This window comes from Numida meleagris, chromosome Z, assembly GCF_002078875.1.
Source record: "Numida meleagris isolate 19003 breed g44 Domestic line chromosome Z, NumMel1.0, whole genome shotgun sequence".
Lineage (NCBI taxonomy): Eukaryota > Metazoa > Chordata > Aves > Galliformes > Numididae > Numida > Numida meleagris.
Genome location: NC_034438.1, coordinates 19233740 through 19345498, shown reverse-complemented (window position 1 = coordinate 19345498; position 111759 = coordinate 19233740). Strand labels below are relative to the sequence as shown.

The 111759-nt window shown below is 40.4% G+C and overlaps 3 protein-coding genes across 6 annotated transcripts; 2 read left to right on the top strand and 1 right to left on the bottom strand.

Moving 5' to 3' along the window:
* SMIM15 (small integral membrane protein 15) lies at positions 1301–2999 on the top strand. 2 transcript variants are annotated; one of them, XM_021379807.1, is made up of 3 exons: positions 1301–1405; positions 1631–1693; positions 2478–2999. In XM_021379807.1, the coding sequence occupies exon 3, from the start codon at positions 2505–2507 to the stop codon at positions 2727–2729; it is 225 nt and encodes a 74-aa protein (XP_021235482.1). In that variant the 5' UTR covers positions 1301–1405; positions 1631–1693; positions 2478–2504; the 3' UTR covers positions 2730–2999. The 2 variants fall into 2 exon arrangements, with proteins under 2 accessions (XP_021235482.1, XP_021235481.1); XM_021379806.1 differs by having other exon boundaries at positions 1320–1431.
* NDUFAF2 (NADH:ubiquinone oxidoreductase complex assembly factor 2) lies at positions 4593–53755 on the bottom strand. Its single transcript, XM_021379804.1, has 4 exons — positions 53539–53755; positions 31335–31424; positions 23846–23886; positions 4593–5232 (listed from the first exon to the last, which is right to left on the bottom strand). The coding sequence occupies exons 1-4, from the start codon at positions 53663–53665 to the stop codon at positions 4975–4977; spliced, it is 516 nt and encodes a 171-aa protein (XP_021235479.1). The 5' UTR covers positions 53666–53755; the 3' UTR covers positions 4593–4974.
* ERCC8 (ERCC excision repair 8, CSA ubiquitin ligase complex subunit) lies at positions 53808–90091 on the top strand. 3 transcript variants are annotated; one of them, XM_021379801.1, is made up of 12 exons: positions 53810–53963; positions 55919–56014; positions 56158–56259; positions 60298–60421; positions 62100–62181; positions 63335–63403; positions 66080–66146; positions 68625–68728; positions 69528–69652; positions 81996–82193; positions 86480–86566; positions 88147–90091. In XM_021379801.1, exons 1-12 carry the CDS (start codon positions 53887–53889, stop codon positions 88213–88215), a joined length of 1200 nt encoding a protein of 399 aa, XP_021235476.1. In that variant the 5' UTR covers positions 53810–53886; the 3' UTR covers positions 88216–90091. The 3 variants fall into 3 exon arrangements, with proteins under 3 accessions (XP_021235477.1, XP_021235476.1, XP_021235478.1); XM_021379803.1 differs by lacking the exon at positions 53810–53963 and adding an exon at positions 54051–54201; XM_021379802.1 differs by lacking the exon at positions 63335–63403 and having other exon boundaries at positions 53808–53963.

The following is a 111759-nucleotide window of genomic DNA, read 5'->3' as shown; positions in this document are numbered from 1 at the left end:
AGCACATTAAAAAATCCCTCCTTTTTGTTTCTTCCCTGACACAACGAATTGGGCACTTTCATCTTTCAATCAATAAAGCTTAGAAAAGACGGAGATAGAAGCAGATAGATGGGAATGTCACCGATACCATAATGGGGAAGACTGGACCTAGATGCTAATTTTGCAGTAGCTTAAAGGACGATGATATTAAGAGGCTGTAGATAGCTGCTGACTGAGTCAGGGCTTATTTTGATATATGCAACTGAATTGGGCACCAAGGAATCAAAAATACAACTGTGTCACCTCTAGTAAGATGTGAATTTACCAGAAATGGGCCGTACTGAAGCCCTTCTAGTTTTAACTCGGTTACCCAGTATGCAAAAACATCCAGTAATCATAGAACCATGGAATCACAGAATGGTTTGTGTTGGAAGGGACCTCGCTGCTGCGGTCAGGGCCGCCCGCCCCCCCCAGACCAGGTTGCCCAGGGCCGCACCCAGCCAGGCCCTGAGCAGCACGGGGATGGGCACCACAACTGCTCTGGGCAGCCTGTGCCAGCGCCTCACCGCACTCTGGGTGAAGAGCTTCTTCCTAACAGCTAACCTAAACCTCCTCTCTTTTCATTTACAGCCATTCCCTCTTGTCCTATCACTATCAGACCGTGCAAAAAGCTGATTCCACTCCTGCTCACATGCTCCCTTAGAACTGGAAGGATAACAAATACAACACCTCAGAGCTAATACCTCTGCTCCAATAAATTTAGTCAGTTCTATTGTGCCAACGCTGTCCAATCCCAGACCAAGCAGGGGCCAACTCTGGAGAGATCTAATGCCGATGTACGTGGCCGAGTCACTCACGCACAGAGGTGAACTTCTCCAGAGCTGTCAGGAGAGCCCAGACAGCACAGGCAGGCTCTGGGTAGCAGATAATAAAAAGTAATGCATCGCATGTTGTGGTGTTTAACATGCTCGGTCTAAACTATGTCAGATTGGTCAAATCGCTGTCAGCAGCTCTCTCCTTCAGCAAAGTGTGCTTTTTTTGCCCGTCTTCTCTACTTTGAGCAATAGAAGTGTTCACGGAAGGAAAGCACGCTTACGAAACCAAAGCGCCGCTGCGGTGTTTGCTTTTGAGCCGCAGAGAGAGAACGTCCTGAGCCGATCGACACGACCAAGTGATGGCAGGCTCCCCCGGCCCCGAGCTGCGCGCTACCGCCCCGCGCCACGCCCCGCTGCCGGGGGGAACGGCTCCCAGGCACGTGGGTGGGTGCGCACGTGGCACTGCGCGCACCGGCGGGGCGGGGCGGGGCGGGGCGGGGCGGGGACTCGGGGAGGCGGAGACCGGGGCCGCCGGCAGCGCTGCTCTGGGCAGCCGCAGCGCGGGCGGGGCGGTGGCCTCTTTCCTCCTTCCTGCTTCCTACTTCCGCTCGGTAGCGCGGCGCGCCGCGGGGCAGCGGTACCGCGGGGCGGGGGGCGGCCGGGGCAGGAGGCGCCGGCGGGAGGAAAGCGAGGGGCGCTGCGTGCCCCCCGCCCGCGATGCCGTCCTGCTGCCGCCGCCCGCTCCCCGCGCAGTGCTCCCCGTGCCGGGCGGCGTGCTGCCGGGGCCGGGCGGCGCCGGGCGCCTGTCCCTCACGGGCTGTGTCTTCTCTCCGCAGGGACCTCGGTGCTGCCCGTCCGTCGCTTGCCGCGAACGCGGCTCTGCTCTCCCGCTGGTGCAGGTGAGATGTGGCCTTGGGACGGGCGGGTGGAGGCCGCGGGGCTGCGGCGTGGCCGGGCCGTGTGCCCTGCGCCTGGCCGGCTGTGACGGCAGCCTCGGGCTGAGAGCCCTCCGCAGTGGGGCCCGGAGAAGGGGGAACCTTCGTTCCCGAGCCTCGTTCTGAAGGCACCAGAGCTTGCGCTTTTTCCTCTGTATCTGAAGGTCTACTGCGAAAAATAACGTGTTTTTTATAGGCAACGAAGTTAAGGTAGGGCCAGCTCTTCGTTCCGCTGAGGGGACTGCGGTTGTCTAGTCTAGAGAACAGGAGGCTGAGGGCAGTCCTTATTGCTCTTTATCACTGCCTGAAGGAGAATTGTGTCGAGGTTGGGGTCAGCCGCTTCTTCCATGTAACAGTGATAGGACAAAAGCTGATGGCCTCCAGGCGCACCAAGGGAGGTTCAGGTTGGATGTCAGGAAGAGTTCTCAGAGTGGTGAGGTATTGAAACGGGCTGCCCTGGGAGGTGTGGAGTCACTTCACTCCCTGGAGGTGATCAAAAAGCCATCTAGATGTGGCAGTGAGGGGCGTGGTCAGTAGGCATGGTGGTGATGGTTGGACTAGATGATCTTACTGTTTTTTCCAACCTTTATGATTCTGTTATTTGTATTATACTTTTATACTATGCAGTGCTTAACTTGTAGCAAAAACAAACTCACCCGTAATGAAAAATGATGGGTTAAAATAGTAATTGGTTTGTGCGTGTGCACTTCAGTTTTCTGAATACTCAAACTTCCTTCTTTTTCTACAGTGTTTCCCCCATAAAAAAGCGGCTGAGATGTTTGACGTGAAGGCCTGGGCTGTGTACATTGTGGAATGGGCTGCCAAGGACCCCTATGGCTTCCTCACTACAGTGATCCTGGTCCTCACGCCCCTGTTCATCATCAGCGCAGCCTTGTCATGGAAGCTTGCAAAAATGATTGAGACCCGAGAGCGAGAGCAGAAGAAGAAACGGAAACGCCAAGAGAACATTGTAAAAGCCAAACGAGCAAAGAAGGATTAAGTGGGCAAGAAAGGCCTTCCTTGGGCAGAGAATTCACTTTATTAATGAAGCACTGCTGTACATTTTGTGTTGTAACCATCCTTTGATACTTGATGGTGTTATTTCTTGAATGATGAAATCTAACTCCTTGAGAATATTTTTTTCTGCTGAAATCATCTGTGTTAGAAGTTGCCCCAATGACACAGTCACTTCATCTCCTGCTTATGTTTCTGTGCAGACTGCTTCTCTAAATTTGCATGTTATATTTAAAAATGAAATAGTTGGAGAGTATTAGGAGCATATCTTCTTCCTTAGCTGAGCTATGACTCAACAAGAGTCAAATTATGGGGATAATGTAAATGACTCCTTAATGCTATGACCTTTGGTTTCTTAGTGTAGCACGCCATTCTCCGGTGCAGCAATAGTTCATGTTGTGCTTACATGTATTTGCAGTTCCTGGTTTAACTGGACTACAGGAAGGGAGGTTCTGGTACACCTGCAGCAGAGCTGTGGAGCATCTGATTTCTGAGCTTCTTGTTTGCTGTTGTGTTTTACTGACACACTTCAAAGGCATGCAGTGCGTATGGCTGTGCAGTTCATTCACTGCATGCCCTTCAGGTCTGCAGTAGCTCAGCTGGTGGGCCTTGTCTGCGCCAAGAACCAAACTGACTTCTGTTTCCCATACAACCTACTGATTAGCAGTCTTCAAATTCAGCCCAAACTCTGGGAAACTGGTTGTCTTTAGTACCCTTATTTGTCTGAGGCTACTTGTGTTCTACAGAATATACAATAGTGTTGTTTGGTTTTCGCTAATTATCACCTGAACAAGTCCATCTCTAACTTGTTTGTCTGCAGAAGCTTTTTTGCCTCAAAGAATAGCCATAAGTGGGATCAGATTAAAGGCCCAGGTGGCCTCAAGTTCTGTCTTTGAGACCTGTAGCAGTTGGCTGTGGGAGACTACCCAAGCAGGATATGCACGCTGGTGACACAAGGTTATTCCTACTTGCTAGCCCTCCAGCAACCTGCGCTTTAGGACCTGAGTTTAGGTGGTATCATTTTGTTCTTGCAGCCCCTGAAGATCTGCTGTACTCCAGGTAATAAAATGCTGGCATAGCAGGAAAAAGTCGAAGTGAAGTTTCTGTTGTAAATATGCCAAATTTTTTTAACCTTAATTCCAATTCATGTTTTTCTAACAAATTATTAATTTTTCAAAGCCTGACTTTTATCAGCCTAATTCTAAAGAGTTTGTGGAAGTCACTAGGTTTTTAGACTTAGCATATTTCTAAATGGCGGCACAGTATTGTGCTTTCTAGTAACTAGTCCATTGCATGGTTAAAAATAAAACCTTAAGATAATGTCCCATTCAGCAGAGTCCTATTGAGCTGTCTGATAGCAGCAGGATACGGGGGAAGTTTTTACTGAAATGACTTGAAGTAAATATGAAGTACTTACCTGCAACCTGTATCTGATGACCATCTTTCAGTTTTATTGGTCAGAACAGCAGGTATTACGAGAATGATGTTTTGACACTTCATGGTACATGCGATTAGATCACCACTCTTGCAAATGTTGTCAAATGTGTATGTATTCCACCTTTGATACCTAGATGGTTTAAAATGCATACCTACATGGTTTAAAATAAATTTGATACTTTTTCAAAAAATGGTGTGACTTTTATTTTGACTTAAAGTTCTCAAACATTTCTAAGCAAGTAAAAATTAATTTTTGGGGTGGATATCAGAAATAATCTCTTCTCCCCAAACCTCTTTGCTATTTTTTATTTGCCTTACTGGATGCTTCCAATTTCTATTAAAACAGTGATAAACCATTTAACTCGGACTGAATCTATCCCATGCTTACTGCTGGCAGCAAGTCAAACATGAATCAAATACGTTAATTCCTTTATTAAAGTAAATCACAAGAATGTCTTTAAAATTACTGCAGTATCGCAGTGATTCCTGTTAGTGAAATGAACTTTTCTGTCCAATTATAAGAAGCTTGCAAGTTCAGCAAGGGAATTAACAGGAATTAAGAACTACTTTAAACCTATGTATGAGAAGCATGTGTGTACTAATTAACCGAAATTTACCACATTTACTACATCAAACATTTTAGACTAGTTTGGCACAATTAAGCCAGCAATTTTGCAGAAATAAATGAAACTCGGTTTTAATAGTACTTTATTGCACACTCACTATATTCAACAGCTGTTTATGCTGCCTATTAAAGCATTTATCCATTGGCAGTATCTGTACGTTAAAGCTGGTTATTTTTTTTTACTACTGTCACTGCCTGGTGGCATCCAGGAACCCGGCTGAAATGTGCTCGCAGTGCTTGTTGGGTCTTGGGATGGCTCTTTCTTTCCATAGTAGGGAGCTGACGCATGGCCTTTAACCTGAGTATGAACTGGTTCAGCAACAAGTCCCTCCTTGTATTCCTTGGTCTGAAGGAGCTTATCCTGTTCATACACATCTTTGACTTTCTGTTTCATTTCTTGCCTATAATTCTCATTCTTAAGAATCTCCTAAAGACAGAGTAGAAAGATAGTTATGTAAAACAGAAGAAACACAATGCATGACGTTGGAAAGAAACAGTTACGCAGTCACTGTTTTTCTTAATTATATTATCCAAATTTTCAAGTATGTAGGTAAAATGTAACAAAACATTGTTTTTCTACGACCAATTTCAGCCCTAGTTTACAAGGCTAGTGTGTTGATCAAGTTGTTGAAGCGAAACTGTATAGTGATGTCCTGATTTCACTTTTCTATTAGATCAAAAAGGAAAAGTAATAAAATAGTCACCAACAAATGCACTGAAAATAAGTTATCCTTAACATTGTTTTCTATATAGGACTTAGTACTAAATAGCCATTTCTCATTTGTGTTTCTTCCTGTAACTCGCTATGCCTATGACTTCAGGCATCTGTCCTAGGGTGCAGTTTTGGGAAATACAGATGGACAACTTTGTCTCTGTTAGTATATAAGCCCAAACCAAAGCCAATAAATAATATGTAAGATAACTTCAAGGAGCTAGGAGAGACCTGAAATTACTGAGATGGGACTAGTAATTCAGGAGAAAAAAAAACCAAATAAACAAACCCTACACTAGCATAAAGAAAATAAAGGCACAAAACTGAGGTAACCGCTGCTGTAGAGATCCAGAAGACAGCTTTGCATGGCCAACACATCTCCAGCTGATGACTTCTTGGCCAACAAAGGCCAGTTGGGCACTGCAGTGTGGACATCATGTACACCAGAATTTAGGCTGGCCGCATATTAACTCTACCTATCTACCTGGCATGTTAGCTAAAATAAATATCGTGCCTTCAAAACACTGTAAAGTCATACCTATTGCCCTTGCACAGGTAAAAGAAATCCAGATTACAGTGATCTAGTGAGGAAGAGGCTTACCTCCTCACTTCGATCATTTGAAGCCACTACCCTATCTGACATACAATCCTATTGCAAAGCCAAAAAACTTCCATGACATGTTCAGAGAAGGCTTGTACAACTTGCTGATTCAACATCATGGAACTGTACTGAGGCATGGTTGGGTACAGGTTAAAGCTGGAAATTCACTAATAAAGCTGACCCTGTGAACTGCAATTTGTCTGCTTTCACTGAGAAATGCTGAGGCTATTAGTTGAAGCAAGTGTAATTACCAGCCTGTCCACAAGAACAGCAGAAAAAACAGCTGCTTCAGAGGAACATACAAAGAACTCCATACAAAGTAAGCAGTAAGAAAACAGCCATGGAAAATACAGAAGTTTGTCTTTTATCCGTTAGCGTATGCTTCCAAGCAGAAGGATGATTTGTAAATTCTGCTAACAAAACTTGCCTATGCTCTTGTTATGGCAGACAGCTGAGGCTAATAGAAGAAAATGCAGAAATGTGATACGAATTTTCATAGTATTTTGAATTCAGTGACAACTTAATTGTAACCAATGCCATTTAACAAGCTTAGAACTGTGACATAGGAGGAAAAAGTCTGTGCAGCTTTCTCCATGTTGCGAGTATATGGCAAAACTAGGGAGAAACTAGACTAGTGCACTTCCTTCTCATCTTTTAGGAATGGCATTAAAATGTATGATATTGCAAAGAGCTGAGATAGCAAGTATGTGCAACATTTAAAACCACAGAATCATTAAGGCTGGGAAACAGCTCCAAGATCCATGCTCTGCAGTACCACACCTACACGCCTCTTGAACACCTTCAGGGACGGTGATTCCACCACCTCCCTGGGCCGCTCATTCCAGCGCCTGACCACTCTTTTGGAGAAGAAATTTTTCCTAATACCCACCTGAACCTCCCCTGGTACAACTTAAGGCTACCCCTCTCATCCTATCTCTAGTTATGCAGGAGAAGAGGCTGATCCCCACCTTGCCACAACTTCCTTTCAGGGAGTTGCTGAGAACTGTAAGGTCTTTCCTGATCCTCCTCCAAACTAAACAATCCCAGCTCCCTCAGCCGCTCCCCATCAGACTTGGGCTCCAGACCCCTCACCAGCTTTGTCACCCTCCTCTGGACACACTACAGGGCCTCAATGTCTTTCTTGTAGTGAGGGGCCCAAAACTAAACACAGTAGTGGCCTCACCATTGCTGAGTACAGGGGGACGATCACCTCCCTGCTCCTGTTGGCAACACTATTTCTGATACAAGCCAGGATGCCACTGGCCTCCTGGCTGCCTGGGCACACTGCTGGCTCATTCAGCCGAGCGTCGACCAATACCCCCAGCTCCATTTCTTCCTCTACACAAGCCTGTAGCGTTGCCTATGGTTGTCATGACCAAAGTGCAGGACCTAGCACTTGGTCTTGTTGAAGTTCACACAACCAGCCTCAGCCCAGCAATCCAGCCTGTCCAGAATACTCCAAAGGGCCTTCCTACACCCAGGCAGATCAACACTTCCTCCCAGCTTGGTGTCATCTGCAAAATTACTGAGGGTGCACTCAATCCTCTCATCCAGATCATCAATAAAGATATTTAACAGCATGGGCCCCACTACCAACGCCTGGGGATCACAAGTGGTCTTGTGATTGCTCACCAGCTGGATTTAACTCCATTCACCACAACTCTCCAGGCCTGGCCATCCAGCCAGTTCCTTACCCAGCAACTAAGTCACAGTTTGCCTGCCACACGATGGCTTCTAGCTCATTCTGTTTGTTGCCCATGCTGCCTGCCTTGGTGTAGATGCACTTCAGCTGAGCCATCTGTCTCGACCCCAACCCCAGCACTGTTCCCACTGGCTGATATTTAGTGAGCCTCATTTTATCCCCTTCATTCTTCATAAGAGGGGAGAGGAATATAAGAACATATATAGAGATATGAATATGGCAGTATTTAGAGAAACCATAGACATATGAAAAATTAACATCTTTTTCTTAGTCTTTATTTGCCTCTGTGCTTTAATTCACAAACTCGCAGAAACAGAGACAAAGCACTTTGTATGCCTGTGTCAAATGCAAATACACAAGCAGCATATAAATGGCTTCACAGTCTGGAAGGGATGAGAGGAAACTTCTCCCATACTCAAAGAAAAATGTCATCAAGTATAACGAGGTCAAATTTTCAACTGTCAGCATAGCAAAATCTCTTTATTACATCTCTGAATTCTGTCCTCGTTTACCACATGCCTGTATAAATTGACCACGATCTTACTGATTTCAAGGGGATTGCTCCTATGGTGTTGTATTACCCCCTTCTAAGAAACAATGGAACATTGCCTCTGCGATATCCGAAGGCTGCACTGTAATCTCTGCCAGAACAGCATGAAATGATGTACTAAAATAGGAATGTAATTCATTTAATCTGAACAGCTACTTACTAACTTCAAAACTTTCTGAGGGATTACTTTTACACATTTACCTTATATAGCTGTAACTAAATTCCAATGCTTTAAGTCCATTTTACATGATGATGATGTAATTGTCATTTGGTTTTCAAACCCAGCTGCAGGTCTTTTATCAGCTTTCAGTGGTCAAAGTATAGTTGCTATCTAAATAAATTTGAATAAGATAATCAACTTGCTTCAATGTACACATTTTAATGAAGTTATTGCATGGAATTTTATAGAAGGAATCATCCTTAATACACACTAGAAATGTATAGGATCTTTATAACCTTCCAAATATGACTTCAGACTATCTGCATGGCTCAGTGCTCTTGAATACGGTGAAAGGTAGAAAAGGTTCCTCACCAGACACCTTTTGGTGCCAAAGGGCTTCCTATGCCCTGCTGAACAGCAGTGCAGCAGACATCTGGTGGGCTCTGCTGTCTGTGACAAGCAGTCTGTAAATCTGCATGCCACCAAAGCCCTGGTCTCCTCTCTTTCAGCTCACCTGTATGCAATGACATTTTCACTTTGAGGCTCTATTGCCACCCAGCTCTTTTCTGTTTCGTATGCTCTATTGGGTGACTTGGGGTAGAAGTCATTTTTTTTCAAATTTTAGTTTACATTGACAAGTTTAGAGCAATATACATCTGTAAGATGAACTGAAATATTTTAGAAAAATGGGTAACTTCACTATCAACTGCCCCACTGCGGAGACCAGCTTCAGGGCAGGTAAGACTGCACAGGGCAAGGGATCTGAAGCGAAAAGGGCCACAAAAAAGCTCTTTTTAGGGCTTTCTGAAGCCAGGAAAAGCGCAGTGCTTGTGCCGGCAGGCTGGCAGCTTGTGGGCAGGCTGCCGAGCTAGCAGGGGTGGAGCTGGCACTGCCCACTCTTAATCTTATCCATGACCTTGACCTCTGGCTGTTAGGCTATTAGCAGCCTTGGGGAGCTAGCTCCCACCCACAGGTCATGCACAGCTAGTAAAGAGCTTTGCTGCCCACTGAGAACAGGGAGGGGTAATCAGTGTGTGAACACAGCCTACACTGCCCATACTGTACTGCAGTGGGTGTGAGAGGTGGGTTGAGGAGCAGGGTGTCTAAGTGCTGTCCCTCTTTGTTCAGGAGACCTGCTCTTGCATTTGCAGTCTCTGAGACCTTAAGTTTAAACATGGCCTCCACCAGGCAGTGGGCTCACCCCAAGAAGACTATGGCGACCCAGACGCAGGGTCTGCTCAGAGATGTAGCTGTTCAGGTTTCAGGCTGCAGGGAGTGCCTGAGCCTGCTGCTGCTGGGGGAGGGTGGCAGGGATCCCACCTGTGTGAGGTGTGAGCAGGTGGATGAGCTGCTCAGTATGGTAGTGGAGCTCAAGGAGGAGGTGGAGAGATTAAAAACCATCAGGGAATGTGAGCAGGAGATAGACTGGTGGTGTAACTTTCTGCAGGGAAGACACTGGAGTGATAACCCCCAAGCGGTGGCAGATCCTCTCACCTGCCATAATCGAGCTGAGGGAAACAAACTGGGAGAAGAGGAGGAATGGAAACAAGTCCCAGCTCGGCAATGCAGGCAACTCCCATCCCGGCCTACCTTGGTTCCCCAGGTAACTCTGTGTAACAGGTTTGAGGCCCTGGAACCTGAGAGAGAGGTGAGTGAGGATGCAGGAGGAGGTCTGCCTGCAAAGTTGCCTAGGGTGAGGCGATCAACTCCACGCCTTGAGACTGCCTCTGCCAGGAAGGACAGAAGGGTGATCGTCATAGGTAACTCCTTTCTGAGAGGAACAGAGGGCCCTATATGTCGCCCTGACCCTACCCGTAGGGAGGTGTGCTGCCTCCCTGGGGCCCATGTCAGGGATATCTCTAAAAAACTCCCCAGTCTGATCTGCCCCTGATTATTATCCTTTATTAATAGTTCAGGCTGGCAGCGATGAGACTGCTGACAGAAGCCTGAAACTTATCAAAAATGACTTCAGGGGACTAGGATGGTTAGTTCAGGGAAAAGAAGTACAGTATTTTTTTCTATCCCTTCAGTGACAGAGAAGGACACTGAAAGGGGCAGGAGAACCCATCTCGTAAACACATGGCTGAGAGGCTGGTGCAAACGTAAGAATTTTGGGTTCTTTCATCACGGGGCCGTTTACTCGGCACCAGGCCTGAGGTCTGCTGATGGTTCTGTCCTGTCTCAAAGGGGGAAATGCATCCTTGCCCAGGAGCTGACAGGGCTTATAGAGAGGGCTTTAAACTAGAGAGGAAGGGGGAAGGGGATAAAACCAGGCCTGCAAGAGGTGTGCCTAGGGAAGCATCAGGATTAGGGGTGAGGCAAGGGGCTCAGCTGAAGTGCATCTACGCCAATGCCCGCAGCATGGGCAAGAAACAGGAGGAGCTGGAAGCCATCGTGTGGCAGGCAAACTATGACTTAGTTGCCATTATGGAAACGTGGTGGGATCATTCCCATGACTGGAGTGCTGCAATGGATGGCTACAAGCTCTTCAGAAAAGACAGGCAAGGAAGGAGGGGTGGTGGTGTGGCTCACTATGTTAGAGAGTGTTTTGATGCTATCGAGCTTGCAACTGGGGAAGACAATGTTGAATCCCTATGGGTTAGGATCAAAGGAAAGGCTGACAAGGCAGACATCCTGGTGGGGTCTGTTACAGACCGCCTAACCAGGATGAAGAGACTGATGAGGCGTTCTGTGAACAGCTGGCAGAAGTTGCGTGATCGCCAGCCCTTGCCCTCATGGGGGACTTCAACTTCCCCGATATATGCTGGGAATACAACATGATGCAGAAGAAGCAGTCTAGGAGGTTTCTAGATTGTATGGAAGATAACTTCCTTCTGCAGCTGGTGAGAGAACCTACCAGGGGAGGTGCCTTGCTAGACCTGCTGTTCACAAACAGGGAAGGTCTGGTAGGAGATGTGGAAGTCGGGGGCTGCCTTGGACATAGCGATCATGAAATGGTAGAGTTCTCAATTCTTGGTGGAACCAGGAGAGTGGACAGCAAAACTGGCACCTTGGACTTTTGGAGGGCAGACTTTGAACTGTTCAGGAGACTGGTAGGGAGGGTCCCTTGGGATTCAGTCTTGGAGGGTAAAGGGGCCCAGGAAGGCTGGTCGCTCCTCAAGAAGGAAGTCCTGAAGGCGCAGGAACAGGCTGTCCCCCTGAGCCGCAAGATGAGCCGGCAGGGAAAGAGACTGGCGTGGATGAACAGGGAGCTTTTCCTGAGGCTCCAGGAGAAAAAGAGAATCTACCTCCTGTGGAAGAAGGGACAGGCAACTTGGGGAGAGTACAAAGAGGTTGTTAGGATGTGCACGGAGAAAATCAGAAAGGCAAAGGCCCAGCTTGAACTCAGCTTGGCTGCTGGGATAAAAGGGAACAAGAAACTCTTCTACAAATATATTAACAGTAAGAGGAGGACCAAGGAGAATATCCATTCTTTACTGGACATGGCTGGCAATGTGGCCACTGAGGACAACAAAAAGGCTGAGGTTCTCAATGCATTCTTTACGTCTAAAAGTTAAGTTAAAAGTCAGGCCAGTTATCCTCAGAGTACTCTACTCTCTGACCTGGAAGTCTCGGATGGAGAGCGGAATAAAGCCCCCACGATTCAGGAGGAAATGGTCAGAGACCTACTACTCCACCTGGACTGCCACAAGATCCACCCAAGAGTACTGAGGGAGCTGGCAGAGGAGATAGTCAAACTGCTTTCCATCATCTATCAGCGTTCCTGGTCAACTGGAGAGGTCCCAGAAGACTGGAGACTTGTCAGTGTGACTCCCATCAATAAGAAGGGTCGTAAGGAGGATCCAGGGAACTACAGGCCTGTCAGCCTGACCTCGGTGCCAGGGAAGGTTATGGAGCAGATTGTCCTGAGGGAGATCACGCGGCATTTGCAGGACAACTGGGGAATCAGGCCCAGCCAGCATGGGTTTGTGATGGGCAGGTCCTGCTTGACCAACCTGATTTCCTTCGATGATCTAGTGACCCACCTGGTGGATGAGGGAAAGGCTGTTGATGTGGTCTACCTAGACTTCAGCAAAGCCTTTGACACTGTCTCCCACAGTATTCTCCTGGAGAAGCTGGCAGCCCGTGGCTTGGACAGGTACACTCTTTGCTGGGTAAGGAGCTGGCTGGAGGGCCAGGCCCAGAGAGTGGTGGTGAATGGAGTTAAATCCAACTGGTCACAAGTGGTGTTCCCCAGGCATCGGTGCTGGGGTCTGTCCTTTTCAATATCTCTACTGATGACCTGGATGAGGGCATTGACAGCACCCTCAGTAAGTTTGCAGACGACACCAAGCTAGCAGGAAGTGTCGATCTGCCTGGGGGTAGCACGTCCCCACAAAGAGATCTGGACAGGCTGGATCTCTGGGCTGAAGCCAACGGGATGAGGTTCAACAAGACCAAGTGCCGGGTGCTGCACTTTGGCCACAACAACCCTAGGCAACACTACAGGCTTGGGACAGAGTGGCTGGAAGACTGTGTAGAGAAAACAGACCTGGGGGTGTTGGTTGACGCTTGGCTGAGCATGAGCCAGCAGTGTGCCCAGGTGGCCAAGAAGGCCAATGGCATCCTGGCTTGTATCAGAAATAGTGTTGCCAGTAGGAACAGGGAAGCAATTGTCCCTCTGTACTCAGCACTGGTGAGGCTGCGCCTTGAGTACTGTGTCCAGTTTTGGGCCCCCCACTGCAAGAAAGACATTGAGGCCTTGGAGCGTGTTCAGAGGAGGGTGACGAAGCTGGCGAGGGGTCTGGAGCACAGGCCTTATGAGGAGCGGCTGAGGGAGCTGGGATTGTTCAGTCTGGAGAAGAGAAGGGGAGAACTTATAGAGAACAATAACTACGTGAAGGGAGGTTGTAGTGAGCTGGGTGTTGGCTTCTTCTCTCTTGTAACTAGTGACAGGACGAGGGGGGATGGCCTCAAGTTGTGCCAGGGGAGATTTAGGCTGGACATTAGGAAATACTACTTTTCTGAAAGAGTGGTCAGGCGCTGGAATGGGCTGCCCAGGGAGGTGGTGGAGTCACCGTGTTCAAGAAACATTTAGATGTAGTGTTGAGAGACATGGTTTAGTGAGGTTATTGGTGGTAGGTGGATGGTTGGACTGAATGATCTTGTAGGTCTTTTCCAACCTAGCTAATTCTATGATTCTATGAAAAACATACCATTGAAGCTGTCTGCTGAAACATAAAAACACGAGTGCATAATTTGTTCTGACCTACAGGGTAAGTAAAACTTTACGCACCCCAACACAAATAACTTTTTATCTTCCAGATAGCAGTAGTTTTCTAAGCTTATTCATCCAGCACTCTCTCTTTAAACCAATAAATGATACAAACCCACTGGACCTGCAGCTCTCAGGAGGCACAGTGCATCCACGGAGTATCAGAATAGCCCTTTATAATTAAGAGAAATCTGAGGACTGGGATTTTGCTGGAGTATAAATAAATGCCTGAAAACCTACAGCCATGTTTTATACCAGCTGAAATCTCTACATCTAAATGTTCATTTTTGAAATGCATCAATTCTCAGAATTAGAAGCAAAACATAAATGATGTGGCCAGAACTACATCTGACTACAAGGTCTACAGCTTATTTTGAAGTGGAATGTAAAAGAAGACATTTTACCTATGGCAGATTAAAAAAAATTCACCAAAGCTAGATGAGCTGTTATCTAAGAGGTTTTAAACATTCTAATGATTGGAGTTACATACCTTAAAAACATGGGTTAAGATATCTCTAAGGTTTTCTTGAAGAACCTTATATTATTATTAAGGCAATACCAAAGCAGACCTACATGGAGTTCTAAACAGCTGTTCTTCACGCTGAAACAGATTACTTCCACATATTCTAACATTTTAACAGCACAAAAAACTACATGAACAAAGAACAGAAGATGACTGCTCATGGACAGAGTGCAGTCCAGGACATGTGGCTAGCTCCCAGATGCACTGCTCTAAAAGAGATCATACTGTATTTCATGCAGCTGGCATGTGACCTTGCTGTGTCTGTTTCAGCTGTTACGTCTCAGTGAGCTAATGAGGGATCTTCAGCAATTTCCACTTTTCTTGCAAACTCTTGCAAACTGTATTTTTGCTTAAAGCTTCCACTTACCTCTAGCAGATGAGATGTATTGCTAAGCATTCTCTGTTATTTGGAAATTACAAGCCACAGAGAGGAGAAAAATTCAGATATCTGACTCCACCGAGAGTACCTGCAGTGGATATTGGGCTGTACACACGAAAACCTGCTTTGCAGACTGAATGTTTGAAGTGGACCATTCTTTCACTCTTACTGGATCTCATACTGCTGCTGCTTTATCCTTTCTGAACAAAGAGCCTTACAGAGCAAATTAAATTAGTTTCTCTTGATAAGAAAACAGTACAAATACAAGCAGGGTTTCTCTTTACTTGCTTATTCTCACAGCTGGGGTCTCGCTCAGTAGTGATCATCCTTTGCACAGTAGGTCTTGCAGGCAAATGCCTGTACTTCACCCTTTCTACGCTGCAGCACCCCTGAAATCCACAGTCTAAGGAACTCCTCCTCCCCTTCCTCTTCCTGACTCTGTTGCTCTAGGTCAAGCCATCCATAAGTCACAGTGCTATTTGCCTCTCATGGACCATTTTCAATCTCATGAAGGCAAAGGACAACCCAGACTTGGGAGCAGCTGTCTCTAAGGATGCAGCTGGCCAGACACACAGTACCAATGCGATAATGTACAAAGGAAATTTTTTTTTTTAGGTTATTTTAACAGACTGTTAAGCAGCTTGGTTTTGCTCTATTCCGATGATTTTCTAAAGACGCTACACCCAGGCCCACAAATACAAGGGCTTAATGTGTTATTAGTTTTAAGCAGAGATGTCACAGTTCATTTCAGATGGGTTTGTATACTGAGTAAATGAAAAGCTTCTTTATCTTGCTTTAGAATTTGTTCCAACTTTGTAAGTTATCTTAATGATATACTCTGATTTCATTTGATTTGAATAGGGTTAGCTTTCTACTATTTGGTGCTAGAACTGAGAAGCATCTGGACAGATTAATGTTGTTCAAACTACTGAGACACTTCACAGAACATTTGCATTTTAGTGCCTAGTTTGAATACTTTGTCTAATCATGAGTGAACTTGAATTTTGAACACTTAAGAATGCATATCTACAGGCTAGCAGAAATACTTTTAAAAAGAAAAACTTGAAAATGACAAACAGAAAGGAAGAAATCTCTTTTGAAACAGTCAGTATTCAAAAGGTTGATAGTGAGACATTTCAAAGTATCAGAAATTTTCTTTACTGACAAAATAATCAGAAGTCCAACTAAGCACTAGTTGTTATGTCAAATCATCCATTTTGCAGTACTGCCAAACAGGTTCACAAAACTCCCTTTTCCAGTTCCACAAGATAAATAGGCAAGATGAGATAACAGGCTGTTACATCATATTTCAAGACTAGAAGGCTTGACTTCTCTCCCCACTGAGAAGCACTGCATGTTCTTACCCAGGGCATGTCCTGCTAACTCAGCGACTGAGCATGAGCACAGCAGCACCAGGCCGGGAATAACAAATGACATGGTAAATGAAGGGCTATGTCAGTGTATGGGAGAAACAGAGGAGCAGTTTAAACTAGAAAAGCTTATCTGTCTTTGTTAACGTACCGATTTAAATCGAACACTGAACCAGCTGACAGCTAATTTTACACGAAGTGTACTTGCTAAATATCTCCATTCAATCAACAATCAACATTTGTCAAATCAATCTAGGATTTGCTTTATTTAGTTGTTTTGTTTCCTCAAATCTCTGACCAGTCGCAATATTAAACTACAGGCTACGGTCTACACACTTGATGTTATTTTTTTAGAAGGAGATACCCTATGTAATTCAAAAGTAAACTGATCCAAATTTTCTTTGTTGGATATATCACAATTTATGACATCTTTCATTGTCTAGGCTTTGTAGAACAGCTTTTTTGACCTTTGAATGTATATTACATAAACTACCCAAACAAATTACTGAACTCGCACAGCTGCTGCTTCAGAACAACTACTTTTGCTTACAGCCTTCAGCAACCCCTTAAACACATGCATATTCAGAAGCAAACCTCCAGTGGCATAGCATATTTCTGGCAATGGAAACTATTGTAAGAGAAAGGAAATTCCTTAGGTTTGTTTGGCACAGATCACTCAAGTTGAATGCTGTTTTGTGCACCATGAAAACTATTCTTATTTTGGATTCTTGGCACTGCAAAGGAGCTGTGCACAAACTCTGGTTTTAATCAGTTAACAGCAAAGAAGTTGCACTCCACAGCCAGCATGTGTTAGATCAGTATATTATTTACCAATATATATACAATCATGCTTTACAAAGAGTCCTATATTTACTTTTAAATGTAGTTCAGTAGGGGCTTGCTCCTGATTTACTTTTATAATATAGCCCAGATTTCTATACATAATCAAACACTTGTCCAAGACAGCCAAAACTGTATAGAAGCAGCAAAAATCACAGACTAGCCCAGAATAAAGGGCAGTGTACAGCCTTGGTGCCTACAAAGCAAGGAAGGAACTGTTGCTGTGACTCAGTCCCAGTTTGGTCCCTACTTTCCCCTTGCTTTATATATGATGTAATCTGTACCAGCCCTTTTCCTGGTACACTTTACTTCTCCCTCCACCCCCATTCAGCTGCGCTGACAGTGAATAAGGAGACAGAGCCAACACTCCATGCAGTCCCACCCACACAGATAGGAGCAAAGTGGCAGCAGCTCCCTCCCTCCCCTACAGCCTTTAGATCTGTAGCACAGGGAAATGGAAAGTAAGCAGACACCTTGATCCCTTAATCTTCTGTGAAGGCTGGCAATCACCTGCATTTCAAACTTGAGGACAAAGTTAATGAAAGAAAAAAACTCTAAAAGATAATGGCTTCTTCAATCTCTTTTTCTTTGTCAAAGTAACTTCTCTGAAATCTCCTTTTTATTTAGACTCCTGTAGCTCAGCTCTGTATTTTAATGTCCTTTCAAACCGAGTAACAATCCTTTCTGAAATCATGCACAATTTACCATGCAAAATGCTATTTAGTGCAAGTCAAATGATTAGAACATGTCACAAATTTTCAGTCCTTGTTGTGATCCTGGACAACAATGGTAGAAAATATTTTGCTCAGAAGAGCTGTTTATCTCTGTGCTTTCTTAACAGCAGTTCCCAAAACTGTGAATTGTATTCTTCAGCTTTTTTTGTTGCTTCAGGAAGCTAAATTGCTTTTTGCAATTTTTTTGCAATTTGCTAAACCGTACTCTCTGTACAACCTCCATGTCAGAGTTTCAAACTTCTCAACTGAAGTATATGAAAGAAGACAGGGGCAAAACTAAAATGTGCAATCCAAACAGTGTCAAGCAATGAATTTTTCTAACCTGCATCCCATTCTGGTTAAGGGCATGTGAATTCGGTGTTGAGTCATCTCCATGACTGAAGCTAGTTTGTTTCATATAATCTCTCAAGTAATAGTTATCATCAAACAAATGGTAAAAGTAGTTATGCATTGTGGGAACTGTTACAATGTAATTACTTGAGAGGAAGCTATCACTGAAACTTTAGGCTTACTAAAAATTACTGAAGTACATTTTTTCCTCCCTTGACAAGGATGTCAAAACAGATAATTATAGAAATGCTAGACATAGTTTGAAAGAAGACAGCAGCTGCCACAAAAAGTTTCTTTTTATAACATTTCATCTTCTACCCAACCGCACAATTCAGAAAGCACTGAGTTTTGTTACTGCATAATAAGTACATAATGTATGAGAGGCAGTCATTCATGGCAGTATTTCCTATTTCAAACTATTTTCAGGCTCCTGACACCAGTTAGAGGAACACACAGCTCCACTTGCTTCCCACAAAATATTCATTAGACAAATGCATATATGTACACATATGCACACAAAGAAAGAATCAGTGAGGATTTAATTTGAACTACGAATACCTCTAGCTATGCTACCCTGTATGGACAACAGAAAAAAAAAAAAGAGGCATCTAGCGTATAGTGAAGTTACTTCTAGGTCCATATTCATAGAATAGTTTTTCTATAGGTGCCCATGTGCCAATTGTGGACTATCAGATCGGCAGGTTCAAAGGAGAACCGCTTTCTTCTCCCTATCAGTTTCCCTAGGCATTTCCACAAGAATTTTCTTTGGTTTTAATGCACACATGCTCTGGTACTTCAAGACTGCCTGTGACTTTGCTTCTGTCTCCATTCTATCAGAAAGTTAGAAGCACAGCTGAGTTATTCAGGTACCCCAGGACACTATCAGAAGCAGTGCACAGCTGCAAGGTTTGTTACAGGGGAAAAAAAGGGTTTACATTTCTAAATACATTGAACTACTTTGTGTTTCAGTTTAATAGCCTCTACCAATCTGATAATTCTGAAATGAGAAATATTAAATTTGTAAGTTACACGGAAAAGAAAAGCTTAAAAAATGCACTAAATACTGGATATTTTCAAGGTTTGCTACATTCTTAAAAATGTGCCTCTTAGTTCCTTAACTCCAGGTTTTGAAGCTGAAGACTCAGTGTTTCTCAGATACAAGATATCTAGGCCAATTTTAATGATATTGCTCTCACTACCTAAATGAGGAAAAATGTGGCTATGTCTTAAATACAATTATATAAAGATGAGTGATAAATAATGAGAGATACTCTGTCGAGATAGGCACAAGAAAAGAAGTTTATACTAAGTATCTTATGCATCTAGCATCTCAGTTAGGATCTGCACCAACAGAAACTACTATTTATTTTGTTTTTAATACATAGCAATATCTCAAATTTTAAATAAATGGCCCATAATGAATGCAAGAGATGTAGAATGCTTATGAAGGTCATGAAAATTGCTAGATCAACAAAGTCATGGGAAGTTCTTGTCAGCAGAACTTTGCTTGGAATTCATAAAGGTACGTAGAAAGAGCCAGATCACTCTTACAGGTATTAGACTGTTTAACATCTTTTAAATTAGGAGACTTCCAGTTTGGTGAATAGAACAGCAACATGAGACCAAAAAGAGAGTCCTCAGGAGAAGGACTTCCCCCTTGCCCTTCAGGAGCAATTTTTATTTCGTTTGTAACTGAAACATGAAAAATACAAAATACTAAGATGCCATGTTTTAAGACAGAAGTGAAATCTGCAGTCAGAATTAAAAATGACAAATCGGTGTATGCGAGACAGCACATTTATGTTTATCTTCCAACCTAGTGGTTTTGATGAACAATACTGAAAGAGAAGTTGACTCCAACAAATAATGGACGGGAGTAACCTCTTAAAGAAAAAAATTCCATGGATAAAACATCACTACAATAAAAAAATACTCTATCCTAAGGCAACTTCTGTTAATAATTTCTGACACAAATACTAAGCAGGTAAACAAATTTCAATGCAAAGTGATAAATCACTACAGCTGCTTCAACAAAATAAAGATGGACTACAAATATTTTAGTATTTGTGGTCTTCAAATATTTTCATTTATTTAAACCTCTTCTAGACAGGGTACTGATTTCCTATTGTACTCAAAAAGGCTACATACATCCAGTTTCCTATTTACATAGTAAGGAAACTTAATATTCTAATTATATATCACTTGTTAAATTGGTTAAAATGCAATTTAGAACTGAACAGGAATGAATGTAACAATTTTTTGTCAGCACGTCATATATGATGACACATAACATATGTAAAGGAACAGATGACAAATCAGTATGTATATATGTGTATGCACATGCATGCTTACACAGGGTACAGATGCGATCCATAATTCTCTATCAAAAGGGACACTGTAGGAACAGAATATGTTTAAACACAAGAAACAACTCGATAGGTATTCATTTCCAATGTTACCACCCTCATCATAAAAGAGAACCAGACTTGGCATATTTCAAGCTGCAATAAAATCAAAAGGCAACCAACTGTTTTCAGTGTCCCAGAGGCTGGCTTTCAAAACCATTAACATGTCCTATGTTACTGGTCAGATCAGAAACAACCAAGGTGATCAACAGCATTCCTGGGTTATGACTAGCCCAGAGAACAGAAGTCCTGCTCTGACTGTCCTCCAAAAATGGGGTGAAAATGGTTGTTGGGGGTGGAGAAGAAAGAAACTACTTGGATGTGGAACACTGAACAATGTGTCTTGTGAAGTCACTGCAGTACTCCTTCATAAGAAATACAATCTAAAGATGCCAAGCCACTTTCTCCATGGGAAAATGAAAACTTTAAAATGAAAGCAAAAGAGATCAGGTCTTTCTGGAGGAAGGAAGAGCCTGATTACAAAACATTACCAAGTCTTAAGAGCAGTGTCTAACAGACTTAGCTGGTGTCATGAGCTGACCATGTTGGCCAGTGTAAATAAGGACAACTCACATTCACCCTCACTTCAGTGACTGATGTGATGATTCTGAACCACATTTTCTTGGCCTACAGAATTCACTGGTTCCCAGAAGGTGGCCACTGGTGCTATCACAGCAAGAAGCGTTCAGCTGACTTGTGAAGCTTTACAATATTTCTCAAGTTTTATCATAGAGCTCATCAAGAGATCTGACAGTTCAAGCATTTTGGCAACCTCTATCACCACAGCTGAGAGCTGAATAAAAGAGAAATATATAAGAAAGAAAAAAACACCACAAAATACTACATGGGGATGGTAGGCAAATAGATCAAAGAAGTGAGACAAATTTTAATAAAGCTTAACATAAAGCTCAAGATACAATATATATAAAAAAACAAGAGGCAGGGTAAAAAAAAAAATCAAAATAATAAAAAAAGTGATATTACAGACCACAAAGGTAGAAGAATAGGCACTGCTGCAGGAACTTACACTTCAGGAATTGTAATGTTGTTCTGTGGTGTTACAATATGATGGTGACAGTAAAATGTCATTAAGGCACAAAACAGAAACAGCCTAGTCCCACGAGAAATATGTAAAAGAACAAGATTTGTTATACATACTTTCAACAAGAAACACGGTCAAAAATATTCCCTGGTTCCATAGCTGTCAAACAGCAGTTTAGCATATCAGCATTACTGTCAAAACAGGAATATAATACAGAACAGCTACCCATAAATTTTGTGTACCTAAAACACTAAAGCAAATCAGTTCTACATGAGACCAAATAGTATTCTGTATGTACTTCACCAGTATCTTTATAATCACATTGTAACACAAGAGTTTCAAATCAAGGAGGAAAGTAGAACATGCATGTCACCCCATACTAATAGAGAAAAAAAATTAAGCTGTATATCACATTTAAAATACAACCGTAAATTTTTAGCGGAATTTTTAACATACTTATACTTGAACTAGCTTCCCTTACACAGGACAAAAAAACCCAATCTACAAGGGAAATTTTTTGAAAGAAAAGGTAACTGCTTTTCGAATTGCTGGTATATCAGTTCTGCTCTGACAAGGTCAACGCACTGCCCTGAAGGTAGAATACCTAACTGCTGCATAGTTTTTCAGATCTATTAACTCATGAAACTGAAGGTATAAGCAATCCTCTTAACTCTGAATGCAACACTACTCCCAGTAGTGTTTCATCCTCTGTAAATTGCTCTTTCTGGAAGGTAAAATGTTCTGAACACTATTGATCCACACTTCTCTGACCTGTAGAGACTCCCTTTGGAAAGAGAACCAACAGCCCCAGTGCCAGAAAGAGCTTTATTGTACAAATTCTAAAACCAGGGCTGCTCATGTTCTCTGCAGTAGTCTCCTCTCAGCATGATTACAAGAGTTTGGCTCTTGGAAACCATAGCATGAAAGGCATGATATACCTCAAGTATTTAAGTATCACATGATGTGATACTTTCAACAACAAAAGTTTATGTATACAGTATATATGGGACATGGCCATTTAAAAGAGAAGTCCAAGCTTAGATGGAATGCTTTCTGAGGTATCCCTTTTGCACACACAGCAAAGATGAGGAGGGAGAGAAAAAAAGTTTGTGGGTTTTCTTTTTATGTGCATTAATTCTTTTTTGAGTCCTATCGTTTGAGGGTAAATTTAACATTTTCTTCCATTCATGCACATAGTATAGCCCTTATCTCTGCAATGTCAGAGGTAAACGGTGAAAAGAGGCAGGAACAAATAGTTAAAAAGCTGTAAGTTGCATGGGAGCTATCATCATATGAAAAGCTTCTTGAGTTTATCCTAATGTACAGGTAGGCAGGACAACTTTTCACAATCAGTACATTTCAGAAGATCCAAGTGACCGAAGCTTTGGTCAGAGCATGCCAGCAAAGCTTCACTGAATTCAAAGCAACTATTCCTACTCATGTAAGTCAAGTTTATGCCCCTCTGGCTGTCTGTTTGAATCTTCTGTAGTAACCCATGCTTCACCTACTCTATCACTCCTAGCTGACACTTAGCAGCTTATAATGTAAGTCCAGGGAAAGAAGTGGAAACGTGTGCATATGTGTGCATACACACATCAACAATTGAATTCATTCTACTCTTTGCAAAGTCACTAGTGTTAGAGACTGTAGGATATTTTGCTTCTTTGTTCCACTAGAAACCACTGAGAGAAAAAGTCATGGCTGCAACTCTCCCATCTCATTAGCATTGTACAATGTTAATGCAATCTGTTTTCTTGTACCGATAAATATGCTGGCAATTGGATTTGAAGCCTGCATTTTAATGTCAGCTACCTTGATGTATGGGAACTGCTGAGTCATGGCCTGAACCACTGATTGAGCACCTGGAGGAAAGACCCAGTCAGCCCTGGGAGCACAGGTGAAGGCAATTCACCTGTGCAACCAGAAGGGGTGGAGCCTGGCTCCACCCCTCTTAGGCCTCATTTAAGGGCTGACTGCCCCTGAGGAAGGATCTCTGCCTGGAGATCCCTCCTTGGTGGGAGCCTTTTCCTGCGAGCCCCAAATCTTCCGATCTGGGTGAGCGCTGTATTTTCCTTCCACCTTTTGTAACGTTGTTTCCATTGCGTTAGTCCTGCTTATCGCTACACTTGAAAAAAAGATTGTATTAATATGCAGAGGACCTCTCTTAAAAATTCAACGCTGTAATTTGAGAATTCACCTAATTAAAGAAAAAAAACTCTTAAATAACCATAATTATCTTAAAGACTCTTATTTCAAATAGATAAAAGAAACAAAAACATTGGAGTTTTTATCTCCATGTATTTTTCATTTTCCTAAGTGTTAGACATCAACTCTTAACATTATTTCTTAAATTAGGCAAGCAACACACTAACTTCTTTCCCCAAAGTAACAATTTACTGGACAAATAAACCCGCTGTAAATGAATTATTGTAGTTTAACTACCACAACTGAAAATTTAAAGACAATTAATCTCTCACCTCAATGGTGGGTGGATCCTTTCTTTTTTTTCTTATCCAAGCTGCAAAAGAAATAAAAATCAAATGGATTATTTCAAAGATCACAGATAATATTACAACTCAAAATGATATTGACTTTGTAACAGAAAGCAGACATTTATATAAAAATTTGCCACAACATGGCAAACCAAAATAGTATTTCCCAAAGTATCAAGTCCCAGTATGCTATTTCCCAAGTCAATACTCTCAGGCACCATGGAGAAAGAAAAAAACACTCCTGTTATGGGAGCTTGAGCACAGCTTACATATTACCCAGAACGCCAGAACAGGGTTTAAGGCCCAGCCTTTTGTTGAGCTTGCTATACAAAAAGCAGAGTTTTGCCCTGAGAAAACAAGATGACTGCTGAAAAGCATGAAAAGCTTCAGACTACTGTGGAGAAAAGGGATCCCTGTATGTGCCCCAAGCATTGTTAAAGCTTGAAAACCTCTTATTGACATAAGTGCTAACTAGAGTTCTTTCACAGGGATGCAAGATACAGCCCTAAACTTCCATAAGCTCTGTCTACATAGTGTCAGGCTGCATGGTTTTACCTGTTGAGTCAAAGGGGAGGTAGGACAACAGACAGGAGGAAGGGATGCTCCCTCTGTTGCAGCAAATTCATGATAGAAAGGACACAGGCAGAATTACAGCAGTGGCAATGCTGGTTGTCCTGTGATTCCCCATTATGAACTACAATCAATAGATGTATGCCTATTCCCACCATGAGCTGCCTGGAAGCAGCACTCCAAGGGGATTCCATTGCAGACAGAGAAGTGGCACCATGTCCAATCTTGCTTCATTCAGCCAATGAATTATTACAGAGAGCTCCAACTCTGTTACAGAAGTTATTACATAAACAAATTCCCTGACTGCGAACGAGTCAGTATGCATCTCTCTTCAAAAGCACCACTACCGAGCTGCAATATTTTCTCAAAACTGTTGAATCCACAGAATTGCTAGGTGCCAGTTAGCATATTTTGTAGACATTTTTTTTTTCTGCTTGTATTTTTTAGGTGAATGAGTAGCAGAATGCAAACAGTAGTGAGCAGAAGAACAAACGTAAGGGGAGCAGATCAAAGGCAAAATGTTCTTTTACATTTTTGGATAATTGTTTGCTACTGTGCTTGAAAATTAGACCAAAAATGCCATTTTCATTATCACACAGTCATATCCCTGGTCATCTCTTTCAGAAGTGCCTTAAGAAGGGATTATTTCAAATTTTAATTTTCTAGTTCCACTGGATTTTGAGGGGAACTGCAAACAAGTCAAGCAGCAAGTTCAAAGCACTAACAGCTGCACAGTACCATGACTTCACCTGACTACTGAAAATGAAACCACCCATACAATGAACCACTAACACCATCCTGCTTTAGCAACATGATGAAACTGATTTTAGGAGGAATAGATTAAAATTAACTTAAGAAGGGAAGTAAAGGAGGGAAAATGTCACTACATAGCTTAGAAATCAGCCACCATGGCAAAGCCAATAACCTTAATTCAAGGTTAATGATAAAAAAATCTTCAGTGACATGAAACAAGGTCTGTTGTTTGTTTCTTGTGTATCAGATAAAAATTTCTGAAACATCTTTTATTAAAATTGTCGTGCATATGCTTAAGAATATCAATACCTGTCAACTCAGTAGTCTTTTAGTCCTAACAAAGACAAGACACAAATACGCAACTGGGGGGAAGTGTTTGAGTATTGAATAAAGAACATCAGACTTCTGCAGAAAGTTTTATGTTACTAGAAAGCAAAACAGTCCATTACAGTAACACAAATACAACAAGATGACTTTCTCTTAAATTCTGTAGACTTAGAAAACATTTTGCGTGTACCTGTAGCACTTTCAAGCACTTTAACTTTATGAGAATTTCCAAATACAAAATCTGATAAAACCAGAGCCTAAGCTGGTACACTGACAGCTTTGCAGGCACTCTTTGGAAAAGGTTCAACAAGGTTGTTAGAGAAAATCATAGCACAAAAGTCTTTCTTCCTGAAAAGAATCATCACTGTTCATACTTAGCAACAGTTCTAACCACATACAGAAAAGCAAAAAAGTGCTAAAAATATTAAGTACCAAGAAATATGTTTAAAAGACGCAGTTGTAGAAAAATGGAGAAGTAATTTAAAATGTCTGGTGAAAACCGAACTGTTAGGACTACTTTCCATAAAGTATCATCTTCTTTCCTTTCTACATCTCATTTTTCTGTCACACGGAGGCAATTTGTTACAAAACCACTGGTCTCAATTTCACTGCTCTCAGCACCTAAAAATGACTTCATTTTGTTGAAATTGCCAGTATTTTCTTAAAATGCCAATATTTTCACAGCTGCATCCTAATTTCTACTGGTTACAACTTAGTTATTCTTAGAAAAAAATCTTAAAATTTAGAATTCTATACAAAATAAGCTGCTGCTATGAACTATTGCTGAAACATAGTCATTACAATAGATTTTCTTTCACTGGCAGGACTTATAGTCAGTTATTTCAGTGATGACTTTCAGATGAACAGAATACTTCTGTTAAAAGATGTTCTCATTTAATTATCTGCCTGAGTCTAAGAAGCCACAAACAGCACAGTGAAGGATAATACATTGCATATAAGTTACGTGAACAGAACCTGCAAACTGAAGAGTATTATGCAACTTGTTTTCATTCACTAATATATCTCTGTTAATATAAACACTCAAAAATGATAAAACTACCCTCAGTTTATTTCTCATACCATTACCCAAACATACCACTATCAACAGGTATCCCTTTAAATTCACAAATAACATATACAGTTATCATGGAGCTATCAGCTTTTCTTCTTTTAATATGTGCCAGGATACAAATTTTGTTCATTTAAGTCTAAATAAAATTTGCCGACACAAATACTGGAAACCATTTTCCAGAGTAATTTCACTTTACCATTCATATTGCCATTCAATGTATCTCTAACGAACTGCATTAGAAAAACATTATGTAATGAAAAATTTATTCACTGCTGTGTAACTGAGAGAGGAGTATAAGAAAATTCACTAGAATCTCTTTGCAGCCATAAAATGAATTTAGATTTAATATATAATATTCCTTCTGTGAACATCCATTTCAGAAACATTTTACATAAAGCACAGACCAAGATACAAGATTAAAAGCACAGAAATTTTCATCTGAATTCAGTGCATTTTACTATATTTTACTTTAGTCTCAAATAGTTTCATCAATATTTCAAAAGCAACATATTTTTCTAATTCTAATTTTAATTTTTTTTTTTTAGATTGCTCACCTGACCACTCTTCAAGAAATTTAATGTACTTAATCCCCAACAGTTTTCAGGTGGAAATACTTTGAGCACCCTACCTATGATTCCAGAATACGGAATACTAACCCCTTATAACTTGTGCATAAAAAATTCATGGTAACCAAGAAAGAATAAATGCTTAAAAACATACAATCCATGATATCTTAGTGATTTAGTACCTGTCTTAAGGAAGTCCAACAGAATATCTTGAAATTAATACATTTACCATCTCTTTTAAAATGTTCAGTACATAAAATTTAGTGATGAAAAGCTCTCATACGTTTCTTTATGCTATTACACTCCTCATCAAAGAAGTTTAAGTACTAAACAGATTTATAAGACAGTTAAGTACTTGTTGATGAAAACAAGGCAGATGTTACACAGTATTTGACCACACACACACTCTTAAAAAGAGTCCAGTGACAGTTGCAGCTAGAGATTTCCACATGAACACTCATCTTCTACATTAACAAAACAAAGTGCTCTTACATGTTGTCAGCCAAAATGCTTCAAAATGGGTAAAGCAGCAAAGTTTATGTGTACATACTGACTACAATGAAAACGTGCTTGCCTGTCACCCAGACCCTCCAAAGCTTTAGTAAAATGAATTGATTGCCTCCACTTCCAACTAATTATGGCGATGCTTTTAATTTATCTGGATGGCACTTCCTGCTTTCTGTATGCATTGCAATGCCACTTTTGTCTAAAAGGAATTTTGCAAGATTGCTGGATGTTCGCTACCTTGAGACCCTTGCATTCTTTCACCAGAACTCATTTGCATTCTCATTAGTATGCATGAGATTTTCATTGAACTTTAAGACTCCTACTGGCACATAACGCACTGTAATGAATGCAAAAGCGAGCATGCAAATTAAGACTACCATTAATCACTGAACATTATCAGGAAAAAAAGGGAAGACAAGGAGAAGATAAGCTTTACTGCTGCATGAAGCATGCAATGTCAGGAATCACTGTAGGTATGTAAAATTGCTGATCTCCTCTTGGGAGCACTACTGACATGTCCTGAGGAGGTAAATTACATATTCTACAGTAGGTCAACATTCAGAATTAACATTACAGAAAGGTTATCTGTTGGCTGCATCCATGTTGCCTAGGGAAAAGCATACTTTCTTACCTTGTACTAAAATATAAAAGGCTTAATCAAAGCAAAAATACGTAATCTTCAAATTCTGTGCACAGATTAGAATCATTAGAACAGCTTAGGTTGGAAGTCACCTTAGCAGTTACCCAGTTCTAACCCTCATTCTCATGGACAGGGTTGTCGCCCACCAGATCAGGCTGACCAATGCCCCACCAAACCTGGCCTTGAACACTTCCAGGGATGGGGCATCCACAGTCTCTCTGGGCAGCCTGTGCCAGTTAGTACCTCACCACCTGCCAAGTAAAACAATTCTTTCTAGCATCTAACCCAAACCTTCCCTCCCCTCTTTCAGTTTAAAGCCATTCCCCCTTGTCCTATCTCTATAAGGCTGTGTATGAAGTTGGTCCATCTGTCCTGCTTGTAAGCTCCGTTCAAGTATTGGAAGGTTGCACTGAGGTCCCCCCTCCAAAGCCTTCTCTTCTCCAAGCTGAACACACCCAAATTCCTCAGCTCTTCCCTGTAAGAGAGGGGCTCCAGCCCTCTGATCGTCTTTGCAGCCCTCCTCTGGACCACTCCAACAAGTCCACGTCTTTCTTGCGCTGGGGGCCCCGGGCCTGGATGCCATACTGCAGATGGGGCTTCATGACGGCAGAGCAGAGGGGGACAATCCCCTCCCTCACCCTACTGGCCACCTCTCTTTTGATGCAGCCAGGATACTGTTGGCTCCTGGGCTGTAGGCGCACAATGCTGGCTCATGTCAAGCTTTTCATTCACCAAAACCCCCAAGACCTTCCCTGCAGGATTATTTTCTAAATACAAAACTGCAGTACAAAAAGTGTACAAACAGTTAATGCTAAAGAGAACACAAGGAATTATGATTCTATTTTTGCAATATTGAGCATGTTTCAGTTCAGCAAAAGCCTTAATAGACATTCAAGCCTTTTGTAATATCCATGGGTCTGGTTAACTTCGGAAATTAAATCACAGAAGCATAGAATAGTTCCTGTTGGAAGGGACCTCAAGGATCATCAAGCTCCAACCCCCTTGCTGCAGGCAGGGCCACCAACCTCCACATCTAATACTAGACCAGGCTGCCCAGGGCACCATCCAACCTGGCCTTGAACACCTCCAAGGACGGGGCACCCACACCCTCTCTGGGCAACCTGTTCCAGCACCTCACCACTCTCAGTAAAGAACTTCTCCCTGATATCCAACCTAAATCTTCCCTCCTTCAACTTAAAACCATTTCCCCTTGTCCTGCCATTTTCTACCCTTGTCAAGAGTTGACACCCCTCCTGTTCGTAGGCTCCCTTTTAGGTACTGGAGGGCTGCAATGAGGTCACCCCTGAAGCCTTCTCTTCTCCAGGCCAAACAAGCCCAGCTCCCTCAGCTTGTCTTCGGAGGGGAGGTGCTCCAGCCCTCTGATTATCTTTGTGGCCCTTCAGGAAAAAAAAAAAAAGGAGAGGAAACAAGGCAGCACAGATTTTAGCACAGTTCTTCAAGTGGAAAAACTGAGACGGCTGGAAAAGAGAATGCTAGTGCTGAAAGTGCACGCAAAATTGAAGTAGAGACATTGTAAATGTCAGAGCACTTACATGCTATTTGGAGAGAAGGCTCCTGGAGATCTAAGAATGTGCCGGGCAGAGAGGATTTAGAAAACAAAAACTATCCCCCCCAAAGATCAAAGAATAAAGAAAGAACAATAATAAGAAATATTATACAGCCTTCTAATCTTATACTAAACTTTTAGTATTCAGAGAAAACAGCAAGTGTTTCAGAGATCCTCCTGCAAAGCCTCAGACTATTTGCTGGAATGATTAGTGTACACAACAGCATGAACTATCAAGTGAACACCCACAGGAAGAATGCACTGGGAATTTTTCAGAAGTCTGTATAGAAGATAGCAGGCTGAAAGTTTAGCACAGATCTTGATAGCCTGGGGAGCATCACATTTCCCCTTTCCTCTTAAAGAGGAAAACTACAAGGATAGAATTGTAAAGAGCCTTCAGCAAAGCGTGTCTAAAAATCCTGTGTTAAACTATTCCCACTCAGCTGGCTGGCCTCTATAGCATTACTTGAACTCTCTAATCTTTTCATTCTTTCCCATTTCTTACTCAGATTTTTTTTCATTTTACAGGAGGCAGAAAAGAAGTAGAGAGCATCCCACATCACTAATTCACATCCCAATACGTAGCAAACACACAATAATTTCCTGAACAGCCTGTTCAAATACAGGAGTACCAGTTTTCGCTTTTAAAAATTACTTTAAGCTTCCAAAAAAACTCTCTATACTGTTTAAATTGACATTGAACAACAACAACAAAAATCGGTTAGCCTTTTTTTTTTGGTGGGATTCCCATATTTCAAGGTTCCCTGCTTATATAGAGTTCATAAATTATACTTAACGCCACTCCTGGCTCAAGCTCCTACAGCCTCAAGGAACAACATACAATCCCACTCTCCCTTCTCTCTTGCAAGGGCAGCTTAGTTAATCTTGAGGAATTTCTCTAGCTTCCCTGAATTTGTCTGAAATTTTGGGACGTAGAAAGAAAATTTTCATTAGAACTGATGGGAAAAAAATAACCCAAAAAACATTAAGTACTTTACAGGCTCTCCAGCTCCCTACAAGACCCTGCAATGAAGAGTACTGGAAGCCAGATACTACCATTAAAATAATAATTAAAGAAAAGCCCCATCACTGTGCCACCAATAATTGAGCTGACCTACAAAATGACGCTGCAGTAAAGGCATAATCAGCAAGTTTAACACACTTAGTTTTGGTTATTCTATCAGATCCCCTTCAGGCACAAATATTTTCACATTTAACAGGAGAAAGCCATAATCAGGCAGACTTTATTTACATTTTTATTAAGTACTGATTTCCTAAACATTATTTATCCTTATTTGCAAAGGAGTCACTTTAAGAATTCATATCTAAGTAATTATACAAAAGTAACTCAAAATGAAAGATAAGAGAAAACCTATTCACACAGTAAGGCATTCCATTAAAAAAAAAAAAAACTGAATCTAAATTCATTGACAAAGTTACTTTGAAATAAAACCAAAATATTCAAGATTTACCTTCCCATTCTGTTGGAAAGTCGCCCATCTCATACTGATATGCTTGCCGGTTCACTGCTTCTACAAACCTTCTTTCAGGTTTAATGTGCCCTACAGCAAAACAAAGAAAAAAAAAAGAAACAGTTACATATATATACACATACAATATTTAAATTGCTGATTATGTTATTGTTTTGAAGGAACTTTTATTCACACAAGTGAAATGATGTCTGGAGAATAAAAATGAAGGATTTAAATAGTGAGAAAATGATTGCCACCAAGATATCTATTTGAGATGCTATCTACTTCAGTAACTTCATCAAAAGTTTGCATGTTCTACCGTTCACTTGGATTATTAATGGCCTAAATTGTCAACCTCATTCTACCTCAAGTCTAGCACTCCCTTTGTGAATGCTTCTCTGAGGACCTGTCAATCAAACCTGCTTTTCCCTTCATTCAGATATCTTCCACACACACCTTTGCTGGTAAGAGACCAGAAATTCGAAACTGCTATAGAGGCAAAAAATTAGGACAGAGTTCACTGGTGAGCTCTGCCAAGTGTTCAGGCCACATCAGACCCATTAGTGGCAACAGCTCTGGGCCTATGAGCCTTTCCGTACGCTTAACAACTATTTACTACATTAAAAAATTAAAAACACGAAGATCATTCTGATAGGAAATATTCAATCTATTAAAATAGAAGCCACTGTGGAGAACCTGGATCTACCACCCACTCACAGATTCTACGATAGCCAAAAAGGAAAAATGAAGGTTTGACCGGTGACATGGAACATAGCAGATACACTGCCTGTGGAATATATAGTGTCCATTTAAGATATAAAAAAATATATCTAAAATATTTTTAATCACTGCAGCCTTCACTTTGGAAAGTCCTGGAATCTTTTAAAACTACTAGATACTAGAAAGTATGTACAATTTCTCCATTCCTCACAGAGAAAGGAATTAACATTCCACAGCCTTTTTCTGCCAGGCCCATGAGGCTGCTATGATTTGACATCTTGAGGAGATACTGAAAGAAATACCCACCTAAAATATTTTTTTTTCATACTGAAAGACAGTCATTACAGTTTACTCATTTCTGCATACTATTGCTCACTGTTAAGTATTAAATTCAGCAAAACAATAGATAGAACAACAAAAAAATTGGTTAGCCTTTTTTTTTGGTGGAATTCCCATATTTCAAGGTTCCCTGCTTATATAGAGTTCATAAATTAACGCCATTCCTGGCTCAAGCTCCTACAGCCTCAAGGAACAACATACAATCCATAGATATTTCTGATAGAATATCCATTCCATAGATATTGCTGACCCTGTGTAAGTCTCGGAATTAACACTCTTCTTCATTGCTGTAAAGTCACTACATTTTACTGTGAACACAATCGTTCAAAAAACTGTCCATTGTTTAAATTCTACACAGGCACAGGAACAGTGTGATTAAACTAACATAAACAAACATAAAAGGGTGTATTTTTCTATTTGCTACCACAAACTGTGATTGATACTGTATCTCTACACATCTTCAAATGAAGTACATTCTTAACTAACCTGCTTTTAGCATACATTGCTTCACATTGTTCTGCAAGCTTTCATTAGATATAAAAAATTAATTTATTTAATCCATAGTTAGATTGCATGGTAAAGCCAAACTCAGAGAATTATTTCCCAAAGATGTTATTTTGAAGAACAACCACACAGTAGCATTGATGATTTTCACATCTCTCTGCATCTGGGACACCAGATGCCCTGTTGTTGGAAAACCAGGACTGCAGTAATGATCAACTCTCAGGCAACTCCAAACCTGTGTGAGATTTTCTGGTCCACCTAGATGCCCTTAAGTCCATGGGACCGAATGGGATTCATCCCAGGATACTCAGAGAGCTGGCCAATGTCACAGCAACACCTCTCTCAATTATTTTTCCATTGTCCTGGGAATCTGGAGAGGTCCCAATTGAATGGAAACTGTCAAATCTTGTTCCAGATTTCAAGAAGGGCAAGAAAGAAGGCTGACAATCACAGGTCTGGCAGTCTCATTTCAGTGCCTAGTAAAATTATGGAGAAAATTATGCTGGGAGTTATTGAAAAACAACTGAAGGACAATGTGGTCACTGGTCGCAGCCAACAAGTTAATGAGGCGAAGGTCCTGTTTAACTAACTCATTTTCCCTTTACAACAAGGTCTTCCATCTAGTTGACCATGTGATGCCAATTGGTGCTATCTTTTTGGATTTCAGTAAAGGTTTTGATACTTGATACTTTGATAGGTTTCTCATAGTATCCATCTGGACAAAATGTCCAGCATACAGCTAGAGAAAAACGTAACACAATGCATGAGCAATTGGCTGATGGGTTGGGTCCAAAGGGTTACTGTAAATGGGGTTATATGAGTGGTGGCCAGTCACTAGCACGGTTTCCCAGGGCTCCATTTTAGCGCCAGATCTCTTTAATGCTTACATACACCACTTGGATGTAGGACTAGAATGTGTTTTGAGCAAGTCTGCTGACAATATGAAATAGGGGGAGATGTTGACATCATCAAGGGTGGAGAGGCTTTGCAGAGAGATCTAGACAAATGAGAGATCAGGGAAATCACCAGCCGCATGAATTTTAACAAGAGTAAGTGCTGGATTCTGCACCTGGGAAAGGGGCAATCCTGGCTATACATACAGCCCAGGGGATGAGACACTGGAGAGCAGCCTCACTGAAAGAGATTTGGTGGTCTTGGTTGACAGCAAGTTTAACATGAGTCAACAGTGTGCCCAATTCAGGCACACAGTTCAGTTTGGGTTTCAGGAAAAGTTTCTTAATCAGAGGGTTACAAGGCACTAGAACAGGCCTCACAGGGCAGTGGTCACGGTACCAAGCTGTCAGAGCTCAGGAACCATCTGGATGATGTTCACAGATATGCAGTCTGATTTTTGAGTAGTACTGTGTAGGGCCAGGAGCTGTACTCAATGATCTTTATGGGTCCCTTCTCACCCAGGATATTCTATGATGCTGTGATTACATGTACAATATCAATACCTTAGAAATCTAGGTCAGAGAAAAGGATGAAACCATACTACTTCTTATCTTTGATGCTCATTCTATCAAAGCAAAAAACCCCACAACATATCCAAAAGACAAAAAAAAAAAAAAACAAACACCACAGTATTATCAAACAAAGGCAGTTGATGAGCAGGAATAAAGAAACAATCTCTACCTCTGGTAAACAGAGTACTTTAGGGCTAACAGAGCATTTAGGGCTAAATGACTAGAATACCTAAGCAGAATACATCACTCCACTGGCATACTTTGAGTAGAATCCAGACCAGCACAAAAACCAACAATATCTATTGTAAACTCAACAGATAGAGAACTAGAAGGCATAACACGAAATGTGAATAACCATATTCAGCACTTGGTGTAACTACTTTACATTACTTCCCTGAAAGATAAAGAATCAGCAAATGAGTAATTGTGATGCTGACCATTCTTCATTCTTAAATAAATGGTCAAGAGCTATAGATAGTACAGTATCTTCTCTAACAGAAGTTTCTGGACATTAAAATTTGCCCAGAAATATCGCATCATTTTATTCACCTGACTGTCAAACACCTTATGGTGAAAGAGAAGACTCACAGTTTCTAAGTATGCTTGCAATCTCTGAAAAACTTGACAGTTATTGTTACTGCAACTGCAGAGAAACTACAGTTGGGATTTCAGATTGAAAGTTCTCTTGGAAAGAAATCTGCTTTAATGCTTATTTCCGATCTTATGTAAGCATACGCGAGCCATCCTCTGCTTTTTGGCCACTGTAAGACATTCAAACAGGCCAAAGAGGTTACAAGAACTGTGTTCTATTCTCTAACGTTAAATAGTTTATTTTAATAAAATTACAATGCTGCGAACAATTATGAACTACTGAGTAGCCAACTTGTGTTCACCTACTTCTATGTCAAATATGTGAAAAAAGGCATTTTGTGTTAGATTTTCTTTTCAGGAATAACAAACCTTATACTCTGAAAAGAATGTACCTGTCGATCTACTAGAGATAAGAGCCCATATATTTTATGTGTATTTATGCAAACTTTATGTTTTGAAAGCTTGCTGTACACTTCAGACAGTGGCAGTTTAAAAATACCTACAATTGCAGTTTGACTGAGAAGCAAGTTCTTTCAGTGGTCACTAAGATTTAAAAACCTTTGCTAAATGCTCAGGTGCCTAGTCCCCCAGCAAGATGTAACAAATATAGTCCTATTTCTAGCTCTTTAAAAAGTCTTGCAAATTGTATCTCATCAAAGCAGCACAAAGCCCCAAACAGATAATACACCTTTACAAAGAACCTCTGTTTTGTAAATGAATCTACAATAAGCTTGCTGGAAACATGCAATGTCACAATCCTTTTTCCAACAAAGGTGCAAATTCAGCTAGTACAAACGCCACTTCTTGAATAGCTCGTGCATTTCTGGTGCTCTGGCATGTAGACGCTTACTCCCAACTGGACTTTTAGTTTGTTTTGGTCTATCAGATTCGGGAAACTGTTTTCTACCAATTACTGCCAAAATGTGAAAAAATCCAGGAATGAAGAACCAAATATTTTCTGTAAATGAAAATCTATGTAAAATGGGGATTTAGCATGTATAAAAGGGAATTTAGCAAGTCAATAGAAAGGGTACAATAACTTGTTTTCTATAAATAAAAACAATGCATGAAGATAAACAAAAAGGCAGTCATGCAGGGAAGAGAAATGGGCAAATGACAGCAAGGGTATGAATTGTAAATGAAATGAAAAGAAAGTTACAGCTGCGGAGAACATCAATTAAGCAATATGGCCCAACACAGCAGTGTTACAGTCTGGTTTGAATGATTAATTATGTTTCAATTATACATCATTCATAAATTCTCATTTGCCATCTCTTTTTTTTTTTTTACAGTATAAATGGAATTATTACAGCTAGCTGCACTCAAGGAGCAAATGCTATTTTTTCAATAAGTTCTAATAATTTATACAAAAGGATTACAGGTTTGAGATTTGCCAAGAACATTCAGTCATATACAAGGTCTGAACACAATTATAGCTAATACTACGCATCTTACTTGAAGGATTAGAGAATACTAGCTTGCTAATTTATTTGCTTTACATTGTAGAGTGTAGAGAAGTAAAAACAAGAGCACAACTTCTGAAGTAAAGGGTTAGGGTTATATGCTATTCATTCTATCAGGAAAGTTGAGAAGTTATGTTTCACAGCTGTGCTTGCACTATTTGGTATAGTCCAAGACAGAAGATTTGAGAGCAGAAGAGAAAGGCTTCAATAAAGTCCACTGTCCACAGACAGGAAAACAAAAGAAAGATACAGATACATCAACATACCACAAAAAAAAACTCCCACTATGGTTAAGTTGCTCATTCTCACCTGCAAAGCAATTACACAACTCTTAGAAAGTCTATATCTCAGCTAGATGTGAACAGAGTTCCTAAGATTTAAGACACAGGAGACAGAGTTAGACTCCATCTAAGCACGCCAGTGTGGCTCTGAAGTTGGTGTGGTCTGTAGTCTGCTTTAACAGTCTGAGTACCATCTGAGCGGCCCTACCCGCAAATGCTAACGTCAACTTGAGACATGCTGTATGTGAATATTCTGTTCAAAAAAACCTCACTCCATTCATCCAGCAGGTGAAGTAACATTCTTTGGGTATTGCAGCATGCTTCAAAATAACAAAATAAATGCTTACAGGAGCTTAACTATCGTTGTTCAGGTTAGGATACACTTCCATAGCTTTTAATATTTAAAGTCAGAAGTTTGAAAAACATTGTATTTTTTTAATCAACAAAAATAAAAAATCTTTACTTGGTTAGACATGTAAGAAAAGCAAGTGTTTCCAAGTACCACTTTGGTACATTTTAAATTTTTTTTTCTTTTTCTTTTTAAATGAGATCAAATAATACTTACTAAAAAGTACAATCACGAAGTGGATTAAGGCTGATAGCACAGAATCCTTTGAAAGCTTAAAAAATTGCTGGAATTAATTCTTACTCTACACTGTTAACTACTTTTTAACCTCTGCTTCAGAAATTTGTGTCTTTATGCTGGCTGGCCTATGAGCACCCACTAGTGAAAGTGTTTTCCAATAACGCTCATACAGAAGGGGAAATAAAACCATAACACAACATTTTAGCTGATTTTGGTCAGCTCAAAGTGGTGTAGGCAGCGAAGAAGGAAAAAAACTTCCACAAAAACAAGGCATTGCAACAAAGACTCACTGGCTTTCAGAACTATTTAGAACAATAAAAGAATGGAGTGGAATAGGGAAGAACCAGTTGAAACCCAAAAAATATTTTCAACTTGAGTCAACCCAACAATTCATCTCCTCAAATTTGGGAGTTTCTGTGGTCAGCTGGGATGTTAGAAAAACAAATATGTGCACAAAAAAGCACCATGCAGTCCCCTCTGGTCAGTTTTTCTACTTTCCCAGTTTGACTCACTAAATAAATTTTGGGCTAACCAGCAAATATAGAGGTCCACGAGCTTCCCAAGTATGTAAATACTTAATCAAGTACCTACTCAATTGTGTACCTGGTGATGTTAGAGTATTTTGCTGTTATTAAATGCCAAAGTACTAATGGCAACAACGGAAGCCACTAAGTACACGTAAAAGCTTCTACTTGAAAGCATTTACGTTGACGCCAGTGAAAGATGAGACTGAATAGCAAACTTTATACTCACACAGCTTCTAAAAACATTTATAGAAGTGTTTGACAGTTTAGCACCTTTTCAGGTGCTTTTCAAAGACTTGTATGTTCCTAAACTGTATTTTAATTTTCACAAGTAAGACTAAAAATACAGTTGTGTTATGACACTTTCCTAACTTAATCTCTGAAATGTGAACTCGCAGAAATCATGATGTTCACAGAGATTCTTATTACTGCAACGTTATTCAATTAATCTCTTTAAAATTCCAACACACTCCTTTCTGATTCTGATTTGAGAAGCTAAGATATGTGATCCTCATGTTCTTATACTGAGATGTCATGCAACTCTTTCGTTCTTAAATATCTCAACATGCTAAAAAACTGTACTGTTATTAAGACTACACATGACCTGTGTTTCATCATACTAAAGCACAATTCTGCAATGAAACAAGAGGAATCACACAGCTCTTTAGGGAAGCAAGTGAAAAAGCACTTTTTCAACATGTTCAAGTGAGACTTGGCACGCAAGTAAGCACTGAATACAACTTGGAGATACTTTAAAACAACTAACATAAAAAAAAACCCACAAACAACCTTCCCATAATAAGTCATGTAGTAGCATAAGACTCTCCAGGCTACATCCTGACTTGCCTTTGTCCCTGGTACTAAAGAAATTGTATCAGCTACAAAAAACTCCCTTTTCAGTTTCTGGAACATTTAAGTGTCTGCTAACCTCAGAATTATTTTTGTTGACATTGCTTAGCTTGCAAGACATGATGAAATTGCAGCACAGGATGATGCAGATACAGATCATTAACTATGAGGAAAAGGCTTCTGAATACAACTTGGTGGGTATAGCTGCCTTGCTGTGCACTGGAAGTTAAATGTGTAGTACTTCATGCACTGAGATGAAAAATGAATACTTAAAACATTCACCTTTCCTGTAGTCCTAAAATGCACAGGTATTTTGAAACATGGATATTAAGGAAGTTGTAATCTCTCAAAGACAATGATAATTATGATAGCATTTCTACTGAAAAGGAGGTACTTCAACATTTAAAAATTTTCCCCACCCAATTCCTTCAATGGAAACACAAAGGGAAAGCAAGAATACAGAAGATACACATGTTCAATTATACTACGACATTTGTCTCAATGTCATTTCTTACTAATTGTTTTGATAACCTCAACTTGTTTTTGTGAATACATACTTCCTTTTTAAATGATCAACGTAATGAGACTTGTTACTCAAAAACACATTCAGGACTTGCCCAGCCTCTCATACATCTATGTGTGTACCTATGAGTGTAGTGGAGCAAACACAAGTCGAAGAGATGAGATTTTCACCCGTAATAGAGATGATCTACTTTTTCACGTTTTGTTATCATTCATTCTCTATCCTGGGAATTTATTACAAAATCTAATTATCTATACGATACCTTCTGTAATTACCAGTAAGTGTCTTATTTTTCAGCTTAAGGACACTTGATTTGTAGCAGAATTTTACATACCATACAGATGAGTAAACATACATTTAAGTATCAAATTCAGACATTTTTAGTTCAAGTCAATTAAACTGACATATCATTTCCTTCTGGCTGCCTACATTTTTCTTTAATCCTGGTCAGTGTCGGACCTTATTACAAGTAATTTGCTGCTATAAGGCTGAGGAAAAAAATGCTAGCCTCACAATTTTTGTCATTTTTCCCTAACTTCCCCTGCAGGCTGCTACTGTTGATGGCCTTTATGGAAATATAAATTCTATCAGCAGCTGCAAATTTCATGAGATGTCCATCTTCATGCTCAATTTCCAACTGAGTGTCAAAACAATCTGTGGATTTCTCCCTGATGAAACGTACTTTGAATTGTAAATTTTGGCAATTTTCTCATCTTAGAATTTGAGCTGCACTAAAATAGAGCTAGACCATATATTGAGCCTACCAGCTTGAGACAAGTCATTTTTCTCCTCATTCTCACTGTCATTGAAAGGGTTAAATAATAACCCACGGAAAGTGGCTTGTTTAAAAAACCTTTTATATAAGAAAAATTAAATCATTTTTCTATTCCTTTTAGTTGATGCATAAAATAGAAAGGCCTTCAGTATATTCCAAAGGTTTCTCAAATCAGCTATGTGAACTCTATCATTTTAGAGTATTCTGCATTGATAAAAAAATCAGAAATTGGCAGCAGTAAAACTTGAAAGAATTTCCCATAGTGTCAAAATTGTCAAATATTCAAAGAAGGAAAATTCACTTTGCAGCAACAGATTGCTTCTTCCAAATTTTCACATTAACTGTTTAAGGAAAATGGAAAATATATAAGTAAATATCTAAGATTGAAGCTGTTAATACAGCTTTGAGCAGTTTACTTTTAATACAGTAAAGCAAAATAAAATTTCTCATTTTGTTACTGTTGTTTAAAAAGCACACACAGCCTACTCATCATAAAATAGCCACCCTTTTGCTTTAGAAGAATATTTCTTTCTCTCTTCCACAGACATTACCATGAAATATGTAAAAGAATACTACTTTTCCAATTTGCAAACAAACTAAGTAATCCAGTTATTACACACCTTTCTCATCTCCTTTCCATATAAAGGAATACCATTCCCAATGAGAAATTCACTAATAAAAACAACGTATATATTTATATGCTAAGGACTAGCTGTCTTCTATTTGTTTTCACCTCTCCTGGGATGAATGCGTGCACTGAGGCCAGGGGCTGCAAAGAAATACATATATTATATTGTATATCACCAACACTGCAAATTATGATTCTGTTTTAGATGTTTCAATAAAATACTATCTCCCAGACCACAGGCCTGTTATTCAGTTCACACAAGAATTCAATAGGGCACCTGCTTTTGTATATACAAAACTTTCAGTTAATTTTCAGAATAAGGAAAACAAGCCTAAAATAGACAGCTACAGAATAATTCCCTTGCAGAAGACTATTAATGAGGTTTTAGCACTTTTTCTCCCACTGAAGTTTTAATTTGGTAAAGCCTCTCTTGCATGTGTCACGTGACCTGTACTACTCTTCATGTACAACTGAACCGACCTAATAATTGAACATATTTCCAAACTCTGGAAACTAGCCGATCCTTATAATCTCTGCAAATGGTTTCTTAACTATGATTTATTTTAAAAACAACACCACCACCACCAAGCTGATGACACCAAGCTGAGCGGTGTAGTCAATACACTGGAGGGAAGGGAATCCATCCAGAGGAACCTGGACAGGCTGGAGAAGTGGGCCCATGTGAACCTAATGCGGTTTAATAAGGCCAAATGCAAGGTGCTGCACTTGGGCCAGGGCAATCCCAGGTATTGACACAGACTGGGGGAAGAACTCCTTGAGAGCAGCCCTGCAGAGAAGGACTTGGGGGTCCTGGTGGACGAGAAGCTGGACGTGAGTGAGCAGTGTGTGCTGGCAGCCCGGAAGGCCAACTATGTTCTGGGCTGCGTTAAAACAGGAGTGGCCAGCAGGGAGAGGGAGGTGGTGGTCCCCCCCTACTCAGCTCTTGTGAGGCCCCATCTGGAGTACTGTGTCCAGGCCTGGGGCGCCCAGCACAAGAAAGACGTGGAGCTCTTGGAACAGATCCAGAGGAGGGCGACCAAGATGATAGAGGGCTGGAGAACCTCTCCAATGAAGGGGCCCAAAACTGGACACAGTACTCAAGGCGCAGCCTCACCAGTGCTGAGTACAGAGGGACAACTACTTCCCTATTTCTACTGGCAACACTATTTCTGGTAAAAGCCAGGATGCCATTGGCCTTCTTGGCCACCTGGGCACACTGCTGGCTCATGCTCAGCCAAGCATTGACCAATTCCCCCAGGTCCGTTTCCTCCACACAACTTTCCAGACACTCTGCCCCAAGCCTGTAGCGTTACCTAGGGTTGTTGTGGCCAAAGTGCTGGACCCAGCACTTGGTCTTGTTGAACCTCATCCCATTGGCTTCAGCCCAGAGATCCAGCCTGTCCAGATCTCTCTGTAGGGCCTCTCTACCCCCAGGCAGATCGACACTTCCTGCCAGCTTGGTGTTGTCTGCAAACTTACTGAGGGTGCTCTCAATGCCCTCATCCAGGTCACCAATAAAGATATTGAAAAGGACAGGCCCCAGCACCGACGCCTGGGGAACCCCACTTGTGACTGGTCGCCAGCTGCATTTAACTCCATTCACCACCACTCTCTGGGCCTGGCCCTCCAGCCAGCTCCTTACCCAGCAAAGAGTGTACCTGTCCAAGCCACGGGCTGCCAGCTTCTCCAGGAGAATACTGTGGGAGACAGTGTCAAAGGCTTTGCTGAAGTCTAGGTAGACCACATCAACAGCCTTTCCCTCATCCACCAGGTGGGTCACTAGATCATCGAAGGAAATCAGGTTGGTCAAGCAGGACCTGCCCATCACAAACCCATGCTGGCTGGGCCTGATTCCCCAGTTGTCCTGCAAATGCCGCGTGATCTCCCTCAGGACAATCTGCTCCATAACCTTCCCCGGCACCGAGGTCAGGCTGACAGGCCTGTAGTTTCCCGGATCCTCCTTACAACCCTTCTTGTAGATAAGGGAGGAGGGATATTAGGAGGAAGTTTTCACTCAGAGGGTGGTGACACACTGAAACATGTTGCCCAAGGAGGTTGTGGATGCCTCGTCCCTGGAGGCATTCAAGGCCAGGCTGGATGTGGCTCTGGGCAGCCTGGTCTAGTGGTTGGCAACTCTGCACTCAGCAGGGGGGTTGAAACTAGATGATCTTTGAGGTCCTTTTCAACCCAGGCCATTCTATGATTCTACTATGATTCTATGACTTTATCCCATACTACTACATATCTGGGTCAGACTCAAAACCAGAAGGTGACCATTTTTCAGCTCTGGCTCAGAAACTGCTTACAGGATATGTCTTTTATCTGAGATGGCAGAAATTTCACACAAACAGCTGATTTTGTAAAGTATCAGAGTCCCCGTTAACTATTTCAAGAACAACCTAGGAAACCACAGTGCATCACACTGAAGTAATGTCATGATTTGCTTATTAAAAAAAATTGCCATTGGTCCTGTGTTCACGTTTCTCAAATCAGGAATGGACTAAGTAGACTCTCTTTTCTTTTTTTTTAAATGAGGATACATCCACATTACAATACCAAATAATAAATTCTTTAATAATAAATCTTCTTTAATAACAAGAATAGATGTTTCTGTTTCATCTGAAGTAATTCTTACAGAGATAACGAACTACTACACTGAATTTTTAAAAAATTATCTCAGAGATGAGAAAATAACCACAACTTATTTCTAGAACTAGTGCTTTGACTCCTTTGTAATCATCATACCAGGCTCAATTCAGAATTTTACTTTGTGCAATAAGATAACAGTGACAGAATTCTCAATACTTTGAGAGAAGTATGAGCAAAGAAAAAAAATGAGTACCTTGCAAATATCCACTTTTATAGATTGGCTAAAATGAACAGTGTAGCCCTCATTCTTTAGAATTACTAGAATTACTCCACTGTGAATGTGGACTAGCAAGCAGTTGAGCTAGTATTTGAGCTAGAACTGCTACTCAAAGTAGCAAACCTGTCTTTGTTCTCACCACTTGGTGCTTTTTCCTCCCTTACACTGTTGCACTTGCACAGTCTGTGCCACAAACCAGAGCAGGTGATTACTCCTCCTCACAAAAGGAAGTGTACTGCTTAGACTTAAGAGGGACCCAGCATGAGCCTGCATAAGCACTTGCAGCAAGAATGGGAGAGAACAAGACAAGAAGGTAAACATGAGCAGCCTCATAAAGGACCACTCAAGTTTGTGTTTTTTGACAAATACTTTTTTCAGCTAACTCTCTGTTTGGAGATTTAGTGTACCATGGAAATAAATTTGGATTTTTTTTTTCTTTTTTATTAGTATAGCCAACTAGTTTCTCACAAAACCATTATGTATATCTTTGGAAATTTCAGAATCCAGCATTTCTATCATATTGCTCAAATGCCACATGCGTTAAATAGATATTTACATACAGAATTCCATTTTCAGTAACTATTTCACAAGAATGGCAAATAGAACGGTAAAGTTTTGTAAGACAGCAGAAGCTTTATCGTGGACTTCAAAAGAACTCCTGTACTTGAGAAAAAAGTCCTAAGTCCTTTTTCTTTTTTTTTTTTTTAAATCAGATGTAGTAAAAGAGATAACACGTGGGCTTGGCCCTAATCAAGTCCTTGTTTATTAACTAACATTTCCTAACTAACTCTAAATAGAGATACATATATTACTTTCATTTATAATGGTCTTATTACTGTAACTGAAATACTCATAGTTTCACAGTTTGGGGTTGCTAACTTCAGGACAAACTTTTTTTTCTTAATCTTCTAGAATATTAGTCCATTTGAAGTTTGAAGAATTTTTTGGTTGTTACAATACCATGGCAACTATACCAACCAGAATTCAACATGGACTAGATGATCCATGGAGGTCCCTTCCAACTGCTATAATTCTGTGATTTCAATTTCTAGCTAACTTACTAGAAGAAGCCACCAGTTCACAAGCACAAGTACAAGATGACTAAAAAGAGCATTGGACTAAGTGATCTTTAAAGGCCCCTTTCAGCATGAATCATTCTATGATCCTGTGATTTACTACAGCCCTAATATTAGAAGAGTTTTTGTAGAGTATCCTGGTAACAACCAATTCTAAGTTTTTGCTCCATCCAAATCTTTCGTAGCCCTCATACTGCATGAAGCTCTTCTTCACTAGACTCTTTTTTTTCCCCTCTCCTTTCTATCACCAGTGAAATGACACTTGACAACAGTACAAGAACTGTTAGATACAAATAGATTAAGCTAACAAAACTCACTGTGCTCACAGGCCCCATCCTGGCCTGAAAAAGTTGCAGCAATGACCACCCTAAGGCACCACTGAGACACTACCAGGTTCAAGACAACATTAAGAGAAGTAGTGATCCACAGATTAAGCAAAGAAAATCCTAACATGACACCCCGAAAGAACTACCCAAGTTGTAACTCACCTTAAACAACTATCCTTGAAGACATTTTAAACTTCAAGTTCTTTTTAAATTGTGTTGACTCCCCCCCCCCACACACACTGCCACTGTAAGCTGTACCTTCCAAATATCGAGTTTCTTAAAAAAAAAAAAATCCTAATGTTTGTTCAGAACAGCAAAATAAGTATTTCTTTATTACCTTGCTGCTCAACACATTTGTTTGAACTAACAGCCTACAATTCTACCAGAAGCCACAGATATTGCCACTCAATTCAATTCCTGTCCAATTCCTAATCAGTTTCCATTACAGTACCTTAAACAGATGGAAAACTACACAAGAAAGTCTTTTCTGAAGATCAGTTTATTGTACTGATGACACTGAATTAAAAGGATGTTCAGTATCTCTCTTACGATCCATCCACTGGAAGAAACAATACTAAGAGCTCAGCTAGTTTAACAGCACAGAAATAAGTTTCATTATTAATCTACATGATTTAACACGAACAATGCTCCAGAATGAATTCCTCCTCTGCTTTAGGGGGAACGTTACCGTGACTGCTACTTGTCTTTGGGATAGTGCATCCTGATCCTGACAGTAAAACATGGTAAATAATATTTCTGACTAAACAGAGGTGCTGTGGAAGGTGCATATAATTTTCCATACAAGAAAACAGGAAGTAGCAATTGGTCTTCATTGACTTATTTTAATTTCTTGACTGTAACTGCTATTCACTAATCAAAAATGAAGAGAAAAATTAATACTGCTTAGAGATAAGGATAAAAAAATAAATGAGTGCACAGGACTATAAAACCAGGAAGCATTAGTTGTGTTCTTTTATTCCAAGCTGGTACATTTGATCACCTTAATTTAAGACTCCTCAGTGGAAAAGAAACAATTATTCCATGGTACTGAAAGGTAAGACTCCATTTATGTCTTGGACCTTTCCCCCCCTCATCCTACCCCAACCTCAATACCCCTTTTACAGGTACAAAATCTCAGTAAATCCATGTGCTTCATGAGTTTCAAAGCTCGTGACAACTTCTAATTCTTACAACACTGACCACCACCTGCTGAAGCCTGTCAGAATTCGTTCTCTCTTTGACTTCTCCTGACCAGAAGCAAACTTCATATTTTCTGCAATTCCTCTTGATGATCCTTCCAGATCACCTAGACTAAAGAGGTTAGTCACATTAATCCTTCCTTAGTTCAAGAAGGGTGAAATGCTAACACCTCACATTTCATATGCACATGGCCATAAATAAAAGACACCTGTAAATTAATATTTGATCTCCCTATTTCATTATTTCCATTTCTTCAGCCTCTGATACTCATCTTTAAGCCTTCCACCTTTCTATACAACACGTGTACCCAGAGGTGGAGCATGAAACTGACTCTTCCCTCCCGCAGGCATATTAGTTCTTATCTCTGTAAATCCAACCTTAAAGCTACCAAACCTCTCATGGTAGAAACTTTATTTGCTACTTTAAAGATCTACAAAGAACACAAAAAGCTTATTGTACAAATCAGAAATCAAACCTAACTCCTTACTACCTTGTCCATTCTTCAGAAGAAACGGAGAAGGTTGCAGTGGCCCACAGGGTAGTATGCCAGCCTTCCTCAGCAACTTTTATTTCACTTCTCTCTTACTGCAACTCCTCAACTGCATTCTTGTTCTACTCTTTGCCCTTTTTATTATATCTACCACTTTTAAAAAATAATAAGTGTTTTAGTTTTCCTCCTAGTCTTACTTCACAGTAATAAACAACTATATCCTAAAAAAGAATATACCAGATAAACTACCAGCAAGAATGTTATCAAAAACTTTCATGGGACAATCAAAATCAACTAAGCATTTGGACAATAATTATAAACTTGATCACTCTAATTCAGACAAATGAGTAGAAATTTGTTAAACAGAGATGTTAGTAAAATATTTCCTATAGTAGTTAGATATAGTTCAAGTCTCTGCTGTACATTAAGTTTGTTCTGTAGCTTATTAATACAATTTCAAACCCTAGAACTCTATACAGATGAAGGGATTTCTTCTTCTTACATATATAACCTATTTTTTCTTTTTTTAACTTGAAGAAAAAGTGGAATTCTTCTTGTTTTTCGTGAAGCTAGAAATGGTAGAATTTAGCCATAAAGCAGGTATGATAATAAGATGACAATCATGATTGCTATGATGATCATGCTTACAACACATTCATATCTCCATGGTGATCAAGTTCAAAGGATGAAGCGTGGGCAAGGCTGCTAATGGTTTCAAAGGAAAGCAACAAAAGCCATCAGACAGCTGCTTTTTCCTGTCACTTTGGACTCCCAACAGGCTCACTTGTGCTAACTTACAATGGAATAATGTATTGGTGAGTCATACTACTTTTAATTGTATGTTTAGGAAAAGAAAGCACAAGCAAGTCAATACAAGTACCCTATAGTTATTTTAACACTTAGAAAAGATACATCTAGACAAACATGTTTGCAACAACCACCAAAATGGCTGTATTGAAACAGGTTCTTAGCAGCTACCAAAAAGGGCTATTATTTACAATCCTGCAGGTGGCTGGTGTTTAAGTCAACGTGATTGACAAAATCATCTCAGATTGTACCAGTTATTGAAAACATTTTTACATACACAAAAAGAAGCAGAGAAAGTTAGTAAAAGTATACTTTAACTTTCCTTATGTTAATATCTCATTTTTGGCCAGCAGATCAACCTCAAAAAAAAAAAAAAAAAGACAAAACAAAAATAACAACACACACAGAGCATGAGTGAATACAGGCTCTCAAAGCAAAACCTTAATAATTAAAGTAACAAATGTACAGCATATAAAACATAACGCTAGCAGGCAAAATCAGTATGGTCAGCATCTTAGTATAGTATCAGTGATCTTTGGTGTGTACATAGCCAGATATGGCAACAGACAACAAGCAACTTTTTGCTTGTACGTATGATTACTTATTGCTATTTGTGGTTTTAAAGTTGGCGAGCTTAACATACCATGCCTGTTGTCAATTCACTTCTGGCAGCTGAAGTAAAATAATGTATCACTGCACCCAAACACTGTTTTTCAAATATTAATGCTTTTATAATCCGCAGTAAGCTCTTCACAGTGTAATTGCTTTGCTGCAGTATCAGACATACTGAAAAGCTATTTTGTCATTCCAGAATTACTAACCTCAAAGCTGGTAGTATGCAATGCAAGTTTAATTTCTGTACAAATACACATACCATTATTTTAGAGCTAGGCTTCTGTTAGGCAGTCTCAAAGGAAAGCTCAATTTCAAGAGTAAGGATTGCAAGTTGTTTCTGAAACTGTGTTGCCACCATCTGGACAAACCCGAACCTGTCAGCTATTACTAGGTGATAAAATACTCGCAAAACAGGAAACACTTTCTCAATACTTCTATTTTAATATTCAAAATAATTAAGACCCTCAACATTTGGTAACAAAGACATTAACTGAAATCAAATGCTGAGTTTATCTGAAAATTAGACGTCACTAAAACGTATATATTAGTTTGCCACCAACACTTAAAAAACCTGGTTTGAACTTTTTTTTTTTAATATGCACCAATAATCCGTATAGCTATCTACAACGTTTTATAATCAGTTTACACATGGTTCATACCATCAGTATCAGTTTCTGCTTCTTCCTTAGATTTCATTTTTGTGAGCAAGAAGGGTAACTGTCAAGTTGAAAGTGTTAGTTTTAACCTCAGAAGATAAACTTTAGAGAGATTTTTTTTTCGACAAAGCATTACAGGAATGTTTCAACCTACTCTTCAGCAAATCACATTTTATATATTATTGTATTTTATAGCAAAGCTTGAAAGAATGTAGAAATTTTGCTCTACACTTCTGATGCACGGGAAGGTAACAGACCACTATATAAAACAGAAGATCACTCAGAATTCCTTTAATCTCAACAGAATTTGTTTGTTTTTTTTTTTTTAAATACACATTTTTTAATGAAAGTCAGGACATGCTATGTAGTTCCTGTAATTGAGTAATTACAATCTTCTTATACAGATTCTCCCTTATTTGCACATTTCTGGCTTGTCATGATAAACAGTTTCCCAGATAAAGATCTTTTACATGAATGTAAACAGGTATTCCACATGAAAAGGTTTCCCACAGAAACTTTGTTGCTTTTGCTCCAAAATACTGACAAGAATACTGAGAAACGTCTTACATACCAGCTTCAACCTTAAAGCTCAGATCATACCACAGGCTCAGGCCACATATGCCCCTTAATGAAGAGTTTATGCAACACAAAGACTTCGATACAGAATATTTCGTGCTTTTTCCAGCTACTCCTGGTAAGCTGCAACTCCAAGCGAAGTCTAACCTTGCTTGGTCTGTTGTTTCATACAGGGAAATGTTTTAAGCATTTAAACTCACCTCTTGTTGTTAACTGACTCTTTTAACTTCTACATGCCAGTATTTCATGGATTGCTCACTTTAGCTACGAGTCTTTTTAATAAATGACAGTACAAATGAAGATAATGAAGAGTTCAAATAAGTTGTCCTGAATCAGTCTTTAGAAAAGATGAAAAGTACATATCTCAGTGGTTTATGGGCAGGCTTGGCCCAGTTCTGTGACTAACGGGGTAGGGGACTTCACAGACCCACGCCCTGGGAAAAGGGAGAGGGGAAAGGGTAGGGAGATGGGCCTAAAAACAAAACAGCGGCAACGATCTGAGGGGAAACAAACTAATTTACTAAATAAGATATCGGAATGCAAAATAACACAATATAATATAATTGGAATTGAAGCTAATAAATCAAATAAAATGAGAGAGAGCATCCAAAAACCAAAAGGCCTTACTCTAATGCTGGTGGTGAGATGGCTAGGGAGAGAGACACTGCTGGGATGAGCAGGAGGGAAGCAGAGAGCAAAAAAGGGACATCTTGTGATATGTGAACTGTTTTATCTTTCCCTCTGAACAGAAAATGGTAACAGAACAGCAAGCAGCTTTCTGGGAAACGTAGTTGTTCTTCTCTTCTGAGAACCAGGTACCAGGAACTACCCATGATCCACAGAACTGGAGCATTAACTCTTTAACTCCCAGTGCACTACATGATGTTATGATATGGAATACCGATAACCAAAAATCATAAAACCATGACAACACACCTGACCTAAAATGTTCAGTGACTCTTAACACCAGTTTATTCATGAAAATGCAAGAAGAGTCTCTATAAACTTCTTCAATGGAAAATGGAATCAGTCATTTCCTATATGATACAGATTGTTCTAATAAATGTATAAACTGAGGAACTCATTTTGTAATAAATATGAACATTTTAATAATCATTCAATGTTCTACAGGAGAAACAATTCATCATGTACCAATGCTATGGAAATGCCATGATAGCAAGATATACAGTAAGAAAAATAAATGCATTACAATGATAAATCTAGTCTGTTTAGAAAAATGCTTGTCTATGATACTGAAATGAGTCACTAATCTCCACTACCCAGCTGTCCACTCACACCCAACTGAAGACTTGCAACTGAAGAGTTATCTCAGATTTAATGAGTTATGCCAAATGTTTGTCTCATGACAAGCAAAAAGCAGTTGTAATATTTAACCATTTTCATCCCTTAAAAGTAACCTTGTAGGAAAACAAAACAAAACAAATTAAAATAAACTTGCATAATGTTATTAGTTATCTTTTCTTCCAAATGAGCCTACTTAATCCAAGTGTTGAAGGTTTGACTTTTCTCTGAAGGTGATTTTCTTCCCTGATAAGTATCACACAATGTACCTTCAGTTTTGCTGCATGTGAACTTCCATACTTTGAGAAAATTAACTACTCTAATTCTTACTAATTATTTTGTACTTCTGTGGGCAGAACCATTCCTTCTTCAGAGTCCTTCCCCCATACTGAAGCTCACAATTTTTTTCCTCAACTTCTTTTCTATTTCTAGCATTGTCTTCTTCTACGGAATCTACTAACTTCTCATTCTTCCACTTTAGGGATTTTCAACACTTGTCTCTTTCACAGGAAAGAATATAACCATCCTCAAAACTCCTCAGTCTCATATTTCCCTTACTTTCCATTCCAAACTGTCAAGTGTTTATCTGTTCACTCAGGAGAACAAAGATACCATCTTCATGCAAATGTTTTTGCCATTACTTTCAGACCTTTATAAAATAATGCAAATAGATGCTAAAATTAGTACCTTTGCACTGAAAGCTGCAAACCACACTGATTCCCTATACCACAAATACATTAAAGTTGTTAAAAATAACATAATAACATAAGTACTCAAACACTGCCAAAGTTAGGAATGCAAGACACCCAACTGGAAACCAGTAGAGGCTGTCTTCACATAAACTGGCTACATCTTGATTTTGACTGAGACATCCCAGATTTTAGGATACTTGTGAGACTACACTAACAGCAGTGATTTGATTCAAGCCAGTTGTCTCTATTTATCACTTGCCGATTTGGATCTCAAAGTAGGCTGCGTACACAAATTGTTGTTATTGCTTTGGTTGTTTTTTTTTTTTTTTTTTTGGGGGGGGGGGGGGGAGGGGTTTACTGTTTGTTTTAAAGATAAAATCCTCACTTATGAAACATTTCAAAACCTAACAAGATACTGGATGCCAAGACAGTATAGTGGCCAAATCTGCATCATTTACGCTTCCCCCACCCCCTCTTTACAAATTTCAAACTACACATATCGTACACATTTAGTCATGGGAAGCAGACTGAATTTAATATGAAGTAAACTCTCTGAATCGTGAGTTGGAAAACTTGAGGAAAACTCAAAATCAACCACACAGATCCACTGATCTGCCTGCACTGCTCCTTACCAACCTAGACAAGGCCCCAGCATTCAAGGGAGCCATGGAACCAGGACCGAATGTAGGAGAGTACAACTGAAAGACACGGGACATCAATCCTTTGCATCATAGTCTCCGTGTTCTTCTATTCTAACCTCCATCAAAGATCAGCACAGACCAAAAAAAAGCTGGTAGACAGCTTTTGCTTAAGGCACTTGAAGACATAGGTACTGTCTATGTACTCTGTTCTTGCCTCCAGCTGAAGGTAGAATCCCTCTGCCAGTCTGAAACAAAGGCAGGTTCGAGATCTGGGTCTTAAGAAAAAGCAGCAGCTGTCTAATTTACTTGGTTTCTTCAAGAGCTTATTTCCTCCAGTGAAGTACAAAGACAGAGGAAAATCCAGAAATAACAATAATAATTGAACAAACCCACATTGTAACAGCTCTATCACTAATATAAACTTAATATGCAAGAGTCTGTAAAAGATACATAAAGTGCTGATTTCACCAGCTTCAGCCAGACTTGGAATTAGAGAGCTTATAAGAGCCAGCCCTCACTGCTCAATTTAATCTCTGAAGTATTATGCTAATTATTTCTACGGCTTATTTTAAGAAAAAAAAAGTCATAAACTCAAAGGATACCACGCAATATATATTCTTAGAACAATGGCAATTCCTCAGTAAATTTAAAAACTTCCCATACTGCTCTTCCGCAAAGTTCAGTAACTACATTTTATCTTCCCACACTCTTACTACTGGTACTGCAATTACTATAAAGTTCTAAATAGAGATTAATCTTAAAGCTTCAGAAGAGGGCTTTCATGGTGAAATCTCCACTTGCAAAAGTTCAAATATCTACAGAAGACTGGTCACTCTGACCAGTAAATAAGGACTGACAGTGAAATAATTTTAGGATCATAAACAAAGAATCTGACTGTAGGTTTTACTCCTCCTTGTAAGCAAGAAGGTGCGGCCATACTACGGAGCTATTTAGCCGTGTTTCAAACCACTCAGATCTTCGGGGATATTTGTTCATTACTTGGCACCTTCATTGTCTGAAATATTTCTTCCCCTCATCTCATTAAATCTGAAATTCACTAATTTTCAGTTATTGTTATATTTGAATGCAAGGTACCTATACTTTGATTTATAAGCAAGCACAGACATAGACCATCTCAGTGAATCTACTCGGACTCCTGTGGCTGCTCTTCTGGCTCTCTTTCCACCCAGCCTAACAGATGAAGAGTTTCTGAGTACGAAAAGTTTTCAGCTTGTGAAGCTGCTTCCTGGAACTATGAAGCCCTCTAAACTGGAATACAAAGTTGTGCTGAATACAGACCGCTTTCCGATTAAGCACTGCGGCACGTACACTCGCACACCTTCAGGCATGCCACCTAAAACGACGCAGAGCTGAGCAGTGTCCGCGCAGGATGACGTGACGACACAGTGCAAGCACGCCGAGGCTCCTCAAACCGAAACTCGGGGTTCTTCAAACCAAGTCACATCCCGCAGCCCCCCGCCGCCCCTCCAAAGCCGCACACTTTCCGCCCTCACAAGCGTTCCGTAACCCGGGACAAGAGCAGGAGACGCAACTCAGCCCTCCGCTGCCCGAGGCGGTGCCCTCAGCGCGGGGCGGCGCTCCCTGCAGCCCCCGCCCCGGGCAGCGCACCACGCGTGTGGCCGCGGGCTGTGCTACGGCGCTCAGCCCGGGTCCCTGCGGGGCAGCATAAGGTGAGGCCCGTGCCTACCTGCACCGGTCTGGTACTGGGGCACGCGGTAGTACTTATTGCCGAACTGGTCGGTGCCCACCAGCTCCTTCTCGGGCCCGAGGAGCCGCAGGCGCAGGGCCCGCAGCGCCTGCCAGGCGCGACCCATGCCGGCACGGCGCAGATCCTCACCACCGCTAGCGGCAGAGAGCGACCCCCACCGGCAGGGAGCCCCGCCCCCGCGACACCAATCACGTGACCCTACCCCGCCGCCTCCTTCATGCCAGCAACACCGCTCGCGATTGGCGAAAACCTTTCCACCTGCAGCCAATCCCGGCCAGCACAGGCCCAAGATGGCGGAGCGGTGTCAAGTGGCGGCACCGTTCGACCATGCTGGGGTTTATTTCGGCCCGTCAGGCTGGGCTCGACGATCCCTTGCGGCTGCGCCGGGCTGAGTCTACCCGCAGGTAGCGGGGCTTGGTGGGGAAAAGACTGGGGCGGAGCTGCGCGGGGCGGACCCGCAGCGGCTGCCTGGAGCTGGTTGGGGGCCGGCCTGAGGCGGGGCCCGGCGCTGTCCTTTCCTCGGCGCGCGAGCCGAGGGCCAGGCTCTGCCCCACCGCCTGCCTCGGGAGCGGGGCGAGCTGTGGCGGAGCGGGCGGCAGTCCTGCGGTCTGACCTGGCGCGCTGCCCGGCAGTGGCTGTCCGGTACGCGCCGTTACTCATCTGGAAAGGGTTCGATAGGATTTTTGTTCGCAGTCGGGAATTAACAGCCCTGGGGCAAGCGGATGGGTGGTGTTTGGCTGGGTTGAATGCAGACAGGGTGATAAAGGTGCAGCACAGTGTCACTGTGTGTTCTACCTTACCAGCCTCAGAGGCTGTTGCCATTCACGTGTGACTATGCTGTATTTCATGAAAAGGCGAGACTTACGTGGTGCTTGGGCTCATGCACCAGCTCGACCTCGATCTTCCCAAAACCACGCCCATTGGCTGCTGACATAAGAATTCGATGCAGGATTATTGTTCTGTTCCTAAAAGCTTTCTGGAAAGTAGTGACTGAAGAGAGGCGCTGATTGGTACAACTGCCAAAGTCAGTAATGTGGTAATATTTGGTTTATTATTAAGGAATCTGTTTTGCAGCTGTATTTCAAGATAAATGAGGTAAAGCCAGTCTTTGTTCAGCTGCTCACAAAACCGCATCCATCAGCTGGAAGGATTTGTGTTGGATCCTCACGACAAGGTTGCTGTCTGTTTACCTGTGTATTTGCCTTCAGTTGGGCTTTTGTGGCTGAATATAGAAAGAATCTGTAAAATAAATAGACTACAAATAAATTGTAAAATATGCAATTTATAATTGTAATTGGTGGAATTGCCATAATTCAGGAAGGTCATTTCTGTTCTGCATGTTATCAAAATAGGTACTTTCTGCCCCTTCAGCATCCACGTAGCATTCAATGTTGAGAAAGAAGCAAAATGCGCACAGTTTATATCACTCAAATAACCACGTACCTAATGTTTTTCCCTCCTGTGCATCTTTGTTTTGAATTTAAAAAATCATTCATCATCTTCCGTAGACTGGAACTACATTTTCAAGTCGCATGCCATAAAACATTTATTTAAGGCAAGTTATCGCTTCACCAAAATTCAGTCATGAGCTCAAAAATTTCAAGTATCTTGTGAATATCAAAATTCTCACCTAATTCTATTCTACATATTTTAAACTAGCTTGAATGACTTACATGCTTTTGAAGCGTGTCTGTGTACATACTGTTGGGCATTCTGCCTCTAACAGTTCAAGCTTCTCAAAAAAAGCATCGCAGGATATTAGGATCTTTTCTGATCACAAGACCAGAAAACTATTGGAAGCTTCACCACATGGATAATGTAGTTTTGTCTTAATATTGCACAAAACATAACACACAAAGTAGTAAACATACAAAGTAGTAGTAAAAGGAAATATTGTGATTTATTAAACTAAATAAACTTGACCACTAGGTGTCCATAGTTCTAAGTAGGAGTGATGGTACATAATGAAGCTTGCAAGTAACTAATATTTGTCACAAATATGACAAATACCTCTTATTGTCTCTGTCTGTTTTTTTTCAAACTACTTTCTTGTTTTTGATGCTTCATGTGTTGACCTTAAATGCAACTTTGATATTCCTTTGAGCCTATCTCACATATTTTCTTGCCTGTTAGCTTCCAGCAATACAGATAATAAAACACTTTTTCTGTCAAATTTTAATCTTGTTTTGTGTCTCTGTAAGTTTACTTTGCAAGAATAAATAGATGGGACTTTAGATGCACTGAGGAAGGATGAAAATATGTTTTGCGCTCTGTCGAGTTATGTAGCAATATCTTAAAAATCTGTTGTTCATATTTTTCATCTCACTTTTCTGTTCATTTTTCTTCTTTTTTTTTTCAGGGTTCTAAGTTTAGAATTAAATAAAGATAGAGATGTGGAAAGAATACATGGCAGTGGAATTAACACCCTTGATATTGAGCCTGTTGAAGGAAGATAGTAAGTGTATACTTTAGTTTGGCAAAAGTATATATAATCACTTCACTATGTTTTGGGCATTATTTTATTGCCAAATCCTTAATTATATTTAGCTGGTTGAGGTCTTACCTTTTGTAACCTGTGTGTTTTATTTTTGCTTTCAGCATGTTATCAGGTGGTTCAGATGGTGTTATTGTTCTTTATGACCTTGAAAACTTGAGCAGAAAACCAAATTACACATGTAAAGCACTTTGTTCTGTGGGAAGGTAAGTACTCAAAGAGAAAGCTATTAAAAGTTAATAGTGATATCCATTGTAAGACTAGCACCAACTTAACAGATAAATATGCATACTTATGTCTAGGATAAAGAGACTTGTAAATTGTTCAGCAGATTGGAAAAAAATCTAAGATTTGTAACTGTTGGTTTTATTTCCAGTCTCTCTATTACTGGCTTTACAACTGTGTATTTTAAGTTCACCAGGTTAACACCACATTGTCTAGTTGCAGTATTAATTAACACAGAACTTTTTAAGAATGCTTGAATGAGGACAGATGTATTACTGACAAAAATGGGACATATTTTTCTGAAGACCCAAGTACTACCATGCTAGTTGAAAAAATCAGTAGAAAGACTCAAAACCTTTATTGCTGTGTGAGACCTTCCCTGCAGGTAGTATAATTTTCTCCATTATTGGCATTAAGTCTTCCAGCAAAAGCTGTTTTTTAATTTGTGCTTAGATTTTCTATTAGATTAGGACTTTATCTAAGAGTAACAACGACAAATATCCAACTATGTAAAAGATTAGTACCTACATTTTATCCTTGTTTTTTTCCTAGTCTTTAAATTATTTGAGGTTTAAGAGCTTCATGAGTGATATCAACAAGCACAGAACATATCCGTTGCAGTAAGAGCCCCAGATTAGTATGTTGGACTATAAGAAGAAGAATAAAAAAAAGATTAATAGAATATGAATGAAAACAAATGGGTAGGAATGTAATCTGCTGCACTTGCTAAGTGTTGTGTCTGGGACTACTTGAACAAAATAACTTGAAATTGTAGTTAACAACTAGTAATGAATGTATGTCCCTGAGTGTAAAAACAAAAGTGAATTCTGAAACAGATGCAGAAAATGTGCTGCTAACACACAGCATTAAAAAAATGATAAATGTGTGCTAAAATTGTGCTATTGTTTCCTTATCGGTCTGGTCTAGTCAGTTGAAGCATTACGTACTTGAAAATTCTATTTGAGTATGGTTAGTTGGCAGTCTGTTTCTTGAGTAGGTGTTTATTTGTGTAGATCTGTCTTCTATTTCTCACCACTTGTACAGAAGATTAAATCATAGTAATAGAATCTTATTTTGTGTAGAACAATGTTCTAAATGTTGTTGTAATTGTTGTTGCTTAAAGTAACTGTAGTAAGGTTTTTGCCTTAAATTATTTATTCCACATATTTTTCTAGTTTACTGGTATGTTTTAAATACCCACTGTAGCTAATTAGCTACATACATAGCTTCAGATACTGGAATACTATCCACACGGACTTCCTGACATTATAAATTAATTTCTAATTACCAATGAGAAATACTTTTGATCTGATTGTCTCTTATCTTTAAAACACATGTTAATGACATGTTATGAGGATTTGTCTGTGATCCAAGTTTGCAGGGCACAAAGCAACTCTGGACTGGAAGTTGCTTTAAGAAAAAGTTCTTGTTACATATTCTTTCAGGATATTTCTGAGTAGATTATGACCTGGGACAGCTGAGGGGCAAGTAGTTCAGACCATTAGAGAGGGTAGATGGTAGATTGCAATATAAGTAATGTTTTTTACATAGATTTGGAGTCACCAATGGAATAGAAGTTTTCTGAGTTTTACCTTCCTTGTTCCACTGGGAGTCAGCACGCCAACCTTTACTTGGTTTCATGTGATTCATGCTGTCATGTGGCAAAAACTGATATTTAAGAGTAACCAAACTTTACCAGCTTTTAGATAACAAAGCTGATGCTTCTGTAGACTTTCTGTATTTGAAAACTGTCCAGGATGAGTGAGTATCAGTGACTTTACTGTCCATGTAATTCATTCTATATTTTTCTTTCATTAAAAAGGTTGGGATTTCCTCACTAACGGGGAAACACACTGCATATAAAATGAACTAGAAAAATATACAGCCCTAAGAGATGAAGTGGAATGGCACATGGCCACTACTAAGCCTGGCTAGACTAAAGGTGATTCCTGCAGAGCTACTCGAGAGAGAATATAGGAGAAGTGATGATATTGGTACACTGCTGAACACGGTCCAGTGTTGTACACTTGTATTTACTGTATAAGGATAGTTAGTTCAATTAATTTATTTTTTAGTGGACCATGAATATTTCTGCATGAATTTGTACAGATCACTGTACAGGAGTTAAGTTCACACCAAGACGGGCTTGATTTCTTGTCATTAGAGGTACTGAAGATTTGTAGTTTGCCCGTCTGTAGAATAGGTGCCCAAAATCAGGGGATGCTAAGCACTGTGGCAAAGTAACAGGCTGCTACAGGGTAATCACTTAGAAATAACCAATAAGAAGTTATTAAATTAAACTCAGTAGTTGCTCAGTAGTTATTAGTATTGTTGGTGCTAGCTTCAGGCTTACTCTATTTAAAGACATACGATATCTTCTGTGCTTTCTAGCAACCCAAGTAAACGGGAAGCTTTATTAGCTGAAGTGTAGTGCCAGATCTGTACAGAAGATCTGGATCAGTATTTACAAAATAACTCCCTTGCAATAGTTGTCACTTTGGAGGCCAGGAGACTTAAAACAACAAATGCAAAGATAAAAAATTGCAGTGAAGAAATCCTATGAGCTCTTTACTAGCTCCAGATGGAGCCGGCTGGACTATAGCATGTGTGCTAGGTCTGGCTGGCGTGGAGTTATTTCTCTTCATAGTAGCTTGTGTGGTGCTGTGTTTTGAATTTGTGGCCAAAAGAGTGTTGATAGTACACCAGTATCTTGTCTGTTTTTGAACAGTACTTAAGGGCATTAAGGTTTTCTCTGTTTTTCACTCTGCCCCCTCAGCAAATAGTTTGGGGGTGGACTAGAGGTTGGGAGGGAACACTGTCCAAATGCTTGAATGAAATGCTGAATTAACCAAGGAGATATTCCATACCATACAATGTCATGCAAACTTGGGATGGCAAGGGGAAGGTGGTGGGTGGAGTGCAGGAAAGATGAGTTTTCAGGGGCTTGCTATTGCTTTGGGACTTGTGTTGGTTCAGTCACTTGTTGGTGAGCAGTTGCTTTTGTATCACTTCACTGGGGTTGGTTTGTTTGGTTTTTTTTTCTTTTTTTTATGTTTGTTCTTTTTAGTTGGTTGTTTTATTTCCCTGTGATTTATTAAACTGTCCTTATCTCAGCCAGTGGGTTTTCTCAGTTCTGTGTTTACAATTCTCTCTCCCATCCCACCTGGGGAGAGTGAATGATTGAGCAAGCAGCTCTGGTGGTGCTTTTCTGCCTACAGGGTTAACCAACAGCATGATGCTTTTGCATCTGGGAGAGTGGTACTGGGCCCTTGAACTGAATCCACATGGATCCAGCTCAGATATGTGTGGCCTAGCAGGTATACAGAACTGTCTATAGAATTTAGAGTCTGGTTGAATCATGTCCTGGAGTTGTAAAGATTGGCTCTCGTGTCTGTTCTTCCCAGTAGGATTAGTATATTATTATTTATATTACATTATATTACTGTATACAGTTGAATTGAATGTTTAATTTGTAAATGCAAAAAAAAACAAAAAAAAAAACCTCTCATTAACTCTGTCTATTTCTGTCTGGTAGCTTCAGTATACTTGAAATTCCAGTAATTGTGTAGCTGTAATTATTAGCTAATCATGGATTTTTTGAACTGTTTATGTGATGGTATATTTCAGTGGGGTTGGTTCCAAGGCAGTGGGATTCCACAAACATAAATGGTTTGTAGTGTTACGTCTTAACCTTAAACATTATAACTTTAAGCATAAGAATTGAAAAATGTCAAGAGACATTGGTTTCCTTTGTGTTCCAGATCAAGAGTTTCAACTTGTGACATGCTATAAATACCATATTTTTAAGGGGTAAATGATTCATGCTTTCCTGAAATAAGAGCTCTGTGAAGTAATTTACATTGGTTGTTTGGAAATTGAGGCACCAAAATAACTACTTCATCTTGAAAACTTAGCATAATGAAAAAAAAAACAGTTACTTTTTCAAGTTATCATTGAATATCAAGGCAATTATAAGCCAGTTATCAAGACACTAACCAAGTGAAACCCTTTGATTTTAGGAGCCATCCTGATGCACATAAATTCAGTGTGGAGACAGTCCAGTGGTATCCTCATGATACTGGCATGTTTACATCGAGCTCATTTGATAAAACCTTGAAAATATGGGATACTAATACTTTACAAGTAAGAGAATTTCTTTGCTTTTTTTATACATGTTATTTTTTCCACATCTGCAGTTCACCCTGAGCCTGACAGAACTGAACATTTAGAGGGACAAAAAACAACCAGTTGTGAGAACAACTGTACTGTGGCATTGTACATTGGTGTGCATCTGTCTGTTTTGGGAGACCTAATTGCCTAAACTGTATGGGAGCTTGGTGCACTTGGGACAGTTCCTTTTTGTTTTTTACTGTGAGCAGGAATGTAGCTAGTTTATTTTATGATACATAAATAATTTATTTGTCCATCAAGAACTGTCTGAAGCTCTTGTTCATTCTTAGGAACTGTGTTTCTCTCTCTCTCTCAGTAAATATTGAGTTTTGTTTGTTTGAGTTGAGCTGTGTAGCAGCAATACTGTACAGCAGAGCTAATTATTTTTGGTAACTAAGATGTAAATAGTGCTTTAAAAGGACTTGGTCTTCTTGACATTTAAAATTAAAGAGGACAAAATGTTTTATATGCAGTGCCATAGTCAAATGAGTTTAGAAAGGATGTACTGGGTCACTAAATCCAAAATTTGTTGTTCTGACCGTTATAGACACCTTTTCTCATGGTGAATTGCTAGAGAATGAGAGAAACAAGTAAGAAAATGCTAACCAATGCAAATGACTTAATTAAAGTTAACAGATTTTGCAGACTTTTAGGTTGCTCAGACTCATTAATCCCAGTTTCTGATTGTTCAGTTACACATTTATTGTTTCCAGTATGTATATTAATGGATTTGCAGTGACAGTATCTGAATGTTGTTTCAAAACATGGTGAATGAATTAAAGAAAAAAAGAAAAAAAAATCTATCATCCTAGAAACATAATAGAGTATGATTTTTGAACCTCTTTTTATGAGATGTGAAGCTATGTTGTCAATCACTAGATCTTCTCTCAAATGGAAAGTTCTGTTTGTATTCCAGGTGTCTCTCTGATCATCACTTACTTAGAAAACACAATGCTTGCGTTAAGGTTGCTGATCGACTTGTTCTTCCACAAAATAAGGACAACTTAGAGTGAAGTTCATTTTTTTTTCTATAGAGTATTTTTAACTCAGATGACAAAGCAGTTGTAGCAGGAAGTCACTGTACTACTGATTATTAAAGCCAGTATTACATTTCAATATTTTTAACACTAATAAGGCAGTTCATCACTGTGTGTGGGCTTTTTTGTTTTCTTCTGTTGTTGTTGTTTATTTTTTGTTTGTTTTACATCTCAATATAGATCTATATAGATGCATAGATTACTTTTCAGAATGAAAGTTAGCATGTCAGGTTTGTGAGCTGACAGTGAGCTTCTAGATTTAGGCTAAGCATCTCTTGTTGACTTTTGTCTTTGTGCTGCACCTTTCTTGTTTGCTCTCTTTTAATCTTCGATAGTCCTTACATCTTATCCGTTGATGTTTCTGATGAACTTCTTTGGGCTTTCTTCTGGGTCACCTTTGCAGCACTGGTGTAGTTGTCTAGTGCTGCGAGCAGACTTACTTACTTTCCAGTATTTGCATGATCAGATTTCTAACCAGGCGAGTTACTGTTAGCGTGCAAATAGTAATATTTGTATTAGTTTTATTTGTAGCCATCACTTGAAAAAACAGTAATGAAAATTTACATTCTGATAATGTATTTGTACTCTGATTAATTTGATCCTTTTATCATTAGCCTGCAGATGTATTTCAATTTGAAGGAACAGTCTATAGCCATCACATGTCTCCAGTTGCTACAAAGCATTGTTTAATAGCAGGTATGTGGGTGCTATAAGAATTTCATTATGTATTAAGGGGTTGTGCCACATAGCAAGTAATATCCAAATTTCTTTTTCCTCTCCTGTCCTCCTTACATAATTGCAGTCTTCTTAAAAAAGATTATTAAAATATTTTCAGTTATTTGGATGATATTCATGAGAATATCACATTTAGTATTCTGAAATAATGCATAATTCCATTAACCTTCTAGATGAAAATTCCTGACTAGATTACCTTTATGTACTTAAGTAACATCTAAGGATTATTATATCGCAGAATCAGTCACACACAGAATCCCAGAATTACAGGGGTTGGAAGGGACCTCTGGAGATAATCTAGTCCAACCCCCACCCCCCTCCCGCCCTCCAGCCAAAGCAGGTTCCCTAGAATAGGTTACACAGGAAAGCATCCATAGAATCATCAAGTTTGGAATAGACCTCCAAGATCATCTAGTCCAACCATCCACCCACCACCAATGTTTCCCCGCTAAACCATGTTCCTTAGTACCTCATCTGCATGTTTCTTTAACACCTCCAGGAATAGTTACTCAACCACCTCCCTGGGGAGCTTTCAGTGAAGTTTTTTCTAATATCCAACCTGAATATCCCCTGGTGCAACTTGAGGCCCTTCCCTCTAGTCCTATCACTAGTTACGCAGGAGAAGAGGCTAGCCACAACCTCCTTTCAACATCCAGCCTGTACGGATCCCTCTGAAGGGCCTTCCTACCATCAGTCAGACTGACAGTTTCTCCCATCTTGATGTCATCTGCAAACTTTGTGAGGGTGCGCTCAATCCCATCACCCAGGTCAATAGTTCAAGTGGCAGTGTGTGAATGTATTGCTTTCAATTGCAGGATGTTACTATGATTAGCCAAAAAATATTTAAAGAAAAGATCATATTTTTAATTCTCAAGATACTTAAGTACTGTCTTATTTGCCCCCAGTTCCTACATTTTGTTTGTTGTAGGGCAAATTTTTTTGGCATAAAAATGTAATTTTGTTGCAGAGCTTGTTGCTTTTGCTAAATGAACAGTTATGCAGCTAACATTTTTCTTCTGTTTCTTTGTCATTGCTAAGATTGGGTTGTTGTTCTTTTAAGTGATGGTTGTGTTGAGGTTTTTTTTTTAGCTGTCTTTGTTTCTGTTGTTTACAGTTGGTACCAAAAGCCCCAAAGTACAGCTCTGTGACTTGAAGTCTGGATCCTGTTCTCACATTCTGCAGGGTACTTTTTAGTCTGAAACATAAATGCTAAACAATAACTACTTTGAGTAAACCAGGCCTTATAAAGAAACACTATGTACAATGTATTCTTTGTAAGTAACATGACTAATGTATTTAGTGTCAGTTGTGAAAGTTACACAGTGTAAAAGATTGTTCTGGGTGTTAGTCCAAGTGCTAATGAGTTGGAGAACACAAATGTTAATCAACAATTATTACGTATGTTGGGACATTTTCATGGTCTAATCAATAGTAATTACTGTTTATTACATGGTTAAGTATTGATCTTGTTTTTGTGTGCATGTATATTCAATACAGGAGATGGGTGTTTTTAAATTCAATTATTTTTAATAACAAAAAAATTCTGTTTTTAACAAAATAACCTGTGAAGGTTCTTTCGTGGATTTTTAAAAATTATTTTTAGAGGTTTCTCTGTAAGAAGCAAGATAGTAGTATCTACAGTATAATCGTACTTAATTCTTGGCATTGACTTATTTCAGTAAGCAGTAGGATTTTATTGTTCTCTAATCCATTAGTTTTTGCACTTAGTGAGAATTTGCCCTTAAAATATTTCCCCTAATGTTTACTGTTTGGAAATGAATATGAATATGACCAAGTAATGGAAAGGCAACAAATACATAAGAAACAATGTGATTCACCTAACTCTCAACTGCATAACAAGAATGTATTTACATGACTTAGTCCATTTTTCATCAATGTGTTTCTATTGTTACATGAAGTATGGTTACAGTCCTTGCATTTATGTTTCCTCAGACTTCCTATTGTCTAAATCTGTCTAATGTTTTTGATATACACACATATGTACATGTACATATAAGTATGTTGCTCCAAAAGTAGTATTTCCTATATATTTATTTGGAAAGCACAACGGATACCAAGAACACAATAACACTGTTTAATAGAGCAAATTCTCAGCTACAAAACACTATTTTTCAGCATAGTTACCACCATTAGCTCTACATTTTTGCCACTGATAAACAAAAGCCTGCATGCCACACTCATAAAAATGTGCATGGTCATTTGGAACATAGTTTGTCTTTCATGTTGCTGTCATCACTGCTGAAACGCACCACCCACCACCTCATTGCATTCACATCCACTATTTGGTCTCCATAAATACTCATTGACACTTGCTGAATATCAGTGGGTGCCATTTTTTCCACATGGAGGAATTCAGTCCCACACCTTTGCTTCATAAACACTTTTATGTCAGACAGCATTTTGTCAGGCTGCCCTTCTGCTGCCATGTAATGGGATATTGGTCGGAAGGTTCCGCCTCTGCTGCCATACCACCAACATCTGCTTCTGACATTGTGGGCCAATGTCATAAAATAGGAGGTATTACTTTTGGAGCAGCCCTTGTATATACATACTTGTGTGTATATGTGTGTGTGCGTGTGTATATATATATAAATGTTTCTCACTGCTAACCTGCACTGGGTATATCACTGCTAAGATTACATTTATTTTAGTATCTTAATATATCAAATATAATAAGGGGGAATTTATCTGAAATTTGGGAGCTGAGTATTTGAGGGTATGCTGAATAAAGTTTTATTCTTAAGTAATTAGGATAAACATACTTTTTTTTAGCCTTTTTTGAAAAGACTTGCTGAAGAACTGGTGTAGATTTATTTTCTGCATTTGAGAACATCAGTGTTAATACAGAATTTAATAATAGTTTTTAAAATAGTTGCAATAACTGTGACTATTCTGCACTGTGTCTTACACAGGCAAAACCATAGTTGTTAACAAAAGTTATATGTATAGTACTCCTTGTATCACACAGGCTATTGTAGTTCCACGTGAGCAAGGGGAAGAAAGGGAGATAACTTCTGTCTGAAAATAATTTGTTTTCACAGTATCTAAATTTATATTACAATTTAGAAAATTTAGATTATTGTTCTGGATTGATGTATCCTGCAGAATTAAGTATTTTCATTACTTTTATTTGTGGACGAGAAGCTGGACGTGAGCCAGCAGTGTGCACTGGCAGCTGGGAAGGCCAACTATGTTCTGGGCTGCATTAAAAGAGGAGTGGCCAGCAGGGAGAGGGAGGTGGTGGTCCCCCTCTACTCAGCTCTTGTGAGGCCCCATCTGGAGTACTGTGTCCAGGCCTGGGGGCCCCAGCCCAAGAAAGACGTGGAGCTCTTGGAACGAGTTCAGAGGAGGGCCACCAAGATGATCAGAGGGCTGGAGCACCTCTCCTGTGATGAAAAGTTGAGGGAACTGGGCTTGTTTAGCTTGGAGAAGAGAAGGCTCTGGGGAGACCTCATTGTGGCCTTCCAGTACTTGAAGGGAGCGTATAAACAGGAGGGGGAATGATTGTTCACAAGGGTTGATAGCGATAGGACAAGGGGGAATGGTTTTAAACTGAGGCAGGGGAGGTGTAAGTTAGATATTAGGAGGAAGTTTTTCACACAGAGTGTGGTGACACACTGGAACAGCTTGTCCAGGGGGGTTGTGGATGCCCCGTCCCTGGAGGCATTCAAGGCCAGACTGGATGTGGCTCTGGGCAGCCTGGTCTAGTGGTTGGCAACCCTGCACTCAGCAGGGGGGTTGAAACTCGATGATCTTTGAGGTCCTTTTCAACCCAGGCCATTCTATGATTCTATGATTTTCCTAGAATATTATGTAAGCTCTCTCATGCTGTTTCTAGGTCACAGGCAAGAAGTACTGGCAGTATCTTGGTCCCCACGTCATGAATATGTTTTGGCAACAGCAAGGTAGAGATGTTGTTATATTGCTATATGAAATAAAAACAGAATGTATTTATTGTACCTGTTTTTTACATTTCACATGTGCTTTGAAAGTTAATCTTTACTGTACACTTCAGGCTGTTTTAATTTTTTTAGCTCTTCAGGCTGCTTTTTTAGGGCAAGAGCTATTGAAATGATGCTTGTTTTATAGGAAGGTTATGCAGAATTTTGAAAATACTAATAGCATTTAAAACTGTAGGCAAATTATAAAGGTGCTTACTTCTTACCATTCATTAGTGTATATATCGCTAATCTGTTTTATAACCAAGTCAAATATGTTTAACTCAAAGTACCGTCCTTGTTAATCGTACTCAATTATGTCAAAAAGCACCAATAGCTTAGCCAACATGATTCACGGCAATAATTCAGTCAGTTTGAATTGTATGCTGATATACTTGAGCCATTTTTTTGATTTCAGTGATTTGGGATGTGGAAGATATTCTTGGCTTTCCCTGTAGCTTTGACAGTTTTTAGTTTTTGATTATAATGTGACATTTCTCGATTTCTTGAGTGGCAAGCTTTTTGGGAAATTTTCTAATTGTGCAACTTTGTTTTAGCAAACAAAAAATTGTCTTTCACAGCAGTAGTAGCAAATTGATCTTTATTAACTACTAGTTTGTTGTCTGTTGAAGTGTCCCAAAACAGTTTGTCTCATAGTCATGTAATTGTCAACTGCATCTTCCTGTATTACTATTTTGCTTTATGGTAATTGCATGTTTAACATGTTCCTCATAGCTCTATTTCCATCTCGTGACTCAGTACTATAGCTGAACTGCTATTTCCTGATAACATAATGTAGTCTTTGTCTGCCAAGACAAATATCAGTAAGAATTGACAACTTTGAGGTAAAGGAAAGGTAGGGTGGGAAAATTAACTAGTACTGCAAAAAAAGAAATCTAGACTGATCTTATTTTATCAGATGAGACTGCTTTCCAAGGCAATTGTATATTTGCTTGTGATCATATTGGGGAAGGAAAATAGGTGTTTGATTTTTATGTGGTTTGCAGGTGAAACATTACATTTCTCTATGTGATGATAAGTATTTTCCATAGTTCTGTCAGGAGACTGGAACAGTCAGGGGAGAGGTGTTTTCTGCATACTTCGTATTCTCTTCAATGTCAGGCATTAGAGAAGACGATAAATGCTTTCATGCTCATTAGAATTGTCTTGAAAAGATAAACCAATAGAAACTACGTTTTCAAAGATAGTGACAGTAGGCTTTTATTATAAGCTATGGGTAAGCTCTTGTCAAGAGCATTTCAATGAGCTGCTTGCATTTCATTGCTCGCTTTATGACAAGAACGAACCTCAATGATATCTCTGTTTGTGGTCTCATCTGTTTGCAGCAAAGTGTCAGCATATTCAGTTGAGATTCCAATTGGAAGTAAACAGAATCAATAGCGGTAGTGAAGGTGAGCACAAAAGAACAAACTAGTCATTAGTTTTGTCAGATGCAGAATAGCTATGGAATAATCTCATATATGGTTGTTTTTGTTTTGGTCAGTCAGTTCATGTATACTATACACTGTTAATATATTGATCTAACATGAGAATGCACAAGAAAAAGCATGTTGTATTTCAGTTAGAAGACTGTTTATCTAAGGAGAAGCTTGAGTGTAGTATCCAGCTGTGGATCAAAGAGATACAGATGTCTTTGGGGTGAAAAGTGACCTGTGTTTCTGTACAGGGGGTTGTTTGTTTGTTTTAGTCCTAAAGGACTGTTAATTTGCTGAGAAGTATCCAAATCGTTTGGTAAAAGCATTTACATGGGTGACAGTGCATGAGAAATGTCCTTTTATATGAATCTACCTCATATCTATATTTGGGAGTCTTGTAGTACGCTTGAAGTGCTCAAATCAAGGTGCCATGCAAAGTGCGCTGCCTGCAGTGTTGCTTTTTAAATGGACGCAGCTTGAGTCAAGTACCAACAACTAACGTAGGTTTTGTGGCTGGTGAAGGTGCAACATGTGTGTAGTTGGGGACCCAGAATGAACCACAGCAGCCTGAGCCTTGGTCTTTCCCTCTTTATGCCACTGGTAAAACGTAGGCAAACGCAGTTCTGACAGAAGCCGGCTGTTCCCAGGCAACCGTTATAGATAATGCTAAAAGCTGCAGCTACAGTTTAATCAAAAGAAGTGTTAGCAAGTTTATTCCTATTTTTCATATGTATGCAGAAGTGTTATGTTGCAGACAAAGACAAGTGTACTGTAGTCAAAGATTCACTCTTCACATAGTTGCCTTGAGTGTAACAGATGCAATTGTTAATGAATATAAGCAAAAGTCTGAAGTCCATCCTTTTATAAAATTGACGGTGACTGCATGATGAGTAGTTCAGAATAGTCATTGGACCAGCGTAAGTGCCAAGTGGGTTGGCTAAATAAGTTATTGACTTGAGTGGAAATAATTTACCTAATGCATACATTAGTACAAATTTGTTTTTCTTAGTGCTGACAGTAAAGTAAAATTATGGGATGTGAGGAGAGCGTCTGGATGTCTGACTACACTTGATCAACACAATGGAGAAAAGTCCAAAGCATCTTCTGAGGCAGGTAATATGGAATATGACTGATTGTAATCCATGTCTAACTAGAAGCTTTCTTATATTTCATAAATGTGTTGAATACCAAGGGCAACAAGGACGACAGTTGTGATAAACCATTTGTTACCTACTGCATATAGCATAACACAGGCTATTCAGTTTTTTTTTTCAGATACTTTTTTGAAAGAAATTATGCTTGTGATTTGGAATCTTGTGTTGAGAAGTCTCTCTGACAACAGTATTATGTCTATTCTAAATGTTTGAGCCAAAAAATTACTAGGTCACTGCTTTGAGGTAGAAATACTTAGTATGTGGATTTGAATCACTTAGTATAAACTTTGTGTGTTGTGGTTCTGAATGAAGTGACTAAATTGTTGGAAAGCAGATAGATGTATTTTTAATCTAACCCTAAATAAAGGTGCGTCTGAATTGTGTACTGCTGTGTAGTGCACAAATACCTTATCTCAGTGAGTTGATTTGTGGGTACCATAGTCAGGTGTGCCATGGTAGAATGGGGTTGGATTTTAGCTCTTTATTCTTCTTAAAAATGTACGATTTTGTCAGGTGAAATCAATGGAATTTGTTTCTATAAAGCTATATGTGATATGTGCAATGAACTCTTGTATATGTCAGGTTTTTATGATTGTTTTTCTTTCAAATTAAGTAATCCAAAGAGATTTATGTTTTCATAAACCAAGAGTTGAATTATTAATTTATTTATACATTACTATTTAAACAGTATATTTCAGTTCTATACATCTAAATAAAAATGCGTATACAAAATCTGAACAAACTCTTTTTCCTGACAGTCAACACAGCTCACAATGGGAGAGTTAATGGTTTATGCTATACAAGTGATGGTCTTCATCTGTTGACTGTTGGTACAGATGATCGGATGAGACTCTGGAACAGCTCCACTGGAGAAAATACATTGGTAAGTTTTCAAGAATCTTCAGTTAGGTTTTGCTTTGATTTGAAAGATTACTTATAACTTTCATAGTTGTCGTTACAGCTACTTCAGCTATTTATTTGTTGTCATAAGGGAAATAACAGATTAGTCCTAGTTAGTACTTTCTGAGCCTTTTTATTTTATAGATTTCTTTTCTTATTCTTTGTTTATTAAAAAAAGAATGTGAAGAAGCCTGCATCTATTTAACGGTTAATTATGCTAACTGTACATTCATTATCCGTAAGCATAGATGAAAATGCTTCAAACAGTAAAGAAAGTCATAATATGTACTGACTGTTGGTATAGATTTTTTTGAACTTTTAGTCGTCATTGTACTATTTACAGGACAGATATCCATACCTCAGTGTTTCACTGATAGACTGGCTTTCTTGCAAGTCTGTTATATTTTTGTAGAATCTCTTCTGTGGAGTTCTTCATCAGTGTCGAAATTTTCTGTCCCTTTACATGTGCATTGCAATCAAACAGGAAAAAAATATCTTTATTCCTCTAATCCTTTCTACGGCTTGTTTTTGTTGTTGTTGTTTTTGATGTTTATTTTTAATGGAGAACAGAAAATTAAAATGGGAAAGAAAACTGTATTTACCCTGAAAGAAGGAAATAGTAGGTAGGTCAAATTCCGTGGGATTTTAGCTAGTTATGCTAATGTGGTCTGTTATTGCTATTAGGAGATAAAGAAATCTTATCTCTGCCTTAAAAATATTTTACTTCTGCTGCTTTGTTACAGAACATGGCAAAAAGTATTCCCTAAAGCCATTTAAATGAAAACAGTTATCTATCTATCTCCACGCTTCCCATATTTGCCAGCTTGTTCTCAATACTTAATATACAAACATCTTTTTGTCTTCAAATCACCGTCACCAAAGAAAATGATAGTTTGTTAACTCTACTACCACCAGCTGGATCACTGTTTTTTGTTTTTCTGTGCCTGTTAGTACACTGACTTGTTTCATAGGCTCTTCTACTTCTTTTTTTATTTGTCATTAAGTAGCATGATCTTGCTATTTAAATCCAGATTTGATTCCATTGTCCTGCGATTAGTTATGTACAGATTAATGTATTTTCACATGCCACCCAGAGGTGTTCTTGAATTAATTTTAAGGCGCCAGCCAACAAATGTGAATCATAGAATGGCATGGATTGGAAGGGACCTTAAAGACCATCCAGTTCCAACCCCCCTGCCATGGCAGAGTTGCCCCTGACCGGATCAGGCTACCCAGGCTCCCATTCAGTGCCTCTTCACTCTCAGTGTAAAGAATTTCCCCCAAATACCTAATCAAAATCTCCCCTCTTTTAGTTTAAAGCTGTTTTCCCTTGTCTTATCACTATCAAACCACATAAAAAGTAAGTCTCCATTTCTTCTGTAAGCTCCCTTTAAATACAGAAAGGCCTTCTCTTCTTCAGGCCGAACAAGCCCAGCTCCCTTGGCCTTCTTCATAGGAGAGGTGATCCAGCCCTTTGGTAATCTTCGTGGCTCTCATCTGGACTAACTCCAACAATTCCACTCAGACGCAGCACTTTGCTATTATTGAACTTCACCACGTTCAGATGGGCCCACTTCTAAGCTTGTCTTGGTCCGTTTGGATGGTATCCCTTCCTTCTATTTTATCAGCTGCATCATTCAGTTATCTATCTTTTGCAAACTTGCTGAGGGTGTGCTCAATCCTACTGTTAATGTCATTGATAAAGATGTTGAAGAGCACTGGTCCCAAGACAGACCTCTGGGGGGAAATGCCACTCATGACCAGCTTCCACCTGGAGACAGATCCATTGACCACAGCCCTCTGCCTTTGACCATCCAACCAATTCTTTATCTACTGAATAATCCGGCCTTTAAATCCTTATCTCTCTAATAGAGATAAAGTTGTGGTGAAGGACCATGTCATAGGCCTTATGAAAGTCCAGGAAGATGACATGAGTTGGTTTCCCCTTGTCCTTGAATGCTATCCTGTGTTGTAGAAGGCCTCTAGATCGGCCAGACAGGATATGCCCTTAGTGAAGCTGTGCTGGCTGTCTCAGATTACCTCTGCGTCTGGCATGTGCCTTAACATAGCTTCCAGGAGTATCTACTTGATAATCTTCCAGAGTTCAGACCCACTGGTCTTTAGTATGCAGGAAATACAAGCTCATACCACAGTCCTGTTATTTCTCCTCCTAGTCCATTGGATGGCCTTTTTCCCCCCTTTTATTTTTGTTGTTTTTTTTTTTTTTTTTTTTTTTTTTTTTTTTTTTTTTTGTGAATACTGTCTTTCCTCTTCTCTTTGATTGACCAAAGAATCATGTAAAGAAGCCTGCTCTAAAAGCTGATGATTACATTGTGACCACCCTTGGGAAAAATGTACACACACACAAAAAAAATCTCTCTTTGTGTGCCTTCCCCATTTTTTTCTACCATTAATTTCCTCTCCCCAGTTCTGCTTCCTCTCAACCAACAACTGGCTTGTTTTATTCCTGGTTATAGTGGGAATTTTTACCAAGAAATAAAGACTTCAGTGGCTTCTTACTTACCTTTTATTAAGAGAAAAAAACTCACAACAGCAGATGTGAAACAACTGAGTACTGTTCTGCAGACTAGCTTTAAATACTTGATATCTGTGTGAGGTTTGGCTTGTCTTCTCGGTGGGTGGAATATGTAAAGAGAATTAAGTATTAAGTGCTTGAAACAAATACAGCTAAGTTTCATCTGCCCTCTTGAATTTCTCAAAACATTAATTGAGCTTTAGAGCCCCTTTCCATAACTATGAAAGTTGGCTGTTTTGTTATTATGGGAAGAGTTGTTTCTATAGCTGGAATGCGTAAGCTGGACAATTCTTACTTCGAGGCAGATCTGCTCTTACTTGGTTGAATCTATCCAGTATTCTTGGTTTTCCCCTACTGAGTTATAAAATTATTTTGTTTTAGTAGAATGCAAACTGATTTTATGTCTGGTAAATTCTTCTGTCTTAAAATTTTAAAAGATTTTTGCATGGATAGTCTACAGAAATACAAACAATTGTAATATAAATTTGAACACTGAAAAGAAGAACATTAGCTCTAATATTTAAGTACGAACAACAAGAAGGTATTGTACATGTTGTCTTTATTCCTTTTTGCAAATTAAATTTTTAAAGAAATTTTGGAACATATTTTCCTTCCTTCACCAAGGAAGTTGGAAGAAGAAACTAAGATGTGAATATTAAAGGGAAAAAAAAAAAGTGTTACAGTGAATACATTTTAAGATTTGATTTGATTTTTGATTGGTCCTGTGCAGAGCCAGGAATTGATTTTTGGATGAATCCCTTGCAACTCAGGATATTCTATAATCCATTCTGTGGTCTTAGCACATCTTTCCGTATGGGATTGATCAGCTGCTTGAGGAAAGTGAAATAAGTATAACCAAGGTAGCAAATGTGTTTCAGATGTAATTTCATTGTAACTAAGCTGATAAAATTCCTCTTTCCTGCCCCAAGGAAGTATTCTGCTCTTTTCCTTTATCATGCACCCATATAACTCTTCTGACTTTCTAAATGAGTTCTTTAGAAATAACTGATGATTCTTTTTTAGTTTTAGCTATTTGATCTAGTTTCTGATGAGGTTGGTGAAATGCCAGCGCTGGTACTAGGTGGTATTACAGCTTCAATGTGAAGCCTGTATTTTGTCTGTGATTTTTTTTTTCTTTTTTTTGTGACTGACTATTCCTAATATGCTTTGATGTAGTTAGTTTAACAGGAAGCATCTGGAGAAGCATGCATGAGGAAAAAGCTGCCGGTTTCACAGTAATGTGCTTCGTATATAAAATATTCTCACCAACTGCAGTCATTCCACAGTTGTGACAACACAAAACTCTGGAAAAAAATATCTGAGTGAGGTAAAAATTAAACTGTGACGATCAAGGCAAATACGCTCCACCAATTCATTTTAATTAAGTACTGTATTTAAAATAATTTTTGCAGCAGAAGTTCAAAATGCAGAACAGATGTTCTTAATTGCCTGATGTGTAGTAACAGCAATGAGATTAGTTATTTTTGAAAATCATTTGAGAACAGTGACTGTTTTGCATGGCAGTTTTTCAGTACTCATGATAACCAACAAATGTCACTACCTGCTCATAAAATATGCAAGTCATGAAATATTCCTAGTTAACTACTACATGTGTAGATTACGAACTTTTTAAGCAGGTTGTGGCCAAGTTGTATGAGGAAATCACTAGGCTGAGAAGCATCTGGCAGTCAGAGAGAGAGGTAGGTGCATGGTGTTGTGTAGTGATACAGGCAGACCAGCACTCCTGTCTTAAGTCCCTGCAAGGGGAAGAAGTTAAGTAAGCTTCCAACTCTGAGGAGACAAATGGCAAAACCATGCTAGATGGGAGAGACTGGACCCTCTTCTATGCTCAGAGAAGAAGGAGGAGCCTTCCCCTTGCTCTTGAAGTCCCCCTAACCAGCAGGTATGAAGCTCTGGGGATGGAAAGGGAAGAGAGTGTGGATGTTGGTTCAAAACCAGAAAGGAACAACCATGTTAAGATGGTCTAAACAAGGATCCGAGTCAGAACCAGTGCTACTAAAGTAAGGTGCAAGGTCTTAATAGTGTGGGATTCTGTACTGTGGGACATTGAGGCACCCATTCCCCGCCCCAATAATCTCCCTAGGGAGGATTACTGACTGCTAGATATTTGCATTCACGGCATGAGAAAAAGGCTACTTGGTATGATAAAGCCAGAGGAGTACTATCTGGTCCTGCTTGTTCAAGCTGGGTCACAGGAGGCTGCAACTAGGAAATTATAAAATAGTAAAAGGACTTTATGTCCTCTGAGAAGATGTTGAAAGGATCTGGAGCACAAGCAGTGTTCTCCTTGATCCTCCCAGTTGGAGACTGGGACCCAGGCAGAAGGAAGAGAATGAACGAGTCGAATGAATGGGTGAATGGATGGTGTCATGCTCAGGATTTTGGGTACTATGATCTTGGATGCACCTTTGAGAGACCAGGCTTGCTGACATCAGACAAGATGCAACTGACCAGGAAAAGCAAGAATATACTGAGCAACAAGTTGGCTGGGTTTATCACCAGAGTTTTAGACTAGATTTGGCTGGGAAAGGAGATGCACTTATCAGTAATAGAGAACGGCCAAGGAATGCTGTTCCTTTAGGAGGCAGCAGGGGAAGACCTCAGACTTCGTAGAATCATAGAATCTTTTAAGTTGGAAGGGACCCTTAAAGATTATCTGGTCCAACTCTCTTGCAGTTAACAGGGACATCTACAGCTAGATAAGGTTGCACAGAGCCTGGTCCAGTCTAACCTTGAATGTCTCCAAGGACGGGACTTCTACCACCTCTCTGGGCAACCTGTTCCAGTGTCCTTATTGCAAAAAAGAAAAAAAAAAGAAAAAACCCAACTCTTCCTTACATAAAATTTAAATCTCCCCTCTTTTAGTTTGAAACTATTTCCTGAAGAAGCTGGCAGTTGTGGTTGCCAAGCTACTCTCCATCATACTTGAAAAGTCAGGGATTTCAGACAGAATTCCCTGTGACTGAAGAAAAAAAAAAAAAAAGGGAAACATCATTCCCATTTTCAAGAAAGAGAGAGAGGAGGACCCAAGAAACTACAGACTAGTGAGCCTCGCATCTATTCTTGGGAAGATAATGGAGCAGATCCTTCTGGAAGCTGTGTTAAGGCACATGCAAGATGAGGAGGTGATCCAAGTCAGCCAGGTTGACTTCAGCAAGGGCAGACAGTGTCTGACCATTCTGGTGGTCTTCTACAATGGAGCGATGGTATTGGTGGGGAAAAAAAAAAGGCCAGCTTAGGTCATCTACCTAGACTTGTACAATGTATTTGGAGAGATATGGACTTGAAGGCTAGACTGTTCGGTGGTATGGTCACAGGCAGAGGGTTGTGGTCAGCGGATCTATGTCCAGGTAGAGGCATGTACCCAAGGAATCTGTCCTGGGACTAGTGCTCTTCACCATCTTTATCAATGACATAGTCAGTGATCATCAGCTGATGACACCAAGCTGAGTGAAGGAGTTGATACCACAGAAAGGAGTGTCATACAGAGGGACCGGACAGGCTTGGAAAGTGGGCCCAGGAGAACCAAATCAGGTTCTACAAGGCCAAGTGCAAGGTGTTGCACCGTGGCTGGGGCAGTCTCAGATGTATGTACAGACTGGGAGAAGAACTAACTGAAAGGAGTCCTGCAGTGAAGGACTTGGGGATCCTGGTGGACACAGAAAGCTGGACATGAGCCAGCAGTGTGTGCTTGCAGCCTGGAGGGCCAACTGCGTCCTGAGCTGCATCAACAGAGAGGTGGCCAGCAGGGAGAAAGAGGTGATAGTCCCCATCTACTTGGTCCTCATGAGGCCCCATCTGTGGTATTGTGTCTAAACCTTGGGCCCCCAACATGAGGAACATGTGAAGCTGTTAGAGTGGGTTCAGAGGAGGGCCACAAAGTTGATCCATATGGCTGTAGCACCTCTCCTACAAAGATAACTCAAGGGAGCTGAGCTTATTTAGCTTGGAGAAGACTCCAGGGATGCCTCATTGCAGGCTTCCAGTACTTGAGCAGAACTTATCAACAGGAGGGAGACTGACTTTTTGCATGGTCTGATAAGAGCAGAGGGAGTGGCTTAAACCAAAAGAGGGGAGATTTATGTTAGATGTTGCGTGGAAATTGTTTGCTCAGAGGGTGCTGAGGCACTGGCACAGGCTGCTTAGAGAAGTTGTGGATGCCCCATGTCTGGAGGCGGTCAAGGCTAGGTTGAATGGGGCCCTGAGCAGTCTGATCCAGAGGTTGGCAACCCTGCCCATGGCAGGGAGGTGGAACTAGGTGATCTGTAAGGTTCTTTACTCTTAAGCCGTTCTGTGATGCTTCTATGATAATAAACAATGTAACTGGAGGGAGAAATGTGGTTTGAACATTACCAAAGATAACAAGCAGTGTTTAGATGTTGGGGAAGTTTTTTTTACTGAGAGAGTGGTGAGGTGCTGGAACAGGCTGCCCGGAGAGGTTGTGGATGCCCCATCCCTAGAGGTGTTTAATGCCAGGTTGGATGGGGCCCTGGGCTATCTGATCTAGTACTTGATCTAGCAACTGGCAACTCTGCCTGTGGCCGGGGGTTTGGAACTTGATGATCCTTGAGGTCCCTTCCAACCCAAGCCATTCTATAATTCTATGATATGATCTTTCTTTACTCTTATAATCTTAGAGCATGGAAGCTTCTTAACGAGATTTATTGTTTTTATTATACATAGTAAATGCACTTAGAGTCTTTTGTCTTCCCTTTTAAGTTAGGATCTCTGTTACGAGTCACTCAATAAAATGGTGATGTAAAACAAAGACACATCATTCACTGCCACAGAGAAAGGAGTAGGTGATAAAATGCAACAATTTAGCATTGCATTTAGCAATCCACTGGCCACAGAAGAGAATCAGGATATGGAAGAATGTATGCAGAGGAGAAAATCTACACAAAAGTTTAAGCTGCTTCAGGTGATGCTTAGCAGCTCTTCACAGTAGTTTTCTTAAGTCCAGATATCTGTTTTGGTGGATGTCTGTTACTTCAAATTTGAATAGTCCTGTATCAAAAGATACAGAAATCAATCTATGCATAAGAATTTTCTGAGCAATACTACAAACTTACGGCTTAGTGGATTTGTCTAGCAAAATAAGTTAATACTGGAAATGTATCATAGAATCATAGAATGGCCTGGGTTGAAAAGGACCTCAAAGATCATCGAGTTTCAACTCCCCTGCTGAGTGCAGGGTTGCCAACCACTAGACCAGGCTGCCCAGAGCCACATCCAGCCTGGCCTTGAATGGCTTCAAGGATGGGGCATCCATGTCCTCCTTGGGCAAAATGTACATTGCTTGTGTGCATCCTGTGTTACAAAAGGGAATACAAGGCACCAATTCATTGGAAATAGGAAGAATCAAACTGAAGGAGGCAAGTTTTTGCCTCTTTCTTCCTAACAAATGTTAGGTTCTTAATTCAGTTCTTGTTTTAGCAGCATCCTTTCTTTTCTGTTGTATCTCTACCTATCAGGAGTATTATGTGGTATATATCCAGACTTCTTTTTCCCAACCTTCACTCATTTCTTTTATAGTATGTGCCTTTGTTATGAGCAGTAATGTGGCTTGGGAACTGTTGCTGTTACAGCTGACATGCTGTGAAAAGGGCTTTAATTACTCTTCATCAGCAAAGTAACGTGCTTACAGACAGTATCCACAAACAAGCAATGATATCCGCAAAGGACGTACTGTAAGCCCCACATCTCATGAAAATACTCTCTCAGTATAGAAATAAAGTCATCCTGCCTGTATGCTAATAAAGCTGTCTCTTTGTACACGTTTTTGTGATGACAGATTTTTTCTAGACTTGTTCAATTTTTCTTATGTAAATGCTCTTGGCTATAAGCACACTGTAACTGTAGCACGAGCACTCTCTTGTTGCCTGGCTCATCCTAAATGATCCTTGTATTTGCCTCAGACTTTTTGATGGAAAGCAGTCAACACAGCCTGACATCAAGGAAATATTTTTGCTTTAGTATATTTATGTAGTTTGGCAGATATATATACTAGCTTATTGTCAAAATATTTCACGCTGAGGATTTTTTTTTAACTATGTGCCAAGAAAATGTGATGGGGAGCTTTACGAGAACCCAGAGATCCTTACTAATACATATATGAGCAGGTCTTTGTTTTTTAGCAGAAATTAAGAGCATAGATTGTAGGATGATATTATTTAAAAACAAAATGCATTGTAGTACAATTTTTAATGTCTTGAAAATACTGGTACTTTTATTAGACTTCTTTTAAATAATGAAAACTTGTGAATTCCAAGCATTCATAGCTGACTTCTCCCTCTTCATGGAAAGTATGTGTATATATACGTGTATGTATGTGTGTAGATTTATGTGTGTGTGTGTGTGTGTATGTATGTTTTGTCAGTATTAAAACGCTTAGTTTTGAAAAAGTTTATTCAGATCTAAGCTCTGCAGTTATGGTGGCTTCACACTGATGATTGTCTGAGTTCCACCACACAGCTTTCTCTCTCCTCCTCCTCAAAAGAACACTGGAGAGAAAATACAATGAGAAAAAGCTCATGGGTTGTGAGGGACAGGGACATCACTCACCAACTGCCATCAGGGGTACAACTTACTCAGCACAGAGAGATTACTGTAACTTATTGCCTATTGCTAATAATAGAAAAGAACAGTGAGAACTAAAAGCAAAGTGAAAACACCTTCTTCCCAGCCACTGTCTTCCTCCTTCCTTACTGAGCAGTGCAATCAGTTCATAATGCTTCATCTCTGTCTCTCCTTTATGGCCGCTTTCTGCCCATGCTCCGCTTGGAGTCCCTCCCATTGGCTGCAGCTCTCCAAGAATGGCTGCAGAATGACTCCATACCATAAGGCCCATCCTTCAGGAACTGCGCTAGTATGGGTCCTGTGGGCAGCAGCTTCCCCAGCCCTCCTGCTCCACTGCTGGCTGTTCCCTCCAGGCTGCAGCTCTGGCCCAGGTTTGCTCCTGCAGGGGCTGTCCGTGGGCTGCAGCCTCCTGGCCACATCCCCTGCAACCATAGAGTCATAGAATCATAGAATTGCTCAGATTGGAAAAGACCTTCAAGATCATCAAGTCCAACCGCAACCTAACCATACTATCCTACCTCTAACAACCCACTGCTAAATTATGTCCTTGAGCACCGCATCCAAACGGTTTTTAAACACATTCAGGGGTGGTGACTCAACCACCTCCCTGGGGAGCCTGGCTCCTCCATGGTTGCACGTGGAGATCTGCTCTGCATAATGCCCATGAGCCTGCTCCTCCGTGATCCTCTCCTGGGCTGCAAGGAACTTCCGCTCTGCATCTGGAGAACCTCCTACTCTGACCTTGGGTTCTGCAGGGCTATTTCTCTCCCATTTTCTCGCTCCTATTTCCCAGCTATTTCTGCACAGTGTTTTACCTTTTCTTAGCCGTGCTCTCCCAAAGCACAACCAGCATCACTCATGGCTCAGCTCTGGCAGTAATGGGTCCCTTTTGGAGCAGCTGGAGGTGGCTCTGATCTGCCATGGGGCAGCTGCTGGGCTCTGCTCACAGAGGCTGCCTCTGCAGCCTCTCACTACCTAAGTCTTACCACATACTGTCCAGTACAACTGTTCTAATGAATAGACTTGTATATTTTGTCATAAATCTATTTTTTATATATTACAGAGTACCTACTTAGACTGATATATCCAACTAGATTATTTTCTAGTTTGGAAAACAAACACTTTTTTCAATCTTTTTAGCTGTATAAAACTTAATAAATGCTGAAATGTACAAATGCTAATCATAGAATCATAGAACAGTTTGGGTTGGAAGGGACCTTTAAGATCATCTAGTTCTAACCCCCATGCTATAGGCAGGGACACCTCCCTCTAGACCAGGTTGCTCAAAGCCCCAGCCAGCCTGGCCTTGAATGCTTCCAGGGATGGGGCATCCACAACCTCACTGGGCAACGTGTTCCAGTGTCTCACCACCCTCACAGTAAAGGATTTCTTCCTAATCTCTGGTCTAAATCTACCCTCTTCGAGTTTAAAACCATTTCCCCACATCCTATCGCTACATGCCCTTATAAAAAGTTCCTCCCCAGCTTTCCTGTAGGCTCCCTTCGCGTACTGGTAGGCTGCTGCAAGGTCTCCCCAGAGCCTTCTCTTCTCCAGGCTGAAGAGCCCCAGCTCTCTCAGCCTGTCCTTGAGAGACAGGAGAGGTGCTCCAGCCCTCTGATCATCTTCGTGGCCCTCCTCTGGATCTGCTCCAAAAGCTCCATATCTTCCTTAACATGTCTTCTAAGGAGGATCTGTTCCTTTATCTTCCCAGGCATGGAGGTGAGACTCAATGGCCTGTAATTTCCCAGTTCCTCCTTCCTCCCTTTCTTGTAAATGGCAGTGATGTTTACCTTTTTCTAGTCCTCGGGGACTTATCCTGACAACCACAGCTTTTCAAATATGATCAAGAATGGTTTGGCAACCACTTCAGCCAGCTCCCTTAGGACCCTGGGATGCATGTCATCCAGCCCCATGGACTTGCACACAATGCAAGTCTCATGAGTCTGTCTCAGACTGGCTCCACTTTTACCGTGGAGGGGAGTTCGCTCCCCCAGTTCCCACTTAAAGGTTCAGAGGTTCACAATATTCTTAACTGATTTGTAATAATTTAGCAATTTATTCTTCATTATTTTATCCTTAATGAATCTTTTTTTCTTCCTAATCCATTTATCTTTGTCATTTATTTATGCTATCCTTCTGCTTGCCCTTCAGTTGTTTTTATACTGCGTTTTCATATTCTACCATTTATTGCTAACTCTTAAGTAGAAATGCAGAATCCCTCTGTTGCAGATGCTCTGCTGCTGTTCCTTCGTCCCAGATCAAGAGGTGACTTACTGAGAAATTCCTGAGGACTAGTTCTTGCATTGGCTAGACTGGCACTTCTGCTCTTTGCTGTAGGATTAGCATATGCACTTCAGAAATGTAGTCCTCTGCAGCTTTGGGCACTGATAAACAGGAGGCACTTACAGTGTGAAGAAGCAGTGGTAGGTCAGTTTTTGTTTAGTCTGTGGACTAAAGTCTTGCAGTGAACTCAATGGATTTTAAGTATAATTCTGACGTGAATACACCACTAATTCTCTTTGTCCCTCGTCTTAAAATTGTGAATGAAATACTGGCTAAGCCTACACTCACTATGGACTACAAGAAACATTGTTACTTCTTTCTGTTTCTATTTGAAAACTAGTATATAGAAGTGATGTATCATTTTTTTTTTCCTATGCATGGCATATTTTAAGGAGAACTCAGTCTTAAAATGGATTCTTAAAGCTTTAAATGTTAAATTTACACTTGATGGAACCTAAGAAAACATCATGCACATGTTATTTATAATTGTATACCATTGTGTATAAGTTTAATAGTTTGCATATATGAGAGACAATGATTAAGTTCAGCAATCTACAAATACGTTTAAGGAGGTAATTCCTGAACCAATTCTGATTTTGGTGATAGTGTGGGTACTTAGTGTAGATCTGGCATACAACCTTTGCAGATTCTGCTACAAGAACTAAATTTCTGATTTATAGTTATTATTAAGGAGAGTATGAAATTTAATGAACGGGAAAAAGTAATTATCTTGATACGTACCAGGAACTGCAAATCTCAAGAGTTGTGTTACATTGTGACTTTACACTCGTGGCTTACTTTATGAATTTTACCAGGTGTTAATGAAGAAATAAAATTGATCTTTTTATCTAAAGTTATTTCCTGTATTTTTAGTTAAGAACTAACTACATAAACTTTTATTTTACAGGTGAACTATGGCAAAGTCAGTAATGAAAGTAGAAAAGGGCTCAAATTCACCGTCTCCTGTGGCTGTAGTCCAGAGTTTGCCTTTGTACCATGTAAAAGTACCATTGCTGTTTATACAATTTTCTCAGGAGAATTGATAACTATGCTTCGAGGTCATTATAATACTGTTGACTGCTGTGTATTTCAACCTAACTTTCAGGTAAGTAAAGTATTGATGGCAACTCTGAAGTATTTAAGCAGGAAAATTTGTACTGAGAAGGTGATGAGGCACTGGCACAGGCTGCCCAGAGAAGCTGTGTGTGCTCCATCCCTTTGGGCCATGTTGGATGGGGCCCTGGGCAGCCTGAGCTGGTGCGTGACCATGCTGTCCATAGCAGGGAGGTTGGAACTCAATGATCTTTAAGGTAGTTCCTAACCAAAGCCATTCTGTGGTTCTATAATTCCAAACCGTATGCAAAAAAGAGAGAGAGATTTTCAGGGAAGTATTTTAATCAAAAATCTTGACAAAACAGATAGTTCTGTGGCCTGTGTGTCAAGAGAAAAAAGTTTGGTAAAATTCTTCTGAAGGCACTTTGTATGTTGGGTTCCTTCAGCTACTCATTTCTTTTCACGCAGGTAACTTTTCAGTATACCTAGAATAATTTTTGTCATTGTATTGTCATTAATAAATCATTTGCATTAAGGCTTTTTCCTGTTTTCTGTAAGAGTGAAGATGAGGTATTTGCCTTTCTTTGAAACAGTTAAGAATAATCACAGTATGAAAGCATACACCTTTTTGTGGTGCATTGAAATGAAGTGCGTTAGTATTGCTTGTAGTTCCGAGCAACCTCTCAAGTACATGTCTAGAATAATCTTGCTCAAATACCTGTAGTTATACCCATCACTGGATCTATGAACAGTTTAGATAAACTTGCTAAGAACATGATGAGCTTATTTAATTAATCCGAGCATGTTTCACTTAAGAAATAGCATAGCATGACAAGGATTTGTGGCTTCAGCAGACTTTTCCTTGCATGCTTTTCCTTTCCTGCTATGGTATATTATTCCCTCATCATTAATGTCTTAAGAATCACAAAGCCTAATTTGTCATGTGATATTTTACAACAAATTGTCCCTGTGGTTTATGCTGGTGTGGCATGAGCAGTGTAGAGGTTAGTGTGGATTTTAAATCTGTTACATACTTGCCTTCAGGTGTTGAGCACAGTGCCTTATCTTCCAGCTCCTCCTTTCTAGTCTTATGTTTCTAAAATATCCGGCAGAAATATTTGAGTCAGAAAGGGCAATTATTATCTTTTTGTGACAAAAATTGCTCATCTGCAGGTGAAAAGTGTAGTTGATGGACAACATCTTCCTTTTTAGCACATCTGAAACTGGTGTGCGCTGTACATATGAAATATGGTCTACATCTGTTCTGTATAGTTTCTGTTATTTCCACCTAGTACTGGATCTCTGTTAGCATTTTCTTCATATTAATATTCTTTTAAATTTTTTGCTATCTTTAAACTTTTTGGATGATTTTTCCTAGCCACCACTAAGTCTAATCTTCATTTTTTCTTAATATTTTTTCTGTTTTAAACTTCTCATTGATATTAATAGTTGTCAGTCCTTTACTTTCTTCCTATTTATTAGCTGTATTTTAATCACTATCCTTGGTACAAGTCATAACTGACATAGGCACTAAGAGGAACTTCAACTTTACACCAGTTTTGTTTTTGAGGTGAGAAGTGTCTTCTGCTTGTTCAGAACAGTGTGAAAAATACGATCCCAGATACCCACACAGCTAGCTGTTTGGAATCCAGAGGTCTTACTCTTTGCCTGTTCTTATTAGGTCCAAATTAATTAGCAGGTTTGTGTTTGAGATACTGTGGGGAACTGTCTCCACAGAATGGTATGAGATTTAGTTAATGTATGTATATATCCCTTTTGAGATCTTGGGAATAGAGTCATGAAATCCATATTATTGTTGGCCTAATTTTTTCTTACGTAAATCGCTCTGTGACATTAATAAGATGTTAGTCTGCTTGAGTAAGAAGAACTGTAGAATTTGGCTTATTAATAAGAGCCATTAATCTTATAAGAGGTAGGCAATTTCAAGGGTGGTGTGGAAGAGGAAATACTCATTGTGAAATCTTTAAGATGATGTTTACTGTTGAACTGAATATGCTAGATATCATTGCATGATGTTAACTGCTTAAAATAATCTAAGTAAACAAACAAGACCTACGTTTTCCTCTCAGAAAAAGAAATGAAATAAAGCCCCCCACACAAAAAAACGTCATAAAATATTAGCCATACCTCAGGAGCTAGAGTTGTTTGAAATTAGAGCTACTTTTATTTTTCAGGAAATGCCAGTGACACCTGCAAAGGAATTTGGCAAGTACAGTTGTAGGGCAACACATAAGGATAACTAAAATTTAGATTAGGTCTTATCTACAACCTTTCCTCATAGTTTGAAAGCATAATAGAGAAATATTATACTATACTGTATCATAAACAATGCAGGAGCTTTACCCATTGTCTCTTCTTTTGACTTATTTTATGTGTGAGTCACCATTTCAGGTTGTAATAATTAATTGTAAATGTTAGTCCAGTGCAGTGTACTAACTGAAGATCTTGCAATCCCAGGATAAAAAAAAAATGCAACAAATATTAATAAAGATTAAGTGGAAGTTTGCTGATGTCCCTATTACATTCCTTACAAGGAGGAATTTGGGGCTGGGAGCGGTTGCTTATTTTAAAGCTCAAATGATATTCTGCATCCTGCCAAAGACAGGATGCTTAAGCAGAGTACTGCTGACAGGATGAAGTGAGATTTGACCTATACCTTGGTGTAACTTAGATCTGTCATCTTTTTTTAAGCAAGATAATTAGAATGTTTATCTGTCATAAAACTATAAACGCTAATTTTGCATGTCTTTTTTGCATGAGTAACTTTATTAATGGGAGTAGTTTCACAGAAGTAGGGACCTTATAAAAAAAGGTAGGCCAACTTTTTACAGAGATAGGACAAGGAGAAATGGCTTTAAACTAAAAGAGTGGAGATGTAGGTTAGATATTTGGAGGAATGTCTTTACTCAGAGGGCAGTGAGGCACGGGCACAGGCTGCCCAGAGAAGCTGTGTATGCACCATCCATGGAGGTGTTCAAGACCAGGCTGGATGGGGCCCTGGGCAGCCTGAGCTGTGGGAGGCAGCCCTGCCCACAGCAGGGGTGTGGAACTGGGTGGTCTTTAAGATCCCTTCTGACCAAGTCATTCTGTGATACTTTGAGAAGCATGTCAGTTCACTTGAAAAAGATTACCCACCAAAGTGGGTATTTATTCCTATAAGTGCCTATTAAGCATTAAGTTTTTGCACCATCGGTATGTTTCATGTGTTTCTAGAATTAAATACACATAATACAGAGGGAGACTTTCTGCAAAGGTGGATCTGTATAATTTATTGAACTCACATTGAATCAATTTATTATAATTATGCACATATGCACAGTTACCAGCTTAAGTCAGCAGATTTAAAGACTGTCAGCCTGAATACAGAAAAATTACTTTGTATGTCTCACTTATGCAGTTTAAACACATCGCAATATTCAAGTGTTGTCAGATATTTTATATAAGAATCAGGAGTATGTTTCAAGATTGAAGGCATATGAGAGTATCTTCATATTTGTTCATTTGGAAAAGAGAAGTATTATTATTGCAAAATTTACTGTGAAGTTGGTGCATTATTTCTTATTAACAAAACATCCTCAGTTTAAAATGGCAGAAAAGTCTGTATTTCCTTTATAACTAACTAAGAAAATGAAGCTGTATTTGACTGTTAACTGTTCAGTGCAGGGGCTGTTTGCTTCCATGTGTTTGCAGGATGCCTTGCACAATGGAATCTCAATCCCTAGTCATTACCATAATAAATAAGGTTATTTATATTAAAAATAATAAATCAGTCTTTCTGATCTCTGTCTTCCCAGCAGGATACAGGTTTCAAATAGTTCTTTATTTGTTCTTTTCCTTTACCCTACGCATACTAAAACTATGTTTACGTAGTATTTCTTTACTCCATACTTAGGCTCTCTTCTGACATGTGTCTGAGTAGATGATTTCAGCTTGACTCGTATTTTTTAATTTCAAAAAATTTTTTTTTCCATTTTCTTTCTTGTATCTCCACTGACAATCTTTTAAGCTTTTTCACTTTTAAAGTACATTTCTGCTCAGGACACATAAAAAAGAGGGAAGAAGAAAAGTGATTTAAAGCAATAAAGTTTATTTAAATATGAGTAGTATTATTTTGGTGAGTAGTCTGGGGAAAATATACCAACATTCTTTTTGTTTGGCAAATTTTTTAAAAATACTATTTATCAAGATTATATTATAAACTAGAAGTGATGCATTTGTCTGTATTTGAAAATAAATATTTCATGCACTTTTTTTCCCCAACATCATTCACTATCCAGTATATTTATATATCAGTCATTTTTACTTGCTTTTTTAAAGGAACTTTATAGTGGTAGCAAAGATTGCAATATCCTTGCATGGATACCAGCTCTTCGAGAGCCAGTTCCTGATGATGTTTCGAAGAAGGTAATTAATATTTTATCAGTTTGAACTATGCTTTTTCTGGCTGTTTTACTTCGAGGGGGTGGAAATAGTTACATACAAAGTAATTGTTCCATTATGAGAATTTTTACCAGCTGCTGATTTAGAGGAGAATCTCTTATTGTTTCTGTACAGTCTTCTGGTTGATGTGAGGCTTTGAGAGGGCTTTTTCTTTCATAGTCTTGTATAACCTTTTGTAGACTTCTAGCTTCACATTTCATTAAAAGTAGTACTTGTCATTTGGCTATCAGTCTTTCAATTTCCACTTCAGATTCCTTACTTTCATACCAAATATTTTTGATACAGAAATATTACCAAAAAAAAAAATTCTGAACAAGCTAACTGGAGGAAGACATTTGGGCTGTTCCAGGGAAGATTCACAGATAACAATGTTTTCCAAGAAAGTATGTTTTCCCTCTTAGTATTAGAGCTGGGCCATAAAAATTGCAGTGAACAGTTTGAGGTGGGGAGAAAATTCCAGATTTTGAGGAAGTGAATCAGAATCAGAGTCTGGCAAACTGTACTTGTGTTAAAGAAGTCAAGACACAGTAACATTTTTGCTCACAGCATACAAAAATTTGAGTTCTGAAATTTCTGAAAAGTTTCATTTTGTTTGGGGGAATGATCGGAGTCGAAACAGTTCTGTAATGTCTCCTTCACTTAGAAGCACTACAAAACTATCCTACATTTTAGCAAATTTCTAAAAGTAGCTTCAGAAGTTGGCTAACCTAAGGTCAAAATGTGCTCATCTGACCTGAGGTGAAAATTTTTTGCTTTAGCTAACAGTTTTGCTGTGAGTGAATTATTTTTTCTGTATGAAAAAATAACAACAACAAAACAAACAAACAAAAACCATTGCTTCCCTAGCTGTGGTTGTAACTGCTGTTTGCAGTTTGACATTATGGAGGTATGTTGTTAAACTGCAGCTGCTGTTTGCAAAGTTTGTAAATTAGCACTGCCTCTGAAAGAAGTGGTTCTGCTCTCTCCCTCTCTGACACTAGTTACTACTCCTTCTCACATGCTAGAACAGACATTGAATTTCCTCTATGGCCAAAATCAGAACCTAGGATGGAGATAAACAAGGAAAATTTTTACCCAGAGTCAGAACTATGATTCAATGCAATGCATTGGCTGCACAAACCCTCAAGCTGAAGTGAGAACTAGTTATTAGGTGTAAATAGAGGGCAAAACTACTTGAGACAGTACTGCTAGGTTATGCTAGGCCAGTGAAATTCTGACTGAAAAACTAGTAACACAAAACAGACACAGTAATATCTATATGTCATAATTTAAATTCAGACATATGTTAATTTTCCAGTGAGTGCTCCAGATCTTTTGTCGAAGTGGAAAGTAAACAGAGTACTGTTTCTTTTTGTAGTTTGTCCTGTCTCTATTGTCTTGTCTCTAATCAGCAGAATGGCCAAATAAGTGTTTAAAAAATCCATTACCCATGAGAGAGACAAGATAGTCTACAGATAGTAATTTAAGAAATGCCTTTAGCTCTGCACTTACTTGATTTGATTTCTAATTAAGCCAACCACTGAGAGAATTTTTGTTTTCTTTAGTCTCTGCGTCGGCAGCACTTAAATCCAGCATATGAAGATGCATGGAGCAGCAGTGATGACGAAGACTGAATTTCAGTTATATGCTGATATAAATTTGAAATTCAGGCACTGCATTCAAGGACTTCGTCTGCAGAAGTGGATATTCGTAGATTTGTTGTGACCGGATTCCTGGTACTGTTCGGTTAAAGAAGTCAGAAACAAGTTTCTACTTCTCTCTTCTTTCTTCACTGTTACTGCTACATCTAAAGATTTACTTGTTATACATTTTTTTTCCTTTGTCCATTGGTCTTCTTTATTCAGTATTGAACAACTGATAAAGAAAAATTAAAATTCCTTGGGACCAGTTAGCATTGCATTGTTTGTGGTATCACTAATACATAGAGAGGTAATCCCTTCATTTCAGAGAGATGATACAGAGGATTTTGCCTTAAGAAGGACTAGCTCAGGGATACTTTTTTTACCATGTCTGGATGGAAGAGACTGGGTCCATTTTAAACTTATGTACTTTGGGAACTAACAGAATTTAGTGCTGTTCTTTTAAATTTTATCAGTTTTCCAAAAGTTTCTCAATAAATGCAGTATTCAGTTCAGAAAGAGGCATAGCTGGGATCATTAATTCAAGTATTTGTATGGTGACCCCATCAACTACTATCTTAGTCTGTACTATAAAGTTAAGAATAGAGGCTAAGGTTTCATTACACTTTTTATTGCTGCTGTTAAGAGGTGTTTAAGATCAGCCTTCTGCAAGTAACTCTCACGTCCCTAGCCAACATGGAGAATTCCTGGGCAGAAACAGGCATTATGTACAGTGCAAGGCAAAGAAAGGATCACGTTTCAAGTTAGACCCAGAAAATGTAGTCCTTCAAAACTGCTTTCTTCTGAATTTGTAGTCCTAAAGCTGGTCTCTTTTGGAAAGGAGGAGTTGTGTGGAATCATTGTCTAATCTCAGTAACTAGCTTTTGCCTGAGACATAGCATAATCACTAATTGGGAACTTGAGTTAGAGTTTTCCATCAGACAGCAAAGCAGGTTTTTCAGGAAAAAAAAACCTTTCCAAACCAGAGGTAATGGTAGGACAACAAACTCAGACAGAAGGAAAAAATATTGTATAAATAAATGAAAGAAAATAAGATAATCTTTTTATAATGTGTATTGTTAGTATGATTATTATGCATATTATAATTAATTCACTGTCCTTTTGTATTTAATATTTATACGAGATAACAACTGTTAATTTCTGTATCAATCTGGAAGCCAGCATTGTAGAATAATACAAAGTGAGGAGTGCACGTATCAGGGAAATATTATAACTAAACAAGTTTCATATGCAATGTAAATTTGCTAGTGGAGACACAAAGTTTAGCTTGCCCTACTAAATTGATAGCTGTAAAGGGGAAGACTTCCAGAAGCTTCAGATGAAGTTAGTTTAAGGACCATGCCATCACTTTCTGGGACAAGATAAGTGAATTTTCTACTTTTTAAAAAAATGATAGTTTTCATTACAGTGATGGCTGTTCTATCAAAGATTGGAAAACTTAGGGAACAAATTTGAAGCAAAATTACAGGTTTTGATTTTTCTTTTAAAAAATATGTGCTACTAAAGTGACCTTTTTGTGTGTTACAATTGTGCTTATAATTTGTATATGCCAACTGCAGTTCATGGATTTGGTATTTGGATTTCTGATGTCAGTACATCATAGCAGATCTAGTTAGCAAAGAATAAATTCATTATCTTTTCAATCAGTTTTCAGTTGTCTGTAATGTGACCATAGATGATGTTGAATTAAGAAAAGAAATAACCCACAAAAATGCATATACAATCAAACAAGCAAGATGACAGGCCTGTGGTGATCTTGTAATGGTGTATAGAATGGGAGAGATATAGAAATCTGAGTTTATTTAAGAAGGTAAATTGTAAAGCAAAACCCATAAATGATTGTATTACATTTTGTTGTTTGTTTTTTGTTTTTGAATGGCCTTCCTCTCTCAAAGTTCCCGTTCACAAGTTTACAAGTTTCTCAGGTTTGTTTTTTTCCGATGAGGTGCTCAGATGCAAACATGACAAGCCTGTCAAGGAAGCTGCCATACCCAGTTCTAGAAGTATTGTGCTGTTGATACAGCAAGAGAGTGTAGAAGTGCTCCACTGCTTCCCAGTGTCCCACCAACTACAGCCAACAAAAGGCTTAGTGAGCGAAGCTCCTTTGCATAAGTGTCACTTGAGACAACTCTCTTCAACTCACAATTAAACAATTCTGTTAGAAGATGAGAACAATCAGAAATCTTCTAACCATCCTTTTCAGACCAATAGCCCCTGCGTATGAGATCCAAAATACATTTCTTGGGCTTAATGCAGTGTAAGTCCTACTTTGGACAACTGCGTATTTTTCCAGTTATCCAAATGCTTTCTGGGGCCTTGTCTCTGTGACTATGATCTGAAAAACATTTCCATTTAATTTTTTTCTGCCTCCTTCTCCCCACTTTCCTGTGCTTTGAATGTGCAGTTGTTGAGGTTGATAAGGATTCTGGCAATTGTCTGTATCACTACTTACAAGCCTTCAAATGGACTTTTAGCTGCTAAAAGCAAGCCTCTGGGCATGGCGTTTCACCTGATCTGCAGTCCTATCTCACAGTCCACTACTCAGCTTACTTGTAAGGGTGTTTTGAAAGACAGTGTCAAAAGCCTTACTGAAGTCAAGTAACCAACTGCTCACCCTCATCTGCTAAGTTAGACATCATCGTAGGAGGCTGGAAGGCTGGTCAGTCATGATTTCCCCATCTTATACCCATGCTGACTGCTCCCAAACACCTTCTTGTGCTTCATGTGTCTGGAAATGGCTTCCAGGGCTATTTGAATTATATTAACAGGAATGGAGCTGAGGTTGACTGGCCTGTATCATCTTTGCTCTTCCTGAAGACAGGGGTGACCTTTCAGTTCTCAAAAACCTCTCTAGCTTCTCATGACCTTTCCAAGATAACTAGGATTGTCTTTGCAGCAATATCAGCCAGCTCCCTCAGCAGTGGTGGGTGCATCCAGTCAACCACCATGGACTTGTGTAAGTATTCCCCAACTAATTCTTCTTGTTGCAGACTGCTGATTCGTCTTACAGACTTAGGATTGCTAAAGGCCAGTCTAACCAGTAAAGACAGTGCCGAAGAAGTACTTTGTACCACAGCCTTTACCATGTCCTTTGTCTCCATTTCACCTGCCCACGTTTTCAAGGGCCCACACTCTCCCTAATCTCTCTTTTGCTGTTAATGTGCCTGTAAAAGGTTTTCTTTTTTGCATTCATGTTCATCACCAGATTTAATTCCAGATGAGTTTTGGTTTCTTAAACCCATCCATGCATGCTCAGACTGGTTTGTTTTTTTTTTAAATATTCTTCTATGCTTCCACTTCTTGAATGCTTCCTTTTTGCATTTTGAGTTTTGTCAGGTTCTTGTTTTTCAGCTATGCAGATATCCTTCTACCTTTGCTTGATTTTCTGCAAGATGGGATGAACTTGGAACTTGAACTTGGAGGAGGTGATCCCTGAAAACAAACCAGCTCTCCTGCATTTTTCTTCACTACAGTACCAAACCCCATGAGATCATTCCTAATAAAATCTTGGTTAGGGACCTATTTGAAAATGTGGACATTTTTCATACAAAAGAGGTAATTCTCCCACTGTATTTAGCATTGGTGCAGCCTCACCTTGAATATTGCATGCAGTTTTGGGCTTCACAATATAAAAAGGATGTTGTGGTCCTTGAATGCATCTAGAGGGGGACAACAAAGGTGGTGACAAACCCCAAAGGCATGTCCTGCAAGGAGAGGCTGAGGGCACTCAGGTGGCCCAGTCTGGAGAAAGAGGAGGTTGAGAAGTGACTTCACTGCTCCCTGCAGCTCCTTGGGGAGGGGAGGCACACGGAGGTGCTGGGGGCTTTGCTGCTGGGAGCCAAAGGCAGGACGGGAATGGCACGGAGCTGCCAGGGGAGGGTCAGGCAAGGCGTTAGGAAACATCTCTGTGTTGTGAGGTGTCAGATCCTGGCACAGGCTGTGCAGAGAGGTGGCTGAGCCCTGTGTTGTCAGTGGTCAAGAGGCACTGGGCATTACCCTCAGTAACGTGCTGTAAACTCTGTTTAGCCCTGAGGTGGTCAGGCAGCTGGACTCGGTGATCTCTTAAGTCCCTCTCAGCTGTTCTATTCTGTTCCATCCCATCCCATCCCATCCCATCCCATCCCATCCCATCCCATCCCATCCCATCCCATCCCATTCCATTCCAGTCTATCCCCCTATACTCTTACAGGGTTCATTTTCATACTGTTGCAGTGTAACTTTTTGTATCATACCAGTTTTGCATAAGCTGTGCCCTGAATACAATGTGGGATTCAGCTCAGGAAAAGGTGGGCTGGGGATTATCTGCCCAAGTATTTTCTGAGTCCTGATAGGACTCACATTCCTATCAGGCTAATGTTTGAAGTTGTCCCAGACAGCTAAAAATAAGATTTTTTTTGTTGCCTCAGGGGTTTATTACTCCTATTAAGAATTATTCTGCATAGAAATCTTCCCAAATTACCTCCTGCCATCAGCTGATGATATCCTCACTCCTAACTGTTGTCCTCTGGTGAAAGGAGAGGTGTTCCAGGTGAAGGAAATTGGAAGCATCCCTATCTCATCTGGGCAAGAATCCAGGCCCATTCTGCAATCAAGTAGCTGCAAACTGTCCATTTAGTGATGGTAGCTGATAGGTGATATTAGTCTCCAAGTTTTTAAACTGCCTGGCAATATGCAGCATCTCAAATAGCAGTTTCTGTGAATATTCTGCTGGAATTTCTATGTAAAGATTCTAGATGTAGTGAATTTATTATTTGTTTTCCAGATTTTTTTCAATGTGCTGACTAAATCAGAATTTCCCCCTTTTTAATACAAATTTTGTTTCCATGCTAATATATTTTCATACTATTTGAGCTCTTTCAGAGTCAGAAATGCAGGAAGTGGTATAGTATAGACTTAATTGTACTTCTTGTGTCAGTCAGAAAAAAACACCAAACATCTTAAGATCCAGTCGGGTGTTAGAAGGAGCACTGTTTTCATGTTGAAATAAAGTCATGCACTTGAGAGGCAGCTAGCTGATAGCTGAATACTAAGTTCCTGTTAAAAACAGTAAGAAAGTTTAGAGTTTGAAGAGAGTTTGAGCTGAGCTGGAGAGCACTCCATCACAGCAGTGGGTGCTGGAACTGAGCAGTCAGACTCTGCTAGAACAAATACAGAAGTGTTTACATCCTTTAAGGCCATTCCAGGAATTTACTATTGCTTCGAAGACTTGCTTTGCCTTCCAAGGAAGTTGGGAAGAGTTTCATTTCAGTTTGATGCAGAAGGTACAGAAGAGGGAAAAAAAAAATGTTTTTTCTCACAAGAGATCAAAGAACTCCATTTCCCTTTTAGCCTAGGGAAACAATGGAGGTGGGAGCCAGTCTGAGCCAGCTCAGCCTAAGAAAAGGCTCCTTCAGCCTGAGTGAAAGCTGAGCTCTGCAGAGGCAGTCAGGTAAGGCTCCTTGATTATTCATGTCTAGATTATGATGCTTGCGAAGAATAAGGCATCAAGACAAAGATGGTTAACTCTCAAATTCTGGGGAAAAAAAAAAACAACGGGTAAACACCGCTGCCTTTCCTCCTTTCTCTATGCCCAGTATATACATGCTCTTATAGACATGCTCACAAGAAAAGGTGTAGGGATTTTGCTGAATTCTTTGGATTTACAATCAACCCAGGCTTCTACTGCACAAGACACCTTTTTCAGTTATGAATAATTTCCTCACATACTCAGCCAGCTTATTTTGGGCCCTAAGACCCCTGACTTCGGAAAGCTGAAAAATTATTAGAGCTGGGGACATCAACAGAACTGTCTTTTTCCCCTTATTTTAACTTTGTGTTAGAGTCCTTATCCTACCTTGTATGGATATATATGTATGCATGTGTATATACACACATATATATATGGTATAAATGTAATATAAATGCCACTATTTTGGCACCATGGGAGAAAAGTTCTTGCTTCTTACCTAATTTTTAACACAGTTAAGTATCTAGTGCATACAGATGGGAATTGTAAGCTCTTCACTGAATACTGGGCTAGGTTCTGTCATGATGAATCACAACATCACAGAATCACAGGACTGTAGGGGTTGGAAGGGATCTCTGTTGATCACCAAACCCAACCTCCTGCTAAAGCAGGTTCCTGCAGCAGGTTGCACAGGAAAGTGTCCAGACAGGTTTTGAGTATCTCCAGAGAAGGAGACTCCAAAACCTCTCCTGGCAGCTTCTTCCATTGCTCTGCTGACCTCAAAATGATAAGCTTTTTCTCATGTTCTGATGGAACTTCCTGCATTACAGTTCGTGCTTATTGCCCCTTGTCCTGTTACTATGCACCACTGGAAAGAGCCTGACCCCATTCACCTGACTCCTGCCCTTTAGATATTTGTATGGATTGATAAGATCTCTTCCTCAGACTTCTCTTCCCCAGGCAGAACAGTCCCAGGTCTCTCAGCCTTTCCTCACATGGGAGATGCTCCAGGCCTCTCAGCATCTTTGTGACCCTCCGCTGGACTCACTCTGGAAGTTCCCTGTCTGTCTTGTACTGGGGAGCCCAGAACAATGAACATATAAGCTGAGCATTAGTACCAATAAAGTTTGAGATACATGGTCAAGCAGTGGGCTTATCGGTTAAGACATGGAAAACGTCCTATTTACTTTTAACATGTAACACATAGGAACTAACATGGTTATGGTAGTCCATGAAGAGAGTGAGTCTGAGTATTTGCTGTGTTCATGGCCACTTAGATGTGTGCTGAAGTTTTGAGACTTAAGAGATATTCTTCAAGGCGATGTATTGGTTTCAATGGAGAGCAGTTAAATGCTTGTAACATCCAACTAATCAAAAACATGTAAAACATATCATTGAAGTCCTTTGGTGTGGTCAAAGATGAGTTACATAATGGATGTGCCTTCTTCCCTCCTCCCCTTGTTTTTGTTTTCTTTTAGTCTATTTTATGAAGATAATGGGAATGGAGGATAAATGGGCATGACTGAGTGGCCAGGAATTCAGGCAGGTGCGTAACTGCTGCCTGCATCTTCATCCCTTCGAACCATATCCGTGTGCCATATGGTCAACCATACCTGCCAGCCCACACATCTGCTCAGATGACAGCTGGCCAATGCCATCTACAACGCTGGCAGTGCACAGACACCCCCAGCTCAGCCAAATTCCATCAAGCCTAAGAGATTAGAATAAGTATTTGAGACTATAAAAGAAGAGCTTTCTATTTACATATGAAACATCTTTTTAATTGCATAGGCATACAGTTGTTCTTAGTTTTCATTTTGTTACCATATGATTTAAAGTTAAGGAAGAAGAAAGAACTGGATATTTTGGGTTATGCATTATCTTTGTGCTAAGTGGATATTTCCAGAATTCCAGAAGATCTGAGGCTGGCAAGGCCCTCCACGTCCACCTGGCCCAACTCCTGCTCCAGCCGGAACACATAGAGCAGGGTGCCCAGGCCCACATCCTGGTGGCTTCTGGAGATCTCCAAGGAGGAGACCCCACAACTTCTCTGGGCAGCCTGTGCCAGCGCTCCATTACCTGCACAGCACAGAAGTGCTCCTGCTGTTCAGAGGGAACCTCCTGTGTTCCAGTTTGTGCCCACTGCCTCTTGTCCTGGCACTGGACACCAATGACAAAGCCTGGCACTGTCCTCCTGGAAACCACAACCTGCCTTCAGGTAGGAAGGCATTGGTGAGATCCCCCCAAGCCTCCTTTTCTCCAGCCTGAACAGCCCCAGTTCCCAGCTTCTCCTCACAGGAGAGGTGTTCCCATCCCAGTACACTCCTAACACTATGAATCCGCCCTTTTCTCTGTGGGACTGAGCAGCATCAGTGATCCCGAAGAGGTTTTATAGTAATTTTCCTCATGCCAAATTGGAAATTAACATCAGCAGTTTAAATCAGTCCAACCAGTTATTTTTACAGCCATATATTTGTAATCTACAGTAACATGTTTAAGCATGAACGGGGTAATCAACTCAGCAACTAAAATAATATGCCTTTGTTAAATGCAGAATAGAGCAATGCAGGGGACAGGGAGAACGGGGGCTACTAAGGTGTTTTAGCTGTTTTCAGAGGCTGTTTTAAAGATACTAAACATTTTCCTTCTCTGTTGACTGCAGAGCATTTATTTGACAGGATATTTGTATTGTATCAGTTACAGGTCTCAGCATACTTGTTTTGCATGAGTTGTAATAAGATTTCTAAGGCAAAAGTCTCATCTTCCAATGGGAACGCTGAAATATTCTGAGACAATTTGTAATCATATTTTTAGAAAAGTTACATCCAAAAAGTGAAATCATAATAGATGAAGGAAGATGTTATGCTCTTGCTGGAAATCACTGGAAAGAACAGACTCACATTGGTAGCCAGCCAGTTCCATTTGTATTAAAAACTGAAGTTGACTCACAATCCTCTCTGCTTGTAACTCAGGGTGGCCTCTGAAGGAACCGTAGCTATTATTGCTTGCCCACAGTGCGTAACTTCCATCCACAAAAATGTATCTCAGTCTGCATGGCGAAACTTTAATCTGTCACTGCTATTTTAAGAAACAGGAGAAAAAAAAGAGAGAGAGAGAGGGTGAGATGAAAGGGAATCCTTCCTTCCAACGCAGAGTATGTGTTTTCTGCTGGCAGCAGCGTTACCCAAACATGTTAACTCTGCCTCTCATGAGCAGCCCTGCTCATGTACCCTCCTGCATAGCTCACCTGTGTGGAGCTCCATGCTGCAGGGCTGGGCTGCCTGCTTTGCTCCTGCATTAGCTTGCTTCTTTCCTGCTCACTATTCAAAACAGCACAATGAGCGCAGCTGTGGGGAGCCCATGTTTGTTGTAATTAAGGATACACCAAAGAGGAGGTGTAGGGTAAGAATCCTGAGTTCCCATGTTTTCTGGCAGTCAGTAGGGAGTGTCTCGCATTGCTCAACAGTTAATTACTGTTGTTATCACCTCCTACACTGTGCTGCAACTCCTAAGGAAATCAGCTGATTGTAATTCTCATACTAGCAAACATGAAAAAATGTTTTTGGACTCCTCAAAACAGATGTGAACGAAGCTCTTTACTTTCGCCCATCACTAGTGCTTCTGGGTGGACTATATGGCCCAAAGAGCACACCTTTCTTCCTGGAGCATGCATTATTGCCCACTGAATTGAAGCAAAGCATCTCAAGTCCCTATGCAGCCCGTGGTTTTGCAGTGCACCGTGCACCAGGAGACTCCACCATGCAGAACTTCTGCACACCTCCTGTGGGAAGTGGACCCACTTGGCACCCACTCACAATGTATTACACATTTCTTGGAGAAGTGCACAAATTGTTTCCCAGGGAAAAAAAACCTGCATCTCTCAAGTTGCACAGAGCTCTGCCATCTGAATGCTATTCATCATTCTTTATAAGGAGAGTTTCCAGAATGTTTAATTGTTTTGCACACAGCTACTATACCTGAGGGCCCTAGTGAATGTGTGAGACAGCTGCTTCATCCTGTTCTGCCACTGCAGATACCTATTAAGGTTCAGGTTGACTAATGAAGTATATCAAAGCAATTTAAATAACACTCCGTGATGGGCTGCTCTGTAAACTGCAGATAGTTGTGAGACATGCAGGCCTCTGGGATACAGGAGCATACAGATATGCTGCTGTGTACCAGAACTGCCTGTCCCAGATTACAGGTTTCATAGGCTTGCTCTGCGTACCCTAAATACGTGTCAGGTGATCCTGATGGTATGTCTCGTATCAGCAGGAAGGTTTATATGTTCCAGTAACCTTGAGAACTGTGCCAGCAGTTTCTTTTCCTGCCAGGGAGAGGTAAATCTGAACAAGTCAAAGGTTGGAAAGTGGTCACCCACCAGAAGGCTCAAGAACTGAGCTTGACAGCCCCAAAAGATGGAGTGAGAGGAGACAAAGCAGCTGTGCCAGCTTGCAGAAGGGAAGGCAAAGCCCCAGAGCACACAGGGTGAGCACACCCAGCACCCCTGAGCGCCAGCAGGGCTGGGCCTGCCACTGGCCCCTGCCCCCAGGCCTCAGCAGGGTGAGCGCCTGGCTTGGGGCAGCCCGCATTTGTAGGCCTGCACAGCTCCATCATCATCCCTCCGTCTCCACTGCTGCCCTGTAGGAGCTCAGCTCAGGCCTTTCCTGCTCTCCTTCTCTGGCCTCCTTTCACCACTGCTTTAATTTGCATCTCCCTTCTGCTGCACGCACAGAGCTCCTCAAGTTGGGCTCAGTCCTGGCCTGTCTGCATAATCAAACCCCCAGCTTTCCATTCATTGTATATTATTCACCAAGCTTTTTAGCTTAGAGCTGGTGGTTCTCTGCTTTGCAGGCATCACCCACCTTTCCAGGCAGTCTGCATGCCATCCTTCCCCGCTCTGTGTTCTCAGGCTGCGCTCAGGGCAGCACAACACGCGTGCTTAGCTCTGACAGCCATTTGGCCATGTTAGAGCCAAACTGCACCTACAGATTGAGGCAGATGGGAAGAGAGAGTTCATTAGCTTTTTCATAACCCTGCGTTAACATATACAAGCAGTTTCCAGAATAACATTAGCTGCTTTTTAACTCACTTGGATTCAGTGCAATACTCTCCAATGAAGAAATAGATCATTAGTTCCCACACCTGCAGTTTTTGTTTGTTAAGTCACTAGAAAATAGTTGCCCTGAAAACCTGACATACATGTACTATTGTTGCTTTATAATCGTCCCATTTTCATTACTATCTTTCCCAGCCCCTACAGCTTCTTAAAATCTTACTCTCATTGAGAAAAATTATCAAGCAAATGCTCTAAGCCTAGTTTATCTAAAAGAGGCTTAGTTAAACAGAAGGGTGACTGAAGCATTGTAGATAATCAGGAACATTACTCACTGCCATAACAATGTATTTCCCAATTCTATAACTCATGCAACATAGAACTGTTGCCGCTCTTGTTCTTTATCCTGATTTGTAGATGCTATTTCTCCATAATCCTCTCTGTTTGAATTCACATTTCTGCCTTTCCTCCCATGATTTTCTAAGTGCCATTTTGCCTTAAGATTTGGCCACTCTGATTGTAGTTATGTAATTTCTTTTTCTTTTAACATGTTTTCCACTGCCTTGTCCTTCCTTCATCACACTGAAGACCAGCAGCATCCGTGGCACAGAGCTGTAAGCTCTGCTCCATCCAGCACTGAGATTTCACCTCTTTTTCCTCCATAACTAGCCCTAAAATCTTGGTCTTTTTTTTTTTTTTTTTTTTTTTTTTTGCACGTGCTCAGAGTTGATTAACTTTCATTCGCTAATCACCTTCCGGATGACTTCCTCCTCACTTACTCCCATGTCTGTCACCCATTAAATGAAAAGTGTCACAAATTTTAAGGTAGTTATTGTGCTGAGATCTACCTAACTGCTGTTTACTTTTTGTGTTCTTTTTTAACCTTTGCTTTTATTCTACCACTATGTCATTTCCCCTTTAAATAGATTTTCTCTTCCTTCAGCTCAATTCATGATTCTGACCTAGCCTGTGTAAGTAATCTTTGTTCACTTGCTCTTTCAGCAAATATCTCCACCCTTTTTATGACCTTACTCCAAGCTGGTCTACCCAGGTTATAACTTCTCATTCTTATCAGATCTTAAGACCCACTTCTGTCATTAAGTCCTTAGAAAATGAGTCAGACATTTGGTTTTGGTTACCTCTTAAATATTCATGAGACATTTCTGCACTGTGCTCTCAGCTGCATCACATGCTCTCACACCATCCTGGATGTCCAAAACCCTCATTAACCTAGAAAATGGGGAACTGACTGCAGCTGACAAGCACCACACCTTTCTTCTCCTGCATGACCACATCATCCACACTCTTGTCCTGTCTGAAAGTTTTTACACATTTGTTATAACAGGACTCATATCTTCTCAGCCCCAGCGTGTGGGTAAATACACTAATGATTTAATATAGTGGGTAAACTTTCATCTAACATTAGCAGTGAAACTAAGTAGAATTTGATCCCATCCACAGATGTATTATAAGTTCAACAGTGAGGAAATACAGAGGATATCTACAGAGCGCTTGCACACAGTTCCTCGACAGAGATGCCTGATGTTGTTAAAAGCTGTTTGAAGAAAATGATAGCTGTCCCAGACCTGATAAAATCTGAGCACATGCTGCATAAAGCAGCTGAGAAGATGTCTCTGATGGGTGTCTGTAGAAATCTGTGGGTGCATAGATGTTCCCTGGCAGCCTGATCTGGTGGGTGGCAACCCTGCCCATGGCAGGGGTTTGGGGCTCGGTGGTCTTTAATGTCCCTTCCAACTAAGCCATTCTATGATTCTATGATTCCATGATCCCAGATCCAGCCAACATTATCCCACTCTGAACTACCACCTTCTACAGGGCACCAAGTCATGGCCAGAATCAGCAAGGCTGGGCAGAGCCAGCAGGAGCCCAGCTCCACCACCTCCATCAGCCTCTGGAGTCAGCAACACTCTGGTTCCTCGAGGGTGCGTAGCTCAGGGCAGGCCAAGCAGGCAAAGGAATGTCCTGGCAGCTTGGGTGAGGGAGTTCAAAGCAGTTAAAATTAGCCTTACCCCACCTCGGGTGGCAAGGAGGAAAGCTTTTGTGCAGGGCTGCATTGCTTCTTTAGTTTCCACGCTCGAAAATCTTGCTATGTCTTGGCAGAGCCTTTAAAAGAAACCCGGTATAATGGAAAGAATTTGTATGGAAACTATCCTGCTTTGCCTGCTTTTTTTTTTTCCTCTGTCTAATCCATCACACTTTGAAATTTTCGGACCATTCTCAGCCTCACCACCTTTGCAGCCTGTTGAGGCTGGCAGGGAAATAAGGTGTTTTCTTAGGAGCTCTAATCTTTTAACTGTTAAAGATTAACTATTAAAGCATCTATGGAAAAGCACACGTTTTCCTGACACTTGGCTCTTGCCTGCCACATTCTGTAACTTGGCTATTGGTAATGCTTCAGTAGCCCACTCACACTGAGTAGTGTGACAGGGAGACGAGCTCTAATCTTATGTAGAAAATACATGAATGCAGAGTAAAGTGATTTTCCTGGGTGAGGAGGCATAAAACCTCTGACCACTAGCAACCCTGTGTGCAGTTCTGTTTTGTCAGTGGTGCAGTTTGTTGGAGATCTGGATTTCGGTGATGCTTTTTGGTGAGCTTCCTGAGAGTGGACTGGTGCTGTGGAGTGGGGGAGGAAGGCTGCACATGTGTCTGTATGCAGAGGCAAATGGATGAATGCAGTGAATCAGGCCCAAGTGAGGAAGTTCAAGCAAAAAAATACCTTTTTAAGGAGAATAAAGGACATATCTGGCTGGAAAAATAATGCTCTGAAAGGATGATTTTAGACATAATGTCCTTCAGATAAGAAAACCCAATGCTGAGGTACTGGTAGCACTTAGAATCAGAATCATTTAGGTTGTAACAGACCTTCAAGATTCCCAAGTCCAGGCACCATCCTGACTTACTGCGTCCCACCACTAAACCATGTCCCTTGGCGCCATGCCTGCACATCTCTTGAATACCTCCAGGAATGGGGGCTCCACCTCTTCCCTAGGCACCCTGTCCCAATGCTTCACCACCCTCGAGCGTTTGAATCCTTCCTAACATCCAGTCTACATCTCCACTGATGCAGCTTGAGACCATGAGACAGGTGTCGATGTTCATATTGAATATGAAGGGCCAAATAAGATCTAGATGCTCAAAACTTCACAAATTCAACAGGATTCTCTTGTAAAATTGACAGATATTGGGACCTTTCCTTTATACTTGCTGATCAAAAGCAGGTCTGACACCAGCAAGAGATTTCCTGTGCAGCATTTTGCTCAGTGCTTCTTTAGTGCTACTGAGATATTTGCTTCTGTCTCCATAAAATCACAGTAGAAACCATTTCACTTGAAATACCTAAAGTCATTCTAAAGAAAGAACATGAGACAGGCCGGACTGTGAGATCCCTTTTCTTTCAGGAATTTCAGTGAAATTTCAAATGGCCCTCAATTTCTGCCTTAGAAAGAAAAGAAATTATTTCTGTAACAAACTCTGCTGTGAAATCACCCGGATCTTCTAGCAGAATCAAAGAGCTGGGACAAGAACTAACCAAACCGACTACCAGTGTTGGGAAGGGAGTGATGTTGTTTTTTCTTAATTATCTATTTTTAATCGTTATTTTACTTTTGTATTATTATTTACTAATTGGTAGTATGCAGGATGATTTACTTCAGTATTCTCTGCCTTTTTTAAGATCTTAGAGGGATTAGGGAGCATGTCCTAACAAAGAGACCTAGCTCCTGTACAGCTTCATATGTGGAAAAGCTGACAACAGCAGCAGCGAAGGTGCTTGGGGGTAACCACTTTTTGTTTATCTCGAGTACTTGTCAAAGAGACAAGCTGCCTTAAAAATGGTGAGGAAGAACAGTAAACACTGTAATTTAGAACTTCCTCTGTGTCACAGTGACATTGTATCTGCAGAGAGAGATTTCAGCTGCATTCATATGTATGAGCTTGTGCAGATTTTTAAACTTTTTATAAGCTCATTATAATCTATAAAGACTGAGATCAAGCTGAGGGCAGCTTAGAAGCCTGAGATGCCTCTGAAAACCTTGTTGTAAATTCAGATTTTCTGCTCTGTCTCCTGTCTCAGTTAGCAAAATGGGCACAATAATGGTTTACTTCATCCACAGTAAAAAGTCTGGATATAAAGATAGTCAGGAAGGAAAAAGTGGGGGGAGAAAGCTTCAGCACATTCTCTAGAAGTACTTAAAAGCCACATTATAGTGACAGAAGGCTTTATTTAAAGGTTCTCTGCAATCCAGTGGTTAAGCTTTGAAGAGAAACTATAAGATCACAGAACTCATCCAAAGTTTCCTACCTCTCAGAGTCACCTCTGTATATGTGTGTGTATATCATAAGCACAGAGAAAACCTCCACTCCAAAACTGGGCTAAGAGTGTGGGTCTCGCAAACTTCCCTGAAAATTTAAAAATCTGAATTTATCCAGCTGAAGAACATTGTCTTATGTATCACTCCATAGTAGCATGCTGTTGACTAATGCAGGAGTAACGTGTTCCCTGAACCGTAAAAAATAAAAACAAAAACGTGTGAGCTTCTTTTAAAAACTCTGTGTTTTTTTTTCGTAAGACTCAACATGCTGAAAAGAGTTGCATTAATCTCTGTTCGAGCTGTTCTTGCAACTCATTGTTTTGCCCGTGGCTGCACTAGAGTGAGTGTTAAGGCATGTCAAAATGGGTGGAGATTTGAAAACAAGTCCTCTTAAAAGGATTTTTTTCTCACCTCCTACCTACACATAAGATTTAGATAATGCTCTGCCATCTGATAAGAAGCCACATTCCCACTTCCACCTGTTGTTCTTGACCTATTTTAATTCTTGTCCAAACAGTAAAGAAAATGCAGAAGAGGAAGAATATCAACTCCTTCTATGAGGTGACTGCGGTTGTCCATTGTGTCACCAGATGCAGTTGTTGAGGGTGACAAGAGATTACTCTCCTTGGGAGAGCGATCCCACTGTCAGCAGAGCCCCAGCAGCCCGAGTCTCAGCAGCATTCCCCACTGCACTTCAGGTCTCTCACTGACACAACTACTTTCTCAGCTAAAATAGGAAGACCAGGACCTTTCTTTTTTGGAAGAAACCATTTGGATCACTATGTTTAGACAAAAAGTTTCACTTCTTTCTCCTGTACTCAGCACTGGTGAGGCCCCACCTCAAGTACTGTGTTCAGTTTTGGACACCTCAGTACAGAAAGGACATGGAGGTGCTGGAGCAGGTCCAAAGAAGGGCAGCAACGCTTGTGAAGGGCTTGGGGAATATGCCCTACGAGGAGAGACTAAAGGAACTGGGGCTGTTTAGTCTGGGGAAGAGGAGGCTGAGGGGAGACCTCATTGCTCTCTTCAAATACCTGAAAGGTGATTGCAGAGTGGGGTTGATCTCTTCTCACTGGTGACAGGTGATAGGACAAGGGGAAATGGCCTCAAGTTGCGCCAGGGGAGGTTTAGGTTGGATATCAGGAAAAACTTCTTTACAGAAAGGGTTGTTAAGCACTGGAACAGGCTCCCCAGGGAGGTGGGTGAGTCAGCATCCCTGAATGTGTTTAAAAACCGTTTGGATGTGGTGCTCAGGGACATGATTTAGCGATGGGTTGTTAGAGTTAGGGTAGTATAGTTAGGTTGCGGTTGGACTTGATGATCTTGAAGGCCTTTTCCAACCTGAGAGATTCTATGATTCTATGATTCTTTCTCCCGCCTTCCTTCTACACTGGCCTCAGACTCCTCTGCAGAACATTCTATGTTTCAGGACAGATTCTCCAAGGCAGAATGCATTATTCAAATAATGTTTCTACTCATATGTTTAAGCCTTGCTTTGAGCTCTGCTGTTTGATATCTCTGCTGCACTTCTCTGAATGCATGAAGGAGGCAGTTTTATCTCCAAAAAACACATTGCTCTGAAAAGTTGGCAGTGGTATTTTTGCTGGCTATTAATATAGGAATTTTGAACACTTTGGGAAAAGAGCTCTTAGTGCATCTCTGTAAGCACTCCCCACTTGATAAGACATGGTGTCTTCCAGTAGTGTTTGCCTAAAAGATCACTGTATGGAAGAAGTTGCCTTGAAGATCAATGACAGTATGGGAATAGAAACGCATCTGTGTTGGGCTGTTAGTTTTGAATTATCTACTTGTCTGTCATGTGGTCCACCAGACTTTTTCCATGAGGCACTAATAAAACCAGGCCAGTAAAATCCCAAAAGGAGGTGGTGCTCAGTTCAGCAACAGCCCAAGCAGTTGCTGGATTAGCTTTGGGGGTCAGTTCCTCTCCTTTCTTCCTCACTTCTGCCATGATGCCAAACAAGCACAGCCAGCTTTGTCAGCCTCCTCCATCTGTAGTGTCTTTAATGAGCCCTCAAAGAAACTTCAGTTACTAGCTCTACGCTTGCTGTTGCTGAGGTTTGCTATTGCAGACACTTGAGTTGGCACGAATATAAGGAGTTCAGGAGTGTGCCCTCCTTTAGAAGGAGATCTTTAATGACAAGGGGAAGGCATGTGCTGTCTTGTTGGTGTGTAGTGGTGGTTGTCACGATTCTGGCTGGGATAGAGTTAATTTTCTTCGTAGAAGCTTGTGTGATGCTTTGTTTTGGATCGAGGATGAAAATAAAGGTGATAACACATCTGACACAGATTGACCAAAGAGATGTCCCATACTGCATGGCATCATGCTCAGCAATAAAAGCTGGTGAAAGGAGGAAGGGGGGTGTTCAGAGTGATAATGTTTGTCTTCACAAGAAACCATTACGTGTGGTGAGCCCTGCTTTACTGGGAGTGGCTGAACACCTGCCTGCCAATGGGAAGTAGCTTTGCTTTGCTTGTGCAAGCAGCTTTTGCTTTGCCTAGTAAGCTGTCATTACCTCAACCCATGAGTTCTTGCACCTTTACTTCTCTGATTCTTTCCCCTATTACACCTGGGAAGAATAAGTGAGCAGCTGAGGGGTGCTGAACTGCAGCAGGTTTAAAGCACAGCAGCAGTCCAGGCATTACCTGTAAAAATCTCATATTTGACTGTAAAGGTTGGAGAAGAAAGGCATACAGGGAGTAACTATTTGAATAAAAGTCTGTTATAATCCAAGATTATCTGCCTTTCTCATGGAGGAAATGATGATGACATGTATACCTGTCCATCAGGAGAGTGTACAAAGGTTCAGACTTGTTTGGAGAGCACAAGGAATAGACCTCTGTAAGTGAATGGGAACTAATAAACGCAGCCTATCTATCTGCACGTGTGATTTTATTTTCAATTTGTTTTGTTATGGTCTTTAAAATCATACCATAGGCTATTTAGTTGGACCAGGGGAAGTTTAGATCAGACATCAGGATGAATTTCCTCATAGTGAGAGTGGCCAAGTGTTGGAATAGGGTGCACAGGGAAGTGGTGTAGTCCCCATCCCTGGAGATGTTTAAGAGGCATGTGGGCACAGTATTATGGGACATGATTTAGTGGTGGGACTCAGTAGGTCAGGTTGATGGTTGAACTTCGTGATCTTTTCCAACCTTGATGATTCTATGAATCTTTCTACTACCTCTTTGAGGAAGTAAAAAAGGTACAGAAGAGGGGAGTTGGAAGAAAGGAGCACCATATATCCTTTCATAAAAGAAAAGCATCAACTGTACACAGTTCTGCATGAAGGAGCATGATCAGGAAAGATGTCCTTAATACCTTTTGCAAATATCTCTAGAAAAATGAATGTATAAGTGAAGACTGGGCTTTGTTTTTTTTTGGGTGCCGTTTTTTCAATTGTTCTTTTGTTTTAATTTCAGTAGGTTAATTTATTGTAGTAAAGATGTGAGAGACCATAGAAAAGGTGTAATTAGATATGAAATATAATATAGATTTCTATTTATTGACTCCTTCTACCTGACCAGAATCAGCAGTCGTAGAGACCCGTGTGGTATAATCAACTGCAACCTGATGGTATCAGATGCAAGAGTCACACAAAGAAAACATTGATTGCTAACTAAGTTACGAGATTTAAGTTTTGGGAATTACTGTCTCACAGGTATTACATTGCCAGTGACAGGTCCATTTCAAAAACACCTTGTTTATTTGTGTAACCTAGCTATGACAATATCACAGAAACTATGAAGACTCCTCTACCATACAGCAAGATCAGACATTGAAATTCTCAATATATGTTTCTTCTGAATTTATCGGAAGCCCTTTCTTAGAAAATGGGTGGTACTGGTTTCAACACATTTCAAATGTATCTTGCCTATGGCTCCCTTTCTGAATGTATTGGAAAGAATGAAGGAAATTTTTCCATGGCTTACGTTCCCTCTAACAGTGAGTGGGTACCTTCAGCTTCAGAATAACTTACTGATCTGTGGCTATGCACCCAGCGCAGGTGACAATTCTGTGGTGAGAACGGGGATGAGGATAGCTTTTGTCTGAAATCAACAGGAACTCGAGCCAGGGGAAGGTACAATGTGCTCACAGAAATGATGTTGAATATTTTTTCTGCTTTTCTTATCCATTTCTCTGATTTTATTTTCTTGTTCTTCCTTCCAACCCTCTGTCTGCAAAAAAAAATTATCAAAAAAGGAAAAAAAAAAACATTTGCCACAATGCATTTTTAATAACATTACTCTAACCAAGCTTTAGTTTTGGAGAATAATTTCCTGGTCTGATTTTAGTTTTGCATCCTGTTAGTACTAGCATACTTGTCAAGGCCAACAGACTGAGGGTTTGTTGCAATGAATGCTAAAGCTCCCTTCTCATGTCCTTTGTTTTTGTTCTTATCTCAGAGACTGGGAGAGAAATGAAAGGGAAGCTGCTCTGCCGCTAGCGAAGCTCTGCCACTTAGCAGTGTTCACGGTTATTTATGTCAACATTGCAGGAGAAATAAGAGGACAGAAAAAACAAATGGTTTTTCTTTGGAGAGAAGGCAGGTGAACTTTTATTGGCTCCCCCCAAAGCACTGTGGATGTCTACTGCTGACGGTGCTCCTTGGTCTCCTGATGAGATGTCTCCTGAGCCTTGGGTTTCTGAGCATGGCACAAACAGAACAACCCAGGGGCTCTGGAACAAAGGTCACTCTCCTTGCTGCTGAACCCAGGTGTATACCTGCGTAATGCACATGTGACTCAGAAAATGTCTGGAAGCAGGGACACTGAATGAGAAAGGGAATGCTCATCAGCAGCATTCTTGCTTCTGCCGCTCAGAGATCACAGCAAACCACCAGGGCCTAGAGCACGGTCTTTTGGCCAAAATGACCACAGAGGTGTACCTTGTTGCACATCTCCGTGCCATCATGTGCTGCGTGGACATGGGTGAAGAAGCTGTCCCTTTCATCTTCAGATAAAACGCAGACCAGCAATTACTCAAATCCACTCCTGGCAACAATTTTGCTCTTGCTCTTGCAGACAGGAGTTATGTACAACATGGCATGCCATAGCCATGTGCATAGCTAGATACTCACCAGTACCAAGAGCTTCTCTAGGCTGGCCTGTTTTATCTTCAGGTTGCCTAATTAACTTGCTTGCTTTTAACAGCATAAGATAAACTTTAAATTAGGTAAAAATCCTCACTGATTACTCTCATTTGGGGGAGAGCCTGTGCTAACAGCACTTCATTATCGATCTTCCTAGCACTCTTCTGGTGTATTTCTAGGATGAGAGGCTTAAGTTGCTCCAGGGGTGGATAAGGTTGGATATTAATTTCTTCTCAGAAGGAGTGGTGAGGTATTGGAACAGGCTGCCCAAGGAAATGGCGGAGTCACTGTCCCTTGAGGTGTTCAAGAAATATGTAGGTGTAGCACTGAGGGACATGATAGCTGGCATAGTGGTGTTGGGAGGATGGTTGGACTAGATGATCTTAGTGATCTTTTCCAATCTTAAAGATTCTATGATTTTGTGATTCCGAAGTGATGTTCTTGCACCTGCAAGTTTTGGCCAGCCAAAGCCTATTGAGCACAGGGCAGGTTAGCATTCCCTTCTTTGTTGAGGGGCTTTTGTTTGTTGTGTTTATAGTAGGTGTCAGATTGTGTTAGCAGTCATGGAGCACTGCTCTCCAAAATGAAGTTATTTTCACCATGTGTTTACACTCCCAGTGCAGGGCTGGGGATGCAGTTATGGCACAATACTGTGGCCAAATACACACCCTCATGCCTTCCAGGATACCCAGAAGTTCCTTTAATTTACTCTATGTTAGCTCCTATGGAATAAAACATTTGCTGCCATCACGGTCAGTAATAACATATGAGTAAAATTTGACTTAGAGAAGATGTAGCTACTAATTTTGTACAGAAAACAGCTGGTAGACAGCATCCAAATTCAAATTCTAAGCTGTGAAAAGGTGTAAGATGTCACGTTCTGCAGCGCGATGGCATATGCCTGTAGTCTTCACTTAGTGGATGCCCATTCGGGCAACAATCATTTAAACCTTCATGTTTGTATATTTTTAAATTGGAGATTTTATTCATGCTGTTAGTGAGGTTGGTTCTTTTTTCACCCATTTTTTTCAGTGATGGGACAGAATTAAATGAAAAAATCAGGTGATGTAACATTATGATATTTGGGAATAGGCCGGCTAAGTGCGTTGGCTCTGTTTTTCTCACTATGTTCATTAAGGCTATATATATATATTTTTTTATAATGACTATAATAGTGTAGTACACTTTTTTTGCAGGTAGTTGAATTCTCCTTCCTGGTATGGATTGAGTGGACATCCTGCATGTAAGTGATAGTCTCTGGAAAGGTGTGTCATTACCAGCTTTCATTTGAGAAGCACAGAAAAACTAGATTTTATATAATGTATGTACGTCTGTATAATTATATGTGTGCTTTTAAATATATAGTTTATTATATATGTATGTGTAGGGGTATATATATTATGGACATATACACACACATTAGATATTTATATATTATGTAAGTGTACATATACTATATCCACATTATATATATTTCAAATGTATACTAATAATGCATGCATATATATTAACATATGCATATTTTTAAGGTGTGTGTATACATATATATATATATAAAAACATGACATTACCTTTATTAAATGTAATGAAAGTCATTTCTCATACTCACAAACATGGCTTCTGCTTTAGCCCCAGCCATTTTTTGCCTTATTTTTGGATCAGTGTCCTTCAACCTTGCTTAGTTCCACTGTCATCTGCACAGAACAGTTTTCCATGGCAACGACCTGATGATTTTAATACTGTTACTTGAGATGGGGAACTTTACCTATAAACTTACCTATCTGAATAGATTTGGTAAGATTTTATAAAAAAGATAAATCCCTGTTGCGGCACCTCAGCAGCTTTGCAGTGGGCACAAACTTGTGTACTCTGTGCATCTCCTCAGCAGATGTCCATGGCGGGATAAGGACATCTCCATGCCCAATGCATATGCAGGACGGTGCCTTTCTCTCACTGTGTGCCACGGTGAACGTGAGGGTACGGAGGTCACGGAGGATCAGCTGCTCCAGCAGGGTTACCACCAGCATCGCACGCTTCTTCTGCAGCAAACAGTAAGCAGAACCTGAAAATGCAAACCAAGGAGGGTACCTTTGTTGCCAGTGCCACTGGTACACCCAGCAAGGCCTGAGCTGCTGGAGCTGTACAACACTGGTCGAGGCAGCGGAGCCTCACAAGTAGTACAGGCAATGTTAAGGAAAGCAGTGCTTGTGAAGAGGTTTGGGTAGCTTCTGTTCGGTGAGATTGGTATGCAGATAGCTGACGGTGCTTGCCACGTGACTCCCGGCCTGTTTACAGCATGCAACCTCAGCAGGTTCCCAGTGCTGAGGGTGTCCTGGGCAGCAGCTCCTGCCTGCACCCTGCCTATGCCTTCTTGCTCAGAATGGCCCTGGGTAGTGTCCACATCTGAAGGCTTTTGAGGAACAGCCTCACCCGGAGCAGGGCAGCACCCAAGACCTTATGGTGAGGGAGTGAAGAAAGGAAAGCGTGGGCCAGCTGTACGGTGGCAAGCACGGTTTGCCACATGGTGCAGGGCAGAGGGCACCCAGTGACACCCAACGCTGTTCCACTGCCATCCACATCTCCTCGCTCCTGGGCGGTGAATGCAAGAGGGGGCTCAAAGGGCTGCTTGGCCTGACTGCTGAGAAAGCTGAGCTGCTGCAAGTTACCTCTCCTACTATTTCAGTGCCCCCGACCTCCCGCATGCCTGGGCTTCCTCCTGCGCAAGGCACAGCTGCTTCCTCCCTCTGTCTGCCCCCGCTGCATAGAGCTGGGCATTAATCATTTACCTGCTGCCAGCAGGCCAGCCATAACTGCTGTCCCATCCGCCCAATGCTTGGCATTACCTCTGCTCCTCAAGCACGCCGAAGGCTAGGCTGTGTTCTCCGTTGGTGGGGCTCCGAAGGGAGAAGCAGTGGCAGCTGTTGCTGACACTGTTGGCATCAGATGTGCTGGAGCTGCTGGCTTGCATCTGGCAATTGTCACCAATACTTCTTTCCCACTAATGACTTGAAATGCCTTGCACTTGGAAGTCTCCAGGTGACCTACTTACTTTTATTGTTATGTACCACAGAGCCCCATTTTGTCTCAGCCAGGTTAGCCCTATCAGGCATGGGAAAACCCAACACATGGGATATTACAACACATGCACAATATTAGTGGCTTGCTGAGCTGTACAGCTGCATCTCTTGGACAAGTCAGGACTTAGGAGGTGTGAGGCTCCTTGTGCTCTGCCTGAGCAGGGACACAATGATTCCTACGGTCTGCTTGTTGTTCTTCTTGGTGATGTCTTTGAAAAAAGGTTTTGAACAAAGAAATCAAAGAAAGTTTGCAGTTTCTGAACATTAAAGGGTGCAGGGGGAAATGGGATTGTTTAATTCTGTTTTGTGATTTTCCCGTCCTAAGTGAGACAAGTGGTATTGCTCAATGGACTGTCAGATTTCTACATAACCCTTTTGGCCAAACCCAATAATCTCATTATGGTGCCTTCCCAAAAGTGCCAGGATTTCCTCACTCAGCATAATCACAGAAGCAGCATGAAGCAAACCCCAATCTCATGGCCTCCTCCCTGCT

Coding starts and splice junctions, on each gene's coding strand:
- NDUFAF2 (XM_021379804.1), bottom strand. CDS start 53,665: ATGGGTCGCGCCTGGCAGGCGCTGCGGGCCCTGCGCCTGCGGCTCCTC. Junction 31,425..53,538: donor CCAGTACCAGACCGGTGCAG/GTAGGCACGGGC, acceptor GTTTTGCTGTAG/GGCACATTAAACCTGAAAGA. Junction 23,887..31,334: donor CTTTCCAACAGAATGGGAAG/GTAAATCTTGAA, acceptor TTTCTTTTGCAG/CTTGGATAAGAAAAAAAAGA.
- ERCC8 (XM_021379801.1), top strand. CDS start 53,887: ATGCTGGGGTTTATTTCGGCCCGTCAGGCTGGGCTCGACGATCCCTTG. Junction 53,964..55,918: donor CGGGCTGAGTCTACCCGCAG/GTAGCGGGGCTT, acceptor TTTTTTTTTCAG/GGTTCTAAGTTTAGAATTAA. Junction 68,729..69,527: donor CAAAGCATCTTCTGAGGCAG/GTAATATGGAAT, acceptor TTTTCCTGACAG/TCAACACAGCTCACAATGGG.
- SMIM15 (XM_021379807.1), top strand. CDS start 2,505: ATGTTTGACGTGAAGGCCTGGGCTGTGTACATTGTGGAATGGGCTGCC.